Source organism: Melitaea cinxia, chromosome 23 (genome assembly GCF_905220565.1).
Source record: "Melitaea cinxia chromosome 23, ilMelCinx1.1, whole genome shotgun sequence".
Classification (NCBI taxonomy): domain Eukaryota; kingdom Metazoa; phylum Arthropoda; class Insecta; order Lepidoptera; family Nymphalidae; genus Melitaea; species Melitaea cinxia.
The window spans coordinates 8,967,232-9,111,410 of NC_059416.1; the positions used below are offsets into that span (position 1 = coordinate 8,967,232).

The following is a 144,179-nucleotide window of genomic DNA, read 5'->3' on the forward strand; positions in this document are numbered from 1 at the left end:
TCATGTCATTAATATTAATGCAAGCAACCAAGGCTTTTTACTCACAAAGTTGCCCAGTTTTCGTATTCATATTAATATAAATAATAATTACATTATGATATAAAGGAGCGTGGTCTGAATGGTAGACGTATTCTCTGTAAGCAGATATACCACATCCTATATGTGTTACATTTTCATAAACCAAATGAAGGAATTGATTTTGTAGCATCCTTTTCGACCTGAAATGTAAAGAGTGTAAAAGCAGTATCTGCCGAAAATGATTTTTTTTTTTACTTATTGTTACGTAAGACCAGAAAAAGTATTTTTATTTTTCAAATTTGTAGGTTAAAAAACATTTAGCATCTTGAATCGCAACTCCACCTAAAAATCTCAAATAATCTACAGTAAGGGCAAATGCACAAAAAAAGACAAATAAAATAGCAGAATATTTACCCATCCCCAAATTCCTTAATATTTTCAGGTGTAACCTGATCTTTCGTGCTGTACCATGCACTCATAACTGATGTGATAGCGTATTTAACTTTTTCAGGCGTAATTGTGGTCGAATTTGGTGAGTCAGGTAAACTTATCGGACGCCATCCATATACCGTAAAACGACTCAATCCTAAAGCTTGACCGACTTTTGGAAACTTTTCTGATGAAAAAATAATACTATTAAATAAAAATCGAGTAGATATACCAACTCTTACATCTAATGTGGTGATAAATTTATCGACAGACATTTTATAAAGAGTTTTATAGAGAGAAGAGAAAATACATTTTTATAATATAGTAACAGTAATAGTAAAAGAACTAGATACGACTTGAATAAAACCAATCATCCTTAAATATTTCGTTGGAACCCACATTTCAATAGTTTCAACAGTTTTATAAAATGTTATAACTATGTGTATGTAATCGGAAATCCCATTTTAATCATCGTGACTACATAATTTGCTAATTATATTTGTTGGTGCAATGAGAAATTATTGCCCTAATATTTAGCGTTTAAGTTGAGTACATATCAGATTTTACTTATGGACTAGAAAATATGTAGCTGTGACAATTCAGATTGAAGTAGAGGCTATTCTTCTCACGCTTATAAAAACTGCAGATTTTGTCCAACAAGCACTGAATATAGTTACTATTTTAAATTAACGTCTCTGGAGTGAAATCTGTGCTATATTTATTAAATTATAAGTAATTGTAAAATTTAGAATAAGGAATGGGAAAGTCATAGGCTCAAATGTAAAGAAAATAAAGCAAATGGAAAATGTAGTTTAAAAGAATAATAATTCATTTACGAATAGATGGCAATAAACTAGAAAAAAAATTGAGTGTTATAATAAATAAATAAATATAGGAGTAGCCTAATAGATCAAAACGAAATAGTAACACATTAAATTATAAAGAACGTTAAGTTACTTGATCTGTCGATATATTTTACTTACTGGAAGCCCGACATAAATCACTCGCCAATTTACATTGATTCGCCCAAACTTGAGCGAACGTCGCCAGTTCTTCGTCCCAACTCTAGTAAAAAATTAATGGTAATATTCCACTTGTATCCATAAAATGAGCATCTACATTTTTTCAATATAAACCTAAGTTTTTCGAGCGCAAAGGGACCGTTACATGGGGTTGAATAAACAGCAAAATCATTGAACCCTATTTCTGTGAGAATATAAATCAGAATCTCGTAAAAGTTCAACGAAGTACCCAAATTTTAATAGTGGTTTGATATCATTAATTTATCTTATAGGGTAAGATGGAATGCTTTCTGAAGATTGCTATAGGTATATTGACTAAGTAATCTTTATTTTGCTATTTGCGCTACTAAATAGAAGGCCTAGAAGTATGGATTTTATTTTCAGTAAGTAATTTAGAAGTGTATGTCTAGGAATAAAATTAATGTAACAAAACTGCATATCTGAACTGTTTAAGAAGCTCTACAGGACATGCTAGAACATTTGAACGCATTGAAAATCAAAGGAAATCCTTTATTCCTAAGAGTTCGATTTCAGACAAAAAACAATTTTAAAATCTGCTATAGCCGTTTTTAGAACTTTTTCCGACATTTTTATTTTATTTCCGCTTTTTCCGAATGAAAAAGTTTCAATTTTAACAAGTCAAAGGCTCTTTTACACGATTCTCGTACGTTTGATGACTGATGACACTTCAACAGCGAGATAGTTGTCAAAAACTTTTTTCAACGTCGACATAAGTGAAATACAGTATTTCTTACTGCCGACAGTTTTTACTGTTAATTGTTATATTTTGTCAATATACTATATAATAACTGTTATCATTGTAAAGGAATTATTTTGTTATAACTTCGTTCACTATGCAGTTATAGTGATCCTTGTGTTCCACTTTTTTTGTGTTGGTTATTTGATATAAGTTAATACAAAATCTACATACTAATATATGCCTTTCAAGGTGAAATAATTTGGGTAAACTAAAATTATAATCGTACACTTACCAATCTATAGACTCCATAAGCCCTTGGCAAATTAACACCGCCCCGTCCCTTGACTATACCCTTCGTTACCCTGCTGCGAATCCTGCAAGCATATAAAAGAGCATTATCAATCACTAGAAAGAAATCTGTTACTTTGCCAGTCCACCATAAATCAAATGTACATCATATATATTTATCTGTTCCTAACGTAGACTATATATTATGTTTTAGGTAATAGCTGACAGATACAATTTTTTTAAAAATTAATGTACTTATTAAATATCTAATATATAAAATTCTCGTGTCACAGTTTTCGTTGCCATACTCCTCCGAAACGGCTTGACCGATTTTGATGAAATTTTTTGTGCTTATCCGGTATCTATGAGAATAGGCCAACATCTTTTTTTCATCCCCCTAAATGTTAGGGGTAGTCCACCCCTAAATTTTTTTTTTTATTATTTTTTAGACAAAATTTTTAATTTCTATTTTTTTATGATACAACATTAAAAATACATACAACCCTAAATTTTCAACCCTCTACCATCAACCCCTATTTTTAAATAGCGTTTAGCGGCAAGACAACGTTTGCCGGGTCAGCTAGTATACATATAGGGTAACAACACCAGTGGCCAGCCAGGAACCAGTGGTCAGCCTTTTGCGTCGTTTATTGGTCATAAATATTGCTACAATTAGAATAAACGAATCACGTGTACCTAAATAGAAACTTTGATTCCTCATTGAATAATATGTCACACGATAGGTGCGTTAGGGGATCAGGGGGGAGAATTAAACTCGTTCTTACAGGTGACGGCGGTTGAAAAGAGCAGTAGTGTCATGTCCGCCATATTTTTTACTTCGCGTGGTGTTCTCTTAAAGGGTTAGAAAAAACATGTTTTATTATTAAATGTGATAGTCTTTTATGCAATTTGACATTGTGTATTACTTCATGTATTGAATTATATTAAATTTGAATAAAAATATCGCTGATTTACGTAAATATTCTAGGCGCTGACAATTGGGTACTACTTTTTTATGAAAGATCCAGTAGTCGGCCCCCCGGGGCTGTTCACTGGGTTCTTGAATTATTTTTAAAATTGCGAGAAAAGGCGTCATTAGAACCGTTAAATTAAAATTTTCAAATTTAGTAAGGCATGTTCTTTCATATTCCACAAAAAACCCAGTGGTCAGCCGCATTAAACATTTTATTTTTACGCGGCTGGCCACTAGGTGTTGCTGATCCAGTATTCAGCCCCGATAAACTATATTTTAGTTTTGCCTCAAATAGTTATAAAATATATTTAGGTAGTTTGTATTTCAGTAACTGAGAAGATTTTTTTAGCTCAAAATGCCGCCAAGACAAACTTATCCTCCAGAGAAGCTCTCTTCTACCATCGAAGCCATACGAAACGGAATGCTGATAAGAGAGGCTAGTAGAACGTTTGGAATTCTTGGAGGCACACTACAAGATTGGCTCCATCTACGTGTCCCAGAAGGCCCGAGAAAAATGGGTCCAGATTCCATTTTAAATAAAACAGAAGAAGCTGCACTGGTGGATTTGTGTCCAAAATTAACAAAATGTGGGTTTCCTTTAAAGACTGACAATTTATTAAATACGGTCGAAGCAATAGTAAAGGCCGATGGAAGACTTAATCCTTTCGTAAATGACAGACCAGGAAAAAAATGGCTTAAATCCTTTTTTCAAAGATTTCTAAGGGACGAGCAGTAATAACAGAAGAATATGTAAGAAAGTGGTTTCAAGACTTGACAGAGTTCTTAAAAAAACACGATGCTTTGGATATACTGGATGATCCTATGAGAATATTTAATGGTGATGAGACAAGTTTTATGATTTGCTCCAAAACTGGAAAAGTTATTGCTCTATCTAAGAAAGAAAATTAAAACGGGAAATGATAAAAAAAGAACAAGCAGAAAAAATAACAGCCAAACAAAGTCAAAAAGTAAGCGTGAGCACTAGTAAAGTAAATAAAAAGTGAACAAGGAAAAGGAAAATAGATCTTTCATCTGTTTAGCCTCATTTCATCAGATAGTGATTCAGTTCCTACTGACGAAACCCTATCCAAAGAAAATAAAAAAAGTGTGGTAAAAATCTAAGTGTATAGGGTACCGGGAAATAATGAATATCTTAATTACTAGTAACAGTTCGGATGATGAGATAGATATGAGTACAAGATAGATATCTTCGTTGATATATAAGAGAGTTGAGACATATATAAAAATAGGTAAAAAAACTTTTTAAGTTAAACGGTTTTATGTTAAACATACATTGCAATGTTTTAAGATAAATGTACTAAAAACCAAAAAATAATAAAATAGATACAGTCGTGGGAATTATAAACATATGCATAGACTAGACTAAAATAAAACCGTGGGGCACGTCAATTGTCTACAATCGTTGATTAAAATGTTTGTTTTGTAATGTTACACTATAATTAGGCAGTTGTTCAACCGACAACGATGGACGTGTGATAAGTAGGGCTAGAATGTGGAAACAAGCTAGCAAGCTCGATTATAAGCGAGTTTTAGGGTTTCATAGTGGTGAGCGAGTAGTACTTTTATCATATGTTTTGTCGATTAAAGACAAACTACGAGCAGTGAAACGATTCCTCGCCAGCCAGCAGTGTGAATGTCCAACGATAAACTAGTTGAAACATCTCTTTTATTTACATGGAGTGTATAACTATTGGAATTTCCATGAGCAAGAAAATAGTAAGTAATTTCCTCACCGTCTGCAGGCCAACTGCCTATTTTAACGACGAATTAACCGATTCTTCTATCGCACATTAAGTCGATAATTTGTAGACAATTGACGTGCCCCACGGTTTTATTTTAGTCTAGTCTATGCATATGTTTATAATTCCCACGACTGTATCTATTTTATTATTTTTTGGTTTTTAGTACATTTATCTTCAACATTGCAATGTATGTTTAACATAAAACCGTTTAACTTAAAAAGTTTTTTTACCTATTTTTATTTTCTAGTTTTTAGTTTTTATTTCGCATTCTGTTTAATTCATTTAGTGCTTCATTATTGCAAGGCCCATCTTAAATATTGAGGTTGTATAGTGCACTGTATTCTTCTTGTCAAGCCCTTTTATTTGATACCCATATTGGTGGGATTGATAAAAAATTGTTATCAGACATTTGGTAGCGGCGGCCAGCTTAGATTTCAATTTTGCATAGTAAATTGTATTCTACTTGTTGAGACCTTTCATTTGATACCCATGTTGATGGGATTGATAAAACCTAAGTTATCCGCCATTTTGTAGAGGCCGCCATCTTGGATTTTAATTTTATATAGTACATTGATTATACTGGTTGAGCACTTTCATTTGATACCCATATTGATGGGATCGATAAAACCTACGCTATCCGCCATTTTGTAGCGGCCGCCATCTTGTATTTCAATTTTTTATAGTATATTGTATTCTGCTTGTTGAGTCCTTTCATTTGATACCCATATTGATGGGATTGATAAAACCTACGTTATCCGCCATTTTGTAGCGGCCGCCATCTTGGATTTCAATTTTTTATAGTATATTGTATTCTGCTTGTTGAGCCCTTTCATTTGATACCCATATTGATGGGATTAATAAAACATAAATTATCCGCCATTTTGTAGCGGCGGCCATCTTGAATTTATAATGATAATGAATAAACATAATTGTATTGTCACCAAAATCCAAAGTGTATACAAAATTTCAGATTAATCGGTTGACAGGAAGAGGGTGAAATTTGAATTACTAAATTTGACCCAAGAATAATAAAAAATAAAACAAACGGGGTGAGCTAAATAAAACCGTTTAAAAAATAGGAAGATTATGGCTGTGATTATTTGATTGTAAATAGATTTTACTAGGTACTAATAGTAGATTTGCTAGTGACCTTTTTCTCTTTCGTGTTATGCGTATTAAACCTAAAAGAAATATTTACATACTATATAAGTATGCATAGATACTAATGTCGTTGATTATCTTTTATATAAATATTGATGTTTTTATGATTAAGTTCTAGAAAATAAGAACACAAATAAGTACTGTGATTGTTTACTTGCAATAATATTTCGGTTAGGTGAGATTTTTTTTTTGTTCTGATAATTTAGCTGTAAGAAATAAGAGAGACATAAATAATATTGTTGATTTTGATATTAATAATACTCATTTTGTTCTCATGCTTATTCATAGTTATAAGGGCTGAACACTGGGTTCATCAAGGCTGATTACTGGATTTTAGAGGCTGACCACTGGCAAAAAGTGCCATATTTTGTTTGAATTTTTATATATATTTTATAAAGAGACAGGTTGTTTTTGACATATGTTGTTTAAAAACTATAATAAACAATTAATCCAATCATGTACTACGTTTCATTATCCGACGAATCCTATAAAAATGCCAGCTTTCCAAACTTCAAAAAGTTGTTATGAGGCTGACCACTGGTGCCATTACCCTATATATTACACCGTAACCATGGTCATCGCCATCTTCGTCAATGAGCCAATCGTATTCATACAAGGCGTAGACAGTCATTCATACAGTCAAAAAACGAAATGCGGAGGAGTATCCGTAAATGGGAGCACCATCAGGAAATTACGTCAATACGACGATACGTCATACAATTAATTACAAATTCGTAAAAATTAATAAACCTAAAATTATTACAGTTGTACTTTCTTTGCTCGATTACTCTATAATTCATGCGCTTAATGTCTAATGATAGTAGTAACAATGCTGCCGATCTGATCTATACATATAATAAAATGGTAGGAAAGTCAAAACTGTACATTAAATATTTTATAAAAGAATATTTGGGGTGTGATCTACAACCGATACCGAAGCCAAAATATAGTTTTTAGAATTTTTGTCTGTTTGTCTGTATGTATGTCCGAGATAAACTCAAAAACTACTGCATGGATTTACTTCAAATTTGGCACGAATATTATTAAGAAGTCGGGTCAACATATAGGCTATATAATATCACGCTATCACCTACGGGGAATGAGCAGTGAACCTTTATTTCTTCAACGCATTCTGTAACAACGTGTAATCTAACGACGCATATTTGAATGTTGTTGTTATTATGTTAATAACCATAGGCTATAAGCTAGCTTCACACTATAAATAAAGACATTCTGTAGTATATTTAGTATCAGCATTGCGCCCGTGCGAAGCCGGGGCGGGTCGCTAGTTAATTTAATAAGAAAGACGTAATACTTTGTCATTTACAACATCTTTTTTTATTACTTGTTAGTAGTATCTAGTATCTAGTCAAAGATGTAAAACTAAGATATAAATCCCTTATACCGAAATAAATCAGTCCCCGTCCAATTCTCCAACACATAAAAGAGACGGGGTAACTATCTTATCGAGACAGATAACGCTCATATTTTCGTCAAGAAACTCATTGTCATGGTAACCTAAAATAAGTTAAGCCGTATGTAATAAGAAAAACTGTGAATATAAATAATTCACAGCACTTTTTACATACTTTTGTTATAAAGCGTATTCACCTTTGAGTATATAAACCTAATAATTTTATTGTTATTACTTAAAATAAAAATAATGAATAAAACTTACATACAACAACTTAGTTACATTGCATAAAACTTAGTTCGTGAATATACTCTACGAGTATAGTTAATTCGCGTCAAAATAATAATGACGCCTCCCTGTCATTTCAGTTTAGCCAACCCAGGCGAGTTACTTATCAATTGTAGTAAATTAGACCGCCATTTTCAAATTGATCAGTTAAAAGAAGCCCTTCAGACAGCCGAATACGAGACCTTAGACTTAAACGTAGACTTAAGTTAACTCCTTGTTCAATAATAAAATACTAACATACTTGTTCATGACACCCAAGATCAGCTCCGCGTAATCTGGAGTTATAGTGATATTAACTGCATCGCTGCAACCAGGACCCATCATTCTTTTCTGTACAGGAAAACGTCTAAATTATTCATAGAAATGAATAAATTAACTGTGTAACATAAAGTTTTTTCATAGCACAACTGAACTACCAATTTGAACTACCCAATCAACTCATAACATTCTTATATAATGTTATTTTCAAGATATACATATTATATAAATGTATGTATCTGTATATGTATGTACATATATAATTATATACAATTATGGGTAAAGGGGGGCTTTTAAAAGTTAACTGCACTTGAATTGATTGAAAATATCTATATCCTGCGGTCTCCAACCCGCCTGCCCAGCATGGTGACTATAGACAAAACACATGAGTTCACGCCATTTTTGGCGTGAACCAGTTCGGTACCGTGTCCAGTAGTGGACTGCGCGAGGCTTCTGTGATGATGAATATGTGATGATCTATATGAAATCTGTAAATCAAATTTGGTCACAATATCAAGGAATCTTTTTGTACGTCATTTGGTAGCAATCTCGTTAAATTCCGTTTAGTTGTTTTTTTTTTAGTATCTACCCACGGATACATAAACAGATGAAATATTATAAACACAATAATTATATACGTAAAAGTCGTTATAAATGGCAATATATGATCTAGTGACAAAAATACTAGAAATAAAATGCCAAATAATAATACTATCAAAATGCGTATTTAAATAACTTACAGGATTATAATGAAGACACATAACATGAGTGCCTTCCTCACAGTCCGCAAAATCTGAGCAGTAGTCGGTTACATTTATACTTTTCTGCACTTGTATGTCCGTTACTTGGGAACATTCCGTAATAACAACATATGTAAGAAAAATTATGTTAATCTGAAAGTTTTTAATTTAACTAAAATACTTAATATAAACTTTTTATATTTTATTTATATCAGATAAAACACAAATGACTAACCAAAATGAACGCCATAACAAATCATAACTTTCCTTGCATCTTCCTATTTCGTACTTATCGACATTATTGCCAATCTTGCAAGATATATAAAACTAAATAAAAAAGAACTACCATTGTCATCATTCCCTCATTACTTTAAACCACTGAGTGTAATACATACCCGCTTGATACAAATTTACGTTATTGTATTAACATTTCTTCGACTAAAATATCTCAATTAAAACTATTAAAAAATTACACTCACTTTGAAGTCGTAAAAAATGCTCTTAGGAAAGAAATGTTTAGCGATAAAATTTGTAACGTGGAAATTTGTTTACAGTTAACGATGTTGTGAGTACAATCGTTAAAAAAATCAACATTACCCGCTATTAAAGAACTGGTGATTACAGCAACCAATCTCAAGCTTTATTTTCTGTAAGTAGTCGTATTTAATTAACAGTAATGAACATATACATTTTTAGGCAATTTCTAAAAAACCTCTTCCTTTCTCTTTCTTCGTTCGACTGTATTTTTATGTGTGTTACGTGATAACTTTTTACTACGTGTATTGTTTTGATGATTCTTTTTTCTATTCTAAACCTGATGCTTGTTTAGTAGTTTAATTTAAATTTGAGCGGATTTGACGAGAAGTTTTTGAATTAAATTTTTGAATATTTACATTATTATTACATTTATTACACGTTTATGATGTTCTCATTTTATTATTTGTCGATGATAATTAAAGTCCGTTTTTTTTTTAGAATAAATACAATTATTTTTTAAGAAATAGGTACCGAACTTAAAGACTATCATGCACTTTCTTACAAAACACGACCCTTCTCTTCCATAAAGGGGAATCCCTTTTTAATTTCGAGGTATTTCAGTTTGATTCATTACAATGAAATCTTTTTCGGATTTTATCGCAGTTTATTAGCTTTTTTACGTGCCCGACATTTCGGATACTTTACAGCAACTATGGTCACGGCAGGAGGATTAATTTCCAGAATAAGATTAGGAGTATTAAACAAAAAATCAGACGGATATCCGATCTTCTTTGCGTAATCTACATTTTGAACAGATTTTTTTTGACAGTTTAAAAGTATTTTATCATTCTCGTAATTACCCGGCTCCACGTCACGGTAATGTTTTACATAATGCTTGTAACCTTCAGTAATTACCTACTATATAAAATAAAAAGTACAAGTTCAAATAGGGTAGAATACGATTGAGATAAAATTACGAAATATTTCTGCCTTTTATGACTAATAATTAAATCATAGTAATGACGGTCAAAATACATCACATCAGCCTGCCGCAGTCCACTGCTGACATAGGCCTTCCAAAGTTCGCACCAATTTGCCCATAGTCACCGCGCAGGCGGGTTAGTGACCGCAGGGCTGGCTTTGTCGCACCGAAGACGCTGCTGTCCGTCTTCGACCTGTGTATTTGAAAGCCAGCAGTTGGATGGTTGTTCTAGTCGAAATACATTAAGTGCTAGTAAAAATAAGAAAGTTTAGCGAGTTTGTTTGTTTCTCACATACATCTAGAGTAGCAAATAAGCGTACGGTCCACTTGAAGGTAAGCAGTTATCGCAGTTTATTAATGCCTGCAAAATCGTTAAGCATCACAAGCGCATTCTTGATCCTACCACCGACCTTTTCTAGGAGCTCTGTCTACCTCTCTTACCAGATAAGCAAAACACTACTTGAGATCAGCATTATTTGACTCTAATCTTCTGTAATGTTAAGGTGTCTTCCTCTTCAGGCTACTCCAGATTAACAGCTTTGTTTTATATTCACAGACTGTATCTGTTTGTGGGTAAAACATAAGGCTTAGAATTTATATAAAATCTGGTAAAAGGGACTGCGGAGGTTAAAGAGTACGCAATAGTCAGATTGAAAATTGTTTCAGCTAACATTACTGTTAACTAATGTTTTATAAAATAAAAGCAAGTGAAATTAGAAGACGTATCTAGTTAATATAATTTGCATGTTTCAAAAATTTCACTTTTAATTTAATCAATTAGCCGACTTTTAGGATCGCTATAAAACCTAAACGATCGCTTCCTTGACATTTTCAATGATGTTTTAGTATGATTAAGAATCGTTTTATTTAAACTCGTAACAAATTTACATTTTAAACGCCTATAACTTGACAGTTAATTAAACAATTTTATTGTGTAAGCGAAATATGTATGTGACGATCTTTCTGGAATGATGATATTTGTTTCAGGTCAAAGTGTTTCTTAGTGTTCAGATAATAGGTCAATCTATCTATCTCTGGTAATTTAGTATCCTTGTAAGGATCATTGTTTTTGGAAGATAAATTTTCAACTCAAGACACTCGTTAAGGATTATCATGAGAAACGATGCCCCAATTCTATTACTATGTATAAGAATTGGCTTTTATCCAACGTCGCTTTTATAGGTAGCTTCGGTTCAGTTTCGTTTAGTTCAAACCCTATTTGTTATAGTATGTAATGTTTTGTAGAACATATGACAAAGAGTGTAGTGTCATACGCGTTTTTGGTTTTATTACTTATATCTCACTAAACATGCTAACACAAATTAAAAAAGCTAAATTTCCCACGTCGGGTGTTTTTTTTTGATCCACATCGACAGAATATTTAGTGTTATTACACGGAACGTTAAATACCCTCAAGATGTATTAAGTCAAAATCAAAATCAAAAATAGCTTTATTCGAATAAGAATAGGAATAGCCCTTTTTTGCAAGATAAATATAGTCTCAATATCTGCAGCATTACCTCACAGTAACAGGCCGTAAGACATAACACTATGGAAATAGCTAAAATATATTAAGCGTGCAGTTGCAACGTCGGTCAGCTGTCGTACTTTTCTAACTGCGAATGCCGCGGAGCTGAGTCTACCATTCAAGGATGATAAATGGGAATTCCACTGAAGTTTTGAGTCCAAATTGACCCCTAAGAAAACTGTAGTATCATTGACACTACAGTTTTCTTAGGGGTAGGGGTTGTAGTCTCTCGTTATTTATTATGAAATTATAATTTGTATGCTTAACATTAGGCAACGAAAACACAACGCACTTGGTTTTTTTGGCGTTTAAAACCAAGTTGTTTATTTTAAAACAATCTTGAATTCACGACAAAGAAGCATTCACGTCATCTTAATTTTACTTTTTTCTATCAACTTTAAATATTAGAGAAGTGTCATCTGCAAATAGCACTATATCACAAGTATGTTTAACATAAAATGGCAGATCATTTACATATATTAAAATAGAAATGGATCCAGAATCGACCCCTGTGGAACGCCCATTTTTAGCACAGATCCAGAAGACTTCGTTCCGTTTATTGATACGTGTTGAATTCTATTAGATAGATATGAAGCAATTAGATTAAGAGCTTAACCATTAACGCCGTAATACTCAAGTTTACTTCATAAGATCCCGTGGTCCACGCAATCGAATGCCTTCGATAGGTCACAAAATATACCAATAGCATTTTGTGATCTCTCCCAGGCGTCATATATATGTTAGTATATGTGTAGTATGTATAGTCTCTATGGATTTTCATTCCAAAAATGAATTTCAAATACCACGCTCTCAACTTCTTAGTAAAAGTAGTAAAAAAGCGACGCCTGTACAACGAAAATAGCAAAAACTCAGATCTGTGCAAAATATACACAGAAATATGATTTTGAAGTATAAATCTTAAATGACACAACGTTTTAATTGCCATTTATAGTAAAAGAAAAATAATTACTTAAAATTAATAACAAATAAACGTTCTTTTAAAGTTAATATTGTAAATGAATAATATTTTTTTTAATATTTTCTGTAAAATGTGTCACTTCATACGGCTCGTTAATTTAACATATTATTGTACGAAAACATGATCTTGAGGAAAATGTAACTAATATTGTTGAAATACAATTTTATTTTTAATTGTAAAAATCTTTATGTTCGATAAATTCTATTCTTATTTACTTTTCAATGTTTATTTTTATAGAGATGTAAGTATGAAAATAATACTGAACAGAAACCTTCTTAAGTAAAAATAACTAGGGCCTTCGTCTGAGTATTGTAAGAAAATAAATAAACATGATTAATACGTATAGTAGTTCTTAAGGAAGAAAACTTAATGCCTGTGCTTTCCACTTTGACTCACGTAAGTAGAGCCCGCAACCCCTGGAACAGAGATCAGTCTCTCCATATTGCCATATAGTATAGATGTACTCTCACACACACTCTCAGGAATAACACAGTTCCGCTACCACCTTGGAACTTAAAAAGCCGACCGATGGCGGGATAACCATCCAATTGCTAGCTTTATTTATTTATTTATTTATTTATTTATTTATTAGGATTACCAACAGAAATTACAACAATAATAACAAAAGAAATATTTTACACAATTGATCAAAAGAAGTTTAATTGTATTTCTTTTTAAAGGTAATCACAACATGCAATAATCAAATAGTAAATATGAAATAAAAATATACATAAAAAAAAACAGCAAAAATTAGATTTAATTATTAAATTAGATCAGATTTAATTATTGAATTAGATTAGATTTAATACTGAATTAGATAAATTGATATAGATTTTTAAAAAGAAATATAATTATTTGACAATTTTATATATAAAAAGCTTCTCAAATACACGTCAATAACTGTATGAAAGTAACAAATTGGAATCAAAATAATATCAACAACTAAATTACTCTAGTAAACAATTAGCAATGAAGAAACTGATCAATCTAAATCTAAAGACATGCAAGCCATCAAAAGTAATGTCAAGGCCAGAAATCTTTGACGACAGATCGTTACAAGTACGTGCTAGTCGAGCCAAAGGGGAATACTTGCCCAAATTGGATTTATAGAGGGATACATTTATCAAGGCGTGCGGTTCCCTGGGTAATCTGGATGGTATATTATAATTAAATAATTGAAGTATTGGTGGACAATCAATGCTGTTATTGAGTATTTTGTGCAGAAACATCATGTCTGAAATAATTCTTCGTGATTTCAGTGACAACATATTATATTGTATCAATCTACCCCCGTATGAACTACTACTATGACTGCCGTTCGAGCGGTACGCGAGATGACGTAGCAGTCTCTTTTGTATTCTTTCAATTCGAATCGAAGCTTTGAAATACATAGGCTAAAGAGGAGCAGCAGTGTCTTCGGCGCGACAAAGCCAGCCCTGCGGTCACCAACCTACCTGCCCAGCGTGGTGACTATGAGCAAAGCACATGAGTTTAGGCCATTTTTTAGCACGAACTTGTTGAGGCCTATGTATATGCCTATCAGCAGTGGACTGTAATAGGCTGAAATGATGATGATGATGATGATGATGATGATAGATGTACTCGTACATATATACGTCACAAGTAATAAAATTGCACATAGGACTTATTTGCACCATATAATTATACATATCATCTACATGATTACTCATATTATTAATATGTACTTACTAATCTAGTTCCCAGTGAATACAGGTGGATACATTTATTTTTATGATTTCATAATATCAGTAACGAAATCAGCATTTGTTATTTTATTCTTTTTCCGATGGAATTATTCGTCTGAAAAAAGGTCAAGGACAATGCTAAGATAAATGAATTATAGACTAGGTATATCCTTCATTGTACATCAGACACAAAATAATATAGTTTATTTTTTATTGCATATTTTGATTTTGCATAAACTATCCATTTGCATTATATCGTGTAACAGACTATCATAATGTGCACGAAGTTATTAAGATTACTAACATATTTAAGTAGATAAGAATTCATATGTCCCTCTTAATGGCTTTCCAATCAACGCACGGTACGTGAACATTTTTTTTTACTGAATGAATAAACGCTTTACACTCAACGTTATTTAGAACTTTAACAGAAGAACAATTTAACCGTAAATTATTATTTTATTTTGATGCATTATTTATTTATTTATTTATTAGGATTACCAACAGAAATTACAACAATAATAACAAAAGAAATATTTTACACAATTCATCAAAGGAAGTTTAATTGTATTTCTTTTTAAAGGTAATCACAACATGCAATAATCAAATAGTAAATATGAAATAAAAATATACATAAAAAAAAAACAGCAAAAAATTAGATTTAATTATTGAATTAGATCAGATTTAATTATTGAATTAGATTAGATTTAATACTGAATTAGATAAATTGATATAGATTTTTAAAAAGAAATATAATTATTTGACAATTTTATATATAAAAAGCTTCTCAAATACACGTCAATAACTGTATGAAAGCAACAAATTGGAATCAAAATAATATCAACAACTAAATTACTTACATTACATAGATTTATTACATTAGATAATACATTAACATAATACATTAGATAGATTTGTGCTTCCAAACAATTGCGCCAAATTAGATAATCTTTTTTTATGTTTGTTATTGTCAGGACGAGGTTTGTATAACTGAAAAGCTATAAATAAATCGAAGTAAGTATTAAATTGACACTACCCCCAGTAACCCCCCCGAACTCTGGTCACCTTACTCCTTACTCACCACACGAACACAGCACTACTTTAAAGCAGTGTTATTTAGCTGTGATAAGATCCAAGTACTTCCCAAGCACCAACTCCAGATTTTGAGCAGGATATTTCGTGTTTTGCCCTAACTAAGAATACCGTAATATTTAAAAATTATAGTGTTTGTTTTTTATGTCACTAGGTCGGCAAACAAGCATACGGCTCACTTGATGGTAAGCGATTACCGTAGCTTATAGACACCTGCAACACCAGAAGCATCGCAAGCGCGTTGCCGACCCAACCCCCGATCCCCCCAGGAGCTCTGGGTAACCTTACTCACCAACAGGAACACAATACTGCTTGAAAACAGTATTATTTTGCTGTGATCTTCTGTAAGGTCGAGATACTACCCCAGTCGGGCTGCTCCATATTTTGAGCAGGAAATTCCTGCTGTGCCCTACCTCAGTTGTCAGTAGTGTTCTATTAAATGAATCAAATATATAACAAAAATAATAAAACTTTAAAATCAAAATATTACCGGTACGTAAATGCTACTAATATAACAGCACTGTCAAGCATCACTAAGCATCAACGTCACTAAAAGCGTCACTAAACATAGGCGTCACTTAGTGTCTGCGTCAATTGCTTCACACGATTTCACTCCCCATCTTTTCCTACTGCGCCTTTAATATCGTTTCTTAAGGAGCGATCTCCAATAATAGAGGGTATAAAATTCGCTTTATCAGCTAGTTGCACATAAAAAAGTCACGCCTATCATCTAGTAATAAAAATAGATTTAACGCGGTCAATATTCCATTTGTATAATATTCAAGCATCGCTACCACACAACGGTACTTTATTTACGTTTGCACCACACGTTTGATATATACATCGACAATCGTTTGCAAATTTATGTAGCTGTTTTAGCATTTTGTAACACATAAAAGGCATAACTATCATACCTTTTCACTTCTTGTCTTCTAAATTATTAATATATAAAATTCTCGTGTCGCGGTGTTTGTAGTTAAACTCCTCCGAAACGGCTTGACTGATTCTTATAAAATTTTGTATGCATATTAGGTAGGTCTGAGAATCCAACATCTATTTTTCATCCCCCTAAATGTTAAGGGTAGTCCACCCCTATTTTATTTTTTCGATGAATTATTTATTCTTTATTTTATTATGATTTGGCATTAAAAAATACATATAACCCTAAATTTGCCCGTTTCAACCACCAACCCTTATTTTTAAATAGCGTTTAGCAGCAAGACAACGTTTGCCGAGTCAGCTAGTATTATTATATTACAATCGATCGATCGATTCAAACTGTAACATCCCACTATGTAACATATATTGTGTTTTTTTCCAATACATAAATAATTGGATCGTTTGTTTTCATTTATGAATTATTATTATCTTTATTTTTTTTATTTTACTTGACAAGTTGCTTTTTTTTATAATACACGAAGTTTTCTTTGTAATAATAACTGCCATTAGATTTAGAATATATTTAGTAGTTATGTTAGTTTATTAATTTAGCTTTATATCTCTCTCTTTTTTTTTGTTTTTTAAATTGACTACTGCATTTGTGTCACAAATAAGTATTTCTATCTACTAGTGGTCGCCCAGTGGTCGAAATTCGATCGTCGATCATAATTAATTTAAATTATAAATTTGAAAAGTTTGGACAATAAACAAGAGTATAAAATTAGGTCATATTAAGAAACAGATAATGGTCTTTTACAAGTTTTTTTTTTTAATGAAGCAATGCTTTGAGCTTTGCGAGTAATAAGGGTAAAGTATTCCACAAGATAATAGCCTGAACAGCAAATGAACCTCGATAATATTTAGTCTTATATACAGGCATTCTAAGCGTAAGATTTCCAGACGAACGATTCCTTACTGTGATCTCCAACGAATTCAAATTTGTTCTTTAAGTATAAAGGACTACTTGGTTTAAATAGTACACAATACAGAAGTGAATTATGAACGGGCAGTAGTAGGGATTGTGCTAACACAGTTTTAGTGGAAATGGGAAGAAATGAATGCAAACGTCTCAACGAGCTTATGGCCGCAAATGTCGTTTTACTCAGATGTTTTATATAATTGCTCCATGACAAGGTTGGGTCTAAGTAAATGCCTAAATCCTTTACAGAGGTGCAGTAAGGTATTACAAAAGAATTATATGTTACAGAAGGAAGGCTACCCTAATCAACTCTCGACATGATATTGGGACTACCAATGACAATGACTTTTGACTTGCTAGAATTAACTTTGAGTCCATATAATTTACTCCATTGGTATATAGTTGCCAAGTCATTGTTAGTGGCACCCACAGCAGAGGATAGGTTACCGAGATTTGACTGAGTACCTATAAATTTGCAAATCTTCAGCATACATGTGGGAAAGAGAAGTAATTTTTTATTTTTCAATTTTTAAAAAAAAACTGTTAATTTGTACGATTTTATTTTTGTGTTACTCACACATTAGGGAATTCTAAACATTTTTTTTTTAATATCATATCAAAAATCGACCGTTCCAGCGGGGATCGAACCTGCATCTCCGACTGACCGTATCCGTGCTCTAGCCAATTAAGCTATGGAACGATGTACCCGTTTTGCATTGCATTTACACAAACGTACTAAAATATAAAACCAGAAAAAAGTAAATGGATAATCCAAAATATAAATATATTTTTTTAATCGAACCACTAGTTCCTGGAACGCGCAGTCAAACGAACAAACAAGCTCTTCAGCTTTGTTGGTAATATTGGTATAGATACCTTACATTACAAGATGTATAGTAAGTTAGGTTGGTACATGCAACAGATTAACTTTTTTTATATTTTCATAACAGAAAACTAACTTCAGATATTAAAACAAATTACAAAAACAAAAACAAATATTAAAACATTTAAAAAAAACTACATACCCACAAACAAACAGTTTTTTTTTACACACGTGAACTAATAATTTTAGATACCTGAGGAAGATCTAATCAAGAATTTACAATTGGTATTTTTATTGGCACCTTATGTCCACTTCCCTGAGAACTCCAATTATATAAATAACGACGCAATGACAAATAATTAAAAAAAAAAAAAACATTACAAAAATGATGTTCTAAAATGTGTTCACAGAATTTTACAGCTAAAAAATTAAATATATACTACATTATATTACATATTAAAAATTCAAAGCCATTTAATTAAATAGGTATTTGATTAACTAAACTGCTAAATTATTAAGAGAGGTCAGGAATTTTACCAGGTATTTAAAAATTTATGTTATTCAAAAGGTCATTTAGGTAAGATATTTAGCTTGGTATGTTGACGAAAATATAATAATTGTACAAGAATTTACTGAAACAATTTAATATTCCTGAAACAACGTGGATCTATTTTATCTTGCTAATTATCACAAAAATACAGATAAAACAATAACAAGTTAGAGATAAAAAAGTACCTATATAATGCAACAAAAATTGATTAAAAAAGTAATCTCTTTATCTCTTAAAATAATTCAATAATCGATAATTTAATGTCATGTGTATCTTTAATTTCTGTTATGTAATAAATTGTTTAATCGCAGTATGTTTTAATTTGTTTTAATTAGTATAACAATATTGATTTTAAAAAATGTATTTAAAGTACATCTTAAGGTGAAAGTAGGTTAAAGGACCTATAGTTACATTAACAATTACCATCCATAGCATTTCTCATTTTCATCCTCCGAGCCTTCGAAGTTCATTGACAGTTAGATATGACACCTGACTGATAATTACATGCCTATCTCTTTTTCTTTTACCTAAAACAGTAAGGAGTGAAAGAGATCCAAGATTCCAACGGGACTTTTAATTTCTCGACCAAGTACAGAACACGTCAAGGACACGAATATGTTTTTGAATTTGTAAAGCTGGGTTGAAATAACGTTATATGAGTGAAAGAGACAACGGTGTCGACTCAGTTCAAATGAGAAAAGAATATCGATGTGTGCCGACGTTGCGCTAACGCCGCGAAAGTATATTCGATTTTTAAACGTATTTTAGTTTTGTGTGAAACTTTAAAATTTTTGGCTTTCAAGCCAGTGTTTTAGTTACTATTAAATAGGTTTGATAAGTTTATTTTTTATTGTTAAAGTGAAAATAGATTTAACAGTAAAAAAAATGATTACGTGGTTCACATTTACCGGTGCATGAATCATGAACATTGCTTAGATAGTCAATACGTGACAATATATTGTAGGACAGTTTGCAATTGTTTTTAAAAGATAATACAAGTGTCTCTTAAATAAAAATTTCCAGTTGTCGACTTAAAGGTAAGCTTATTATTATCTTATTTTCAATAATAAAAAATAGTACTTATGTGCGATAGTTACTTAGCTAGTTTAAGAAAAGAAAACTAAGTAATACGTTTTTTTTTTTCATTCATCAGACCTATATTCATACAAGAATTTTCTTAATTTTATTTTGAAATCGGTAAAATAATTTATTTAAAAAAGATTATTTGGTGTAAGCGTTTTATTTTCACCAATATGAGATTATAATTGCGAATAGTTTCCCTTCCGTCCGTTTTCCTTCTAAAAGTTGAAATAAAAATATTTAATACTATATATATATATATATATATATATATATATATATATATATATATATATATATATATATATAAGAGGTATACCTATATACAGAAAGATACGATAGAGAACGATATATAGAAAAACAAGGATATTAAATAAGTTGATTGATTTTAATTTTTAAATTTCCGAACAAGTCGGGGAGTACTTAAATCTCGCAACAAGCTTTTATGTCAAATAAATTGTGTAAAGACCTTTATATTTTGATAGTAAAAGTTTTAAAGAAAAAGTTTTTTTAAGGTACTTAAAATAAGAGCTTGGCTTTTAAAAAAGTTTTTTACTTTTAAATCGAATACCTACTTCTTAACTTCAACATAATGTTAACCAACTAAAGTAGTTTTTTTTTAAATATTTATGACGAATCTATGCATAGTTAAGTTTAACAGTCTAAGAGCCTGTTACACTGGTTGTAAGTATAGTTTTTATTGCATTCTGGTGATACAATTATCAGCAGGAGATAAACAATCTCGAGCCTGTTTCAACTAATACATTTTTTCATGTCCGAAACATGGTTGGGCGACCCACAAGGACAGACATCCGAACCGGAAAAAAATATTTGTAAATACCAATGTCTATCCCGAGTGGGAATTGAACGCGCAAACACATGACACATGCAGCACTATAACAGGGCGGTAGTTTGACGGCAACTACCAAAAATATATCATAAACTTTTATTTGTTGGATGTACAATCCATCCTTATTTTTCACTCTTGCTTATTCACTTTTAATTTTGCGGGCCTTTTTGAAACTATCGATATATCGGCGTCGTTGCATTTTAAAATAATAATTGCGGTAAGTTTCGTAGAATCAAAAGTGTTCATACTGACTGAAAGTTTAAAAATCTTCATATTATTCTCGTATAACGCAACCTAATACAAAAATCATGACGTATTACCGGTCATCTACCGAAGGAATACACCATATGCTATCATAATATCACAATCTCTTCACGTACATTCTACGTGATCTATAGAATCTCCTATTTTTCCTGAAAGTATTAGATATTTTCGAAATTATTGTTTTAACATTACTACAGGGTCGTAGGTACTTTGAATATTTTTTATGTTATTATGGACTCATAAAACCTACTTATATAATCAGGGTTTCATATTAGTTTATTATAATTAGTTTATATAAAACAGGTCCTGAGTTAGAAACATTCTGAATCCGTGGTAATTTGACATTAATTATAAATATTTTTGAAGTAAAACTCCTTTACGCGCGCTTGACTTGGGGTGAGCTGGTGAATGCGTGACGACAGCGTTGCGAAAAATGTGATCGGGCCAGACGAACGATTGAGAGGGACGGTCGGAACGGATGTAGGAGTTAGATGGAGCTAAAGAAGTTTTAATTCAGTCGTTGTGGTCTAAAGCACACTCGTTTTTTATATATATATATACGAATATCACTTTCACTTATAAAGTGATGACTCAAAAGTGATTTGTTTCCTACTGGAATAAGATTTTTTTGAATTTGGCTGCAAACTGCGCTATCGGGCAATGTATTTTAAAAGACAAACGATATGAAGCAAAGATGTATGTTACACACTGAACGTTGTGTTGGCTTCGTATTTAATAAAGTAAATAAAAATTCTTTATCCCGTCCCGTCCCGAAAATAAAAAACTGCGAGTCGGACTCGAACACCGAGGGTTCCATACAAACAAAATTATTAAAAATATTGTTATGTAACTAAAAATTTATGCTTTGCGCAAATTTTCCTTTATCTGTGATATATGACGTTGCTTCGTACTGAATTTCAAAATTCAGAGTTACCGGGAAGTACCCTGTAGGTTTTGATTCCCTTGCGAGTGTCGAAAGTTTGTAGCATAAGCGGCTGTATCTTTTGATTGCGTTGGCTTAGAAGTTTGATTTTTTTTGACAGCTCCAAAAAATAGTAGACCTGAGTATTTGGTATGAACTTCAGCTTAATACTTCTCCCAGAGGAAAAGTGTCTTGAAAGACAGACGGACAACAAATTAAAGTGATCCTATAAGGGTTCCGTTTTTTTTGCTTTTGAGGAACGGAACCCTAAAAGTAACAATCAAAATGACCCGTCGTAAAACAAATATCCATAAAAGATATAAAATTAAGTGACTCAAAAAACGGGACTATTGATATTATGGAGTGAAGAAGGAAGGGACACTGTCTTTGTGTATCAGTCCGACTAAAGTCATAAAATGTGAGGCGATATGAGAGTATGTTTTAACCGTGATAACCTAGAAATCAAAATGAAAATAATTGTGTTTCGTTGCAAACATAAAACAACCGACTTCAATTACATCGATAAGTAATACAACGTAGGTAGACCAAAAAATAGTAAAGTAAATACGCGTTATAAAAGACTAGCTACTACCCGCGACTTCATCCGCGTTGAATAATAACTTGAAAAAAAATCCCGATTTTGAAACGTTCTTCATTAGTGCTCCACTTCTATTGATCTTAGCGTGACGATATATAGCCTATAGCGTTCCTCAATAAATGGGCTATAAAACACTGAGCTCAAAATCGAATCAGTAATTCCTGAGATTAGCGCGTGTTTAAAAAAACAAACAAACTCTTCGGCTTTATAATAATAGTATAGATGTTGGTACTAGCTATGACTCACGATTTTCATCCGTGTAATTTCCAATTCCGTGGGAATGTTGGCATAAAAAGTAGCCTAGGTATGTGTTATTGTGGATTACCAGATATCTACATACCAATTTTTACGTGAAAGAGTAACAAATATACATTCATCAATATTCACTAATTTTCGTAATTCTGATATTAGGACTCACTCGCTCATTTCAGCCTATCGCGGTCCACTGCTGGATATAGGCCTCCACAAGTTCGCGCCAAAGATGGCGTGAACTCATGGTGTTGCCCATAGTCACCACGCTGGGCAGGCGGGTTGGTGACCACAGGACTGGCTTGTAATATTAGGACGACAGTCAATTTTTTTTTCTTTTATTTTTCTTTGCCTAATGCTACAAATCGTATTCTCAACATAAGATCCAGACTTAAGCCATGTGTCATCATTACCTAGTAACTTGGTAACAAGTCTATAAGCGGAACATCTTCATGTAATGTATTGTGTACATGTATGTCATAAAAACAAGATTACTTTCGTAAAAGTATTAAATATGTACAAAAAGTTTACGTAAAAAAGTCGTTACGATAAATTGATGAATGTATTTCTAGCCTTATTGGCGTGGCAAAAATAACTATATTCTTAAAGTTATTCTCGTTTCAAATTTGTTTTCTTATAATTATGTCAAATGGATTAAAAAATATATATATTCTTTAATACCAAATTCCACTTTATAATTCAGATATTTCTATTGGAAACCTTTGAAAATAAACGATGTGGTTTAATACTGAAAATGAAACAAACCCGAAAGAAAAAAAGCTTTTTTTACATTTTGTTCACTAAGCCTATCAGTTGCTTATCTCCATGATAAACTTTATAAACAAATACGATTACAATAAAAATAAAGTTCTTTAACGCGTCGTTGGGAAAGTAAAAGCCCCAAATATGTACACATAATTCGCGGTAAATATGGAAAAGGATTTCTGCAGCTATATTCCCGCTGCGGTGAATATGTAGGTACATGTAAAATCAGCTTTAATATTTTGTAGGCGTAAATGTATACTATTACAACACATTATTTACTTATAAGGACAAGAATTGCATGGATATAGGTTGATCGCATTGTTAAAAGTACATTGGTATGTTGGTTGTATAGCTTATATCTACTTATTATACCTTTCTCAATTGTACAGTGTTTTTAAGATTCTATATTACGGAATTCTCTAATTTCGAGACTCGTTATTTTTTAAACAAACAATCACTGCCTAATATAAGTATGTATTTAAAAAGATAAATAATTCAATGTATTATTATTTTTTTTACGAATTGTCATGTATTTTTACCTTGACATACAAGTTGCGTCAGCTAATATGATTAAAAGAAAATAACGCTTGATGTGTAAAAATCGTGGTGTTTCATATTTATGTTTTAATATCTTCAGTTACAAATAAATTACGAGTAGTATGTAACAATTACGAATAAAATTATAAATCGCCAAACAACATTGTTCTAATTTTGAAAAGATATCGTAATGATATGATGTCGATAGGTTGACAGGCTTACCAGACAGACGGTGTCCTACCTTACGAACTGTCAAACGCGTAAGTTTTTTTCTCATTCTCTCAGCATATTTTGAATTTTTCGTTCCATAGGATCCTTCTACAACACGTTAGAAAACTTAATAATTGTGTTTGCTAGCAAACGATAAATGCTGATTTCAATTACATCGACCAGTAATACAACGTAGGTAGACGAAAAAAATTAACAAACGCACTAGTCGCCACTACGATTTTCGAAGGTTCCCCTCGATTTCTTTGGGATGCCATCATCAGATCCTGGTTTTCTTATCATGGCACCACCCTTGGGATATCTCCTTTCCAACAAAATACAGAATTATCATAATCGGTTCATAAACGACGAAGTTATCCGCGGATACACACATATATCTGCTGATTTCAAACTTAATCGAATCGAACATCTCAAAATAATCAACTCATCGCTTATAATAGGGCATAACTGTTCACATTTTAGATAAATTAAAGATAATTGACATACATGTCTTCATTTAAAACATTTTCATTCGTCAAATATATTTACTTTACATATATGTATGACAGTTACCTGCTTTGTGTCTATTTTTCTATAATAATACGACTAAGTAATAATTCGTGTAAAATCGAAAAAGTCGCCTAGTCTATGATAAACTGAAGAGACTGTCTGTTTAAGTGCTAATCTTATTGTTGTATTTTATTAAATATTATTATTAGTGCATTTTTTTTTACAAATTAAAGGTATATAATATTAAAAACAACACCTTCTTCAGGTAATTTGGTCATCAAGTTTAAAATGATTTATTGGTTTTAATTTTTCGTTTCGTTTTCCAACTAAAATAGCACTTTTCCCAAGCACACTTAAATATTTATAATTACACAAATACGTATTTGGCCTACTTACTATTCTTTATAATACGAAATATTCCATTAAAACATTAAAAACAATATATTAAAAATAAACAACACCCAATCTGGTATAGCGGTCAGGTAGTGGGGTGAACGAACCCTAACGTCTCACGCTTACCGCTAGAATATTAAGGTAGCGATTACATTGGAGGCCTTACAATATTTTAATTTACATTTTTATATAGTTATTTTATAAAATATAAATAAAGTTTAATTTTAAAAATATGTTAATATATATAATTTATTTTTCAATCTAACAATAATATTTTATTATTTATATTATTTTTATATGTAGGTAAACTTTGGCTGTTTTTGCTCTGCTTTCGATTTTGTATATATATATTTTTTAATTTGTTTATATATTTTTATCATAATGTACGTAAAATATAATTTATAATCTACATTTCTCATCACACAACACTCGTATCCATTAAGCTGACCAGGGAAAAAACATTTCAAGTTATTTAGTGACTCAACAACCTAATTTCGAAATTTTATCTTGATAATCAGGGATGGTATGTCGTTTTACTGTATATTAGGGATTGATAGAAGATAAAAATTCCTTGTAACTATTGTTTATACTTATCTTAGGCTTGGTTCGCCTTTATCCTTACAGATAAGATACCTTAAAAATATTTTTATAATTGCAAAAGTTTGTAAGAATTGGTGAACGTATGTTTGTGACTTTTTCGCTCAAAAAGTACTAATCGGATTGTAATGAAAGTTGATACGTAAATAGCTGTAGATCGATATTGATAATAAGCTTTTATCCGGATATTCCCACGGGATCAGACGAGGGTGAAATCTAGAGAGATAGTTAGTGTTATAATAATGTTAAGTAGAAATTAGATGGTAACATTATAGTCAGCTAACCTCTTATTCGAAATTATCTGACGTCGAATTATTAGCCACGAAGTAAATATACTAAAGATGGATATTTCCATTTAAAAAATCATAGGCAGACTTTTACATTCTTAATCAAGGTGTAAACCGTGATGAAGAATGTAGTAGTACATAGCAGTAGACTTTTCTTTTTCTTTTTTTTTTTTTAAGATTGCAAATTTAGTTTTATTTATCATAAAAAGTTAACGAAAAGTTTGTATTCGTATTTTAAATATTTTATGCTTATTTCTAATGCACTAGCAGCAGCTGAGCAGATTAAATAAAAATGATTTATATTGATGTAACATGAATACAACTGTTGTTATAAAATGTAATAATCTATAATTTGTTTAACCTGAACGCGCCCTTAGTCTCGCTTCATTCTAAAGCATTCCGAAATAACTGATTTATAATGAAGAATCATCTATTGCAATAGCTTATTTCTATCTTTTAAACTTATTTTCTAAATATTTCAATAGATTACTATTAAGTACATTTATTAGTTATCTCTGAGTAATGATTTCATTTTTTCAGTTTTTTTGGGAAAAAATATAAATAAATTAAATACTTATACTAAATACTATTAACGCTAAAACTCTCCATAAAATACTTTCAACGTGATGCTACTGGTTGATAAAAATATATTAGAACAGACATTGGAATTTTCTACCAGAATATTTGTAAACGCTCTTGATACGCGCCGCAAAAATTTGGAATGCCCTTCCGGCTTCCGTTTTTCCAATTAATTTTAACTTGAGTATCGTCAAATCAAGAGTGAATAGGCATCTTCTAGGCAGGCGCGCACTAATTTAGGCTGCATCTTCACTTACAATCAGGTGAGATCGCAGTCAAGCGCTAGTCTATATATTGAAAAAAAGTACGCGGTCTGATGTAATCTATAACCTTGAAAAATAATTAGGATAGTTCCCAAACAATAAAACCGACTTATATTTTTATCGACAAGTGTAGTACAATAAAAAAGTAATTTTAAGGATAACTAATAAACTATTCATCGGATCTCGCTCAAATTTAAATGGGACCAAACGAAAAACTCCAGCTTTTGAAGAAAAAAAGATTTGTCAAAATCGGTACACGGAGTCACACAGAGACATTGTTTTGACTTTCGTTAAGTGTGTATATCACCTTATAACGAAATAAATGTTTTCATTTCATTTCATTTTCATAGTAAAAAGTTATAAACTACCAAAAAAATACAGTCTTAATTATTAACAGTTTTATCATAAGTATAGATTGTGAGTCTATTTTTTCTAAGTTTTGACAAAAGTAATGATTTCTCTTAATTATTTCCACAGGAATGTATAGTAAAATACACGATTGTGTTTTACTCACCTATGTTTTTTAGAAGAATCGTGATAAAAGTGTCGTTAAGGGTAATATGGTAGTCGTAAAACAAGACATACGTAAATTTCCATTTTATTAAATGATTTTTATGAATGTTTTACGAGTATATAAACATTACATTTTTATGTTAAGGAGAAACGAGAGAACTCGTTAAATAATGATTTTAACGATACCGTCAGTGGTGAAAGCGGATTTAATTAAAACTTTTGTAATTATTAGCTTTATTCGAGTTTACTCTTTAAGAAACGATATGAAGTCTGTGGTATGAATTATATAGGGAGTGATAACGTGTAAAACAGTGACGCTGAGCGGCGATACTATAAGTGACGTTTCGGAGCGTTCTTGTGAGAAATACCTAGGTAAATGTAAGTGTCACGGCAATTACGGAGTAAACTTCACTCTCATGTCAAAACACACATTTGTTTTATAGTATCGATTCTTATATACTAATTTATGTACTACCAGCGTTGCGCCAGTGTCTTCATCCGCATGGCTTACACAGTTTATCTTACAGCACATAGGTACATTATTTTTATAGTATTGACTACTTGATAGCAGCTTTGATATCGTTTGCTAGAAAATTGATACATGCGTCGTTTTAGTTTATAATACAAACATAGACCAATAAAAACTGTATAATAAAGAATAACTAGCCCGTTAGCGCAGTTTGTAGTGACCCTGCTTTCTGCTCCGAGGGCTGTGGGTTCGATTCCCACCCCGAGTCTGGGTGTAATATAAATATTTATTTATATATTTACATATGTATTATTTATAAGTCTATAGAAAAAAAATATGTAGCTATATACCAGTCGTCTGTTACCTATAAAACAAGCAAAACTTTACAATTAATATAACGATTTACTTAAAAGGATACATTACATAGGATTTTTTAGTTGCCTCAATCAATTCCTTTAATGTGTTAGAACTTCAACAACGACATAAAGACGAAACTGTTTGCCACTAAATAATTCCTGAATAGTTTATTTAATTTGGACGATTTTTAATATGTAATTGGCTATTTTAGTATCGGCCTTGTGTTCAATGTACGTCAAATAAATTTAACCAATAAATAAATATTTCATTAAGCTAAATATACGCGAGATAATTCACATGAAGTTTTAATTTAGAAAAATGTTTTTTTTTATGTCACTAGGTCGGCAAACAAGCGTACGGCTCACCTGATGATAAGCGATTACCGTAGCTTATAGATACCTGCAACACCAGAAGCATCGCAAGCGCGTTGCCGACCCAATCCCCAATCCCCCAGGAGCTCTGGTCACCTTACTCAGCAACAGGAACATAATACTGCTTGAAAACAGTATTATTTTGCTATTATGTATAAAAATAAGTATACATTAATAGTATCGCGTTTAATTAATACTATAAATAATTAAATAGACTTTAATGTCCTGTCCGTAGATATCTTGTGATGAATAAAAGATAGGTAAGATCGCTTCACGCTTCACTTCGAGCATCTTATTTCGCCGCTCATACATTAATGGAAATCACATTTTTGTACGTGTTTTAATTAAAGAAATTGATATGCTTTTTAATACCCATCGAGAGAGTCTTTTCTTTTTACGTATTTTAATCAATCTATTAAAAAATGTCCAAAAATATTCTACACATGCTTAAGACTGCTGTACCTTCCGTGTATGAAATATTTTGATATATTTAATATTTTGTTTAAATAATTTATATGCAATGTTGTAAAGTGCCAAATACCAACCCGCAGTTGAGCAGCGTGGTATCAGCATATATATATATAGCGTGTATTCAGCTCCAATTCCATCTCCTACATGGGGAAAGATGCCTATACCCAACAATGCTAAAGAGACAGTTGATAACTCAAGATATTATTATAAATATTATAATGTATATATTTATTTGTTTTGATTTTATTTAAAAATATTTTTGAAATATTATACATATATTTAAATATTTACAGATAGTTATGGTACAAATCATATCCGCGTGGAATGGTGCCAAGAATGTAATAATACTTACTTATAATATATTGGGTAATACCAATAACATTTCAACTCTTTAAAATAATAACAACCAAACTTTATATTTCAAAGGAAATTGTGAGAGATTCATTCGCGAGATCGCATTGAAGAAGAGGCCTATGTCTCGCTTTGGAACTTTTTTAGGTTATTAAACAGTAGCAAAGAACTTAAAAGTGAGACATGCATTATAATGTTCATGTTAATATTTTTATATTAACATGAACATTAAACGATAACAATTTTTAAAAATTAACAACTGTCTCAGTATAGATTTAATTTGTGTCTAGACAAACTAAATCTAGATTAGTAATAATGTTTTACAGCAATCTTGAAAAAAAAGCAATAAAGTGTACACAATCGTAACCGTAACCATTTTTACATCCAGAGAGCACTTTCTAACAATCTCGTTTGATGGGAAATAAACATGACTTTCGAGAACGTAAGGTCTGATTACTGCTGTAATGACATCGCTTTACTGAAGCGTTTGTTTTTTGTTGCTATTTTGTTGCTAACACATCCATTGTAGATACAAAATCTTTACAAATGAAAATCAATATTGGAATGTCTGTGCTTCATGTCGTAAACATATCTTAGGGTATTCTGGGAACGTGAGGGTTCTATCCTGGCCCATTATATAAGTAAAGCACACCTCGATTTCTCTGGGTCGCAGTAATATATACAGCCTTATCTGCCAGCCAACAATAATAAGAAAGAATTTTAAGTAGATTTACAAAATAAAATAAAATAGTTATGATAAAACGTATTCAACCTTTTTAATCTTTGGATAAAAGACGTAAATAATCTAAAAACGTGTTTTGTTTTTTTTTCAAAATTTTTAGAAATATATTGTCTGAATATTATCAGAATTTATCAAGAAAAAGTCGAATCAATCAATCTGTAACTGAGAATTTACTTCTAATACTACTTTAATGAAAGAGATTTTGGCCAGTTATGGGATGTTTAGAACTTATACAAAATAACAGCTGTTAATCGGCAATTTCGCAATTTTGAACTTAATTTATAAACCATTTTCTTAACAAATGGGTATCAAATAATCTATTTACACCAAATGATTTTTTATCAAAACCGATAAGTCTTTTGAATAGAAGAATGAAGCAAAATAAAAGTAATTTTGTTCATTCTGATAATAGCGAAGTGAATGCCGCCAATGTAGCAAAGTAATGTCAGCCATTACGTTTTACTGAGAAGAACGATTTTTCCAGAATTTTCGTGAACAAATTGATTAAAAATGAACGTGTTTGCTCAGTCATGCCAAAACCATACATAGTAGGACTATTGCTGTTAGCGACTAGATATATATTCCTGATAAAGAATATTTTATTTAGAGATAAAGGTAAATCTTAGATTGTCAAAGGAATTTTTATTTAGAAGATTATTTTAAATGCTGTATTGAATGCTATTATTATGTCTCATGCCACACTTTTTATGAGTCCAACTTTTGTTCACTTTCTTACCGCTCCTTTTTTATGTTGTATCATATACTGGAAGTTTTTCGCTAAAATATCACAATTATCGATTCCTAATGTAAAACTGCTACTTAGTACTATCATTACATAAAGAATACTGTTCCTCATTCTAAGTTCTATAAAAGCCAACTTTAATAATCCAACTTTTAAACTAAATATTTGACGTAAGCAATTTTTTAATATCATATCAAAAATCAACCGTTCCAGCGGGGATCGAACCTGCATCTCCGACTTACCTTGTCGGTGCTTTAGCCAATTAAGCTATGGAACGATGTACTCGCTAGATCGAAATTCATAATCTTACTAATATACAAAAACTAAAGTTTGTAAGGTTGGATGGTACGCAACACGGTAAAGCTTAATTCAAGTTTAAGCATACGGATTAAACTTATTCTAATGGAACGGTTAAAGTCCGCGTAGCTCTAAGTAACGCTAAACTTTTAATGCAAGGTCAAAGATCGTGACGAGTAGAATGACTTGCATTCCGAATAACAATTCGCCAAATTGAAAGCAACATTATCAGCTAAGAACAGCAAGACTCTTCCAGTCAGTGATAACTGTTATTAAACATTATAATCGTATTATAACTGTAGAAAAGTTTAGCTAATTAAATTACAGTTTCTGTATACCATATACCATATAGCCACCCCCTCTCTTCCCGTGGAAGGGATAACAAAGTTCCACTACCACCTTGGAACTTGAGAAGCCGACCGATGGCGGGATAACCATCTAACCGCTGGCTTTGAAACACACAGGCCGATGACGGGCAGCAGCGTCTTAGGTACGACAAAGCCAGCCCTGCGGTCACCAACCCGCCTGCCCAGCGTGGTGACTATGGGCAACGCACATGAGTTCACGCATTTTTGGCGTGAACTTGTGGAGGCCTATGTCCAGCAGTGGACTGCAATAGGCTGGAATGATGATGATGATGATGAGTATTATTTTGAGCAGGAAATTCCTGCTGTGCCCTACCTCAGTTAAAATAATAAAAATAAAATAAAATGTATGTGTATATGTGTTCTATGTTCGTATGTGTAATACTTACTCGAAAAACATAAACATCCAGTCTGTTGGTTAGCCTGTAGAGATGTCGTCGGTCTAATTTCCTTCTGCTCTTTCGACTGTTCCGTGACGCATTTCTGGTAATAGTCGAACTCTTTTACATACCTGTAAATACCAAGGTAAAGAAAAAAAAATATACACTAGGAAACACCTACTTCGGAAAAAACGCACTTTATGAGTTAAAATTAAAAAAGAGATTAAGCATTCTGTTAAACCACAAAAATTTAATATTTATCGATCCAATTAACTCAGTTTAATATTAAACTTTGATCTAAAATCTATTTCTATCAAAATTTTGCATTTCAAATAAACTTCTAAGTTATTAGTAGTTTTATACTAAGAAAAAAAATTTCTTTACAAATACATAAATAAAGTGATAAAGGCGTTGCCTCAGGCTGCCATCAATTTCTCTCTCTTGTCGGTCCCTCATGTCTGAAGATCGTGGTCAGCATCAGGGTTGCATCTGGAGCGGATGATGTGCCTCCACCGGTCTCTGTCCATGGCGTCTCTTACGACCGTGTATAACCTAGTGGCAGATGAGTTCTTGACCTGGTCTACCCATCTCGTTGGTAAACGACCGCGCGATCTTTTGCCGTCCGTGTTCCCAACCACAATCAGTCTCTCCAGATTTTTATCGCCTCTGCGCATCGTGTGGCCGAAGTACGACAAAATACGCCGTCGGCATATGGTGGACAACCTGGTTTTGATATGGAGCTGGGCCAGGATCGACGCATTAGTGCGTTTCGCAGTCCAAGGTATTCTCAGCATTCGCCTCCAGCACCACATTTCGAATGCATCAATCCTTTGCCTTTCTCGGGCCAGGATTGTCCATGTCTCAACTCCATACAGGAAGATAGGGAAAACAAGGGCTCGTACCAGCCTGGTCTTGGTTGTTCAAACGCGCCATAGCATCCTTTGCCATCCCAATACGCCTTCTTATTTCGGGGACACAACTGCCGTCATTGCAGATTTGGCCATCAATTTAATCAACCTCATATCATCGTTACATTCTAGATTTTCTTATTAAAAGAAATTCTATAAATTATAATTAATTAAAGAAATATCCTTACGTATCTCTCAAAACCTAGAGATGAACATTTTTTTAAGTACCTATTAATGAGGCTTAACATAAAAGTACCAAAATAAATATGAAGCCCCAAACTGTAGGTACAATAGAATTGTGTCTCTTTTTATATAATAGAATTAGAATCAAGGGTGAGAAACCTTTTCTTAGTAGGAGGCCGCAAATTTTTTGAAAAATTGATATTCGAGCCAAAAGTACAAAATGATGGAAAATAATAATACTTGATGGTACAAGTATTGAATTTTAGTGTGCCTTATTATTATAATAAAATTGATAGTTTTGAAAATTTGAAAACTGGCGGGCCGCACAAAACCTCTATTCAGCCGCATGCGGCCCGCGGGCCGCGGGTTGCTTACCCCTGAATTAGATAGACGATGACTTAGTCTACATGTAGCTACTACACATTTTTTGTTAGGACTATTGCCTCGAAACCGGGCAAGAGTATCTTTTTTGAATTACAGTGGGTAATTTATGAAAAAGTAATTATTAAACAGGTATTTTTGAAGTTGACTTCATCACGGCATTCAATTAATAGTGTAATTATAGATAAGCACTACATGTAATTAAAAAAAAATACTTAATAGTTAAACGGTTATCTTTTAATTAAAAATTTCTATCGTTTCTTTTTAAACCTACCCACAAAAACTTACCAATTTATATTCACAGTATCGAATCATAAAATTATATATTAACTACCCATAAAAACATTTATCAAAATATTTTATATACTTTGTTTCAGATAAAAAAATGGCGCGCGCAGTTATAGTTTTAATGTTATTCCAAATTCTAAGTTTCCCCATTCTAACGCACAGCAATGATGATAATCCTTTCCTGGACCTCGCTTCATCGTTCTTGCAGAATATGGGCGATGGGGGGAGTAATAATAATGGGATGGCAGCTATTGGCAATATCGTTGGCAGTTTAATGCAAGGTGATAATGCTAAAAATCTGGGCAGTCTATTTGGACAGGATAATGGAAGCGCTGGTGATGTTCTATCAGGTAACCTGAAACGCTTAATATTTTTAACATTAAAACATTAATACTAAATAACTCGGCGAACTTTTTGACGCCATTCCTACTTTTTTTGTGAATTAATATTTTGTTTTATTTTCCTTTATAGAAATCTTGTAATTATAATAACAATTCGGGATTCGGGAAAATCGGATTTGTGATTCAACGGGAAAATGTTGCATTGTTTTCGTCATGCCAATCATACATTCCTAACTTACTCGTATATCATCAAAAATATCGTTAAAATTCATAATATAGCTAAATTAATGTTTCCAGGTTTGAATAACATAATATTGTTAATATATAAAGAAAATTTTGCTCACGTGGTTTTTTATATGGTAATATTCGACTACCCCGTTGGCGCAGTTTGTAGTGAACCTGCCTTCTGCTCCGGAGGTTGTGGGTTCGAGTCTGGGTGTAATATATATTTATTTATATATATATATATATATGATTTATATATATGATTATCAAAATAAATATTTGTAGCTATACCAGTCGGCTGTTATGTTACACAAGCATTAAGTTGCTTACTTTAGGAACGGACCATGTGTGTATGTTGTAAATATTTATTTATTATTTATTATATAATATCATAAAATTTACGATAGGAATTGTTTCGTTACATTAACTATTTATACGGAAAAATGGCTGTAAAAAATCATAATAAAACAAGGCGTATAGTTTACTACATAAATCAAGTTCACATCCAAATGTCCAGCCTCAATGTTAGCAATATTTCACTGTTTATGTGATGATGAATAAGTTCCATAAGATGGCTATTATCTCATAAGTACATTGAATAACAAGTTTTATTAGTAGTAAAACATGTATTAACACCTAGTTAATGTAATTTTACAGGTTTGGGTAGCTTATTGGGCGGACAAGATGGTAAAATCGATCCATCACTGGTCGGTACAGTGGTATCAATGTTCGCACAGCAAATGGCATCCAATAACCAGCAAAACCAACGTCAAAAACGAGAATCGGAATCAAACGATCTAAATGTGGAAAGTATTCTGAATATGGCATCTGGATTTTTAGGCAATAAGAATGCTGCTGGAATTTTGCCTTTAGTCATGAACACTTTAAGCGCATTTTCGGATGAACAGGCGAATAAAAGATCTGATAGTCATAAAGATCATTCATCTTTCCTCCCCCCGTTCTTGGAAAAGGCTCATTTGTACTGGGACTTGTTTATAAATTCCGAATTAGGGAAGACGATTTGGGAAAAGTCTGGTATCAAAAGGGCTACGAAATCCTTTACCGATCCCGATGGTAATATTAGTTTTGAGATGATGTTCAAGAGTTTTGAAAACCATTCCTTCAGAAGGCATTGGATTAAGGCTGTTGCGAAATATTTGACTGATATGGTTGTTCACGTCGCTAAGCCGGAAGTCTACCAAAGGTAAGATGAAGTATAAATTAAAGTTTTGAATATTAAATTTACCTTTTCATAAAAGCAAGAAGAGATAGAAAATGTCGTTTTTGTTCATAAATGCAACTTTAGCTTGCTTATGAAATCAAATATGTATTGTCAGCATCAGCAAAAAGAAAAAGCAAGGTCACGTTTTTAATTTCTAGATACATAAGACAAAAGTATAAATCATGTTTATTATACATAATTACAAATAATCCCCATAAATTAAAAAGAAAGATATCATTAGTATCTTAGCCTAACAAAACCTACCCAAATATTTCATATTCGTTCAGGAATATAACAACAAAAATATTCAGGAAATTGTTTCCAATATTCCAACAAATGTCTTGTAAATTTAGTTTATGATAGAATCAAATATATTCCACTGACGTCCCACGCTTTATAGTAGTTGTAAAAAGTTCAGCCGATGTAACGTTCGTCAGATCACGTAAGGAAAACTATCCATTTACGATGCAAAACGCGATATGGGATATGAATACGAAATTCTAGAAAAGATTTTTTTTTTTAATTGTTTTAGGACAGCTATTGATTAAACTATTGGATCTATGTCGGGAAAAAGGTCTTAGGCGCATATTCATTTTGATCAGTAATGTATTCTATCTCATTCTCTCATATACAGTCATGTATATGTGTTTGTTTCTTTATCGACTATCGTTTCATCGACTTTCAAATCACAACGATTCTAAAAAAGTTCCACTTCAAGAAAATCAATATATATCTCTTTTTAATATATCACTACATATATAATATACAGATATAGGTGAAAATTTATAAAAAAAATATAGAAATAACAGTCGGCTGTTACCTGTAACACAAGCATTAAGTTGCTTACCATAGGAACAGACGACCGTGTATGTTATATGATATTTATTTATTTATTTATTTAAATATATACTTTTTCCAGGTACTTGACATCAGCGCAATACATCATAAACAGCTTCTTAGACAGCCAAGGCTTGCCAAAGTCGACCCACTTCAATGTGAACAAGCCTGAGAAATCCATCACGGTGTTGACAAATTACGTTCTCAGGAAATACTTAGATATGGATACAGATGTCTCTGAATATGTCAAATCAGCTGTGGCATACATCAAAGTAAGTTATTTAAAAATATTAAACATATTTATATAGATTTACTTTTTTTGTTTTACTTAAAAATAGCGCTATAAGCGATTTCAAGATTTCAGTCAAAGCTGTTATAAAATTATACTTGCAGTATTTAAAAAAATGTTGCCAGCAAATAAAGTTATAAATATATAATTTTATTATTAATTGCAATTTAATTCCAATATTAATAAGTAATAGAATCAGTCAAAGAAATAATAGTGAATACTTTCTCTGCTCTTTTCAAATTTAAATTAACTTCAAAATTTATTTCTAACATTAAAAAAACTATTTTTTTTACTATCTAGCTGTATGCTAAAATGTAGAATTTTAAGTTATCATACCCACTTGTCTATAATATTACACATATTTTTCAGCAAACATTAAAACTAGCCCAAACTGCCTCCCAGAACCTAGCCTCCAGATCTGACTACCACGCCATAGCTGACAGACTGACGGACACACTAAACTTAGAAGTTATAGAACCAGTTTTAAGGGTGTACAGAGCTTACAAACATTCAAAGGAGGCGCCTCATTGCCAGGAACACTTAATGTGCGTCGTTAATAGGCATCACGATCAGGATAAACAAGGTTCGTTTGGTATTTTTGTATAATTTTGATATTTTTTGGAGTTTGTTCCTTGATAATCGATTTTAATATAAGGCCCCGGTATGAAAAAAATATGAGGAGTAAAATCAACTGAACGAATGACCTCGTTACGTTTGTCGTAACACCATCTATCGGAACCATATTGAATTCCGATAGACGATGACGTTTTCTCATAGTTCCATCTGATTCAACCCTATTGAGTTCCGATAGATGGCGTTTATTTACCATTTTATATGGTATAAATATGTTTCTTAGCCTAGTAAACCTCTTTGTGCCTATTTACACAGTCGATCTGAAAGAGTAAACTCTAGTCGTGCGTCGGAGTTGACAGCCACACTTTTTTTGCTATATTTTTTTTTTATAAATAGCCAAAATATTTATTGTACAACGGATTAAGAACGTTTGACTTTTGAATAACGGTTTACATACGAAAACACACAATACACATACAAATAACATTCACCATAAACAATATATTTTGTTTTGTGATTTGACTATATACAAAGGCAAGAAATTATTTTTAAACAAACATGAACAGCAGGATACAAATAATTTTAACCAAACATCGTTCGTATTGTTTATATCAGTTATATTTATAAATAAAAGAAAATATACTCTGGAACTTTACAGTTAAATCGACAGAACCTTTGTAGTTCTATAATTACTTATTTATGTAACTAAACTACATTTCCCAGGTCTCCCAGGGTTTAAAGCTGGTCTAACAAAATTAAGTAGTTTGGTCGCGTCAGCGGCTTTGAGCTTCCAAGATGGTAAAGGTTTCTGGGACCTCTACAACGCGATACAGAGTGACGTCAATTGCGAGGTAAGAAATCTAAGTTTTTTAAGGCTACCATTGGGTTCCAATTGACCCCTATTATTAAGTCTCAGCTATTCGCCTGGCTGCAAAATGGCTATGTATAACCGCTGAAAAAAAAAACTAAAAAGGTAAAGTTTGTTTCATAAATTTATTATTTCTTATTTTTTTTTTTTTGCGATTTATTAGACGATATAACGGTTGTCTTTAAATGAACGTTCCTTTAGGTTGACAGTTTTGAAATCGACGTTATTTTATAGTATTAGAATTATTTACCACTAGCATTGTTTTTTGCTGTATCGGGTCTAAAAAATATCCGTGGGTATTTTTAGTGTTCAACTCCTAACTACGTTACTTCAAATGGGATCTGTAGATTTTATACATAATGTCCTATGTGGAAAAATATCTTAGACCTTTTTAACCGACTTCAAAAATAGGAGGAGGTTACTAAATTCGACCGTATATATTTTTTTAAGGTATGTTCGGGGATAACTCCGTCGTTTATGAACCGATTTTGATAATTCTTTTTTTGTTGGAAAGGAGATATCCCTAGTTTGGTACCATGATAAGGAAACCAGGATCTGATGATGGCATCCCAGATAAATCGAGAGAAACTTTCGAAAATCCACATAACTTTGTACTGTGTGTACCGATTTTAATGATTTTTAATTTAATCGAAAGCCGATGTTTATCATGTGGTCACATTTAAATTTCATCGAGATCTGATTACAACTTTTGGATTAATCTTTGATAATGCGTATTTACTTGACTATTTTTTCATCTACCTATGTTGTATTACTTGTCGATATAATTGAAGTCGGTTTTTCTTCGTTTGCCTGCAAACACAATTATTTAAGTTTTACTTTGTCCTGATATACGAGCTACTCTGGCAACGTACTTCTGCATAACCATCCAATGCTATTTTTCTTAACCCTAAAAACGTCTGTAAAGTGCAATATTATTACTAACTGAATATAACTAAAAAACCGCTTGTGAAAACGAATTATTTTTCTCGTAGAATGTTTTTATTGTAAATTATAGCCGTACTTACGCGCTTGCGGAAGGTATTATGCGAAACAAGTCAATCAAAGTAGCTCGTTTATTTAAACAAGTTAAATTTAAGAATGGACTAGGATTTCTTCTACATGGAGCGTGATCTAATAGACCTACAGAAGCCCCCATTCGAAGGAACGTAATTTGAAAGCGAACATCCTCTATACCAGCAAGAGAAAAGATCACTCCCTAAAGAAATGAAACAGACAAGTTTTGCATCGATTCTTGTATACATATATATTCTAAAATTACCAACTAAGATCAGATACATGAGACCCTTATAATTAATATAGGATCCCATACCAAGAAGGTGACAAAGGGATAGTTAATAACCATAGCCACAGAATAGTATCTTTTGATCGGAAATGATCTGAGTTAAATTACTTAAATTAACTAAATGTGAATAATTAGTATAATAGCCGTAAAATACAAACTAATTGTGTTTGCTATCAAACGAAAAAAACCGACTTCAATTACATCGACAATAGCAATTATGTATATAAATGGTATTTGTATGATCAATCGACAATGAGTAATCAGTGGGGACACTTACTTTTAAGGGATTTTCAAAATGACAATCGCGAGAAGAGAACGGAAGTTAGGTTTTTACACAAAAATATAAAAATGTACGAAAAATGTCTTCCTATATTTAAGAATATTATTTTACTTTATTTCAGGCTAAATATCCAGCAGACTGCGCTGCCTTCCACGAACATGAATTGAAAGTAACAACAGAAGTATATCATAGCGAATTATAAATAAATAATTAATATTAAAAATGCACAATTTATTTAGTTTTACACTGTCAATTAAATATTAGATATAATTTAGGCACTAATTTAAATTAAAATATTCTAAAATACCTTTAATAAAGTAAATTTTATTCAATTCTTATTATAATGTGCGAAAGCATAATATTTTATAGAATTATAAATTATTTATACAGAAAAGGCATTTATTAGATTATAATATAATAATTATCTTATTATATTGTTAAATGATACATTCCTAATTTTATTTTATTTTATTAAATAATTAATATTATTCGTGATAAATTAATTTAGAATTTATATTAAAATAAATAATAAGTTGTCGACTGATTATTGCTGGACATGGTGCTATTTTTTTTTTTAATTCTTTATTTGGAATAATTTTTCAAAAATAACTTAATATTTTACTTTATTTCCTTTTTCTCTTAAAATCTTAATGGCACAGATGCCAGCCACTTAACTTTAAGAAATTCTAATGTAGAAAGTTTAAATTTTACATGCATTCGCTAACGTTGAGTAAATTTCGTTATACAAAAAGCTACGTTTAGTATCTTAGGACATTATATGAAATATTTTTCTAAGAAACTTTACTTAGAACAAACTAATAGTGAATATATATTTGTTATTCTTTGATTAGGTACAATTATTAAGCGATTGTTAGCATCAATATAAACAAATATGATGTAAAAATTATATCTTCTCAATAAAAAAAGTTGTTCAATGCTTCTATACATTTGCTCGTGTCGACAAATTATATTACCAAACACTAAGTAACTATTTATAGACTCCCTGGACCGAAATAGCTAGATCGAATTTTCTAATACTTTACTTTTTTTCAGACTTCTAGTAATATATTATCAGTCTTATTTCAAGTTATTGTAAAAATGCACTTATCAGAACGTTTTTATACACATTTACAAAGAAAAGTTTTCCTTAAGTTATTATCTTTATATTCAGAAAATCTGTTTTCACTCATGAAGCAAATTATATAAATTTTATTTTAATATATAAAATAATATGAATTTCTATTTATAAGTAATCCAATTAATGTAATTAAAACTTGCATAGAAATGTAAATAAAAGTATTATTGTTAAGGTGGTATTCGTAATGAAATAAAAAACAATATATATTAAATGTATTTTATTTATTAATATTAAAACTGGAAGAAACCTCAACAACTAGTAAAAGATAAAATTGTGCTTGGATATTACAATTTTTATTATTTTTCATTATAAATAGCATTTACACATTTTTTATTTGCGTTTTAATAATACAGTTCTATAAACTTCACTATGATATTGCAAATACAAAAATTACCTTCGATTCTCTTCAGCCTTCCTTTTTTGACGTTTCAAGGTAAGTAATAATACTAATCATGACTAGAATAGTTATTGATAGTGATAGTGTTAAAAATCTATTTTAAACAAAACATGATTAAACGACATAAATATAGCTTTACTTCTATAAATAAAAATAATAATAATTGGACGGAACTTCTTATTTCTTTGACGTTTCAAGGTAAGTAATAATACTAATTATGACTAGAATATTTAGTGATAGTATATATTAGTAATATTTAGTGATAGATATTTAGTGATTAAACGACCCAAACGATATAAATAAAGCTTTACTTCTTTAAATAAAAATAATAATAATTGGACGGAACTTCTTATAACGCCTTACATTTACTATCCAAATTTTCTGTTACAAAAATTCTAACAAGTCTTACAGTGTGCCGTCAATTTTAAAAAAACTATTAAAGTTATAAGCGTTTTATATTTTGTGCACGTCACTTATTTAAATTTGTACTTAATCTATTAAATAAAATTCTCGTGTCGCGGTGTTTGTAGTTAAACTCCTCCGAATCGGCTTGACCGATTCTCAAGAAATCTTGTGTGCATGTTGGGTAGGCTTGAGAATCGAACAACATCTATTTTTCATACCCCTAAGTTATAAGGGGGGGGGGGGGGGGTAAGGGGGTTAATAATATTGGCAGCTAGTATTGTTATAAAAAACATACAATTTGTGACATTATAACGAAGAAAATAAAAAAAAGCTAATTTAATTAAAATGAATGTAGCAGTTTTAGACTGTTTGATAAGTCACTAGCTAGAGCTATCTGCTATATAACCGTATCCAAAAAATAAATTTACTACTTACGTATTTAGTATTTTAAGTGTCAGGACTCCATTTTACAGTCTGAAGTTTATTTTGTACAAGTGACAATCTATTAGTGAAATTGAAACAAACTCTTAGATTTTTTTTAATTGCATACTTATTCAAAAAACAAAATTACAGTTAAGTTTTTAATAAGTAAAATATATTTATTGGAGTCACGGGTCCTATTTAAAATCTTTAAGTTTATATTTTACAAAGGTTTCATTCTTTGCTGTTTTTTATCTGTCTTCTATCTATCATTAATTTCAAAATATATTTTAAGTTTACTTACAACACTATATGTCATGTTGTTTATATTGTGAGTTATACTAATGTTATTATTATTTAATTTAGCAAACGTTACTTCTTAGCTGGAATATTCTTGCACACCCATTCCATTCCTTCCTGTAAAAAAAATTGGTTGTCTGTAAAGTTGGTTTACGGACGATACCTAGTTTAACGGACGCATAGGCCAATCGAGTGGAAGAGAGATAGATGTGCGTACAATGGGCGTAACGGGACAATGAATCTTCCTTTTTCGTGCATGCAGCCGGCGTTCGTCGATTTATTAGACGTCGTCACGTCAATAATAACAGGAATTTCAATTAAGTACAAAAACTATCAATAATTTTTTATTAAAATTGACGACGCGTGCGCTTTTAATATTATTGTTTTATTACTATTTTTAATGATTAGTAGCAATTTGTTTGACGATTTTAATAGAAAATAGTGACAGCTACACAACAGCTGCGCCATACGTCATCATATCTTAATATATATAAATTACGCGTCACGTTGCTTGTCCGCGATGGACTCCTAAACCACTTACAGTTTGTTCCAACTTGAAAGATAGGCTATATTTTATTTTGATATATTTAATTATTATATTTAAGAAAAAGAAAATGGGGCGGTACGAAGTTCGCCAGTTCAGCTAGTCATTGTATAATTGCAATCCATATGTTACAGATTTTTTTTTTATGACTAAGGTGGCAAACCGATACCGTCTGTCGGCAAACAAGCGTACGACCCCTGATGGTAAGCGATTACAGTAGCTTATAGACACACAACACCAGACGCACCGCAAGCGCTATGCTGACCCTACCCCCGACCCTGTCCAGGAACTCTCACCACAATAACACAATACAACTTGAGAGCAATATAATTTAGCTGTGATCACCTATAAGGTTGAAATACTGACGATGCGTTAGCGCAGCGGTAATAGCACTGGCTGTTGCGCTGGTCGCGGCTTTCGATTCCCGCTCACGACAGACATTTGTATCGACCATATAGATATTATTTATGGTCTGGGCGTTGTGTTTGTGTATAGTATGTGCTTCCGGACCCCCAAAACAGGAGAAAATCCTACTTGGGGATCCGTCGAGTGTGAAGCGTTTGTTAACTTTTCTTAAAATCAAAAATATCTTTATTCAAATAGGCTCCAAGAGCACTTTCGAATCGTCATTTTACAAATTAAAACTTTAAAAATAAATTTAAAAAAAGACATACTTCCCGAATCGGGCAACTTCATATTTTGAGTAGGATACGTCCTGCTGTGTCTGTGTGTAAATTTTATTCTTTATTTGAAAACTTAGATTTGGGAGCTTCCAGATATTATTATTTCTATTGAGTTAGAATTTTAATACCTTAATGCCAGTCCCGTCAGTGGCGACACACGCTTGAATCTGCCAAGTGCGGTCCCTGATTAAATGTAGACCAAGCAGCTGAGCTATTTCACTGGCTGGAAGGGCTGATAATAATATAAAGAAAAAAAAATCAATAATAAAAAAGATTGTACACAAGGCAGCATTGCTTGATTATATATGGCGTCTAGTCTTAGTCTTAAGTGATAATTATGTGCTTAATATATTTAACTTTTCAACAAAACAATTAGGATATCAATTTATATAATAAAAATGTAACGTGTCGCTGTCTGTACATTTAAGATAATATGAGAAAAAGTATTATTGAAACCTTTATCAACGCAAATAGCATCCAAAACAATGATTGTCGGAATTATTGTCTGTTTGTCTATGCGTTTGTGCACATTAATCTCAGAAACGGCTTATCCGATTTAGATGTGGTATTTACTAATATATTGTGGCAAGCGTAGCTTAACATCTAGTGTTTGTTTCATGTCAATCGGTTCATAAATAAAAAAATTATGCCAATTTAAAGAATCACGTTGAACATGTAGTCACTATTCTACGCGAACAAAGTCGCGTGCACAGCTAGTTATAATAAAAGCATTGGAACTAAATACATTCCTTTTTATCTGACTAGATTAGAAAATTACATATTTATATTAATGTAATGCAGTGACAAAATTATTACCTGCATTGATAAATACATAAAGATGGCTTAACTTTTATACATGTAAACATCTGAGTAGATAAAGTGGGAAGCGTTTTGATAATGATCACAGTATAGAGTAACAATACCTGTAGCTAGGTCCTGTTTATTAGCATATACAAGTAAAGGTACACCTCGTAACTTTTCATCTTGCAATAACTCAGCCAATTCAAGACTTGTCTCTTCAAGTCTTTGATGATCAGAACAGTCTACGACATAAATCTGAAAGAGGTATAAAATGTATCATGAAACAAAAATGTTCAAATAAAAATAAATCGCCTTAGCGTGTACAAGGTCAAATTGGATAATTATTATTTTTGGGTTCATACAGAATATGCTTTTTCACAATTTCTACAAAAGCAAATTAGTAATAAAATATTTCACATTCATATTCACAAAAAAAATGGCAGTACAAAGTTTGTTTAATATTCTCACAAATATTACGGATGTTACTCTACTGGGTAAGGTAACGGTCATAAGAGGCGATCCATAAATTACGTCATACCTTATAGGAGGGGGGGTAAGGGTCAATAAAGTATGTCGTTGTATGACAAGGGGTGGGAGGGGTCAAAAATTTAGTGTCATAACATTTAAATATATAATATATACCTATAATTGTTAGTATTAAAATAATTTTTCATACTTATCTTGGATAAATGATGATTTTGTTTTATAAAAATTTACAAGAAATAAAAATAATGTCGAAATTGATATTTATATGATAATTTAATAAATAATAATTGATATGTGTAAAATTGCATAAAACGTTATGTTACACAAGGGGTGTCTGATAATTGTGACCATCTGTAACAAGGATAGGGGAGGGGTCAAAATTGTAAAATTCATATCACATAATGTATGGATGGCCCCTAATTGCTATTTATTTTTTATATTTAAGCGATAAGTAACATATACCGCAAAAACATCCTTACTCTATGAATATTTAGTCATATAAGTATTAAATATAAACAAAAAATCAGCGAAACTTACCAAAATATCTGTATTCTCGAAGTAATTCCTCCAGTACGGTCTTATTTTCCTCTGTCCACCGATATCCCAAACATTCAACTTAAAACCGTTGGATAACACGGACTTTATATTAAATCCAGCCGTCGGAGTAACATGAGACACATCTTCGGATGCTAGTTGTTTTAATATCGTCGTTTTACCTGCATTGTCCAAGCCGAGTAATAACAGACGTAGCTCCTTTTCAGGATTCGAACGCAACTTTTTCAAAATACTCAAAAGGCCCTAAAAGAAATTACTAACAACGATCAAAAACCTGTATTAAGTAACTAATAAAATAAATCTGTTCACAGAACTTACCATCATTGGAAATTATTTAGATAGAACAACCTAAAGTTCGCTATACGCAATTCAGCATTATAAAAAATATTGCAATAGTAACTTCTACTGGCGTGATATAATGTTGTTGTCCTAACAACGTTACCATGGTTACGATCCATGGAAGTGACATTGGATAATGTTAAGTATTGTCAACTTAAAAACATTTTACTTTAAGGCTAAGCGCGGACTTCCACGCAGACATGATTTATACCATAACTATCTGTAAATATTTAGTTATTAAGTTAAGCTATCGCTAATATATTAGCCAGTAGTTATGATTGAACCAAACGGCGACGACGGCACTAACTGTTTTACTAGCGGTTGAGGGTTCGATCCCTGCTCATAACAAAATGTTTGTCCAGGGCAGATATATTTCTTTATATACTAGCTGCCCGGACAGACTTCGTTCTGACAAAAGTTAATAGTAAAAAAATTTTTATTTTTGTGTTAAAACCTTATTACTAAAACCACTAAATAAATGAGCCGAATTGGTCGAGCCATTTTCGAGTTATGCGCCTAGCAATATTCATCTATACATAAAATTTGGCACGAATATTATTAAGAAGTCGGGTCAACATATAGGATACATATTATCACGCTATCACCTACAGCGAACGAGCAGAGAATCTTTATTTTTTCAAGGCATTCTGTAACAACGTGTAATCTAACGACGCATATTTGAATGTTGTTGTTATTATGTTAATAACCATGCTATAAGTTAGCTTCACACTATAAAAATCACGCAATATAAGTAACTTAGGCCGATTAACATTATTAAACGAATATAACTAGTATCAAGAAAATTTTAAAGCAGCGCCATCTATGAGATTTCAAAAACATCATCATAACCACTAATGTTATTTATCGAGAAGTCCTATAAGTATGTATTCCCTATTCATACCCTATTCTGTATTCCTTATTCATTATTTTCTCCATCTGCTTCAGTCATAACTTATGACTTAATTCAGCAGAATCACTATAAAGTCATTTATTCAAAGCAGGCTGAAAATAAGCACTTTTTGAAGGTCAATTTTACAAAAGAGAGTCTTCCTCTGTTACTGTCTGTAAAGAAGAAACGGGTAAATCAATGTTATTTTAAAAGGTATAATCGTAGGTATTTTTGGTTCTGTATAGCGTTCACGCAGACGACGTCGCGGGCAGCAGCTAGTTTTATATATAATTATATATATAAAGGCCTATTCTATATTAATTATATAATTATAATTATTAATTATAATATATAATTATAACTATTTTTATAACGAATGTATTGCCTTTATAATCACTTTAATTGTCAATGAGAATGTTTATGAACCTGTACAGTAAAACTGTATCTTGCTATAAAATTGTAAAACTATTTGCTGCGTAACGCTTTGTAAAATGATATATAAATGTAATCGACTATAACACTCATAAAAATATAAAAATAACATCTTACAAAAGCAATGACAGTGTTACGTGCAATCGGCCCTGAGTAGTGGCCATTTACTTGAATGTAAGACGTTTCTCCCGTCTATGTATGTAACTGTCATCCACAAGTCATCTATCAATTTTTTTTTGCCAAACTGCAACTACTACTGTCAAATCTTTGATGTCAAATTCAAATACTCGAATACAGAATAGCTTATGTACAGCAACACACGTGGTTGTAGCCTAAAACTATTTTGAACTTGACTTTAGTAAACAAACTAAATTCGAGATGGGTAAAGTAAAACAAGAACCAGTGGAACAAGAAGAGCAAGCCGATGTCAGTATTAAAACCGAGCCACAAAGTTACGATGATAAAGTGGAAAACTGCAGTATAATCGCTAAACCCATGGCGTCGAAGAAACTCACTAAAAAAATTTACAAACTCATCAAGAAATCAAGTAGTCATAAGAACTATATTAGAAACGGCTTGAAAATCGTGCAGAAGCAGTTACGTTTGGGTGAAAAGGGGTAAGTTTGAACGTTATACATGTTTTGTTTACAAGTTTATTTTAAGGTTATGATACAATTTATACAAGTCGTTAATTATTATTCGGGAAACTAACAGTACAATAAAGCAAAAAAAGCCTCCGGTAATAACTAAATTTCTTAAGCGTGTAGTCATAAAACATGTGAAATTACCACTACCCTCAACTAATAACCTCTTGTGTATTGATGTAACTAACACTTAATGCGGTTACCGAATTGTTTTATTACGTCAGTTAGTTAAATGTTTTCGATCCATATCGGAAATATTACAATAATTTGAAAATTTAAAACAATATATTAACTGTAGTATTAGGTTGTAACTATTTGAAGCTCGATTGTCGGCGCGACAAAGCCAGTACTGCGGTCACCAACCCGCCTGCCCAGCGTGGTGACTATGGGCAAAACACATGAGTTCACGTTATTTTTGACGTAAACTTGTGGAGGCCTATGTCCAGCAGTGGACTGTATAGGCTGTAATGATTGATGATTGATTGTCATATGGTTGCAATAATTATTGTATGTTTCATTGGTTCAGTATTAATCAATATATCCCCATTTCCTTAAAATTGTACTAATACAACAATTAGGTACAAATACCTGCTTTTTATTTCACTAAAAAACTAAGACTGAAATGAAATAAACAAACACTTTATTTTGACCTCATAATGTTCATAAAATAGTATAGCCACAGGTTTAAAATAATAGAAAGTTGTTTATTTTGTCTGCCGCAGTCTATGTGTTTATTTTAACATATCCACATTGTCAAAAGAAATCTATTACTATGACCACACTGTTTACCTCACAACAGGCTATCTTTAGCACTGTAATAAATAGTAACTTAAATATTCATTAAATACATACTTCTTTTATGCCAATGTTGAGTGAAAATAATAAGTAGTAAAATACTAACAAAAATTAATGGTGACCACAAACAATATATATATATATATGTTATTATATCATCATCTTCCTGCCCTTATCCCACTTATGTAGGGTCGGCACAACATGTTTTCCTCTTCCATTCCTCTCTATTATTCGTCACTTCAGTGCTTACTCCTTTCTTATATCCTCACTCACACAATCCATCCATCGCTTTTTCGGTCTGCCGATCGCTCTTCGTCCTTCGACATTCATCCCTAACATTCTTTTACCGACATAGCGGTCATCCCTCCTCATTACATGCCCATACCACGCTAACCTATTGCTCCTCATTTTCTCTGTCACAGGTGCTACTTTCAAACTTCCCCTTATATACTCATTTCTAATCCGATCTTTCCTCGTTACTCCACACATCCATTAACACGTTGAACGCCAGACCAAAAACCATGTTTAGTCCAGTGGGCCGCGACGGACACCATGTGACTGCCATTATATTGGGTCCAAGAGGCCGTGTCGGACACCATGTGTCCGCATGCCCTCGATCACTTCAGAAGCCTCTAGGGAGCCGACAGACAGTGTTTCGACTGTTTTTACTAAGGCAAGTGACCCGCGCGGCCTCACAGTGCAATAAGGCCACATAGCACAAAAAAAAAAAAAATCGAAAACACTTTGAATTTATAGGCTTTTTAACAAATTGTTTCCAAAAATGTTATAGCTGGTGTCTGCCACTTGAGATCTTGGAAAATAATGGGTAAATAACTGTTTCCGTCAGTCGCCCATTATTTTTGAGGTTTTCGCTGACAATATTTGCAGAAAAACACCTTAACAATTTTTTGACGATTCTCGATTTATTGGTGTGGCCCCAGGCGAAAGTATGCTGTCGGACATACGGTGTCCGTCATGGCGTCCAACGTGTTAAGAGTAAATCTATGATAATATTATAAAGTGTAAAGATGTAAATTTTTGTATGTTTGTTATTGATAAATTAAGAATTACAATATATTTTTAAAAATTCTTTTACTAGCAAAATGCTACATAATCACTAAATGGCGTAGGCTATATTTTAACAGGAGAAAAGGGAACAGGCAAAATTGTGTAATCCACGCTATCACAGTTGCGAGTTGAAAGCTAGTAAATAAATCAACATTTCAGCATAAGAGTTTATATTTACTTCATATTTTTATAATTTTATTAACTTTATATCATTTATTTCAGAATCGTAGTGTTTGCTGGCGACATATCTCCGATTGAAATAATGTGTCACTTACCTGCAGTATGTGAAGAAAAAGATGTACCATACTGTTACACACCTAGCCGTAAAGACATTGGTTCAGCTATGGGTACAATGAGGGGATGCATTATGGTGCTTGTAAAAGAGCATGAGGACTACAAAGAGTTGTATGATGAAGTTAAGAGTGAAATGAAACTTCTCGGGCACCCATTATAAATATAGATTAGTTGTAACTACTGTCATTAGCTTTAAGATTTTACTATGTAAGACAATAAAAAACTAAATACATCTTACTTTGATTTTTATATAACATTCAAAACCAAATTGACTTGCAACAGATTCCTTTTCAGTTAAAAATATTCATGGCCCTTATAAATATGTCCTAGTAGGCCTTAATTTTAATTATTTCAACTATCTGCTAGCTATACCCGTGCAATCAATTCGCATTAAATAAGTATAATAATTTATCTAATATATAAAATTCTTGTGTCGCGGTGTTTGTAGTTAAACTCCTCCGAAACGGCTTGACCGATTCTCATGAAATTTTGTGTGCATATCGGGTAGGTCTGAGAATCGAACAACATCTATTTTTCATACCCCTAAGTTATAAAGAGGGGGTTAAGAGGGTTAATAAAATATTATAAAATTTTGTGTGCATATGGGGTAGGTTTGAAAATCAGCCAACATCTATTTTTCATTCCCCTAAGTTATAAAAGGGGGGGGGGGGGGATTGAGAAGGTTAATAAAATATATTATGGCAAAACAACATTTGCGGAGTCAGCTAGTTTATTTATAATAATTATCACTTAACAAAATTACAAAAAAGTATTTATACGCGAGTTACGGTATGAATTTATCATGAAGAAAAAGTGGATCAATTAAAGTCTAGATGGGCGCCGACTCGGAATCAATTATCTTTTGCTTAGTTAAATAATTTTAATAAAAACTAACCAACTTTTAGAATAAGAATGTTTTTCGCTTCAGCCTGTAACATCCCACTGCTGGGCATAGACCTCTTTCCCCGTGTAGTAGAAGGATCAGAGCTTGATCAACCACGCTGCTCCAATGCGGATTGGCGGATATATTCCCTACTATCAGTAATGATCGTTATCAGGTGTACATGATAAAAACCGGGACCGACGGCTTAACGTGCTCTCCAAAGCACGTTGGGGAGATCCACAAGGACTGCACAAATACCCAGACCACGGAAAACATCTGTATGACTTATACAAATGTTTGTCATATGCGGGGATCAAACCCGCAACGGCCAAAAACCTGTGATGTGACCGTTGCGCCAACGCGTCCTCTAAATAGATTAATATATACGAATTGAAATGATCTCATAAATATAATAGAATTCGATAGTAAAAAAGAAAAATGAATCAAAAACTTTTTATTGTCGATTACTGTAGTGAAAAACGCTATTCGATGGATGATCACGCTCCACTACAGGTGAAACAGGTCCTTAGTGTTTTGAGGAATACATTATTCTTCACAAAAAAAAGGGGAGCGGAATAATAAAAAACTTTCCATTACACATATATTTATTACACTTATTAAAATCTAAGGTTACGTAAAAAATGGCAGATTGTCTGACCGACAGTGAAGATTGGCAAAATACTTTAGGTACTTTAATTATGCACTAGAATACTAGGGCGCCTAAGCTAAAACACTAAATTAGCTTCAGAATAGATTTCGGTAGATCCGTGCAAGATTAGACTAAATTCTAGTGCTCAAATTCTTGCCAAAAATGACGGCAAGTATTTTATGGTTATCTCTCGGAATAAATTACTTTTATAATAATCTACTGAAATCTATCCCTTTTGAAACTATACTAGTAATTGAAGCAATATTTTAAAAATCTTTCAGACGAAACCACATATTAATATTACTTATATAAATAGTTCCTGTTGCAGTTATTATGAATGATTTTTAATTTCAACTTTTTGTTTGGTAGGCAGGTAGTGCAGGTACTTAAAATTATTTTGAATTGGCGGTGGTTTTGTAATGTCGGAAATCTGTACAGATTAAATATTAGAAAGATGAAACGAAATCGGTTTTTTTTAATTAATTAATTATATATGTAGCTTCGTCTAAAAGAACCTAAAGAACAACCCTGCTTTTTAGTGCACTTTCAATGAGATCATACATTTTACTCAATAAAGTGTAAGAAAATAGAACGGATTTTTATTTATACGCAACTATAGTTTAATAGTTAAACGACAAAGAAATTTACTTTAGGGAGCAATTGCACATCATTCTTAACAACGATTAAAAGTAAGTTAGCCTCTTTGATATTATTTCTGGCTATTTTTTTTTTATTTTTTTTTTTTATGTTCAGCTTTTAACAATAATGTGCAACGCTATAAAAACTATAGCGAAAGGGTCAATTGTGAAATTTTGTACTCCGAATTCTTACAAGTGATTAATATTACTTAGAAAATAGTGACTACTTCATTTCAATGTAGCGGAATTTGAATATATACAGCATTATGTGTAATGTGCTGAGTGTATAAAATATAAAAATAACCTTCATAACATTACTCCTTTAAAATACCAATATAGGTTTTAATACATATTTAAATTTGCAAAATTCTATCTTTGGTAATGTAAATACTTTGAAAATTAATATATATTATACGTATTTCAATATTTACCTTAACTGTTATCGATAGATAGAAAAAATATTCACTGAAGTTTAAAAATTTTCTATAAGAAAATAATATTGTGCGTGACCGAAAACATATTTTGGAGGCGTCTAATGATTATAATTATTTTTACTATACAAATACTTAGATAATATTATACTATATTAATTTATTATCAGTGCAAATAAAAAAAGTGGGAAACCATTACACAGGTCCACAAAAAAAATGCTTTGTACTTTTGACCAGACCCATCTTGGATTATGTATTTCGATGCGCTGAATCTTATTTCGGAGTCCGTTTGGTCCCTACACCGCCTAACTATGAGTACATTCCAAAAAAAAAAGCGCCCACAATGGTTTTAAAACGGAAAAACAATTTGAACTGGCACAAGTATGTTTCTCATGTATATCAATGTACTGAATCCAAAACCAAAGTTTATTTGGCTCGTCAGCCGTGTATATTATACATATATTCGCTCGAACAGCGTCATGTGGAGAAAGACCAAATATTCTTATATAGGTTGCTTAACAATATGATACATTCACAGATTCTTTTAAATAGCTTGAACTTTAGATGCCCCAGTAATTCTTCGCGCTGTATAAGTCCACTTTTAACATTCCCCTTACGAGAACAAAGTACGCCAAAAACAATTTTATATATCGTTCATTTTATTTATTTATTCTTAATGTACACCGAAATACAGAAAAAAAAACTAGAACTTTAACTGATTAAAGTTTGTATTTTGCAATGTAAATGCAAATAGCAATATTTATAAATGATCTATTACAGATTTTCAATTAATTTAATTATAATACCTTATTGTATTCAATCAGTAATATTCAACGTATTTCAACGCGCTAAATGTAAATCTCAAGTTCATTTAGCCGGAAGACCCTCCAAATTCGAAGTATACTGCAATAAACCGCTTTTAATCGCTGAAATATTGCAATTATGGTGATGAATTTTTTCTTAAACTACGGATTAGAGTTTACGGCATTGAAACACATAAGAAACATACTTGTGCTAGTAAAAAATCATTTGTACAAATGCATTTTTTACGGGTTTTAGCCATTTTAGGCGGTTTTACGGAATTGACTTAAAGTTTGGGCGCGTAGGGACCAACCGGAAATTCTTATTGAGCGATTTGAGCGCATCGAAATACTTAACCCTAGATGGGTCTGGTCAAAGGTACAGAGCACTTTTTTATGGGCCAGTGTTATCTTATAATAATCGAAATTAATTTAACATTGTATATTATATCTATTTAATTCTAAATAATTACGAACAATCAAATCTCAAGCACGATTATATTTGTTGTCCTTTTTAACTATTTTTTTAATTAGCGCAGATGTATTTATTTTGTAATAATTACATTAAAAATACCGATAAAAATTATGTACTTTTCAGGCATTTGATGAAAACACGTTTAATACAGTATCATTTATCTGAGACATAACTCAAATAAATAAAGTTCAGTTAATTCATAAATACATATATTTTCATATCAGGATTGACTGTTTGGCAGCATAATATTTCTTAAACGCTTATTTCGTGTCGTCACAAAATAAGAGGCCCGTTTTGACTTTTTTAAGACTTAAATTTCTGATTAAAATTTTAATCAAATAAACTTAACTCAATAATCAAATCGATCAAATACTCATAAAAACTTGAATAGAATTATCGTGAGTATCGAATACAGACTCGTATGGTTACTTCGCTATTTACGTCCCGATGACAAATGTCAAAACGGTCCTATTTGACGACTATTGTTGATTATAAAGTTTATCTTGCACATAATTTAATTTAAATTTACTCTTTATATCGTAAAACGAAGTCGTAGCACCAGCTGTGAAGAAAATTTAAATTAGCGTAACTAATTTTCTGCCTTTCAACGGACACTAAGATAAACAGAGATGGTTTTCCTTACCTCCACATTCCACATTCTCAACGCATTTCCAGTACAAATATATTTTTGTCTTGGTAACAGACTAGTTTAGAAGGTTGGTACCTTTTATTGCAATTCTTGAATTTAAGTCATAAAAGACAACAAATACCCATAATTCATTGGTAACAATGGTTTACCATTCTAATCACAGATCCGAATACCTATCACAGTCAACTACATCACTCTACAGCAAATGAAATAATACACTAACAATATATACCTACAATCGCAAAAGCCGAACATTTTATTATGAAAATTGTCTACTGCTTTTAAAATAACTGTAATATAATCAAAATGAAGATGAAGTTAGGTTGGGATTGAGAAATTCATTTGTAAATTAATCATAGTTGTGGTCATTGTACATTACGACTGAATAAAAATGACTAAGGTTATCGATTGATCCACTTTTATTAAATGTTGCCATGAATATAAAAAAATATTCTGAAATAAAGAAATATAAGTACTTATATATTTTTCATTATATTCTGTAAGCTTATTTCGCGGTGTTTTTATTATTTTTTAAATTTTAAGGACTAATCATGTCCAAACAAACGAGCAGAGATTATAATTATCTTTTTAAGCTTTGGTGGTCACTAAAACCAGTATCAAGATGTAAAATAAGGTGTCTAAGCATGTACAGTGCCGAAATATTAGCAATCCATAAACACAAAGATGCCAAATATCCCATGTTACTAAAGATTATTCTGCCAATGTCATATAGAAGACAAGTTAGACTACCCTGCTGAAAATTCAAAATAAAAAACGACGAATTTGTATGGGAAGTTATTGTAAACTATTGTGTGATTGAAACAGGGATTCCAAAATGTTCCTGCAATTTTAATACAATTTTTATCTGTTTTTATCTGAGCTATCTGGATCCAGATAGATCCATTTCCCATGCCAATCATCGTTTTTTATTTGGAAGTTTTAGCACAAGCCAATTCTTCAATCGTCAAATTATTGTACTAGTTATTTATATTTAAACACTTAGATTTTTTAATCTGTAAAGCCTTGGATTTATTTTATTTGACATAAGAGAAATTGTTAAGCAAATTTTGCTCGCCTGTTTTCTTATCTTTAAAATCTTAATGTACATACGTGACGAATAAAGACGTACAAAAATATTATTATAACGAATACAATTTTTATATATTTTATTTAATTAAATTAAAAGTACATATATAGTTTTATAAGCCGAGTAGTTTTAGGGCTGTTTTTAAATATGGGAGTACCCAGTGGAGTTACAGTAATCTTATGACATCGTGATTTATCTGTACGGAATTGTCTTGCAATAGTGTACTTTTGCTATTAAAACCTTATTATTATATACTATATATATATATATTCATGTAAGAGTACAACGACTACGTTCCGCTTAACGCCCGCAATGCCACCGACCACAACCGCTGAAATTGCCGTTCCACTAACGTAAAAAACGCTGCGATCGTTGTAGACGAATTTTATAGGTGGAACGCATATTTGAGCGTTGTGTGCTTGCAATATGGTAGTCGTGGGTCGTAACGTCTTTTATGTGTAATCGGTTATACGTAGTTTCGTGGATACGCGTAACTAGTTTCGAAACTGCTTATTTTTCGAAACTAGTTATTTTTATATACAGTGTCAGTACGGGACGGCGACGTTATATTACTTTTGTTTGTATTATGGTTATGAAGTAGTTATATGTTATAACTTGTAACATATACGAATGCCGTTACGTACGTTAATATTGATGGATAGTATAATTAAATTAACTTCCCTTCATATTTTATCCAGGCTTACGACTGGCTGCAAAACATGTTATTTAAATTACTTTTTGATTTTTGTATAGTCATAATAATCGATGCAGGCGTATTAGAAGTTCATTTGATTTTTTATGTACAGTTTTTAATTATTTTTCGAAATACATACATACATACATATAATTAAAAATACAACAAAAAAAAACCATAATATTTTAGTATATACTTCAACACGAGACAATAACATTAATCGTTAATAATTAATCACTCCTCAACTGTCTTAACTTAATGCTAAATAGTAAATTCGAAAATATTTAAAAAGAAACACGACCGAAATTAAAATTTCTTTAAAAAAACTGTGCGTATTAAAATAAACTTAAGCTCATAGTCAATTGCGTACAAAATCCCATGAGCATATTCGAAAACAAAGATGCATCTATAGTACTTATAGCCATCTCTTTTTATCCTACGCGTAAGCGTATCTGCGTATTTAATGATTAATATTAGTAACCTGTTACGTTATTAGGCAAAACGCTTATGCGCCGGTCGTTGTGTCAAGTTTTTGATAAAACTGCGTACGCAAAAAAACTGCGTACGTAAAATAATCGTTACATTCGTATCGGCAAAACTACGTATATGGTTATTAGCTTCGTAACTAGTTACTGAAACCGATTACGTTAAATAACGCCCACCGCTACAATATGGCGTCATGATAACAACATGCAGCTGTGGGGGTTGTGAGTAAATATTTCGCATGGATTGGAGTAGAATTTAATTTAAGGTGGATTCCCGTGAATTTATCGTTGCGTTTTTGATGAAACGAATGAGAGATGATTCGGAAAGTTCATCAAGTTTTGATGACATTCACAATTAGACACTGACAGATGTTTTTGAATTCCCGCCACGTTTGTCGTTCGCAAAAGCTCACTCTGAACCAATAATATTTTATGAGCGAGTGGGCGCGATGTGGTCATAAACAGTGACGTCATTTATGGCGTCGAGCGATCGCTTGCGCCGACCACGGACCTTAGGTGGAACGATACAGGAGGTGATACAATCGTTACGGGCGTTTAGTGGCACGCATCCTATATGTTCAGTGTTTTCAGTATGAGAGTTCAAATCTTAGTTGTTTTCTAAATGTTTTAGTGCAGTAATAATAAATAGCTACTATTTTTTACGAATCCCTTAGGGTTAAAATTAAGTTTTAATACTAAATTTTCATATTAATTTCGGTAAAATTAATAATAACAAAGCATAATAACAAGCAGCAGATGGATATAAAGGCAGCCAATATCAACTAAAGATTATACATTAAGTTTATTTATCTTATATTATCTCTAAATATATTAAATTACATTTAAACAATTCAGAATATTCATGAGAAAAATGATTGCATTTAGTAAATGTTTTTTATCACCTTTTGATCAAAGATAAAAATCACATTATCAATCGTATCATATTGTTAGAAATGATGGCTCGAATTCAGTTTTTCGAATTTTTTGAAAAAAAACAAATAGGTAACAAACAAATAGGTAGATGTATATATAGATGATGTATAATAACTATAACTCTATAATTAATAGTCAAACGCGGCCCGTCATAAAAAGTAAGACGTAATAATACCATCACTAATATTAAGCTGGGTTTAGACAAGCATTGGTACGAGACATTTGCGCGAATGTTGCACCGATCTAATGTTTTCTACAATTACCCCAATTACTATTCTTCTAGCAATTTATACTGTCTCTACCAAAATAATTATTTATACATGAAAAAAGTATGTAAATTTAAAATAACGAATATTATTGCTAAATCTTTATCACTCTATTGTATAAATATAACACTCATAATATCAAAATTGCTAATACCATGAAATACAATATTTATTAAAATTATAGCTTTAGAATAAAAAATCTTATAGCTATCATTTATGACTATAAAACAAAATCGAGTTTAAGAAAAAATAAATAAACACCAATTCAATTTGAAAATAAACATGTTGGTAATATACTATTTTTTTTTGAATGGTAACAAACTAACAATAATTTTTTGAGTTTTTTTTTTTTTGAATTGATTAGAAAAAAATTGGTTTCAATTTAACGTGCAAAATTCACCGTGCCTTTTTTTGGATTACCAAAAAAGCATGTGATAAATATTGTTTAAAAAGTATAAATTTCGAGATGATCGCTTTAGAAAATTAGTTCCTAATATATGTTTATACATCAAATCAAATCTTTGAAATGTCAATAGTATTATTTTTTATGTTAGTCGATAAATATTAGTAATTAAATTTTTACCCGTTTCTTTCACTATTAGAAACATACGCAAATTAGTCATACAAATCTTTCATTACAAATATCAAAAATATAACGAAGAAAAAAATCGATAAATAATGTCTTATATAGGTTTATAGCAATGGCACAGTTGGCGACACTGGCCCTGTTTTTCAAAAAAGCCGTAAAGGGCGTACATGATGTGCAATATTAGGGCATTGACATATATCATGTTTTGACATGTCATAAACCATTTTACAATAAATTCCTGTGTACATAGGAGTACAGTAATTTAAGTGTAGACGTGGAAAAGTATTAGAATAGTCAGGATAGTGCTCATAAAGCACATCGACACTGGTAGGAGTACCGCGAAACGGAGCGATCTGTGAAATAAAGTTTAGCTGTTACTGGAATACATACATTAATAAAAAATGAAACTACAACTTTAAAATATCTAAGTTAGATCCTCAGTGTCAGATGATATTTCTAATAATAGTCAGTTAATCTTTAGAAAATATATAAAGATCTTATACAACATCTGTATGTGTTATACGTGTCACTTAGGGGTCGTTCATAAATCACGTGATATTTTTTAGCAACTTTGTAACCCCCTTTTAACCTACTAGTAATATTTGGTGAGGTTTTAGACTACCTGTAGTTTTTGTAATGTAAAAAACGTGTAATTTTTAGAAAATGTTCTTTAGATACAGGTGTAATTTGAATATTTTTTTAAAGATTAACCATCGTGATACAAATGGTTTTTTTTTTTCGGTTTAGAAAGCTAAAAATAAATGCACGTGATATTTGAATATAAACCCACCTTCCTTCCTTCCTTGTGATATTTCAGGAGGTTTTTCCGACCTCCTACCCAACCCTTCGAGATTCACTGAGTGATTCGACGTCACGTGAGTAAAGATTAACCCTTTAAAATGCAGTCTATGTAATATGTGTTTGCTTTGTGTGCTTGTGAATGCCTTTATGTGTGTGTGTGTTTGTTTTCATGTGTCTTTGTTTGTATGTGTGTATGTACGTGTGTGTATGGTGTGTAATCTTACCTCCAGTAAGGCAGGTGTCAGAGTGGCTGCTGCGGCTCAGTACGGCAAAGCGCTGTGCTCGCATCCGCAGGGCCACTTTCGCGACGAACTTTACCTATGTACACATGCCCTTATATCTCACTCTAATGCTCTATTATTTCAATAAAAATAATATTTCTAACTACTCTGCAATTAAGCAATTTTTCGATTAAACCAACTGCCTGTGAAATTCCTGCTGTGCCCTACCTCAGTTAAAATAATAAAAATAAAATAAAATGTATGTGTAAAAATGTAATACTTACTCGAAAAACATAAACATCCAGTCTGTTGGTTAGCCTGTAGAGATGTCGTCGGTCTAATTTCCTTCTGCTCTTTCGACTGTTCCGTGACGCATTTCTGGTAATAGTCGAACTCTTTTACATACCTGTAAATATATATTGTACGAAATCTTCAATATAAAATATTGATTACATGAAATTATGGAATAGGAGTATTAGTAAGTATTAGTAGATTTTTTTTCTTTAAATTCGATAAATTTGTCTCAATAGAAACAAACACAACAACAATACATTTTACAACAAAAAAAAACTATTCCCATACTTGTATTATTACCAAAAGTTTATTACTTTTACCGCTTACCACTAGACACTTTGTCTAATCCCTTATACAAGACTGTTCTCTTTACCTTTATTGTCTATAGCCTTTATATATAAAAATGTATCGCCGAAATATATGTACGCGAATAACTTCTGAACGACAGGACCAAACTGGATAATTCTTTTTTTTATGTTCGTTATTATCAGGACAAAGTTTATATATATAGGAGAAAATAAAAAAAAAATCGACAAATTCCCGGGAAAATATGGAATGAAATTCGCCAGGTCAACTAGTTACTTGTTTTATTACAAAAGTGGCAAACAAGCGTACGATCCGCGTGATGATAGGAGGGTACCGTAGTCTACAGACGCCTGCAACACCAGAGGCATCGCAAGCGCATTGCCGACCCTATCCCTAATTCCCCCAGGAGCTCTAGTCACCAATACTACTCACTACAGGAACACAACACTGCTTGAAAACAGTATTATTTAGCTATGATTTTCTGTACTTTTTTGCCAACCCGCATTGAAGCAGCATGGTGGATTAAGCTCTGATCCTTCTCCTACATGGGGAAAGAGGCCTATGCCCAGTAGTGGGATATTACAGGCTGCAGCAATCTTCTGTAAGGTCGAGGTACTTCCCCATTTGGGCTGCTAAACCCCCCCCCCCAGGAGCTCTGGTCACCTTACTCACCATAGCAACACAACACTGCTTGAAAGCAGTATTATTTAGCTGTGATCTTCTGTAAGGTTGAAGTACTTAACCAGTCACGCTGCCTACCTAAATAATATTCTTACAAAAATGGTTTACCAGACTGGTGGCCAACGGTTGTCAGCCAAATACTCCCGAGAGGCGACGCTAAGGTGTTTAGCGCGACATACTTTGTCATAGGCACCGCATAGACGCCATGTACACCATTCTGATAAGTTATGTGCATTGTGGAGCTGGGAAAAAAATACTAGAACTTACTTTATGGAAATAGTTTAACCGTGTTTTGGCTTATAAGCGTTTGGTGGTCAATTGTCAACGAAAAAATATTCTTATATATTACTCATTCACTGATAGTTACCTAAGTTTTTTTTTAAATAGAGTTTATAAGAAACAATAATCTACATATAGTAAGTATATAATGTCATATTATATATCAATAAATAATGTCAAAGAAAGTGAACTTCTTACAAAAGAAACTTTTTACATCATATGAACATTTTAAAATTTACTAGATTTGAAAAAAAAAATACAAATCATTTTTTCATAAAATTTCGTACATACTTAGATCATAAATTTCTATTAGATTTAACTATAATATGGATTATAAGGATTCACAGAAAAAAGTGATGTTCTTTCTTACTATAGCTCCAAAATCTAGATTTAACTCATTCATTCATTCGTTCATACATTAATTGTAAATAATCTCAAATGTTTTATGGATAACTGAAAGATATGTTTCTGATAAACTAATGGAAATAAATACCTTAACAGGTTCAAGCAATGAGAGTGCGATTTCTACGACTTGATCGTCTTCTCCAAGTCTGAAATAACAAGAGATAAGTCAAATATTACACAATTATATATACCACACAAATATATAATAGCACAACATACAACATATTATATACTTAGAAAAATTTACAAAGATTGTTATTTTATTTATTTTTTTTTTTCTAGTAGTTTAATATACCAAAAAGTATAAACTTTTAAAACGATATCAAAATTGCGTGTATTTTACATTCAAAAAATAACATTTTGGATTTTTTTTTATACCTGTTTCTACTATTTTGTTACTACATATAAATACAATAAAAAAATGTGATCACATTATAATAATGACATTTGTTATAAATGATATTAAACAGTAAATGATATTTGTTACTCATCGCCAAAATGATTATATCAACCAGGAAGATTATCTGAAATGACACATCATATATCCATAGTATAAAAATCTCACCTGTCCTGATGCTGGAGTTGATCTATAACTCTCGCTTCAACGAGGTTGACCAGTCTATTCATACAAAGCCGGTTAGCCAACTCCAATAGTTCCAAACACCTTGTTGGTTCAACAGTGGGTATTTTGTCTGAGTAGATATAGCATAGCAGTATGTGGAAAGCGTACATTTTGACACCGGGAAAAGATATCTAAAACATAACTAGTTTTTAGTGATAACATACAATATCTTACGAATACGTAGGAAATAATTACTTAATGCTTCATATAAGGTATAAGTGGTTTCGAATACGTAGGAAATAATTACTTAATGCTTCATATAAGGTATACATTTCTTTGCATTTTAGCTGATAAATATCATATATTTATAGTTTTAAAAATTGATTTATTGTTACTTATAAACTTATGGTAGACCGACTCTCTGCCCAACGCTACCATTTTTTTTTTCTTTTGCAAAAGGCGGACTTATTATGCTTTTGACGTTCTTGTTCTATGTAATATTTTTTTAGTTTAAGTTAACACTAATATTAAATTACAATAACCGAAATAATTAACCGAATAATTTGAGAAAATTTACAATCAATCATAAAAATTGTGCTCTACTCACCACTCTCGAAGTACTTTCCCTAAAATGTCCTTGAAACATGGCCTTCATGGGGTCACACCTAGCCATGAGCATGGCTCTATGAGCGAGGTGGATCCCATCGTCGAGGTCAAAGGTCACATCAGCGAATAAGTTCTGTTCTACGCACATATCTCGAAGTCTTGTTGGTAATGGCTGAAAGATTATATTTTAATTATGAAGAAATAAATAAACAGTTGATATTTAGTGGTCCTCAGTAGAGAATGCTGTGTCAAGTACTCAAGGTTTGAATATAGTTTTTGGTGTATTGTATATATGAGTCTTATACATAGTATATTGTTTTAAATTGCACCGTGTGCCTGTTATATGTTACAAACGTTTCCTTTATCGACGGGTTGTCTGTAAGAAATCACTGTCAGTGATAAGACCGCCTTTGCACTTTATTCAGTAGTGTTTTTTTCTCTTCTTTTTAATGTTCTTATTTTAAATGTGCCATAAGGTAATAAATAAATAACTAAATATTCAGAATACAAGAAAAAGCATCTAGACCACGACAAACAATTGTATTACCTTTACAAATATTCGTCTCTACGCTTTCGCGTGATATCATTAAATGTTTCTGTATAGAATGAGACCTAGATAATGTTTAATGAGACCTAGATTTGAACTTATTACAAATCAGGAAAATATATTTAAGATTTTTTTAAATGCCGTTTTCTTGAAAAATGGATTCACATAATTTACTAAATTCTTACATAATAATAATAATATGCATAATTTTCATACTAATTAATTATCTTTGCTACTTTTATTACACCACTAGTTTTGACTTGCGTATTATGGTGTAGATTGAAGGTCTCTGTGGGATTATTAGAAGTAGCCTGTTTACTTTTTTTTTTACTAGCTTTCATTTAACCTAATTTTCATTTGCCTAATTAGTGGGTACTAAATCATTTTCAGTTTTATAATACAGATATATAATTTGTTTACTTAGCAACAGATGGCACCACAAGCTAGGTACACCAATTTTGTACATTAAAAACACACTAAATTAAATTTGAAGACAGCGACGGTTATTTTCTAGACATTATAACTTCGTTTCCTATATTTTCAAAAATATTTAATAATGACAAGACATTGAAACGAAAATTATTAAGACTTACCGTATGAAATTGATGCATGAATCCCTTATCAAAGAGTAAATGTTGATCAAGTATGAATTGGCTCAATTTCGTTAGCTCGTGGAATCCAAGAAGTTCTGCCGCTTGGCGGATTTCCTGTTATGATGTTTTTAATGATTATACACTATTAAATATAAAAATATTTTGCGACATTTTGAATTTTTAAAATACGAATAAAATATTTTACAAAAGAGGGAAATGCATAGGCAATCTCTTTTACATAGAAAATCAAATTTTGCTTATTTTAAAAATTAGTTAACTGCATAAAAGTATAAACTTATATTGTAAGTTAAAGGGCTGTGAGAGCTTTATCAATATTTTACACATATTATTTCAAATATCTAAACGAACTTCTTTGTTTGAGGACATTGATTAAATCAGTTAATTTTGCACTTAAATCAGAATGTCAATTACAAGTTAAAACATTCGACCTTATTTTCTAATAATCATAAAATTTACTGGTTATTTTAGGGTGATGAAAAATGAACTGTCAGGATATAATGCGCGTGCAACGATATAAAAAAAAATTAAATATATATGTAGGTATATTAAAAACATAGTGCGATGAAGACAAAGCAATATGTGAGAAATATTTTAAATATATGTATATAATAGATTATCAAAATCATTTCCTTTAGATTATCAAACATTTTTAATAATAAATAAATAATAATAATGAGAAATTAATAATTATGATTTATGAATTATTTATTATAATGTAAATTACCAGTAATAATCCAATAGCAGCGGACTGCAGAAGACATTATTAATTTATTATTATATATTTTTATTTAATATTATAATTAAACACTTAAATAGAAAAAAAAGTGATAAAATTAATAAATAATAAGATAGCAACAGGGTGTATAGTCTACGGTTAAAGGCAGACGATATAGAAGCAGCGGAAAGCATCGACAAAAATTTATTATAAAATATAAAATTTAAACAAAGCGTAGTTTCAGAATTTACTGCGACTTATAAACCGCTTGACAATATGTATGACATTTTTAACAAATAGTGACTAAAACATTAATAAATTTATAACCAAAGCACTCACTGGGTAAATTTACCAACCTATAAAATGTGATTATACTTGTTAGTCGTATAACAGATTAGAAATACTAAATTTGTGGATTTTCAATATACAAAATTTTTTTTACGGCTATCCTAGTTTACAATAAAGATATATTTCTGTTTTTTAAAGTTTTTGCAGATACAGTTTCTTTATATATATATATCACTATAGTGTCAAACACGGTGAGTAGTTCCCATAGTTTTTGGACGTCTGGAATACAAGGGAGCATTCAACCCTCAAAATCCTCACTCAGAACAGGAACACAACCCTACTTAAGAGCATTATTATTTGTCTGTGACCTGTATATTAAAATAAATCGCAGTAAACTCGAAACCATAGGCGATATTAAAGCCAAACTAAAATGCATTCTATTTCATTGCAATAAGGTCACCTGTTGCTTGAACGCGCCGCTGTCGATAACTCCCGAATATATGAAGTTTATTATCTCCTGCATAACTATTTGCGATATTAATTTACTCATTGTTACTATCGTTTGTGTCTGTGACGTTGCGTGTTGGATTTTGTCGCACTGAAATACAATTTTTTTATTGTTATAGATTTTTTATGATTTAAAAAAAAACTTACTAACATTTAGACAATACACAAATCATTCATAACTACTACATTTAGACATTAAGCAAAAATGTTAATAACTAACTAAACACTAACAAACATTTGAAATAGAAATTAAGGATAAGGAAATAAAGGCTTTTTTTATTTATTTTATTATTGTTATAAATTTTACGACATTTTTGAAGTAAAACTTCTCGACGCATGCTTGACTTGGGGAGTAAGCTGGTGAATGCGTGACGAGAGTGTTACAAAAAGTGTGATTGGGTGAGGCGAACGGAGAAAGGGAGAGTTGCGAGCACACATTTTCTTTCTCTTTCTCTCATATCCAGTTAGGTTTCGTATATCTAAGACACAGTCCAGGCCTATTGCTAAAGAAGTTTTACTTAAGTCGAAAGCACACTTTTTTTTTCTAAAAAAGTTATCATTTTAATATTTTTTTAAATGATTCATGGTTTTGGCTGTAATATAAATTTGAGTTTTCTTAATTTTATTAAAATTTGTATTAGTTATGTTTTCTATTATCATTTATTTTTACATACTTAATAAAAAAAACTAATTTTCAATGGTACATGTTAAGAACATTTCATTTTTCTGTACATGGTTATAAAACCTTTTTTTTATCATTCTTCTTCTTAATTCCTCAACATTGCTTTCAAAACTAAACAATTGGGGGTATTCGCACATTTTCATAGTAATGTAACTTACCTTCACAACCCTGATAGAAATAATAGCGGGGTGATTGACTTCTCTATATAAATCCGGTGGCTTTTTACAATTATCACTGAGAGGTAGAATCTGACACGACGACCGGCGTTTGATTTGATCCCAAACCCTGTTACAAAGTATTTTTATAGTTTGTTTTTGTTTATTCTATTAAATACCAGCTGCTGATTTCCCTTAACCGTATTCTTAACATAGGCCCAATTTCACAATTTCAAAGAACTTTATAAGTCTGTCATACACATTAATAGGTCCGTAGACACTCATCCAAATTTTTAGGTCTAAATCTTTTATATATAGAAGAAATTTAGGACATTTAATTTTCATTGTTTAGTTACTTATAATTAGTTTTATACATAGCTCTAAAAGTTAAATATGTTAAAGATAAATTCTAATTCAAATGCATTTTCTGATACTTTCTTTATAATACATTATATATATTACATGATACACAGATTTTTGTAGAATTTTATGTATTATAATTGTTTACCTCATCTGTTTCGCTTGATCTTGTCGAATGAGGTATTCTGTATCTTCGTTAAACTCCCCCGCTGTCGCCTCTCCCATACTGCTCACCTAAAAAAACAAAATATTTGTTATTACTCTCAAGAAACTTAATAAAATTCGAGCGCAAACAAAAATTTTAAACAATTAACACAATTGGTTACTAAATCCTACAAAAATTACAGAAACATTAATTATCGTATAGTTTGTATGAAATTGCGCGAGAACTTGATACCTACTACGTATACAACTAAGTTAAACAATATGACAAACACTAAAAGAAAGAAAAAAAGAAAACTTGTTTATCGGCCGTTATAGTATAAAGAACTAATATAGTAATAAATAAAAAATATTGTTGAACTTTCACAGTTACAAATTAAAAATATTTATAAAATAAAAGTAGCCTATGTTACTCCTTACTCCATCAGCTATCTGCCAGTAAAAGTCCCGTCAATATCGGTCCACCCGTTTCAAAGATTAGCCGGAATAAACAAACAGACAGACAGACAAAAATGGTTAAAAATGTTATTTTGGTATGAGTATATGTACCGTGTATACCTGCATACCAAAAGCGATTATTTTAATAATACAAACTGACACTCCAATTTTAGTCATTTGTGTAAATAACAGAAAAAAAAATACATTGGGTTAAATTTTAGAACCTACAATAGATTAAACTCATTAAATTAAACTATCTAAGACTCCAAATTGATCAGTAGAGTTAAACGAAAAAATACTTGTGTAATATTTAATCACTTACCATGCTACTTTCACTAGAGCTTCGAGCAAGTTCAGCAGACAAACTGACACAGTCAGTTGTTAACAGACGGTGGAAAGCTTCACAGGCTGCCGCCATTACAAATCGATGGACAGGAAAACCTTTTGCGCCGCAAATTATTACCATATCTGAGAAATACTGTAAAGGAAAGTATGATTTAATCTCATGTATGGTCATATTTGACTCGCTATTTATTCACGGTTTGGATGCAAGAAGAGAAAATCTTACAATATTTTATTTATACAAGTTATCCCAAGAGAGACGATCTGCGTTGAGGCTCGATACTTGATCAATCGCTATAAGATAATTAGGTGACGTTTATTGTTATTTAATTGCATGTTTTGCCTTTAACATTCCTTTAGAACTGTTTCAAACACAAAAATAGAATTCAAAATCAGACTAGATACTCTTATGATTAGCTCGTTGTAATTAAGAAATTTCTCAGACTTATTAAAATCAAAATAGATTAAATTAGCACATTCTAATAAAAATAAGTATATTCTTATTATTTTTTTAATGATAATTTTAAGGTAACAAAAACTGGTTTTGATTTTGAGAAGTCATAAAATACATACTGCTTTAAGAGTCAGCTCTATTGCATTATTATTTACAAAATCGAAATTAATGAATAAAAAGGGATACAAAATTGTACCCTATGGAACACCTTAATCTAATTTTTCTCTTAAACACATCGCATTGCATATTGAATATTTAAGAATAATACAGTAAATCTTATCCATAGCTATTATTACAAATAATTTTAACGTTGATTTATATAGCCTTTTATCTCAATGTATTATTTTATCGATTGAACAATCAAATGCTGTTTAAAAAACTTTATTTTTTATAGAAGAATAAAAAAGTCGATTTAAAATTTTATTTTGACGAAGACTTAAAATATAAAACAGTCCTTGAATCCAAGCAGTTTACCTGTATAATCATATAAGTATTTATTTCATTTCATCATTACAGCCTATACAGTCCACTGCTGGACACAGGCCTCCACAAGTTTACGCCAAAAATAACGTGAACTCATGTGTTTTGCCCATAGTCACCACGCTGGGCAGGCGGGTTGGTGACCGCAGTACTGGCTTTGTCGCACCAAAGACGCTGCTGCCCGTCTTCGGCCTGTGTATTTCAAAGCCAGCAGTTGGATGGTTATCCCGCCATCGGTCGGCTTCTTAAGTTCCAAGGTGGTAGTGGAACCTTGTTATCCCTTAGTCGCCTCTTACGACACCCACGGGAAGAGAGGGGGTGGCTAAATTCTTTAGTGCCGTAGCCACACAGCACATTTCATTTAACATGTATATAAATCTTTAAGTGGTTACCTGTTGTCTCAATAATGTAGTCATATTTTCCAGTAGAACGCTATTTGCAATAACCACTTCTGGTTCCAGAGGTCTCGGTGGTCTAAATGGAGCCTTGAAAGGAAGATATACTTAGGAAACTATTCATTGATGATATATGATTATGATGTTCATTGATGATAGTCATTTTAGTTTAACTTTTTAGAAATAACGCTTTTATGGGAGTGAAATGGACCTTTAACATTATTTGATTCAATAAAAGGAACTAAGGATTTTTTTTTTATGTAGATCAAATCTAGAGGATACTTTATATTGAAATATGGGGTGGATTTTTTAGATCAATTCTTGATATAAATTCAAAATAAAAACGAATAAGGCAATGATTCTTCTCTGCAGAATCTATATTCCGAATCGGTGGTAGCTTCACTTTTAACAATGATTAAAAAATTTAATGTGTAAGATGAGAATTGAAAAGTGCTCTTAAAAAATATTTAAATAAAGCTATTTTGATTTTGAATACAATAAGGCTTTTGATGGGGTTAAAACTGGATAGATTTCAAATATTTCAAATAGTTTCATATCAATAGAATTAATACACTTACTCAAAAACTACCCTGTTTATTTATTTTAAGCTTACATTCGTCAGCCGTGTCTGTGTCAAAAGACAAAAATATAGTCCCAAGCTTATTATCTAAATTGTTATAACAGAAACTTAATTTTACCTGTAACAAAGGCCTCTGAACCCGTTTCAAGTTGGTCATCCAGAATCTCTGCTGTCTTCTCGCTATAAGCGCCGCTCTTATGGCGTTTTCAAACACTTCGTTGACGCCATAGTATGTGAATACTGATGTTTCGTAATAATAAATACCAAACTCATGGGCGAGTGCACGACCTTGATCTGGCATCACTAAGTCGCTTTTTCTTGGGGCCCTGTTGGTAATAATCTATATAAATAAAATCGCTAAATATAGTGCTAAGTGCAAAACTCGAAATAAGCTGGACCTATTTGAATTTTTTTTTATTTTATTATTATTATTATTATTTTTTAACATTTTGTAGCAGATTCTTAGGGAATGAAAAATAAAAATAAAAATTGAGCAGAAATTGGTCAAATTAAAAAAAAAGTAACGATTATTTTAACTTCACGTGATAATTCGGAACACAGAACAACTGGTCTGGTCAGCTAGTGTAGTACAGTTTTTAAAATTTGTAAGAAACTAAACTAAACACTTCCTTTTACCTGTAATTTAGATAATTTGCATATAGCTTAACGTTTATACTCTTCGCTCAGCTCCAATGAATCCTATCGTAAAACCATTTACAGCTAAATAAAAATGTTCAGGCCTTTTTTACACAAGAAAATTTGAAAAAAGACAATACTCGTATATATTTTGAAATTAACTCGTTCAAACAAATTCTTCATACTAATCAATGAATATAGATTATATGAGAAACAGGTTCTAATGGCCTCGCTGTTAAAGTCTGTTCGAAACTTATTTGCTGGATAAACTTTGTCCGCAAGCAGGTAGGGCACAGCAGGAATTTCCTGCTCAAAATATGGAGCAGCCCGACTGGGGTAGTACCTCGACCTTACAGAAGATCACAGCTAAATAATACTGTTTTCAAGCAGTATTGTGTTCCTGTTGGTGAGTAAGGTGACCAGAGCTCCTGGGGGATTGGGGATTGGGTCGGCAACGCGCTTGCGATGCTTCTGGTGTTGCAGGTGTCTATAAGCTACGGTAATCGCTTACCATCAGGTGAGCCGTACGCTTTTTTACCGACCTAGTGACATTAAAAAAAAAAAAAGTGAAACCGATCTTTTTAGTCTATAAAAACTAATATCTCACCTGATAAACGGGCTCCGATCTTTACAATAGTTCAAATACGTTTCATCTCTGTACATATAACGCAGATCATTCTTGCATCCCACGAGTAATATTGGCGTGTTTGGGCAAAACCTCCTAAAATATATTAAATATGCTGCATTCAGGTTTATAAACTTTGAAAACATGACAATTATTTAAACTTCACGTATTTTACTGTTCGTAAGAAAGGACGGCTGCCCAATTCCAAAACACAGCAAGGGACAAATTTTTCGAAATCGATTTTTTAGCATTTTTCGTTCCAATGGATTCATGTGAACATATATATATATATAGATATAAATAAATAATTTTTGTCCCTTACTGTATTTTGAAATTGGGCAGCCGAGGATATTTGTCGAGTCAGCTAGTTATAATATGACATACTGTGTGGCTACGGTACTAAAGAACATAGCCACCCCCTCTCTTCCCGTGGGTGTCGTAAGAGGCGACTAAGGGATAACACAGTTCCGCTACCACCTTGGAACTTAAAAAGCCGACCGGTGGCGGGATAACCATCCAACTGCTGGCTTTGATATACACAGGTCGAAGACAGGCAGCAGCGTCTTCGGTGCGACAAAGCCAGCCCTGCGGTCACCAACCCGCCTGCCCAGCGTGGTGACTATGGACAAAACACATGAGTTCACGATATTTTTGACGTAAACTTGTGGATGCCTATGTCCAGCTAGGACTGTATAGGCTGTAATGATGAATATGACATACCTTATTTCCGGATACCACATCGCACCACAATTTCTTAACGAAATCGGATTCGTAATTGAAAAGCATAATAGAACCACATCAGATCTGCAATAAGAATATTATTATACAATTATAATTGAGACTGACCCTACTTTAGTCTAAATGAAAACTATTCACTGACTTATCTCCAATATTTGTTACAAAGTAACTTCCCTTTGAAACTACTTTTATGGGTTTTTATATTTTTTATAAATAAAGCCATAGAAGCCATCAACTTCTTACAAATATAAAAATAAATTTTCGAAATGTACGATCGATGACGATACGACCAAAACTTTCGAACGACTGCGTCAAATAGGATAATTGTTTTTTTTTTAAGTTATACACATCTTTGTATATAAATTTATATATACATATGTATGTATGTATGTATAATTTTATATTCTATTGTGATGTATTCTAATTTTTATAACAATTATTTGCACACTTCCTAAGCGCTTGTCTATGCGCTGTCCTATACTCATAGGTTGTCGGGAAGAAATCGCTCTTTTAGCGATAAGGCTCTTTTAACGTGAAGTTAGTTAGCCAATGAAGTAGTTATAGCTTCTTGTGTGCATACATAAGTACACACACTTTTTTCTGTGTTCGTTATTGTCAAGACAAAGTTTGAATAAAAGAATATTTAAAAAATCGATACATACACAAAAATAATGTTTGTACGAAGTCCGTCGGGTAAGCTAATACACTCTGTCTATACAAATAAATAAAATTGAAGTGTCTGTTTGTAATATTAAATAACCGCTTTTTACTAAATGCATATGGATGTATACACGGTACATATACTAAAATAATATTTTTTACAATTTTTTGTCTGTCTGTCTGTCTGTTTGTTCCGGCTAATATCTGAAACGGCTGGACCGATTTTAATGGGACTTTCACTGGCAGATAGCTGATGTAATAAGAATATATAAATCTCATATCACGATATTTGTCCCGGCTAATCTACGTAATCACTGGACCAATTTAATGACATTTTGCAAAGATAATATTATGTATCTTTGTCCAACTTAAAATATAGACTATATTTTATTTCGATTAATGCCGCAAGATTTTTATTGCAAAATAAAAAAATATATATGTCTGTATCGTATATCGAAGCCAGGTCACCTAGTAGGAATATAAAAAAATAAATTAATCCATGTTTTGATAACATTACCTTCCATATGCAAATCTCCTGTCCTTCTCGTGATCTCCGAACGTATCCCACAGTCTTAGCGAAACATTGACACCGTCAACTACCTCCCACGACCTCTCTAGTACCTACAGATGATGAATATATACATTAACAAATAAAGTAGCATAATATAGTACATCACTAGAGGAGCAAACAAGGATACAGTCTGCATAGTTGTGCATAGTAAGCTGATATCCCCGTCAAGATCAGGAGCTACCCAATAGCTCTGACCTACCTAACTTATTTTTTACTAAGGTAATTTATGACTTTTAAATGGCCAAAGAGATATTTTATATGATTTTCACGGAGTTTAAGCTTTATTAGTTACACAATTAGCTTAAATTTTATCAACGACAGATGAATTACTCCTAATTGGATTCGAATCACAAAACTTAAATTAGACATTTTTTGGGCATAAGGTTGCTTAAACCTCGTTCATATATTTCGAAAACAATAAATTTTTGAAGTGAAACCTCTTTAGGCCCATGAGGGTAAAATTTTTACGGATGAAACGGCAACGTTTTGATGAAACGGCAACGTTTTTGTCGATGGCGCTGGAACGGAAATCTAAAGCTTTAGATTTGTATAAATATAAACGAGACTTAAAAATTAGTTTGCCAAAGAGGTTTCACTGCTGACATGTGTACTTTGTACGCATTTTTTTTAATATAGGAACCGAGCTCTAACTATAAAACGACGAGTAGGTAAGTGTATGTCCTAACTTTGAAGAATATACGATGAAAAATTGATAAAAAAAAAATATAATTAGAAGCCTTTTATTGCTATAATTACATTATACACATACTCATTAGTTGACTAATGTAAACTAGACACTAATTAATATTCGTTAAGCTGATTTCTGAACTTACCCTACCAATCTCATTCATACTTAAATATGGATTATTTTCTTTCTATTCTTTGTAATATGTTTTATGTAGGTATAGTATATTGGGGTAAGGTACAGTAGGAAATATCTTGCTTAAAATTTGGAGCTACCGGAAGGGAGAAGTACATCATCCTAAAAGAAGATCATAGCCAATAATACTGAACTCAAGTAAAGTTGTGTTGCTGTGGTAAGGTAGCCAGAGCTCTAAGGGGGGGGGGGGATAAGATCAGCGACGCGTTTATGTTACTGCTATTACAGGCTTACCATCGTGCAGAACTTTATGCTTGTTTGCCACATTTAAAGTAGGTATAAGAAAAATTGTAATTCAGATAAAACTCACGTCTTTGTAGATTCTGTACTGATCAATCGCCCACACAGTCGGCACATGGGTGGTCATGAGCTGCGACAGTGAAACGTGCTTGTTGCATGCACGTGCGCATATCAGCCTTGTCTTCCCGACCGCAGTATCACCCACAACCACGCATTTTACTAACTCCTGATGGGGTTGCTCGTTGTCCATAGTCTAGGAACCGTATAATGGTGTCAAAATTTGCAGATATTATGAAATAAAATGGAATCAAAATAATTATTTTGCTATGGCTTATACATACTTAACGAACGTCAACCAAAAAAGAGAGTTAAGGATACAAAATTTAGGGTAAAGCTGAAAATTTTCATACGTTGATTTACCAGTGCAGACTACTCTTACAGGCACCGAAAAATTACCCCAACACATTTTTTTGCAAATGCAAGAAGGGATGTAATGCTAAATGCAGCTGCAAGAAAGTTGCATTGCCTTATTCATTAGTATGTATTAATTAACAAGGCCAGTCGTGTTTCAATGTTAAATCGCCATCAGGAGAAGAGACATCTGATAGATCGCTTTTCGAGGAACTCAGCAGGAAGACGAAGAGGAAGAGGACGATGATCATGAAGAACAACAACAAGAAGAAGCAAAAGTTTTTGACTATTATGAATGTGGCGAATAATTGGTAATTTTTGATAATTTAATTTTTACAAATTTATTAGAAAAATTCAGATAGCATTGATTTTTTTAGCAATTTATTTTATTATTATTAAATAGTAACGTGGTTTTCCCAGTAGGCCTATTCCTAGTGGAATACTGGATAACAACCTATATAAAAAATCAATATATTGTCGACAAAAATATCAGGGCACAAAATCGCGGGGGGTCCGCTATAAATCAGTAATAAATCATGAAAAACAATTAACCTTCAAAATAACGCATGTCGTACAGAAACTCTAACAAAAAAAAACCTTTTTTATTTCATCACTTTAAATTTCTGTCATGAATTCAATTTATATACGAACGAAACCAAACTAAAACTGCCTCGAAATACTAAGATGCTCATCCAAGCAGTTTCTTTTTGATCATTTTACATCTGTAAGTAATAAAATGAGAATACCTATCATCAGCGTAGTTGACGTCACTAGCTCTACTCCGCGGTTTCACCCGCGTTAATTTAAAGAAAAAACGTACTATAATATTATATAGACTTACTCGGTAAATGGACTGTCTAACACAAAAATATTTTTCAATTCGAACCAGTAGATTCTGAGAGAAGCTCGTTCAAACAGACAAACAAAAACACTTTAAAAACTTTGTCATATTAGTTAGACAACTCAAAATACTCATCGAATCTCACACAAATCGGAACCACATGACAAAACATCAAAATCAGTACACCCAGTAAAAAGTTATAACACAAAAAAGTCTGAAAAAAATTGCGAACCTTAAAAACATTAATTTTAGGAATGCTGCTAAAAGCATTCTCTACCAGACAAATTTGGAATGTGCAAAAGTGAACGTTTTATGGTTTACAAAATAAAAAAAAATAATAATTTGAGCAAATTAATACTTGAAAAAGAAAAAAAGTAACAATATATATAATATACATATTCAATCTTGTAAAAACAGAACACAGTCTAAAACCTGCTCCGTCGTGCCTCTCGTTCATGCCTATTAATTAAGCTAACAGCTTATGGAAAAGGTCTTGACTTATTAATTTTCTCTTAAGCGAAACAGTGATGCCATCTTTAGGAAAGCCTCAACTGTTTAAATATTATTTTAGAATGCAATTATCTTTTGTATATATTCAAATATATACTTGAGAACTATGATTTATCAATATTGAGAGGAAATAAAGAGTTTAGATCCTGGGCGTCAGTGGCGAGACAGTCTAATTTTAACCGTCTCTACAACCTGATTATCGAACCAGTGTCGAAGCGAAGGGTGGGCAGGGGGGGGGGCATCATGCCCGGACGCTACTTAGAAAGAGGCGCCAAATGTTCCGCAAAAAAAATTCTGGACATATTATATGGTTTTCGAATGGGGGGGGGGGGGCTAAAAAGGTATTGTGCCCCGGGCGTGAGTTAAGCCCGTTACGTCACTGTATCGAACGAAGACAACGTCAAAGAGAGACGATTATCGAAATCATATTATTGTATTCTAACTAGGAATAATAAGTTTTATTAGCTTCCCGCGGTTTGTCATTATGTGTGCAAGAGAAATATATTAACAAATAGTATATTATATTTTTGGTAAGCAGAATAAAATAAATTGGATAATGAAAATATATTTATTTGTTCTCAAACTAAACAAACGAGTCAACCACTACATTGACAATTAGGTAAATGAGAACATACAGAGTTACCTCAAAAAATACTCGTAAGAACTCACTCTACTATAAATATGAACAAACAACATGACAAACAACAGCCTTCGAAAAAAAAAATCATAACTTTTTTGCTCGCAAACAACTAACCGAAAAAAAACCGACTTCAATTACATCGACAAGTAATACAACGTAGGTAGGCGAAAAAATGGTCAAGTAAATAGATTCATTAGAGAAAACTCATAAAGTACTCCCTAGAACTCAATCATATGGGGCCATATGAAAAATACTACCTTTTATTTAAAAATAAGAATCATCTTAATCGGTGCACCCAGTACAAAGTTATGAGGTATAATACGATGGCCAACGAAAATAAATAGTCAAGCACATACGCATTATCAGAGATAACTCAATAAGCACTTGTCAGATCTCAATTAAATTTAAATGGAACCACATGAAAAGCACCAGCTTATGATTTTAAAAAAAAAGAATCATCAAAAGCGGTACACCTAGTACAAAGTTACGAAGTAACACAATAAAAAATACAATCAAATTAAGAACCTCCTCCTTTTTTGAAGGAAGTTAAATAACATATTTAAATTGCATGATACTTATATACTACATACTTATTACGAACATCATTTTTGAGAATTGTCTATAATACATAAATAATAAAACATGATCTTATGATTATAAAGACAAAAACTATTTATTTTTAATTAAATTAGCATTGACAATGTCATGGTTTGACATTGCTGTTAATGGTTTAAATGTTACATCGAAACAGCTTCTAACAACATGCACTTATAGGCTTATAATTTATGAAGATTATATAAAAATAAAAATGTGTTATAAGTTCAGGCTCATAAGTTTTTAAAATTCTGCACCTTAAGAAAATATTGAATGCATATTAATTATTTATCATATCAGTTTATCAAACTCCACTACTCAAAATAAACCTCTAGCAAGTTCCTTACAAGTTCATACTTCCTCAAAAATATAGCGAACACTGTCCCAAAATACAGCCTTGTCACAGAGAGACAGACAGAAAATACAATCTTAATAGTTAGTAGTATAGACAGTATAGAGTATAGATATTTTTGCAATTTGTGTTACTCTTCTAATGTATACCTTTTTATATGTTTATTAAAACTTAAGTAATATTTGTATTTAAATATGTATTATTTCTATGTATATTTATCAAAAAAATTAATATTTTGCTATTCCAGTAACACAAGCATTAAGTTTCTTATCATAGGAAAAAATGACCGTGTGTGAATGTTATAAGATATTTATTTATTTAAGTTTTACTGAGACTACTATTTCTTTTATACTCAGCAAATTATGACCATCTTTAGTCATATTAGTTTAAGTAATCTAGATGTGACTGTAATTCCTGGATATTAAAAATATCAATACTAAATAACTAAATATTAGCACATTATTAAAACCTTAATTATATAGACTAAGTCATTAGAGCTGTAAGGCTATAAAAATTGTCAAGTTTACAAGACATTTTCAAATATAATTGTGTGTTATTTTAGCATCATTCAGTCACTCAGACTTATTTTTTCATCATTGAAAGCTATGAATCCAAACAAAGGAGAAGAGTTATAAAGCACAAAAATAGGGTAGAGAACTTGAGGTGGTAGTAGTAGGTACATTATTATAAAGTTTTAGTAGTAGTTTTAGTTATTTGGTTTATAGGTTAAAAAAAGGAACATATCGACGCTTGAAAGGCAACCCTTACTAAGCGACATTCAGTAAACTTTACAGGAGAGCGATTTAAAATTATCGATTATAAACGCGCGATATAAACTACATAAATTACAATTGAGTTCTGTAGGTAAAATCTACTAAGTGGTTTCGAAGGAAAATTTCATAACAAGTGAAAATACGTAAATACAAATGAATGAAAAATTAAATGATTGAAAACCACACTAAGTTCATATTCCTAAGATTAAGAATGTCGTAACTGCTGGATATTCTTAAATTGCTTTTTTGGTTGTTTAGTAAGCACAAAATGTAGATCTGACCGAAATCACGCAATATCTAAGCAACAACAAAACTCATCGTAGAGCTATGAGATATAGACCAAAAGACGCAGAAAAATCTAGCGATTCGAATGGTATATATAACTCGTTTTACGGATTTATGTCGGTCGGTATTATTATTAATGAAATGAACATTCATCATACATGAATTATTCATAAATTATTTAAACTGTTATCTATATTGATTGGGAAATTTGTGTATATTACTACGTTCATTGAATATAATAAAAATATTTGAATCGATCGCCAAATCCACAATGAGTTTTAATGTATAATATACCTACACACTTGTTAAATTTATATACACTTACCTGATGTTAAGCATTTCCATCCATTAAAAATACGAAACATTATGAAAATTAATAAATGAAAAATAAATATAATAAAATTTTAATTTCTGGTACGTTTAAATTATAAACTAATAAGTGTCATTTATTATTTGTAAACAGCTGTTAATTTTGACAATTAAGAATTAAGCTTCTTACATACAGAAACGCGTTCAAGACAATAAGAAAAAGTACCTATACCTATAATTTGTATTATTGACAAAATAAATTTCCAAATAAAAAAGTTTTAGTACGTTAGTATAGGTTTTGCACTTCATACAATCTATCGATATTCCAACAAAGCAAAATGTAATTTAAATTAATTTACGTTTAATAACACTTGAATTTTAGGATTTGCATCAATATTTACATAATATTCAATTTGCGCAATACTTTATTTTTTATGGAATACTAATTACTTCTGTTATATAGCGTAATTCACTTACGGGATTTTTCAATATATTCTGAATTGGTCCACACACTAAAAATCACTTAGAAATGAAACAACGATCATCTAAACATTTTCACGTATATTAAACACTAAAAATAACGCGTATGGCACGAATTAGCGCAAAGGCATTACTATTAATTTAAATATTAATGAAAATATCACCGATACTTATCCTGAGCGGTTACAGAGTGAAGTTGATTTTGTAGCAATGCAGTGTTCTGCGCATGTTTTATGAATGAACACCCTGCGCAGATCCGCAAGCAAGCTAGGCGAGTACATTTTAATTTTGTTATTGACAATTTTCATCCAGTCATTGAACTTTAAAAAAGTAATTTTATTTCTATGTCCAAACGCAATTTGTTGACTTCGTTTCAATTTTTGTTTCGTGGTCAATACCCTTCAATTATGTTTCTCAGTAAATTTCATTGTGTAGCAGATGACATCCTTATTAGCATTAATAGCACGTTCAATATAAAAAAAATGAAATAAAATTGCGTAAAAAATTAAAAAAAAGTGTTTACATTCTTCACATCCAGTTTTAGTGATTGTTCAAGATCGTTGTTTAAGAACTTAGGTATTCTAAGTCTTATTGTTATCAATACATTATTTACGGTCTACTTTGCTTCGCCTGATTGAAATAAAAGGCAAACGATTTTTACGGCATGGGCGGTAGATGATGCTATGTTTTTAAATGGTTTAAGTTTTATTACAGACTTCATAAATCCCGTAACAGTTTTGTGAAATACTGCAACAAACTTCGACTCGTAACTAGTTTTATTATAGTGATAAGAAAAGATAAGATATGTTATTTTATAAATCCGAAAAAATTAATGTCTAAGAAGTTTTTTGTTGTATATTATCTTTTTCCTCTAGAACCACATTTTAATAAAAGAAAACCGGCCCGTCAGAAAGTGATTACTATTATTATGCTATTATGAAATTAATGAAATAAAGTGAAAACACAATACTTATGAACATTATTTCGTAAACTACGCAATTACTAACTTTCATTGTAATGCAATAAAAATGGCGTACTTTACTTCGCTCTGGAAAGCGAGGATAATAGAAAAATATCGACAAGAATACGAAAATGAAAAGTTTAATTCACTACTAACTTCAAAAACAGAAATACCACAAAAGACAATAATGCAAAGATGGCGATGTTACGGACAGAATACCAAACGAAAAATGACGGGACAGTTAAAACAGTGGTTTCCGGACGGTTCATCAGTATCCAATTTGTATTTCTATTTAAAATCAGAACATGCGCTACCAAGTTTCGTACTGAAGAGTTTCTTTGGGTTTTTCGGTGGAATTATGTTAACATATCTTTGCTTTATATTCTTTGTATTCCAATTGTCGATTTCGCTCTTTCATGCGACTATTATGAGCTCTTTTATTGGTGTGTTGCTCACGCTGGGACTAGCGTTCAGTTGCAGAATGAGGTAACTAAATATATAACTTATCTTAGGGATTATATTTCATACATACATATTCAAAATATGGTTGTTAGAATACACGGTAGGCATTACTTAAATTGCATTTATTTGTTTTTAATACATCAGTCTTAAATGCAACTTAACGATTAAAAAAAATTATATATATTATTTACTTAGGACTAAATTAGAGAACACATATTAGAGAAGCAAGATGTTCAGTTTTAATCATTCGAAATACATATTGCTTGTGCCCTTACTTGTAATTGTACAAATATTTCTTTCTAGTCTAGGTATCTGCCCCAATGTGCTTTGAAGAACACATTAAGCTGTCGGTCCTAGTTGTTATCATAGACGTCTAATCGTTACTTATAGTAGGAAATATCACCGCCAACTCGCAATGTAGCAGCGTAGTGGATTAAGCTCCGACCCTTATCCTACACGGATAAAGAGGCCTATTCCCAGCAGTGGGATGTTACAAGCTGAATCGAAATTTGGTCAGGTTTAGGTACTACACTCAAGATAAATCACAGTGCATTTAAGTAGCGAAAAGGGAGACACCCATTTACATAAATAAATAAATTATGCTGAAGCTCACTGATAAACATCAGAAATGCATTGACCTATATGTTCACTGCTGATAAAATGTACCTCATAAAGTTTAGTACATTAAAAATGCACTCATTTAAGGATTTTTTTTAGTTCTGTTGGTGTTATGTTATAGCTGATTAGTTAGTATATCTCTTCAAATAAAGGCTTAGCTCTTTCATCAATTAACACTAATTTACCAAACGCATAAGTATCAATTATCAAGCGTACTTTGAACACAGTTTGCAACAGTACAAAATCTTGGCTATTTTAGCTGATTGAATAAAGTTGTGAATAATATTTCAAGTAATTTAATTAAAGAAAATTTGTATTAAATAAAATTTTGTATACATTAGCTTCCTATGATAGGTACTATCTATACCTAATATTGATTTCATATATTGTCCAATGTATATTGGACAACATACCTTATCTACTTTAATTACCACTTACCATACCTATCTTTTGAAATCAAAATTTAAAACTATTAGCCTTAATTTATTGTAGGTAAAACTTCTTTAAAATCAATTTTTAAAAGTAAATGTTGAAATTCCATACTGTCACCAGTACAAAATTAACGATCACCCACAATTGCCACGACTATCTTTTGTGGTATCCTGTGGTATCTTTGTGGTGTTTACTTCGAGTCAAATCATAATCCATATTCTTAATCTGTTTTATAATCTATACTCTTAAATATAATATCCATGTTCTTAAATTCGTAAAATGGGATTACCAAAAAATATCAATTAAGATACTAGCTTCATCTAGCTGTATATTTTTATTATATTGCGTATTTTCGTCTTATTGCAATATTTAATTATTAAACGATGGCATTTAGCAATAAAAAAAACCGGCAATAATAAACAAACTTGATATTTTCAAATAAAAAAAAATGATTAGCGATGTCTTGGCCAACAATAATACAAATTCAAAGCCACGGCGCGGCGGCGCCTTATGTTGAACGCAACGATTCAAAAACGAAACTAGGGTTGGAATCGATTCAAATCAACACGTATCTCGTAATAGTTGTATCTTACTGTTACATCTGAATGTCTAGACTAAGTTAGATAATATAACAAGAGTAAAAATAAGATTATAAAGTGGCGCTGATATCTGACGTGTTACGACAGGCGCTTATTTAATATAATAATAAGCAAGTAAAATTACAGTACAATTCAGCCTGTAGCATCCTTCTTTCCCCGTGTAAGAGAGGCTGAATCTACCACGCTGCTCCGCTGTGAGTTGGCAGATATATTCCCTACTTGAAATAATCGCTATCAGGTGTATATAACCGGAACCGACAGCTTAACGTGTTCTCTGAGGCATGCTAAAAAGCCATCATACAACATGTAACATTCATTAAAAAATACCTACAATCGAATTGAGAACCTCCACTTTTTTTGGAAGTCGGTTAATAAGCAGGTAACAGGTATGAGCACCCCCATGGGTAAAATCTGAATCAAATCCATTTCTAACTGATACGAGTATCTATCTACCTACTAATATCTATACAAATAAATAAAATTGGAGTATCTTTGTAATATTAAAATAATCGCTTTTTACTAAATGCATATGGATGTATACACGGTACATATACCAAAACATTTTTTACAATTTTTGCCTGTCTGTCTGTCTGTTTGTTCCGGCTAATCTCCGAAACGGCTGGACCAATTATGACGGGACTTTCACTGGCAGATAGCTGACATAGTAAGGAGGAACGTAAGCTAATTTTATTTATTTTACAATTCTGCGACCTAAACAATAACTTTTTTGTTAAATTCCGCGCGGACGAAGTCGCGGGCACAGCTAGTGTATTAATGTAATATTACTAAACAAACTGTATTGATCGGTGTCACAATTACTATACTAGCGGTCGTTCTCCACCTCTCTTTTCAAATCGAAACGACTTTTCTCAGCAAACCTTTACACCACAATACATTTTGAAAACAGGGGTTGCCAACTTTTTTTAATTCAAAAATGTAAGTTTAATAGCATGGTCTTCTCTATTTGTATATTACATCTTTATGATGTAATTTACGTTAAATTAAATACTTTTATAATCGTATTCTATATATTTTTCGTAATCACTCAGAAGTGGTCTGAAATTTCCGATCACCATAGGTTGAAAATCTCTGTCCGCCTCCTACCAGTCGTCGAGAATGTTCGAGAAAATTCTATGAATAACCCGTGTACCGTTTTATTGTTGGAGCCATTTTCAGACTATTAAAATTTTAATGGCTTTGCTACGGCGAAACTAAGTAGGTAGTATAGTAGAAACGCTTTTACAGTACCATTTAGTTTTAGTAGTAACGGCAAATAATGCCACTCGTATAAATGAATCTACCATACCTACATTCAATATTTTGAGAAATTATTTGAAGTGTGTATCTTCTACTTTTTCGAAGGGGAGCTTCAATAATATAAATTATTATGCGAAAATAATTTGTAATTTACTAATCATTTAGCTTTTTAGTAATAAATAACGAATACAATGCACAACTTAAGAACTAAGTATTTACAGATAGTTACTTCAATGTATAAACCACTAGCTGACGTTGTTTTGCCATATTATTAAACCCCTTAACCCCCCCCCCCCCATTATAACTTAGGTGCATAAAAAATAGCGATGTTGGCCGACTCTCAGACCTACCCGATATGCACACAAAATTTCATAAAAATCTGTCCAGCCGTTTCGGAGGAGTATTTTAGGAATAACATACCATTCTCGAGTTATACGCTTAGCAACATTCATTTTTATTTATATAGAATAACTGTAGTACAAATACAAGTATAAACAATCAACACTCAACTAACTTTTGATGATAAGTGTTCTTCTAAGGAATTAGTTATCTGATTCTAAGCGCCTAAGTTTTACAGACCAAAGTTTTGTGAAATTATGCTTTATTTATTACTGGGGTGGTAACTTTTTATTTCGGTGTTTCTAAAGTATGTACTAATATTACCTATATACCTATTTACAATTCTGAATTAGTTACAAACTGTGGTTACAAAACTCATTAAGCTTTTTACAAAGGAAATATAAATATATGAATCCGTCTAATCATAGACCGGCAGCATAGTTGCGGCAGAATAATAGAAATAATAAAATAATACTTTAATAGCCCAACAGAAGTGAAATTCATCGTTTTACTAATGAAATAAATCAAGATTCTAATTTATCTATAATATATATAAACGCGAAAGGTCACACGAAATCTCCGAAACTATAACACCTACGAACTTGAAATTTGGCAGGTAGGCTCCTTATAGGACGTAGACATCCGCTAAGAACGGATTTTACGATACTCAACCCCTAAGGGGGTAAAACGGGGGTTGGAAGTTTGTATGAAAGTCCTATGTTTGTGTAGTAAGAGACTTGAAATTTAAAATGTATATGCTCTATAGATGGTGAGAAGGTGTCCAAATAATGTATCTTTAGAAATCAACTCCCTTTTGGGGTTAAAACGGGGGATGGTAGGTTGACTCACTCATCACAAAATCTTCAAAACTGTAACAGCTATAAACTTGAAATTTGGCTGGTAGGTTCCTTATAGAGCGTAGACATCCTTTAAGACCGGATTTTACGAAAGTCAACCTCTAAGGGGGTAAAACGGGGGTTGAAAGTTTGTATGAAAGTCCTATGTTTTTGAAGTAAGAGACTTGAAATTTAAAATGTATGCTCTATAGATGATGAGAAGGTGTCCAAATAATGTATCTTTAGAAATCAACTCCCTTTTGGGGTTAAAACGGGGGATCGTAGGTTGACTCACTCATCACGAAATCTCCAAAACTATAACATCTACAAACTTAAAATTTGGCAACTAGGTTACTTATAGGACGTAGACATTCGCTAAGAACGGATTTTACGAAACTCGGTCCCTAAGGGGGTAAAACGGGGGTTGGAAGTTTGTATGAAAGTCCTATTTTAAATGTATGCTCTGTAGATGGTGAGAAGGTGTCCAAATAATGTATCTTTAGAAATCAACTCCCTTTTGGGGTTAAAACGGGGGATGGTAGGTTTACTCACTCATCACGAAATCTCCGAAACTATAACACCTACAAACTTGAAATTTGGCAGATAGGCTCCTTAGGGCGTAAACATTCGCTAAGAACGGGTTTTACGAAATTCGATCCCTAAAGGGGTAAAACGGGGGTTGAAAGTTTGTATGAAAGTCCTATGTTTTTGAAGTAAGAGACTTAAAATTTAAAATGTTCGCTCTTTAGATGGTGAGAAGGTATCCAAATAATGAATGTATCTTTAGAAAGTAACTCCCTTAAGGGGATAAAACGGGGTTTGGAAGTTTGTATGAGAGTCTTATGTTTTTGAAGTAAGAGACTTGAAATTTAAAATATATGCTCTATAGATGGTGAGGAGGTGTCCAAATAATGCATCGTAATCTATACATATAAAAGAGAAAAGTCACTAGCTCACTCATCACGAGAACTCAAAAACCGCTGGATGGTCTATCCATCCAGGTTGGACAAAGATAAAATTTGGCAGGGAGGTAGATTATAGTTAGCAGACGTCCGCTAAGAACGGGTTTTACGATATTCCACTGCTAAGGGGGTTTAATTGGGGTTGATAGTTTGTATGAAACATATACAGCCTGAAAATAAAACTAAAAATGTGGTGTATAGAGAGGTTTTATAAAAATAACTATTAAATTATACTAAATTGTGCCTTTTAAAAAGTTACTCAGTTTGATATGCATTTCAAGTGACTGAAATAAAAAAATAATTTGCGTTAAACATCTTAATAGTAATGTATATCTTCATAACCATGCGGACGTAATCGCGGGCAACAGTTAATTTATTATAAAACAAAGTTCCCAAAAGTGTATGTGATCGATTCGCTCAAAATTTACTGAACAGATTTTCATGCGGTTTTACCATTGGAGAGAGAGCTCCACCATTGGCAACAGGAAGGTTTACGAACCGGCTAAGCTAATTTTGATGAGAATTTCACTGGAAGTTTGCCGGGAAAACTTTGTGACACACTAATTTCAACGCGGGCGAAGCTGCGGGCACAGCTAGTAACATATATTCACAATTATTTGTACACTTCCTAACCGCTTTTCTATGCGCTGTCCTATACCCAAAGGTTGTCTGGAAGAAATCGCTCTTTTAGCGATAAGACCGCCTTTGTACATCTTCCTCTAATTATTCTACTTTTATTTGTATCTTTTAATGGTGTGCAATAAAGAATATTATTATTATTATTCACTACAAAATATAGTATATGTTCATATTTTATGGTTCATCCATTAAAATCGTACTTATTAGCGTGATCCCAGCGAATAATATGGCCTCACAGGCTATGTTATTCACTCCCTCACGACCCCCCACCTCCCCCACAAGATTGCCCCGTCTAGACGATTCTGTCGGTCGTTTTTATGATGCATTGAATACAGTTACTCGACTATAATATAGGCGTCACTTAATAATATTAGCGATAAGGTAGACAAGCAAATCAATAAGAAACGCTTTATTCTTGATGTAGGCATGACGTCACAAGTCATCTGTCTTTATTAAGGCAATCCAAATCTTACTGTGTAATAACTCCCACGCTAAAAGTAAAGTTGAGTACCTATATCTATTTTATGAAGTTTATGAAGTTTTCTGAAGATTTTTTCGCCAGATACTGATGATGCAGATGACTGACATTCAGAATCAGTTTCACATTAACTACAATTAATTTATTAAAAACTAATATAATTTGTAAACTGTTGTTTGTAACTTGTTTCTTTTGATGACGCGTTGGCGCAGCGGTCATAGACTGGCTGGACGTTTGTACCAGCCATATAGATGTTTGTCGTGGTCTGGGCGTTGTGCTTGTGTATTGTGTGTGTTTCCGGACCCCGACACAGGAGAAAATCCTACTGGGGGCCGTTGAGTGTTAAGCGTTTATTTATTATTATTACTGTAAAATAGCTACTTGGTGGGCTCGTTGGGGTGCTTCTGAAGTCTAATCTCGAATACAGATATTTATACCTCTTTAAAAAGTCTATTGGGATTGTTCCTCATTGTTAGGTCACAGCAGGAATTTCCTGCTCAAAATATGGAGCAGCCCGACTAGGGTAAGTACCTCGACCTTACAGAAGATCACAGCAAAATAATACTGTTTTCAAGCAGTATTGTGTTCCTGTTGGTGAGTAAGGTGACCAGAGCTCCTGGTGGGATTGGGGATTGGGTCGGCAACGCGCTTGCGATGCTTCTGGTGTTGCAGGTGCCTATAAGCTACGGTAATCGTTTACCATCAGGTGAGCCGTACGCTTGTTTGCCGACCTAGTGACATAAAATAAAAATAAAATAAATAAAAGGTGAGTTGAATTGACGTCAAAATCAATTCAAAATTATTATTTCAGTAAGAAGGCGTAGTGATTGACACGTAGAGTTTGTGGAAATTATCGAACATGGTGCGAGTAATAGGGTCATGTATAGTTTCCACTGTTTGTATTCGTGACTTCGTTCGTGATTGCCAACTTATTCATTAATTAAATTCCTGCTTCAAGTAATATCGATCTATTACTTAACGTTAAGATGCCTGTAAATTCTTAACTTTCAAACCGCAGATCTGGAAATATTAATAAGGCAATCTATACAGAAAGAATAAATGTAATATCGCGATATGTTAATGCATTATAACTATATTGTTTTCATGTTAAGAAAATATAATGACGCATTTTTGTTACTAAGCTTAGTCGAGTCCCTTGACCAATCAAATCATAGTAAATTAGAATGTATGTCTAAAAGGCTTAGTTTACACTAGTTAATCTAAAAGAAAACATTTTTGGCTTCAGTATCAATTATAAAAGTACCTACAATTTTTTTCCTAAACATCTTAATTCACAAGAGCTGCTTAATTTATTATATGTTATGGTTAGTGGTTGTTTTGGTTACAATATTTTAGTATGTATTAAGTAATAAACCTGTAATGGTAGTATATTTATAGCAATAAATAAATAAATCTAATATATAAAATTCTCGTGTCGCGGTGTTTGTAGTTAAACTCCTCCGAAACGGCTTGACCGATTCTCATGAAATTTTGTGTGCATATTGGGTAGGTCTGAGAATCGAACAACATTTATTTTTCATCCCCCTAAATGTTAAGGGTAGTCCACACCTAATTTTTTTTTTAATTTTTAGATAAATTATTATTTTTTTTATTATCTTTTTATGATACAACATTAAAAAATACATACAACCCTAAATTTTCAACCCTCTACAATCAACCCCTATTTTTAAATAGCGTTTAGCGGCAAGACAACGTTTGCCGAGTCAGCTAGTAAATAAATAAAAATCTTCAATGTAAGAACTTAACCCTTTTGTCGATTTATTGTGAGTATAGATTAAGACTTATTTAGACAACAAAAAATAGGTAATTTGTAACTACCTAACTTAACTGATCTCGTCATTCATGGTATTATTGATCTGTACAAAATTACATAAATGGAAAAATTGTGGAAAAATTCAGAGGATTGTTACAATAAGGAGTTTCGAGGACTTTTTCGAGCATTAGGTAATTTATAAGATATAGTTCTGCTAATTAATATCCTCTTCATCAGGTGTCTGGTGTTTCTGCTAATCCCGCAGCTATTTTCCCGCGTCGGTCGCTACACTCTGACGTGCTACGCTCTGGTTCTCATACTTACCGGCCCCGCTACGAATACTTTCAGGAATTCCGAAGTTTTGACCGAGTCAATGGCGTGTAGTCAGGTAAAATTTCAGCAATCATTTTATTGTTTTCTACATTTATCGTAGTAATAAGTCGTTTTTATGTTTAGTTGACTTTTTTAAATATTCATCATATAAAAAACGATCGACATTAACGTTTAGTTCTGAAGAACATGAAATTACTGTATCGGTAATACATTGATTTTGAACAATCTACACAATACGATTATAGGAATTAATAAAAAAAATTAATATAAATCAATTAAGTGCTTTCCCACTGCAAAACCGGTGCTACGTAAACTGAAAATATTTTAAACAAAGAAGCTATTTTAAAATTGAATTTGCAATTATTTTCCTTAATTAAACATATTGAATAGCTTTTTTTACTTTATTTGATATTTATAGGCATCAGTTCAAGTCGTTAGCTTGCAAAAAATGTGTTGAAAAAATAAATACAACTAGAACAAAGAATAATGTTCTACAATGTAATAATAACCTTCAAGTTGCAATTCGACTACTTTACATTTATAATAGTTTTAGGGCTGTTATTGACTACAAGGATACGTATATATAGTATTATTACTTTTACTTTATTTTTAAAGAATTTAATGTTGACAATTCATATCAGTGGTCGTCGGTTATGATCTTAGTTATACATATAGATATACAAAATGTGTTATGCTACTTGACTGTAAAATTCTAATGTTGTACTCGTAATATTTGTTCTTATACACTCTTTAGAAATCTTTAACGCCATGTAAGTCTTAAAAAACTTTGATCGTATATTTGAATTAAATAATTTTTGGTTATTTGAAGTGAAGGCTTTACTTCAAATTTGCGACGAAAAATACGTAGACATGGATCGTTAATACTGCATTATGCTGCCGTGCAAAACGAAATAGTTTTATCGCTTCTTTGAATTATAGAGTTCTAGGTACGAGTATATTGGTTAATATGTGAATTAGTTTGAGATTATTACTGGTTTAATACAAACTACTGGATTCACTTCAGCCAATCGCAGTCCACTGCTAGACATAGGACTCCACAATTTCGCACCGAAAATGGCGTGAACTCATGTGTTTTGCCCATAGTCACCGCGCTGGGCAGGCGGGTTGGTGAGCGCGGGGCTGGCTTTGTCGCACCGAAGACGCTGCTGTCCATCTTCGGCCTGTGTATTTCAAAGCCAGCGGTTGGATGGTTATCCCGCCATCGGTCGATTTTTTAAGTTCCAAGGTGATAGTGGAACTGTATTATGCCTTAGTCACCTCTTACGACACCCACGGGAAGAGAGAAGGTGGCTATATTTTTTGCGGCCGTAACCACACAGTCCTAAAAAAATAAAAAAATAAATTACATACAATTAATAAGAATTTATAACGTGTATACTTTTCGGTTTGTTATATGACCGTGTATATGTCGTTGCAAAATCATAACTGGCCACACACATCATGGATTAATTGTTTGGCCATTTTTGGCGCAAACTTGTTGAGGCCTATGTCCAGCAGTGGACTGCGATGGGCTGATGTGTGTATGTGTGTATATGTAAAAATTTTAACTTTTTCTCCCAGATACCTTAATATTCAATTTTGTATTGTACAAAATACAAAACAACACATACATCAATAAAATGTTTTTTAATATAATCTTAGTAAAATAAAATTTTATTATATCTCTAGGAACAAATAAAAACGATTGCTAGACACTATACAGAGACCATCAAAAAACCTTTCAACGCAATGAAGGAGTCTATAAAGTTAATGGTGGATGAGATGAAACGAGTCACTTCTAAAATGAACAGGATTATATCGAAAATAAGTACATTGGCTATTAGTATTGGTAATTTTATTTCTATTTTATTGAGTGATAAGTTATTTGTGGTACGTTTAATTTTATTTAAATATATTATTAAAAGTAAATAATAGAGGCATTTATTCTTTATGAATAACTCTATACAAATAAATAAAATTGGAGTGTCTGTTTGTAATATTAAAATAACTGCTTTTTACTAAATTCATATGTATGTTATACACGGTACATATACCAAAATAACATTTTTTATAATTTTTGTCTGTCTGTCTGTCTGTTGTATATCTGTTTGTTCTCGCTAATTAATAATAAAATTGAAGTGTGATTTCAAAATAACTGTGCATTTTGAAGTGCATATAAAGATATTTGGACGATACCAAAACACAAACAAACGATTTTAAAGTTTTGTCTGTCTGTCTTTCTGTTTGTCCAGGCTAATCTTTGGAACGACTGAATTGATTTGGGGTTGGACTTTAACTAGAAGATAGACAAGACTGTAAAGCAACATATTGTAGGCTACTTTACTACTTTTTATCCCGGAATTTTTGCGAAATCGGGATCTTGTATACACGAGAAAAACCGCATTTATCGCGCCCGAGTATATATGTAGATAGATAAAAATAATCGAAAATTTGCTATTAAATGCGATAATTATTGCGAGCAAATCTATACATCTACTCGTCATCTCTCATATTAAGAAGAAAAATTTGTTTGTTTGTTTAAACGCGCTAATCTCAGGAACTACTGGTTTTAATTGACAAATTATTTTTGTGTTAGATAGTCCATTTACCGAGGAAGGCTATATTTTCCCTCAAATTAATGCGGGTAAAGAACAATTGGAATAGAAATACAAATTAGAGGAAAAACGTTACGAATAAATGCAAACTTTACGAGTTTTCGTAGGTTTTAATTGGTCACACAAATAAATAGTTAAAATTCCAAAGATAAAAAAAGACAATTATGAAGGCATTGAACGATACACGATGTAATAACTTGAACTTTTATAAAAAGTTTCAATCTAAACAATGAATGAAAGAGGGCCTAAAATAGGGATAATTTGATCACAATGTAAAAGACAATAAATAATTCATTACTTTTTAAAATAAACATAACAAATTAAATGGAAAAATTCATATTTATTATTCCGAGAAGCACTTACGTTTCCATAGCGTTATAACCTTCCGGTATCGATTTGCAATTAATGCAATAGAAAATTACATACTGACATCATTAAGGCGGAACAGAGGACTTGACATACATTTCTTTCAGGAGACGTAATTCAATCATCATATTCTTGGTTGAATTCAATCGTTGATATTTGCACTCGAAAATTTGGAACTCCATACGATCATTGTGTTGAAGCAATCAACAGAGGAATGATGAATTGTAGGAAGAGCTTAGGAAAAGATCTTGCTTGGCTTTGCAACGACCCCGCTGCAAAGTCAGCGTGTTTGACAATGCAAATGAATAAGTCTATTTGTATTGTTCCCGATTACGCGAGTACTTCATTTTCTGCTACAATTAAGAGAAGTAATAATTTTTGACTACTGCTTAAATTTAACATTGCAGATATATTGGGACTATGGGATTGACGACGCCTTGGCGCAACGGTCACAGCACTGATTTGTGACTGTTGCGCTGGCAGTTGCGGGTTCAAGTAGTTCAGATGTTTGCCGTGGTCTGGGTTTTTGTGCAGTCCTTATGGGTCTTTCCACCGTGCCTCGGAAAGCACGTTAAACCGTCGGTCCCGATTGTTATCATGTATACCTAATAGCGATCGTTACCAATAGTACGGAATATATCCACCAACTCGCAGCAGTGTGGTGGATTAAGCTTTGTGTGGATATTACAGGCAGGGTAGGTACAGGTGATATATTGGGAATATCATACTTTTATAAGATCCTTTTTTACGCGTTGGCGTAGATGATAGATTTTCGAAAGCTGAACGAGTATTGAAAAATTGATTGATTTGATAGAAAAAAAAAAATGAATCAGGTGAAAATCTTAAAACATTGAACAGAGTCTCGTCTTATTGTTTATTACCATTTGTAATTTGATAACACATTACTATTAGAAATACTTCGCTATTATGCCTATCTTACATTATCTTTACTTCTATGGTTTCGCTACTTGGCGACTATGTTTCAACTTAATATTATGTGTTTTAAAAACATGGAAAATATAATGGTGGAAAGATTCCGTATATTGTAGTCTTAGAGTTTATCTATTAAAAACATGCTTATTTTAACATGCTTTTTAAGTTATACTTCTTTTGGCGCGTTAGGGAAAAATTATGTCATAAAAAATAAAAATTAAATAAATAAAATAAAAAATAAATAAATAAAAAAAGACACCCTGAAGTTAGTCAACGAAAAAGAAGTTGGCAACGTGAAGTTAGCTCGCCAATAAAGTATAACTTCCTACATGCGCACATAAGTACACACACACTTTTTTATTGCTTATTATATATTATTATGTTTAAGTATTGACATATACGAATATAGTTGATAATTTTGATACTTATTGTTATTATACAAATACAAATGAGTAATATGTCCTTTGTTTTCAGGAGTCAGAAATTATATTACTCGCATCAATAGTACATTCTTCGTCAACGCACAGTTTCATCACATCTATTCCTACAGTAGCAATGATAAGAGCACGCCCAGTCAGATTGCTGCTGGTATCGTCACTGAGATCAGGAAAAGGGCTGATCCTTTGCTGACTTGGTTGTCTTGGAGTTCCTGTATCACCAGCTTGTTTTTATTGCTTATTATTTTTCGGTTACTAATTTGTTTTGTGATTGTTTTTTTTTCTGTTTTATTGAGTAACAAACTAATTTCTGTCATGTGTAAGTCAATGGAAATATCTAATAGACTTAAATGAGCAGATTATAATTATTAGTAACTAGCTGCCCGGACAGATTTCGTTCTGTCAAACGTTATAGTAACATTTTGCTTTAATTTTTTTTTTTTTTGTATAAAACCGTCCATGCCATAAGGAACATACAAAAAAATAAATTAGCCGAATTGGTAGAGCCATTCTTGCATTATGCGCTTAACAACAATTATTTTTATTTATATAGATAGTTATTGTGCTACTCGATGACATACATTTTTTTTTTGAATTTTAAAATAATTATCATACACAAATGTAACTAATTTGTCACTATTCAAGTTTTGCTTATGCACACCGTTTTCTAATAATCATTGATAGCTTCTAAGCCACAGATTGTTTGTTGCCTTTATTCCATGGCGTGTTTGTTTATTATTTAAAGTAAATACCAATTTCAGGGCTAAATACTATCAACATATGTTCGAGACACGATCTCGCTTTGACAACATCTATGTCACTAAAGAATTACGTGAATTAGATTTTAAACGATATAAAGAGGGGCGTGAAACCGTATTACCCCTGAACAGACGAGAACAGGCCAAATATATTTGCGTTAGTTTTTAATCAAATTTCTATGTTATACTAGTCGGGCCCTGCGCGCTTTACTACGATTTTTTTTTGGTCGTATCAACTCAGAAACCTTTGTGGGCTCATGCGCGACACTTTGCTGAAGATAATGACATAATCAAATGCATAGCTTACAATTCTATAAAGGACATACAGATAGACATTCATTTTTATACATATAGATGATTGCTAGTGTCATACATTATCACTTATAGTGTCGATCATATAACCCTGGTAGAATGTACAATATCTAAATAGGATAGCTCCAGAGATAATAATAAATAGATTAATAAACGCCTTAAAGTCATCGTCGTCTAGTAATATAAAAATTCTGTATTTGAGGTCTGAAATATCTGAGCACGACTGACATCTTTATGGCCTGTGCAAAAATTTGTCGTGACATAGAATCCTAAATCATTACCGCAACCACCAGTTGCTACGACTACACTGTATGTCTTTAAAATTGCTACTCCAAATCAATTTCCTTAAAAAAATAATCATTTGACGTAGTGTATACCTATTTAGGAGCAACTGTATGAGACTTGTTACTTGGTTGTTGTTGTACTGCAGTTAGAATTTCATACTATAAATAAAGACATTCTGTAGTATATTTAATATCAGCATTGCACCCGTGCGAAGCCGGGGCGGGTCGCTAGTACAAAATATAAAATGTTATTGCACAATTCATATATTTACTACAAAACTTATAACTTTTAGATTTCATCATTCCGTCTCGTTTCATCAGAGAAGATTTATTTGACTCGTTCGATGGTTTTCATGGCAATTACAACTTTCAAACTCTCGATACACATGGTGGCTGATTACAGTTTGTATTGGGTTTTGATGACGATACGTTATCATGGCGAAAGACAGACGCCTTTTTCACGTTTGTATAATATTGTCTGATGTTTATAAATGTGTTTTTGCTCACGATATAGAAGTGCAAGCATTACAGATAGCTCCTAAACATAAGAATTTAATTCACCGTTATTAAGTTTTCGTTATAAAGCCAAAGTAGGTATCTTTATATGATCGAATTTAAATTCACATGCACTTAATAAGACTTTATTTATGCTTCTGATACAAATTGTAATATGTTAATTTTTTGATAATTAGACTACTTATGAATTATAATCTCTTAAAATGAGACTAATGCAACATACCAAAAAGTTTAAGTTTTCGCATTTATTTAGTTGATATATGTTTGACAAGGTAATTACATAATAATACGTATATGGAATGAAATGTAAATAAATATTATCGAAGTCAAGCGTAAAAGTTCAAGCAGTTAGTTACTGTTTAAAAAAAATAAGATTTATCCGAAATCGGGGACTCACATTGCCCTTCCTAAATAATGTTTGCAAAAGTTTTTGTTCCTAAAATAACGTTTATTTCAGCTGGTCCCTCCGACGCTGGCGTTTATGTATCAGGAAATGGAATAGTTCGAGATTTTATTAGTTCGTTATTGAAATCTATAACATCACCATTCCTGTCACGAAAACCGACAACTGTAAATTGCCTTCCTAACCCATTTCCACCTGACTTACAACGCTATGCTCAAATCGGTTAGCATTTTATAATTAAGTGTGGAATATCCACAACCAAATCCACACTATAATTGAAATCATAAGCTTAATTCACTAACTTTCTTCTTAATATCACCAGAACTTTTATTGTCAACCACTTCGTTGTCCTCCTATAAACTTTAGGTCTAAATTAAATTTTGCAAGAAATGTATTGTCATGATTTTGAATCCTCATCTAGACCAGACTTTCATAAGTAATATTGATTATTTTTTTTGTTTTATAGCTATACTCATAGTTTTTCTGTGGTTCTTTGCATTATTTGAACCGTATGGACTTCGGTTCCGTCATGTTATTATGGGACACTACCAACCTGATCGGGCGAAGACAAGAGCTGTCTGGCTTTACAATCATATATTGAGGACTAGAGGTCAATTCTCTTAAAACTTTAATTAAGAATCGAGTAAAAATTCCACTTTTTTTCAGATATTAATAATTATAAATAAATATCTACACAATACACACACGGTCGTCTGTTCTTAAAGTAAGCAACCCAAAGCTTGTGTAATATTGTGTATATAACAGCCGACTGGTATAGCTTCATTTTTTTTTTTCGATCAACATACTTATAAATAATACATGTATAGATATATAAGTAAATATTTATATTACACTCAGACTCAATGTGGGAATCGAACCTATAACCCTCGAAGCAGAAAGCAGGGTCACTACAAACTGCGCCAACGGGCTAGTCAAAATAATATATCTATATGTTTCTAGTTCTAAATATTTTTTAACATCAAATTTTTTTGTCATCGAAGATTCCGCATTTTCCGATGGCTTGTAGTAATGACCTAATAGTGATATTATCACAAATTTTTTAATAAATGTTAGAATAAATAAATAGAACGTATATAATACATGAAACAAAAGTTGAGAATAATTAGAAAATCGACTTCTTCCTTTTGCAGCTAGTTTTATGAAGTTTGCTAGGAGAAAACTCCACCGTGAATATAAATATTCGTCGGACGAAAATCTAACATTTCGTTACTGGATAGATTCTATAATGCCGTAAATAAAACTTATAGTATTAGTCACTTTTTTTAAATATCATATCAAAAATCGACCGTTCCAACGGCGACGCTATTACGTGTATGCTGATACATGAGGTTATGATGGCGCCGCGGTCGTTTAGAACCGAAAATAAAAACGTATCAAAAATTTCGATCTAACGGGTACATAGTTCCATAGCTTATTGGCTAAAGCACCGACACGGTCTGTCGGAGATGCAGGTCCCCGCTGGAACGGTCGATTTTTGATATGATATTAAAATAAATCGTACGAATTTATAGTAGTAGTATTGTGTTCTTTTTCCTTATTAAAACCTAGTAATCAATATTCCTTCAAACGATTTTAAGATGCTGGTGTCTCAGATATGTATTTGGTACACTTCCGAAGAATCTTCATTGCTTATTGTGTAGCACATTCGAAGAACTGAGTGACTCAGACACGAAATTAATAAAGTATTGCAATATAGTCCAATTTACGTACTGATTTTTTACTTTTAATTTTTCTAGTGATTGCTTCATTTGATGTAACATATATTGTATGTTTACATAATATTGTTGTTACCTAACAAACTAACCAGCTTATAGATAAAATTTGCTAAAGGTAGCAATACATTTGACGTACATTACTTTCTCATTTACTTTATTTAGACTCGTATATACGTAACCACCAGATACATTTTTGGTAAACTAAAAAACCTAAAGCATAACGTGACTCATGATTAATAAATAGATAACATAATTATGTGATAGAATAAGTATACATATTTAACTGATTTTAGCTGTGAAACTTTGAAATGTCCAGGAGTGTACTGCGTCCGATGCTTCTCTGATATTGGTCGTTTATGCACTATTTGCTTATCACCTAAAGATTATGGTGATATGAGTGATGTCAGTTTAGAAAAGTAAGTTAAACTGTGTTATGCATTAACTATAATATTATTTTTAATGTCACAAACTGTATTTCCATTTTAGAGGTTCATCTGATGAAAGTGATAGTTCTGATGAAGAAGCAGACGTAAGTTTAAAAAAAATTCCATTGTCCCCTAGATTGCAGTAATTGAGTATGTCATAATATTCAGATTAAACAAAAGAAGCTGAAAGGAACGGAGAAAGAGAGACTAATTAAGAAATCCAATCCAGAAAAGACAAGTATGTGGAAAACGTCATATAAACAAAGTTATAACGAAAATAGTCAAAATACTTCACTTTTATCAAGTCATGAAAAAGACAGAGATATGGATAAAATACAGGATAGTGCGAATGACTTAGAAAAAACTGTAGCTGTTGATATGAATGATGTTACAAATAAACGACAAAGTAGAGTAAATACTGAGTTTTCAGCAGCATGTTTTAAGCTCCCACATGAGAGTAATTGTTTTCAAAATGAGGAAATAAGATCAGAAAAACTAACTTCCGGGAAAAAATTGACAAAGAAATTAAAATATTCTAAAAGAAGCGGTAATCAAAGATCTTTTGAAAAATTAATAAGAAACAGAAGGGACCAAAATTTATTTAAAAACAAGTCAAATGTCCGAAATCATTTTAATGAATATAATATGACTAATATTATATATCGGTGTCTACAATTTCCGCAAAATTATAAGCTTATATTGAATTCTTATAAAAATATATCAAAAAATAGAAAAAAACGTAGCGCTAGTTACAAAATTGGCATTGTTACGATTTTGAAAAGAAGAAGAAGAATTAAAAATAAAAGAATGAGAAGAAAGAAACAAAAAGCAACATTTAACCATCAAATCGAAAAAAATAAATCCCATACCATCAAAAATGCCTGTAATACAATGACCTCTCAAAGTAAAACTTGCATAGATGTAAACAAAGATGATATTTCCAGAAATTTACAAATAAATTGTAAAAATATTACCAATAATTGTGACACTGATAAAGCAAATAAAAAAATTAAACATTTGACGAAACATAAATATACAATGGAAAAAAGTTACCAAGGCATAAAAAGATTTCTTAAGTGTTATTCTAGTTATATTAATGGAATGTCTGACTCCAAAAAGAAATATAAAATACGAAAATATCAAACAAAAATAAAATTGAGTCGTCATATGAAAAAGATTAAGTCTGACTTTGGTAATCAAAATGGTATTAATAGAAGAGGTAAAGGTATTCAAAGAAATTATGGAATATTTGCTTATTTATTGTATAGATTTAAAGTGAAATTTTGTAAAGATTATTTAAAAAAGAAAGCAGAGTGTGATTTAGCCATTCCATTAAAAGAAGACGACAATGAAAGAAAAAATAACTTACAGGGATTTCTCGTAAGTATCAAGCGATATAATATTAATCCTTTATTCGAGAGATCGAACAAATCAACATAAGCGTGAATGAATTCTCTAGACCGAAAAACTATATATTATTTATTTATTTATATAAATGTTATAGAAAAGATGAAAACAATAACCCAAAAAAATGTATATTTTAAGACAATTATCACATCTATGTGCATATTTTCAGGCTAACAAAAAAGATTTTTCGCTTCGAACAGAAGATAATTCCTTAAGTGCAGGTTACTTTTATGAAAAATCAATGATTAATGAAGTAAAAAGTAAGAAGAAACTTTAACTTAAAATATTCTGCGCTTAAAATACCCACAATTATTATAATCTATATTATTCAAAATTCTTTTGGAATGTCTTGAGTATATAAAATTATTAGGTATTTATTATACAGGTTTATAATAAGTTACCAGTTTTTTAAGTAATATAATTTACTTTAAAGATCTTGAAGCGAAAGATTCGAAACATAGTAATTTATGTAACACTGAACAAAAACAAGAAATAATTTTTAATACAACACAGACTATTGTTTCGTCAGAATCAGATGAATCAGTAAATGCGAAGATAAGGTCTTCATCTGAAATTAGTGAAAAACGTAGTATAACCGTAAGCACGTTTTCACTAAGCTATGATACAAGATCAGAGAATACCCTCACTAAAATCGTTGATTTTGAGCATTTTGCAAAAGAAATAGGAACTAAAAATAATAAGATAAAAGTTAAAGCTGAAAGTAATAGAGGAATATTCAAAAATTATTTACTCTTGAACGCCCGAAGTCTTAAAAATGATTGGTGGAGTCCAATGCCTAACAAAAGAATGTAATGCGATTTAAAAAAAAATAAAGTATTGGGTAGAAGAAAATAAAATATTGTCAGGTAGTCTACTACCTAGTACCTAGTAGTAGAATTTTATTGCTATAAAATGTATTTGCGTGTGGTAGGTTTCATCGCCTTGTCCTATAAAGAAATGTAAAATCAGCTCGGTACCTACTGTTTCGTTATCACGTTATATTTGTCTTGTATATTGTTAATTAAATGATTAAATATATAAATATTCTACTAAAGTTTTATTATTTTTAAAAACAAAAATTAGAAAAAAAAATAGAATCAACACATTACTAATTCTACAAATACATAAAGAAAGCTTTTTACTGAAAATCACTTAAAGAACCTTATCTTTAGTTTCTTTTATTCATACGAAATACTTACCACCTTACTTTTTTGCGATTTTCCTATAAGTCGACTGCTTAAAAACAGATTTCAACCCCTTTATGGAACCCCTGACAGCAACTTCGGGAATACATACAAATAATACCAAAATATATAAATAAGCCGTATATATAGCCACCAAGACTCACGGGGGGAATCGAACCCACAATCCCTGGAGCAGAAAGCATGGTCGCTTCACACTGCCCCAACGGGCAAGTCAAGCAAAAGTTAATTTTATTCCCTTGGTACATCCTTCTAGATTTAAGAATATATTTATTTAGACCGTATATTTGGTGAAAAGAAAGTTTGTACAATTTCTTACAAATATTAAATAAGCACACATAATGTATGTATGGTTATTTTTTGTGATGTTATATGTTTCTATTGCATGTATTGTGTTTTATTTTCTTTCTTTTCCAATGTTATTGATACATAAGTAATATAATATATTAATAGATAGGTAATTGAGGTAGACCACAGCAGTTTCTTGCTTAAAATTTGGAGCAATCCAACCGGGGAAGCACATCAGGGTAACAGAAGGTCACTGCTAAATAAACTGCTCTCGAGTAGTCTTGTGTTCCTGTTCCGAGTAAGGTGGTCAGAACTCCCCATTCACTCCAGGGTAATGCGATGCTGACCATAAACCCAAGGTTGTGGTCGAGGGCGCGCTTGCAATGCTGCTGGCTTAAATTACTCCGACATCTTTAACAGTTATCGACTACTTAACCCAAAAAATCCTAAGCAAATTATACTCTTAAAACTTCCTCATAAATAGCTATTGCAAAAACTATCAGTGTGATATGCATATGTGTAGCTTTTCATATATAACAATTTCACAACCATACATTCGTCAAATATATATCATATTGGTTGCATTTCATGCGAACATTATCATATTACATTAACAGTAAAAAGTCCACATCACTATTTCTTGATGAAATGCTGCATTTTATTTTCGTTTAATTATTATAATATTATTATTACTTTTTAACCGACTTCAAAAAAGGAGGAAGTTACTTAATTCGACCGTATATATATATATATATATATATATATATATATATATATATATATATTATTATAATATATATATAAACGCGAAAGGTCATTCATCACGAAATCTCCGAAACTATAACACCTACAAACTTGAAATTTGGCAAGTAGGCTCCTTATAGGACGTAGACATCCGCTAAGAACGGATTTTACGAAACTCAACCCCTAAGGGGGTAAAATGGGGGTTGGAAGTTTGTATGAGAGTCCCATGTTTTTGAAGTAAGAGACTTGAAATTTAAAATGTAAGCTCTATAGATAGATGGTGAAAAGGTGTCCAAATAATGTATCTTTAGAAATCAACCCCTTTTTGGGTTAAAACGGGGGATAGTAGGTCGGCTCACTGATCACGAAATCTCCGAAACTATAATAGTTACAAACTTGAAATTTGGCAGAAAGGCCCCTTATAGGGCGTAGATATCCGCTAAGAACGAATTTTACAAAATTCGACCCTTAAGGGGGTAAAAAGGGGGTTGGAAGTTTGTATGAAAGTCCCATGTTTTTGAAGTAAGAGACTTGAAATTTAAAATGTATACCTTATAGATGATAAGAAGGTGTTCAAATAATGAATCTTTTGGAAATCAAATCCCGTTTGGGGTTAAAACGGGGGATGGTAGGTTTACTCACTCATCACGAAATCTCCGAAACTATAACACCTACAAACTTGAAATTTGGCAGAAAGGCTCCTTATAGGGCGTAGACATCCGCTAAGAACGAATTTTACAAAATTCGACCCTTAAGGGGGTAAAAAGGGGGTTGGAAGTTTGTATGAAAGTCCCATGTTTTTGAAGTAAGAGACTTGAAATTTAAAATGTATACCTTATAGATGATGAGAAGGTGTTCAAATAATGAATCTTTTGGAAATCAAATCCCTTTTGGGGTTAAAACGGGGGAGGGTAGGTTTACTCACTCATCACGAAATCTCCGAAACTATAACACCTACAAACTTGAAATTTGGCAGATAGGATTCTTATAGGGCGTAGACATTCGCTAAGAACGGGTTTTACAAAACTCGACCCCTAAGGGGGTAAAACGGGGTTTGGAAGTTTTTATGAAAGTCCTATGTTTTTGAAGTAAGAGACTTGAAATTTAAAATGTATGCTCTGTAGATGGTGAGAAGGTGTCCAAATAATGTATATTTAGAAATCAACTCCCTTTTGGGGTTAAAACGGGGGATGGTAGGTTGATTCACTCATCACAAAATCTCCGAAACTATAATACCTACAAACTTGAAATTTGGCAGGTACGTTTCTTATAGGGCGTATACATTTGTTAAGAACGAATTTTATGAAACTCTACCCCTAAGGGGATAAAACGGGGGTTGGAAGTTTGTATGAAAGTCCTATGTTTTTGGAGGAAGAGACTTGAAATTTAAAATGTATGCTCTATAGATAGTGAGAAGGTTTTCAAATAATGTATCTTTAGAAATCAACTCCCTTTTGGGGTTAAAACGGGGGATGGTAGGTTGACTTACTCATCACGAAATCTCCGAAACTATAACAGCTACAAATTTGAAAATTGGCAAGTAGGTTCCTTATAGGACATATACATTTGCTAAGAACGAATTTTATGAAACTCGACCCCTAAGGTGATAAAACGGGGGTTGGAAGTTTGTATGAAAGTCCTATGTTTTTGAAGTAAGAGACTTGAAATTTAAAATGTATGCTCTATAGATGTTGAGAAGGTGTTCAAATAATGTATCTTTAGAAATCAACTCCCTTTTGCGGTTAAAATGGAGTATGGTAGGTTGACTCACTCATCACGAAATCTCTGAAACTATAACAGCTACAAACTTGAAATTTTGCAGATAGGTTCCTTATAGGGCGTAAACATCCGCTGAAAACGGATTTTACGAAACTCGATCCATAAGGGGATAACACGGGGGTTGGAAGTTTATATGAAAGTCATATGTTATTAAGGTAAGTGACTTGAAATTTAAAATGTATGCTCTATAGATGGCGAGGAAGTGTCAAAATAATACATCGTAATCTATATATATAAAAGAGAAAGGTCACTGATTGACATCACGAGAACTCAAAAACCGCTGGATGGTCCATCCATCCAAGATGGACAAAGATGAAATTTGGCAGGGACGTAGATTATAGTTAGTAGACGTCCGCTAAGAACGGATTTTGCGATATTCCATCGCTAAGGGGGTTTAATTGGGGTTGATAGTTTGTATGAAACATATACAGTAGCAACAAGTTCGCCTGATAGGTTATTCATACTGCAGCCTGAAAATAAAACTAAAAATGTGGTGTATAGAGAGGTTTTATAAAAATAACTATTAAATTATACTAAATTGTGCCTTTGAAAAAGTTACTCAGAGTGATAAGCATTTCAAGTGACTGAAATAAAAAAATAATTTGCGTTAAGCATCTTAATAGTAATGCATATCTTCATAACCACGCGGACGTAGTCGCGGGCAACAGTTAGTGTATTATAAAACAAAGTTCCCAAAAGCGTATGTGACCGGTTCCCTCAAAATCTACTTAACGGATTTTCATGCGGTTTCACAAATGGAGAGAGGGCTTCAAGAGGAAGGTTTACGGAACGGCAAAGCCGATTTTGATGAGAGTTTCACTGGAAGTTAGCCGGGACAACTTTGTGACAAACTGATTTCAACGCGGGCGAAGCCGCGGGCACAGCTAGTATATATATATATCTTTCTCTACCCAACCGACCGACCGGTAGGGAAGTAACTGCATTTATCGAAATCGAAAATGGACGACAAAAAACTAATTGAGTTTGTACGATCATGTCCAGCTTATAAAAATTATTTATTGTAGTGAAACTTATTTATCGACGTACGGGACAAATCTTATAGTTATTACTGAAATTGATGTGATTTTTTTTTATTGTTAACCGAATTCAAAAAAAGGACGAGGTTACACAATTCGACCGTATATATATTATTTTAATGTATGTTCGGGGATAACTTCGTCGTTTATGAACCGATTTTGATAATTCTTTTTTTGTTGGAAAGGAGATATCCCAGGTGTGGTACCATGATAAGGAAATTAGGATCTGATGACGGGATCCCAGAGAAATCGAGATAAACCTTTGAAAATCCGCATAACTTTTTACTGGGTGTACCGATTTTGATGATTTTTAATTTAACCCTTAACTACCTACCTCTCTTTTCAGTCACATAACTACCTACTAGGAGTGTCTCAGACCTCCTGCATTTTGAAGTACTTAAAAAAAACCATGACTCCAGGTCAGAAATTAAAATCGAAAACGTTATTTTTATATGTGTTTATTTATAATTAAGTTATAAAACTTTGGAACATTTGCTTTTATTATTCTTAAAACTTAGTTTCTTTCTTGACTTCCAAAAAAACTAAAAGACAACATATTTATTGTATTGAGATCAAATACTAAAATTTAAAAAATAAATAAATTTAATCATAAATTTTCCATAGTATGGTAAAACCGGGAGAGATGCCCCAGTGGGATAGGTGCCTCGTGTTCTAAAAACCTAACATCCCGAACTCACAAATAAAAATTAATCGCATAAGTAGGAGTCGAAGTCACCCAGTACCTCAGATATCCACAGATATTCGTGTGGCAAGGACGCGTTTGGTTCGTGTGTGTAATTTTCTCCGTGGCGAAATTTACAAACACGTCAAAGTTTTAAAGGTTAGTATTTAAGGTTGTATAATTTTATAAATGGTAATAAATTCCGTTATATTTTTTATCACGTCTATATACTGGGTCATTGAGTCTGCATATAGTTGTAAATAGATGCTATTTTGTTTATAATTTATTTAAAAAATACATGGGCATCTATCCCAATCACAAAGGATAGTTGCCCTGATTTTTTGAGGCCCTTAGGGGCATCTATCCCTTCATTCACCATATACAGAGTAGGTTTATATGTATAATTTTTTTTGTGTCTGTTATATTTTTCATTATGTATTAAGTATATTTATGTTTGGATGTTTTACTGATTCTAGCAGAACTATGCCACGAAAATATAAAAGAAAGGAAGGAATGCGAGCTCGAGTATGTTCTTGGACCATAGAAAACCTACAGTCAGCTTTCGATAAGAAAGTATGATTGTGCAATGTGCATGTTGACACTTGATATGAATATTTTAGACCAACAATTAAGAATTTATACTTTTGTTGAATAAATGCTTGTAAAATTTAATTAAATTAATATATATATATATATCATATTGTAACTTAAGAATTTATATTTTAGTTAAACAAAAGCTCTAAAAATTTATTTAGGTATAGTAATCTGTGTGATATAAAAATTATATTCTAATAACAATTAAAAGATATAAAAAAAACACAAATTTTTTTTCATTACTATGGGCCATGTTTTTTGGAGACAATCGATGTTTTAGGAGTAGAATTACCTAACATTTGGTTTGTTTTTTCGTTTACACGGCTTAAAGGGCATCTATCCTACTCACTATTTTCAAGGTGGGGCAACTATACATATAGGTAGGCATCTATCCTCAAAAAAAAGGGTTCACGAAAAGCTATATATAATCTGCATTGGCTAGGTTGAAAAAAAATAGTCATGATTCAACATAAAGGATTGAGCTAGCTATATTATTAAAAATTATTCGTAGTAAAATCATATTTTTAAAATTAGGTGGCTATTTCAAAAAGTGAGGCATCTATCCCGGTTTTACCCTATAATAAACAAACTTAGCGAAAAACAAATTTTCTTCAAAATCGCAACATTTTGATAAAATTGCAAAGGTTGAAGATGATGTTTGGCGGTTATGATTTTTCACGACAGCATAAACATACCATGTGATAACACTCCAGACAAATAGGATTTTTGCACCTGAAACATAAATATTTGGGTTTTCCTTGTTTTACGCCCTCTTTTTCCTGCACGGCGTTATGTTGGAATGTTCTGGCCCGACTAGAAGTGGGTGTCGATGACTAGCGAAAACGATCTTTGCCGAAATAATTCTTCTTCCGAAATCTTGATCGTAATCTAAACAAGGGAATGTCATCATCCAACGAAAAATATAAAATTGGCAATGTTGTTAAGAATTTTCTACTAGATCTGCTTCCTTATCGCCTTCTATTTCTGAATTTGATTCAGCATCACAGTGCAGTACAGGACTTTCGTCGATATCCACTTCTACATCACTGAAATTACTCTCCAAAACATCATCTTCATTTGAAAAAAGCTCTTCCTCCAACAAACGCTGAAAAATTTTATCGCTAGTTGCCATTTTCAACTAAAACAAAAAAGAAATCACTACATTAAAAAGTTACGTAACTACCTACCAGGAGTCTCTCAGACTCCGTCAAAAATATTTTTACTCACCAAAAGGCAGCACGCGCGCATATAACCCCAATGAACGCAGGTGTGGTACTGCGGGTAGCAGAAAAAAGGTACACAGACGCACGAAGGACAAAGATGCCTATATGCAAAATTATAAACAAAAATAACCTTCATAGAGTCTGGGAGACTCCAGGTAGGTAGTCAAGGGTTAATCAAAAGCCGGTGTTTATCATGTGGTCACATTTAAATTTCATCGAGATTTGATTACAACTTTTGGAGTAATCTTTGATAATGCTTTACTTGACTATTTTTTCATCTACCTACATTGTATAACTTGTCGATGAAGTCGTTTTTTTTTTTCGTTTGCCAGCAAACAATTATTTCTTTGAATATTTTGAGCCCATGTTAACTTGTCGAACAGGTATTTCGGGACATCAGTGCTCAAGATGTCAAATATTGCTAAATGCAGTTTTCGGCTAGATTTCATTTTTTTTTTGTTGGTAAATATATGTTTGCGTTGTAACAATAGAAGAAGAAGAAGAAGAAGCAGCAGCAGCGCCGCACCGCATTGTACTGCACTGCACCGCACGGCACCGCACCGCACCGCACCGCACCGCACCGCACCGCACCGCACCGCACCGCACCGCACCGCACCGCACCGCACAGTACCGCACCGCTGTACCGCAAGCTGTGCCCACGACTTCATCTCCGTAGAATTGAACAAAAAAGTTATTGTTCAGATCGCAGAGTTATAAAATAAATAAATTTCTAAAATAAAAGTAGCCTAAGTTATTCCTTATTACATCAGCTATCTGCCAGTGAAAGTCAAGTCAAAATCGGTCCAGCCGTTTCAGAAATTAACCGGAACAAAGAAACAGACAGAGAGACAAAAAAATTTAAACATCATACCTATGCATATAGTAAAAAGCGGATATTTTAATACTACAAACTGACACTCCCATTTTATTTATTATATATATAATTATGGATATGGTCGTTGTGCCTGTTTTTTACCAATTTAATTTCTATTTGAAGATAAATGAACATGTAACAGAAATTATTTTATCAAAATTTATGTCATTGCAGTCAAAATTTAATCATACGATGACTTGAATAACTTAAACTAGAATAATGATAATGAAAACAACTTTAATTTAATTACTTTTATATGTGTGTATGTTACATTTACGTACATAGAAGTTTCTTTAGAGAATATATAGAGTCATAATAAAAATATAATAATAATTACAAAACCGTACACGTTTTCGCGTTATATGTCGCTTAGTGAAACTATTTCCTATACAAAATTATAACTTTACTTTTCGATAGAGGCTATAACAATATTTCAATAGACACACACATCTATTACTCTTCATCACTTTAGCCTATCATAGCTGGACATAGGCCTCCACAAGTTCTCGCCAAAAATGGCGTGAATTCATGTGTGTCCATAGTCACCACGCTGGGCGTTGATGACCGCAGAGCTGGCTTTGTCGCACCGGAGACGCTGCTGCCCGTCTTTGGCCTGTGAATTTCAAAGCTAGCAGTTGGATGGTTATCCCATCATCGGTCAGCTTTTTAAGTTCCAAGGTGGTAGTGGAGCTGTGTTATCCCTTGTCGCCTCTTACGACACCCACGGGAAAAAAGGGTCTTTACTGCCGTAACCATACAATACTCTAACAAACCTATACTATTCCTATACGTTTCAGTCTGTAATATCCCACTACTGGGCATAGGCCTCTTTCCCCATGTAGGAGAAGGATCAGAGCTTAATCCACCACGCGGGATCCAATGCGGGTTGGCGGATATATTCCCTACTATGAGTAACGATCGCTATCAGGTGTACATGATAACAACCGGGACCGACGGCTTAACGTGCTGTCCGAGGCACGGTGGGGAGACCCACAAGGACTGCACAAACACCCAGACCACGGCAAACGCCTGTATGGCCAATACAAATGTTTGTCATGTGCGGGGATCGAACCCGCAACCAGCGCAACTGATACAATCCATGGCTGTAACCGTTGCGCCAACGCGGCGTCATTCCTATACATCTACGACCAAATACATACATATGCATTTCGTCAATTGGCATGTAAAATTTAAATTTTATGGATTTCATATCAAAATTTTATCTCTAATTATATAGTGTCACTTAGATCTCTTGTTATTAGTAACTAGTGTACCGGTAATCGTCTAAGAAATGTTACGCGTCATTTTGTTTGGGTGAGAAAAAATCTTATTAAATTTACTAACTTTTATAAATTTTATTTCTTTATAAATTTTATTTGCGTTGGGTCTATCAACTGACAAATGTATTTTTATTTTATTTTATTTTATTTATTTTATGATGAATATATGTATGAATATTTAATTTCAAAAATTTTTAAAATAAAAAAAGTAATTATAGCTTTATTTGAATACACTCATAGAAGTTGTTGTTTAAGTGACCATATATATTTGTTTATTACTTTTAGTACTGAACTTATTTGGAATTTTTCAGCATACTCGTTTTAGCAAATATACATCAAAATAGTGCAAATTCACAGAGGGCCTCGAGAAAATTTCCTGAGGATTTTTTGTTCGGTACATCTTCATCTGCCTATCAAATAGAAGGTGGTTGGAATAAAGATGGTAAGTAATTAAACACTTAAAAGGCTAAAATGCTAGTTGCCTGTAACACAAGAGCTGTGAGTACTGTACCGTCCACAACCAGGGCTTGGTAACGATACACATTACCTCTGACGTCACTAAATAATACATACTATTTTACACATACTATTTTGCGCACATTGCGTGCCTCTTCTTCTCCTTCCTCTACCTCTTCCTCGTCGTTAGGTTCGTGCATTGTGTTGAGAGAGTGTGGTGTGTCTGCTAACTGCTGTGTGCCTGATAATTGTTGCGTCTCTCTGTGTAATGATAGTTGTGTGTTTTGTGAAAGTGGGTCTTGTCTGTTGTGTACGAAAACAGTATCTCCAAGCATTTTACTGAGTATGATGGTTGTATGAATAATTGCTTGTTTCTAAAGAATGTTGGTGTCAATGTTGGAATCTAGCTGTTCTAAGTACTTTTTTACAGCCTAAATACTATAATACTAAATAACTACTAATATAACTTAATGCCACGCTCTGTTACTCTTATCAATCCTCCGCGTAGCTTGACGTTGTTCGGGGATTCGCGTCACCCCAAGCCCTATTCACAACAGAAATAACTTATAAATACCCTGCACCTTGTAAATATTTACTTGAGTTCATCGTGTTAACTAGGAATACCCTAAGTATGATTTTGAGATTCTGTTATATTAATAGGATAGTGAAAAAGCGTACAGTTTAACTGATTGACTGATGACCCCAGGTGCTTTGGCTGTGTTACTCGTCACAAAAACACAATACTTGGCAGCAGTATTATCTGGCTGTGATCTTCTGCAATTTTAAAGTACTTTGTCAGTCGTTCCGCCTTAGATTTTAGCAAAATATTTTCAGCTGTGTGCTACCCCCGACAAGCTGCCAACATAATTAACTTCGCTTCACAAACTACTGAGTGTAGAATACACATTTTCCAGAACTGCTTCCATTATTAGATTTTTCCCCGATGTTATTCTTTATACGCTGAAAACGAAGTGAATCGAAAAAAATATACACCGCTGCATTTTAAATTAATAAAATTTTCTTTTAACTAATGCTATCGTAGATGACCATATAGTATGTCTGTACCGTCTTCACTTCAACATCATGTTAATATAATTAAGCACTTACTTGTTAATTATTGCAGGAAAGGGTATCTCTATATGGGATGTTGCCACACATATGGACCCATCACCGGTCCTTGACGGAAGCTCCGGTGACGTTGCCGCTGATTCTTACCATCTTTACAAACGTGATGTAGAAATGATGAAAGAATTGGGTTTAGACTTCTACCGATTCTCAATATCCTGGCCTAGGATTCTTCCATCTGGTTTTTCTAATGAAATAAATCAAGCTGGTATAAATTATTATAACAATTTAATTGACGAAATGCTTGCAAACGGTATATCACCTCTTCTAACAATATATCACTGGGATTTGCCGCATAATCTTCAAAAATTAGGAGGTTGGGTAAATCCAATAATAATTGACTATTTCACCGATTACGCTGAAGTTTTGTTTGATAACTTCGGTGATCGTGTTAAATGTTGGATAACTATAAATGAACCACAACAGATTTGTGTTGGAGGCTACGGCTCATCTATGTTAGCTCCACTACTCAATATGACAGGTATTGGTGAATATCTTTGTTCGAAGAATCTTTTGCTGGCTCACGCTAAAGCTTATAGACTGTATGATGAAAAATATAGAAAAAAGCAGAATGGATTAATCGGGATTTCAATAAATGGGTACTGGTACGAACCAGCTACTGATTCTATTGATGATAAAAAGGCTACGTTAGACACGATACAATTTGATGTAAGTTTTTTTTTTTGGTACATAGCTATCATGTTATAGGCATCACTAATATTAATGTTAATAGTTAATGTACAACACTACTCTGAGTTTTTTCATGACAGAAGATGCAAAATGTCGATTATAGTGAGATTTGAACTCGAAATCCAAATTTATAATTTATCTATGCTCCTAAAACAACAGAAAACAAATACCTTACCGTTTTATTTTGATATAATTATTGCTCCGTCATAGTCTCAAAAGTGCAAATATATGCCGACAATAATATTTTTTATTATATATATATAATGATCCTGATATTATGATATAGTGATCGCTCGTGAAGTTCTGAAATGTTTGCAAAGTACGTAACATTTACATTCATGAATAATCGTTTCAATTGTAACATTTACATTGAAATCTGTAGAAAATAACACAATTGATTTTCCCAATTATTTATTATTAATGGATAACCATTCCCTGTCCTTCCTGATATTATAACATTCGTAACGGCGGAAAGCACGAAAGATCACTCATTTTGAATAACAAGTTAGTGTTTTTGCCTTTTAGTGATTTAAACTTGATAGGTCCGCTTTTTATATCTGTAATGGCATTTAGTGCAATTTAAAAAAAATCTTAGAATATTCAGTACGAACTTTGACACTATAAACGTGTCAAATGTGGCCTGATATCGTTGTAACTAAAGTTAATTTTTTTATATATGTATCGATTTTATAATATATCTGTATGGAATAAAGTCGGTTGTATTTTGGTTACTAGAATATTAATATTAATATTATTGATTCTGTCTTTTACGTTCAACTAACGCTTTCAGTGGGGCCAGTACGCACATCCAATTTTTAGTAAAGAAGGTGACTATCCCTACGAGCTGAAAAGAAAAGTATATGCTAAAAGCGCTGAACAAGGTTTTAAGCGATCTCGTTTACCAAAGTTGTCGAAATCAGAAATAGAATTTATTAAGGGTAGTTCGGATTTTTTTGGTCTCAATGCTTATACAACAACACTGGTGTACAGAAATGCTTCGTTGGAAGGAATGTACGCTGTGCCTTCTTATTTAGATGACCTGGGGGCTGGTTTTACCACAGACGATTCGTGGCCGCAAGGAGCTTCGGTTTGGTTGAAGGTTTGAAAATTAATACTTGTATTCAAGTTATTTTATATATATATTCTAAATAAAAGCAAAGACATCATAAGTACCTGTGATATTTTAATAAATATATATATTTTAGGAAGTACCATGTGGCTTAACGAAAATACTTCTGGAAATAAGTAAGCGGTATGACAATCCACCAATTTATATCACAGAGAATGGCTGGTCGACATTTGGTGGTCTCGTAGACGATGACAGGATTCGGTACTTAAGAAACTACCTCGATGCCGTTTTAGACGCAATAGAAGCTGGAAGCAATGTAAAGTTATACACCTATTGGAGTTTGATGGATAACTTTGAATGGTTAAGTGGATATAGGTTAGTTCAGTCGAAGACATTCTTTCTCCCTTTACAGTAAGTTTAACAGTGTTAGTTGCAGTACTCGGTAAATTAAGGTTCTTATCAAATTCGTCCATCCTGTTATTAATACTTGCAGAGTTCTTCCATAGTTTTCTGAAGATGCTCAACTGAACTGTTCATCTTGAAGGTTTAAGTTTCAAATTTTGTGGGAAAGTGTGTGGAGATAGTCAACTTACACTATGTTAACTTAAATTTTGCACATATATATTTAAAACAGTATTAAAGAAAAGCCTCGGTCACCAACCCGCCTACCCAGCGTGGTGACTATGGGCAAAACACATGAGTTCACGTTGTTTTTGGCGTGAACTTGTGGAGGCCTATGTCCAGCAGTGGACTGTTTAGGCTGTAATGATGATTAAAGAAAAATAACTAAGAGCACATAAAAATAAGTCTATACACTTTGGTGTCTACCCACCGAAAGAAAAATTACATATTATTATAACAACGTATAGGTAGTGTTTATTTTTTTATTTCAGTGAGAAGTTTGGTTTATACGAAGTGGATTTCGCTGATCCAAATCGAACAAGAACTCCAAGAAAATCTTCATTTATCTATAGAGAAATTATAAGAACTAAAACCTTAGACTTTGATTACGAACCCGAAAATTTTACGGGAGGCAATATTTAGAAAAGAAAAGTGATCAATAAACAACTGATAGGTTAAGTTGGACAGTAATGTTATTTTTAAAAATATTTATGCATTTTTGTTAGTAATTAATTTTAACGCCATTCAGCTTCTAAGATCCCACAGCTTTGCATAAGCGTCTTTCTACATTAGATGAAGGATTAGAGCTTAATCCACCACGCTGCACCATTGTGGGTTGGCGGTGTAATAAATTTATATTTATTTTCTTATATTACGATTTAATAAATGTTGTTTTTCTGCTACAAGTCTTCTTTTTATTTTCATAAAATTAAAGTATATCCTGTGAATCTACCGGTAAATATTATATCATTAAATAGTATTAATTTGAATATTAAGTGCCTGTTTTAAATTTCACTATCATTTTTTTTAAGCTATAATGATTTTATAATTCGATATTATTGTTTTCGGATGATCGTCTGTTATAAGCCATAACTAAGAAAAGTCATAAAGCAATGCGACTCTAGTGGACTCTAGTGACTGTTAGTCTAATTTGACAATTGAAAATTGATATAACAATATCCACTTATACCATTTCAAAACCTTTACAAAAGGAATGTATTTCTGGAAAATTAATTGCTAGTTATTATAATAACACGCAAATGCTAATAATACATTTTAAGTAATTGACTTTTTTCGACCTACGTTGTATTACTTGTCGATGTAAATTGAAGACAGTTTTTATTTATTTGCGAGCAATCACTAATATTTTATTAGTTTACTTTTTTGTCTTTATTTAGGGTCTTTTTATACATACTTGTATGTACATGTATACTCGTATGCACATGACAGTCCTATACTAAGCTTATCTTTATAATACTAACAATTTTAACATTTTTAAATAAACTAAATTATACTACTATCACCCCCTCTCTTCCCGTGGATGTCGTAAAAGGCGACTAAGGGATAACACAGTTACACTACCATATTGGAACTTATAAAGTCAACTGCTGGTTTTGAAATACACAGGCCGAAGACGGGTCGGGACGGGTCTTCGGCGCGACATATAAAAGGCAACACACATGAGTTCACGGCTTTTTCGGCGCGAACTTGTGAAGGCCTATGTGTCCAGCAGTGGACTGCGATAGACTGAAGTGATGATGATGAGTGATGAACTGAGGGTAGATGTATAAAATGTATTCATGTCTATAATTGAACCAATATTACAATACCACAAGCGCTCACTAGAACATGCCGCACACAAATGAAGTAGCTCAGAGTTTCCTTTAAAAATGTTTTATATTTTTTTATATTATAAGCTTTATCTCCTTCTTATAGTAAAATGTAGAATCCGCTTAGATATCTTAAAACGATTATCTAGTATTGAAGATATCGTCTGAGAAATGTCACGCGTCGTTTTGTTCTGGTGAGATAACACCTTAGATTTTTTTAAAGTTTATTTAATATGTATGTCAGCTAGCAAATTATGTTATATTTACTTTTGATAATTTGTAAACTACAAATTTTTTTACTAGTAAATGAATCTTTACATAGAAATAGGTTTTGAAGTGACGTACATTTTTTTATTCTATATTAATAATTTAAGCCTTTTCGTGTTTTTTAAATGATGTCTTTGGATACAACGATAAAATAAAATGGGTTACAATGGTATTGTAGTGTGGAGTATCGTGCCTTTTAAAAATTTATTGTCAAAGTACTGTGATTTTATTTGATAGACAAATAAATAGTCCGTCTGTTCTATTTTTATTTTAAGAAAAATTACGTGAACGTTAAAAACTGTAATTCAAAAATAGTGTAGAATAGACTGTAAAGTGAATAAACAAAATAAATGAATAAAATAAATAAATTTACAACATAACTTAATTGTATTTTATATTCTTGTGGAATAAAATAAGAATAACTATTACATAACAAAATGACAAATAAAGGTGACTTCTCTTTAATTTCATTTTGCAAAAACTAAAGAGATGTGAGGAGGATACAAAATAATTTGCACAATAAAAAGAAAATAAAAATAAATATATACCTACAACAAGTACAAGAAACGGCCTAGTGATTAATTAAAGATTTTTTGCGAAGAAAATACACATGTGTAAATATTGCTAGTTTTAGATACTTTTATATTACGTGATATTCATTATCTTCGGCAGCTACATTTATCATTACTCATTCAAATTAAGGTTTTGACATTCCTTTTCATACAACATATAACGAATACTGTTCTCCTACATGGGGAAAAGGCCCATGCCCGGTAGTATTATTAGGTGTACAAATAAGTTTTAGGACACTTCGATTTTGTATCATAACAGCTATTCTAAATTAATTCAAATGTCCCGCTCACTTATCATAGATGGCGCTTGATATGTAGTATCGAAACGTAAAGCAGTCATAAACATAACTTATAATTCTGTAAATTAAACATGCAGACCGATAAGCTATTTATTAGACACTGCATTCGCTACGAATTCCACCAAGGAAAAAGTGTTAGGAAAGCGTGTGAATCGATATGTTCTGTTCTTGGAGACAACATTGTATCTAAAAGTACATGTGAGTATGGGTATAAGCGATTCAAAGAAGGTGATTTCGAGATTTCGAAGGTGATTCCATTTTCTGGTAAAGGAAAACGTTCAGTAAAACTGCTCCATGACAACGCGCGGCCTCATGTGGGTAAACCGGTCAAGGATACGTTACTAGCGCTTGGATGGGAAGCTGTACCACACCCGGCGTATTCACCAGACTTAGCCCCATCCGATTATCATTTATTCTGGAAAATGTAGAACGATTTGTCTGACGTGCGATTCAAAACATTTCAAGAAGTAGAAAAATGGGTCGCTAAATTTCTCATCTCGCAAGTCGAAAGTTTCTTTGCGAAAGGCATCCGCGAGTTACCTGAGAGATGGCTGAAGGTCATTCAGTGCGATGGAGATTACTTCGATAAATAACTGTGTTTTACTTCTTTTTTAATAAATCTTGAATTTTTTTAAAAATGTTCTAAAACTTATTTGTACACCTAATATATTCGTGTTTCTTTACTCGACAAAATTAAAAGCAATGCACACTATTTCGTTCGTATAAGCAAGTCGTGCTCTTATCGAAATATTTCTTAGATTGATAAGGTACAGATCAACATGTCTGATATATATAAGATAATTCACATATACCACTGTTCACCTCTGAATTGGATTGCGGGGACGTAGCATTAGTGTCAACGGCGATGACATCACTTTGTTAAACATACACTAAATATAAGTAGATTATAGATGAAAGATTTAATTCAGAGTAAAATAAAAATATAATAATTTATTGTTATTTTTTCACCCATAAGTAAGCAAAAGACAACAAAAAAATTAAATGAACATCTGCCTACATACATACTTATCATCATTACATCATTATAGCCTATACAGTCCACTGCTGGAAAGCCTCCACAAGTTTACGCCAAAAACAACGTGAACTCATACATACTTATAGATACGTGTTTTTTGTTTTATTCATAAAAATAGTATTTGATTTAGTCAAATATAATTTACTATATCATTATAGCCTATACAGTCCACTATTGGACATAGGCCTCCACAAGTTTACGCCAAAAATAACGTGAACTCATGTGTTTTGCCCATAGTCACCGCGCTGCGCAGGCGGGTTGGTGACCGCAGGGCTGGCTTTGTTGCACCGAAGACGCTGCTGCCCGTCTTCGGCCTGTGTGTTTCAAATCCAGCAATTAGATGGTTATCCCGCCACCTGACGGCTTTTTAAGTTCCAAGGTGGTAGCGGAACTGTGTTATCCCTTAGCCGCCTCTTACGACACCCACGGGAAGAGAGGGGGTGGCTATATTCTTTTGTACCGAAGCCACAAAATACGTTTTATACTGTACGTAATTTACTATAACAAATGAGTAATAATTGTTATAAATTCACAGCATATTAGCATTAATAGGTTCAAGTGGCACTTATTCCAAACGAGCCGTAAGAACATTCCCTGAGGGATTTCAATTTGGTGCTTCTACAGCTGCCTATCAAATAGAAGGAGGTTGGAATGAAGATGGTAAGCAAATAAAGTAATCCATTGAAATAGCCTTAATAAATACTGAAGACAAAGCGTAGTCCAATATTAGTAGGTACACTGAAACCACACAAATTCGTTGGAAATAAATCTTCGAATACAAACCTTCAATAATAATTCAACTCACGACACAATTTACTCAAACAGTTAAGTGAAGTGTTTGAAAAGTGAAAACATATTTTAATAATCTTTACTCTTAATAGAAGAGCTAGCCTTTGCCGAGCTGTGTTGCAATTACAGTTTGTAATAGTAGAATATATTTATAAAATGTATAGATTTTGCCATAATCTTTATATTCAATGAATTTTCGGTCATTTAAATAAATTTTATTAATCGAACACTAACAACCAATCTATTGTAGTGGTTCATGCGCCATGTGCCTTACCACCGACGGTTCGCGGGTTTGATTCCCGCTCGGGATGGATATTTGTATTAGTACAAATATATTTATTTATTTATTAATACTTTATTGCACAATACATTAAAGAATTGTACAAAAGCCGGGCTTAATGTTTAAAGCATTATCTACCAGCCAACCTCAGGACGTACAAGAGCTGACGTTTGTAGGTGTGCAAAATTGAGTATTAGCAAAATTTACATTAAGAAGAGAAAAAAGAGAGGAAATATAAGGTAACGTTAGTGGCAATCGTTATATTATATACACGAGCAAATAATTCATATATATACCATACAAATATATACATACATACATACATACATACATATATACATACATACATACATACATACATACATACATACATTCGCACATAATACTATATTAATATATCATTGAAGTTTGAATGTTTCACTGTGGGTCTTCCCACCGAGTCTCGGAGAGCACGTTAAGCTTTCAGTCCCGGTTGTCATCATGTACATTTGATACCGATCTTCACTCATAGGGGGTAATATATACGCCAAGCCTTAGTGGAGCAGCGTGGTGGATTAAACTCTAATCCTTTTCCTACATGGATAAAGAGGCTTATGACCAGCACTGAGATATTATATTGGGATGTTATAGTACTCGTCGCACTGGGATATTATAGCCTGAATTATAATTACGCAGGCGATGAACGGGGGTGCGTAGGAGGCGCTACTTAATGCACCTCCAGTAACGCCCCTGTGCCCGTGTCGGGCCGGGATGGGAACCAGGTCCTGCTAGACATGACGTCGTCGGGATTATTCAGAGGTGAGCCGAACAGTTCCCATGGAGGAGAAGTCGGGCCTTTTCGCCGAGGCCAGCCTGTCGCTAGAGGAATCCTGTTGCCTGCAGGTCCGGGACCCTCCAATTAAAGCGATTGAAGGCTCCCGCAGGGGTTTTGGTCGGTATTACACCCCTAAGTGCTGAAGCCGACATATGGTCTAGGAATGCCTACCCGGGCATCCTGGATATCACCCGAAAATAGGTTCCCCTGCGATACCAACAAAAAAAAGGCTGAATCATAATCGTAATCAAACAAAACTAATAAAATAATTTTGTCAAAATTACAGCAGCGCTAGCGTGAATGACAGACAGTGTTCCATGCCCAGTGCATGTCTTCACTTCAACATCATGTTAGTCTTTACTTAACTAAACTCATATTAATTATTCCAGGAAAAGGTCTCTCTATATGGGATGTTGCCACACATATGGAACCATCGCCAGTGCGTGATGGAAGCTCCGGTGACATTGCCGCTGACTCTTATCATCTTTATAAACGGGATGTTGAAATGATGAAAGAAATAGGCTTAGACTACTACCGATTCTCAGTATCCTGGGCTAGGATTCTTCCGTCTGGTTTTTCGAATGAAATTAATCAAGCTGGTATAAATTATTACAATAATTTAATCGACGAAATGCTTGCGAACGGTATATCACCTTTTGTAACACTATACCATTCTGATTTGCCACACAATCTTCAAAAATTAGGAGGTTGGGTAAATCCAATAATAGTTGACTATTTCGCTAATTACGCTCAAGTTGTGTTTGATAACTTCGGTGATCGTGTTAAATTTTGGATTACTATAAATGAACCAAAACCTGTTTGTTATGGGGGCTACGGCTCAGCTGATGCAGCTCCATTACTCAATATGAGCTCACTCACTTCACTCACTTCAGCCTATCGCAGTCCACTGCTGGACATAGGCCTCCCCAAGTTCGCGCCACACATCCCGGTCTTCCGCAATCCTCATCCAGCCTACACCGGCAATCTTACGTAGATCGTCGGTCCAACGGGCCGGAGGACGTCCCACACTGCGTTTGCCAAGACGCGGTCTCCACTCTAGGACCCGTCTACTCCAACGGCCATCGGTCCTGCGACACAGATGACCAGCCCACTGCCACTTCAACTTGCTAATTCTGTGGGCTATGTCGGTTACTTTCGTTCTCCCGCGGATAGTCTCATTTCTAATCCTGTCTTTGAGAGAGACCCCAAGCATGGCCCGTTCCATTGCACGTTGAGCGACTTTAAACTTGTGGACCAGTCCCTTGATCAGTGTCCACGTCTCGGCTCCGTATGTTAACACAGGCAGGACGCATTGCTCGAAAACTTTTGTCTTCAAGCATTGCGGAATCTTCGAAGTGAAGACTCGACGGAGCCTGCCAAACGCCGCCCAGCCCAACCGAATCCTCCTATCGGCCTCCTTCTCGAAGTTGTTGCGGCCTAGTTGGATAGTATGGCCTAGGTAAATATAATCCTGAACAACTTCGAGAAGGGTACCATCGACCGATACCGGTATCGGTATGACTTGGTTGTTAAACATAACTTTCGTCTTATCCAAGTTCATACAGAGACCGACACGTCGGGAGGACTCGTTTAGGCCGGCCAGCATTTGGCCTAACTCATCCAGCGTCTCCGCAAAGATGACAATATCGTCGGCGAAACGAAGGTGAGAGATGAATTCACCGTTGACGTTGATGCCCCGTTCCCCCCAATCCAAGGTCTTAAAAACATCCTCTAGCGCAGTGGTAAACAGTTTCGGTGATATTACATCCCCCTGTCTTACCCCGCGCCGGAGGGAAATAGGTCTTGTTCTTTGGTCATTGACATGAACGGTCATCGTCGCCGCGTCGTACATAGATTTTAGTACCTCGATATATCGCCAGTCGATATGACATCTCTGCAGAGAGTCCAGGACAGCCCAGGTCTCGACGGAGTCGAAGGCTTTCTCGTAGTCCACAAATGCCATACACAGCGGTTGATTATATTCTTCCGTCTTTTGGATAATCTGCCGAACAGTATGGATGTGGTCCACGGTGCTGTAGCCATTTCGAAACCCAGCCTGCTCTGGTGGTTGGAATTCGTCGAGTCTTCTGGCGAGACGATTCGTAACAACCCTCGAAAACAGCTTATAGACGTGGCTCAGAAGTGAGATCGGTCTGTAATTCTTTAACAGAGACTTATCGCCTCTCTTAAAGAACAGCACCACCACACTCCTGGACCACGCCTCCGGCGTGGTACCTCGGTGGATGACGGCGTTAAATAGTCTTGCCAAGGCTTTCAGGACAGGTCGCCCTGCGGCTTTAAGGAGTTCAGTGGTAACTCCGTCATCCCCCGGGGCCCTTCCGTTTTTAAGCTGCCCGAGCGCTGCACCAATCTCATCCTCTTCGAAGTCCGGGATACACTCCGAATAATGGCGCAACAATGGTGCCCGTGGATCTTCGGTGTCCCAAGTCGCAGGCTTGCGTGCGCTCGACGAGTACAGCTGTCCATAAAAATTCTCAACCTCTTCTCGGACCTGAGGGCGAGAGCAGACGGTTCTGCCATCTGCTGTTTTAAGCTTCGCAAGAAGGCTTCTCCCCAATGGTCTTTGGAAAACTTTGGACCCCCTATTCTGCTCAATCAGAGTAGCAACCTCTCTCGTATTTGAGCAGCGGAGGTCTCGGCGAATAATTTTCCGTACCCTCTTGGAAAGAGCCCTCTGTTCTGGCGAAGCAGCCGGCAACTCGCGCCTCTGCCGCATCAGATCCAAGGCTTCGGGAGAAAGTTTGGACTGCTTCGTTGGCTTTGTTGGTGGAAAGTGCCTGCGACCCAGTGTACACACCGTCTTCACCACGTTGTCGGTTATCTCGTCCACGTCGCTAGTAGTTTCCAGCGAATCGAATCGGTTTTGGAGTTCCAACTGAAACTGCTCGGAGCCACATAGTATTTGGGGCAGCGTAGGTCGGAGAGTAGATTTCATCAAGCGGGTCCGCTCCTTTCGGAGACATATATTCAGAGTGCCCCGTACTAGCCGGTGGTCGCTGCCGGTGTTAAACCTGTTAACCACTGAGACATCTCTGAATATATGCCTTTTATCCGCTATGATGAAATCTATCTCGTTCCTCGTCACAGTATCGGGGCTTTGCCATGTCCACCTCCTTTGGGGCTTCTTCTCAAAAAATGAGTTCATCAAGAAGAGCCCCTCCGATTCGAGGAAGTTGACAAGCGTCTGCCCCCTGTGATTCCTGTGCCCCAATCCGTGTGGTCCGATGCTCGATCCGTCGCGGCCTTGTACTCCCACTTTAGCGTTGAAGTCTCCCATAACAACGCTGTAGAAGGTCGAAGTAGTGCCATGTATGGCCCTTGTGATATCTTCATACAAGGCTTCGACTTCATCGTCAGAGTGTGCCGAGGTCGGCGCATATACCTGTATCACTTTCAGGGAGTACCTGTCGGTGAGCTTAAGTACAAGGTACGCTACCCGGGTCGACACACTACTGACTTCCACAACGTTGTTAGTGAGAGTCTTGTGAACCAGAAAACCGACGCCACCTTGGGAAAGCCCATCACCTTCACGGAAGTAGAACAAGTGCCCGGAGTCCAGGATCATCGTGTCCTCTCCCTCTCTTCGGACTTCAGACAACCCCAGTATGCTCCACTTAATGTGACTAAGTTCTACCTCAAGTTCGGTGAGGTGATGGTCCAACCGTAGCGTGCGTCCATTATACGTAGCCAGGAATATTTTTCTATGGCAGCCTCCCGTACCCCGGTGATTCTTAGCACCCTCTACCCCACCGTTACCACGGCCGCTGCCGTAGCCGGGAATAGTGGGGCTGCCGGGAACTGAGGGCCTTATTTTTAGGTTCGAACTCATGGGGGTTTTTGCCCATAGTCACCACGCTGGGCAGGCGGGTTGGTGACCGCAGGGCTGACTTTGTCGCACCGAAGACGCTGCTGCCCGTCCTCGGTCTGTGCATTTAAAAAGCCAGCAGTTGGATGGCTATCCCGCCATCGGTCGGCCTTTTAAGTTCCAAGGTGGTAGTGGAACTGTGCTATCCCTTAGTCGCCTCTTACGACACCCACGGGAAGAGATGGGGTGGCTAAATTCTTTAGTGCCGAAACCACACAGCACAATATGAGCGGTGTTGGTGAATACCTTTGTTCGAAGAATCTCTTGCTGGCTCACGCCAAAGCTTACAGACTATATGATGAATACTATAGAAGCAAACAAAATGGATTTATTGGAATTTCAATACATGGCATGTGGCACGAACCAGCCACTGATTCTATTGATGATCAACAAGCCGTGATAGATGCGATGCAATTCGATGTAAGTTTTCATTTTTGTTGATGATGCATACATGGCCATGTTGTCTACATCATCATTTGTAACAGCTTATGTCCGAAATACTGTATTTATACGAGTCAGGAGATGCAACAAGTCGATCTATAATTCATCAGTGCTCCTAAAACAACATCATCTAAAACTTCGACGATTTGCGGGTTCGATTCCTGCTCGGGGTGGATAATTGTATTTGCACAAACTTTTCTTCCTGTGTGATCGTCTGGCCTTGTGGATCTCCACACCGTGCTACGGATAGTACGTTGAGCCGTCGGTCCCGGTTGTTAACATAAATACCCGATAGCGATTGTTACTCATAGTAGGCAATATATTCGCGAACCTGCAGTCTAGCAGCGCGGTGGATTAAGCTCTGACCCTTCTCCTACACGAAGAAAGAGTCCTATGACCAGCTATGGGATGTTACAGGCTGAATCGTCATTTATCGTCATATAATGTTAGCATTATTATATATATATAAATAAATAAATAAATAAATAATTTTTTTATACAAACATAATAAATTTTCATACAAACTTAAACCTCTTTAATCCGGTCCTATCGAAAAATTCGTTCTTGGCGGTCTACTAACTGTAAAATACCTCCCTACCAAATTTTATCTTTATGCGTCCAACTCCAGCGGATTTTAAGGTTTCGTGATAAGTGAATGACTCAACGATTTATAGATATATAGAGTGACATCTCTACAGTCTAGTCATCGGTATTATAACAATAGTATGTATTTTTTCAGTGGGGCCAATACGCACATCCAATTTTTAGCAAAGAAGGTGACTTCCCTTACGAGCTAAAAAGGAATGTTGATACCAAAAGCGCTGAACAAGGTTTTTCACAATCTCGTTTGCCAAAGCTCTCAGAATCAGAAATAGAATATATCAAAGGCACTGCAGATTTCTTTGGACTCAACACTTACACAAGTAAACTGGCGTACAGAAATGCTTCATTGCTAGAAATGTACCCAGTACCTTCATATTACGACGACATGGGGGCTGTTATAGTCAGAGACGATTTGTGGCCGGAAAGTGTTTCGAGCTGGTTGCAGGTTAGGAAAAATTAATACCATCACACAAGTTACTGGATGTATATATCTACTCTAAATAATAGCGTAGACATTTTAATTTTAATTTTTGTTATTTTTAGGAAGTACCGTGGGGCTTAACGAAATTACTTCTCGAAATAAGTAAGCGGTATGACAATCCACCAATTTATATCACAGAGAATGGCTGGTCGACATTTGGTGGTCTCGTAGACGACGACAGGATTCGGTACTTAAGGAACCACCTCGATGCTGTTTTAGATGCAATTGAAGCTGGAAGCAATGTAAAGTCATACACGTATTGGAGTTTGATGGATAACTTTGAATGGCTAAGAGGCTACAGGTTAGTTCAGTCGAAGAGAGTTTCTATAAAAAAATTTACTACGTAATATTTGATCCTGACCAATTTTTTGAAAGATTCTATGTAAAAATGAGTTGTTTTTTTTTTTTTCAGGGAGAAGTTTGGTTTATACGAAGTGGATTTCACTAGTCTAAATCGAACGAGAACTCCAAGAAAATCTGCATTTATTTATAGAGAAATCGTAAGAACTAAAACCTTAGACTTTGATTACGAACCCGAAAAATTTACGGGAGGATAAATTTAGAGCATAAAATCGATTATTAAACAACTGACGGGTTAAGCTGGACAACAATTTTATTTTAAACTAGCTTTGCCCGCGACTTCGTCCGCGTGGAACTTAACAGAAAGGTTATTGTTCAGTTTACAGAGTTATAAAGTAAATAAATTTCTAAAATAAAAATAACCTAAGTTACTCCTTATTACATCAGCTATCTGCCAGTGAAAGTCCCGTCAAAATTGGTCCAGCCGTTTCGGAGATTAGCTGGAACAAACAGACAGACAGACACAATTTGTAAAAAATGTTATTTTGGTATATGTACCGTGTATGTAACCTGTGTAGCATTTAGTAAAAAGCGGTTATTTTATTATTACAAATAGACAATCCATTTTTATTTATTGATTATTTTATTTATTTTAAAATTGATTTTATACTATTATTTAAAATGTAATAAATAGTATATTTTAGCTGCAAAACTTATTTTATTTTCGAGAAATTAAAATCAAATCTTTCATTAGGTAATATGAATTTTTGTTTTAATTATGTATTAAATTTTACTATCATAATTATATGTTTAAGTAAATTTAATTCATCGATGCTTGTGGGTTTTGAATGATTATTACCTGTTAAAAACCAAAATGATAAGAACCAAAAAACTAGTCTGGTCAATGGAATTGTTAATTTAACGTTAATAAATACGTATTTATTCATGTGAATTGAGTGATTCCTGTGATCGGTGTGAGATACATACATAGATACATAGACTTCAATTTGTTTTCGCATTCTCACAGTTTATTTAAATTTTACGATATATGAAATTATCCTAATTTGCATTTAATTACTTTGTTTAGAATTAATTTTTTACCTGTCTAAATAGCTTGTATGTCTTCACAAGTTAAAATAAAGTAAGTTATCCTTAAAAGATTATATACGTCGGACTTTTTTGTTTAACTGAGGTAGGGCACAACAGGAATTTCCTGCTCAAAATATGGAGCAACCCGACTAGGGTAGTACCACGACCTCACAGAAGATCACAGCTAAATAATACTGTTTTCAAGCAGTATTGTGTTCCTGTAGGTGAGTAAGGTGACCAGAGCTCCTGAGGGGGGATTGGGGATTGAGTCGGCAACGCGCTTGCGATGGTTCTGGTGTTCCTGGCGTCTATAGGCTGCGGTAATCTCTTACCATCAGGTGAGCCGTATGCTTGTTTGCCGACCTAGTGATATAAAAAAAGCTGTTAATGAGGAATAATTCCACCACGCATCGATTTTTTTAAAACTACCGGCTAATATCTCTCAGGGCGGGAGTGAGGAACAGATTACAGTTTGGTTCTGAAACCTAAGAGTAGGTCTCAGTATGGGACGGACGTGGTTTCGTCCAATTTATCCCTCGATGCCACCAGTTTGCACATGTCCCCTTAAGGAGAACTCTTGTGTTGTTATGGCGAGTTTTCAGAATGCTTAATGAATCATTAATGAAATTACTGGGATCATTTGGTTAGACAACGAACAAGGTACAATTCTGGGGTCACCTGGTGAGCATAGCCAAAGTAGCTGCATAAAGCTTTTGAATAGGGATTTGAACAGGGTGCGACAGTACTTCACATCAGAACATCGGCTTGTTTTATAAAGCTTACGTCGGTTCCCGTTTATTTTTCGCCATTTTGGTAGGTGCTTCCCAATGTCAACTCCAACAACTGGACTACATTCCACGCCAGGCAGTTTGTATTGTCAACAATCCCAAGTTTATAGATGATGTAGAACTTGAAACATAGTAGAGACGTTGTCTCTCTGTGTGCTTTTTACCGTCTGTATAATGAATGTTTTGGAAGAACTCTTCAATATGGAAACACCGTCACATTTCTACCATCGCACCCTACGCCACAGAACTAGATATCAAACACGCCAATTGGATACGTGACTTGCATCCAATAAGATGAGCTTCTCGTAATATTTAAGCGTAAGTATAAACTGTAGAATGGTCTATCTCCTGAGGTTTCCCTGGTCACACATTTAACCTAAAAGATGCTGATTAATTCGCACCTTTCGAACTTTTTAAAATTCACAGAATTACATCAGATCCAGACGCACGCTTATTTAAAAAAATAATTAAAAAAAAAAAAACCGACTTCAAAAAGGAAACTAAAAAGTGAAAAATAAATTTACTTAGTACAAAGTAATTCGTATTTTGATTTAGTTAATCAGAAATGATTAAATAAATATTTTATAATTTTGAAGTCGGCGCCAAGTAAAACAATAACTACTCTAGTATCTACTCATAAGTTGTATTCAGTTTTCTTTCATAATTTGTTTCATTGACTATTAGGTTGAATACTGTTATTATTCTGTTATTGTTTTGACATATCTAATAATATTTTTTGTACTTGTTTGTTGTGTGTGTGTTGTTTGTATTTGTTATTGTAGCCAGGTTGTTGTAGTATTTACTTGGCACCAACTTCAAAATTATAAAATATTTATTTAATCATTTCTGATTAACTAAATCAAAATACGAATTACTTTGTACTAAGTAAATTTATTTTTCACTTTTTAGTTTCCTGTTTGAAGTCGGTTTTTTTTTGTTAAAAATTATTTTATTTTACAATTTTTAGTGATGGGTAGACCTAACAAGGATCTTTTTTCTTTTGTGTCGGGGGACCGGAAACATACACAATACACAAGCACAAACACCCAGACAATGACAAACATCTATATGGCCAATTCAAATATCTGTCGTGCGCGGAGATTGAACCCACTAACGCCAGCGCAACAGCCGGTGCTGTGACCGCTGCGCTAACGCGTCGACATACTATGAGTAAAGTTCGCTATCAGGTGTACGTAATAACAACCGGGACTGACAGCCTAACGTGTTCTCTGAGGCTAGGTTGGGAGAACCACAAGGATTAACAACTAGGGAATAGAACCCGCGACCGTCGGTGTTTAGGCGCCGCCGACACGGCACATGCACCATTATATCAAAGCGGTCGTCAAACAGCAAAAAGTAACTGCTGTAAATTGTTGAGAAATTCCCTCGAGTGTTTATGGGCTCCATCATCAAACCTGGTCCTGTGACACAGATGATCACACAGCAGGTAATTGCTATAAATCGTTGAAGAGTACCCTCGACTATCTTTCGTCTCCATCATCAGACTGAAATGGCCCTTATAACTCATATATATGCAAAGTTCTCATCAATATAAACGAATTAAGTTCAAACAGCAGGTAATTGCTATAAAACGTTAAAGAGTTCCCTCAACTATCTTTCTTCTGCATCATCAGATCGACTCCAGACCTTTATTAAATAGTAGTTCTTTATAGTGCTTAATGAAAACATGGTTAAATTTACTAGTCACCCTTACGATTTTTGAAAGTTTCCCTCGATTTCTCTGGGATCCCATCATCAGATCCTGGTTTCCTTATCATGGTACCAAACTATGAATATCTCCTTTCCAACAAAAAAAGAATTATCAAAATCGGTTCATAAACGAAGAAGTTATCTCCGAACATACATAAAAAAATATATATATACGGTCGAATTGAGTAACCTCCTTCTTTTTTTGAAGTCGGTTAAAAATGGGTCAGAAAAGCTGTATTGGCTCGAATATGTGTGGTTCAAACTTGATAAACACAAAATTTAACAACACTATTTGAAAAGTCAATATTTGCATTCGCATCCGCGCTCGCGAATGACAAAGTCAATTATGTCCTTAGTACCTGGGTAACCGAGCTTAGCCTGGTATTTTTAGTAAATCGTGTTTTTTGGAAATAATATTTAAATACGAATTACATATTTATAAAATATGAATAATATTTTTTTCCGACAATAATAAAAAATATAAATAAAAATAAAAAATCAAAGATATAAAATAATTAAAAAATAATAATGATAAAATATGAAAAATATTTTTTAATTTTACCGACATAATAATAAAAGTATGACCTGGCTATTTAAATAAAAAATAATGAGTGCAATTATTAAAAAAAAAAGTAATAATCAAACTGGAAATATAAGGATTTGAGCCGTGGTCTTTTCGGTCGATCGCAACCGGCTGATTTCCCACCTGAGCTATTACAACATTATTACCTTTTGCGAAATTTACCTTCGTATTCTAAAGATATTGTAACCATTTTTTCATTGCCCAAAGAACGTGTTTTATAAAACGACATTTTCTAAAAATAGATTTATTTATCTCCCCCAAAATCCCCTATATACTAAATTTCATAAAAATCGTTGGAGCCGTTTCCGTGATTCAGATTATATACATATACAAGAATTGCTCGTTTAATAGTATAAGATTAGATATATTCACATTCGCTTTTGCGAATATTATAAATTCAAAATTCGTTACACCACTAATAGAGATGCATGTGTAAATAGATACATGTACCTACATATATTCACAAACATACACATTTTATTGATTTATCAGGCGTTTAAAACTAAGTTAATAATAATAAAGATAATAAATACTCTTTATTATACACCATAAAGAAACGTAACAAAAAGTTATACTTACAAAGAAAGATGTACAAAGGCGGTCTTAGCGCTGTATTATGATGTATTTATCCAAATTGTCATGGCTTACTCAAAAAAAATTGAATACCTACTTTACTTGTTTTTATGTTAAAAGCTTTATCTCAACTATTAAGATATTGTATTATTAAGTGTAGCTCAGATCTCTTGAAACTAATAGTATCTAGTATTGAAGATATCGTCTGAGATATGTTACGCGTCGTTTTGTTCAGGTGAGATAATGTATTAATTTTTTTTTAATTTATCTAGTATATAGTTTTTGTCAAGTAACAAAATTTCATTGTATTTATTTTTAATAATCTAATATATAAAATTCTCGTGTCGCGATGTTTGTAGTTATTAAACCCCTCTGAAACGGCTTGACCGATTCTCATGAAATTTTGTGTGCATATTGGGTAGGTCTGAGAATCAAACAACGTCTATTTTTCATCCCCCTAAATGTAAAGGGTAGTCCACCCCTAATTTTTTTTAACTTTTAGACAAATTATTTATTTTTTATTTTATTATGATTTGGCGTTGAAAAATACATACAACCCTAAATTTTCACTCTTCTACCACCAACCCCTATTTTTCAATAGCGTTAAGCGGCAAGCACAACGTTTGCCGAGTCAGCTAGTTAGTAAATAAAAAAGATGTTCTAGTAATAATATCTATTCGAAGAAATTGATAGTGTATTGTTCGTACATTTTGTTCTACTATATTAATAGTTTTATCCTTTTCATGGTTTTTAGGATGTTTTTATACATCGCTAAAATAAAATGGTAGTTATATTGTTAATTTTGTGTAAAGTACCTATATTCTTATCATGGTATTAAAATTTTATTACCAAAACATACACTTTGACTTATAAGTGTTATAGTAATTTGTGTTCCGATTTGTAAAATTAATTAAGTTACATTTTTCGCTTACATCATTACTTGGTTATTGTCTTGGTAGCGTCTCCGATGCGACAAAGCCAGCCATGCGGTCACTAACCCGCCTGCCCAGCGTGGTGACTATGGGCAAAACACATGAGTTCACGCCATTTTTGGCACGAACTTGTGGAGGCCTATGCCCAGCTGTGGACTGTATAAGGCTAAAGTAATGATGATGATGATGATCGTTCATAAGAAGTAAACTCCAGTTGCATGTTAGAGCTGTAACCCACACTTCTTTTTAAACCGACTTCAAAAAAAGGAGGAGGTTACTCAATTCGACCGTATATATATATTTTTTTTATGTATGTATGTTCGGGGATAACTCCGTCGTTTATGAGCCGATTTTGATAATTCTTTTTTTGTTGGAAAGGAGATATTCCTAGTTTGGTACCATGATGAGGAAACCAGGATCTGATGATGGAATCCTAGAGGAATCGAGGGAAACTCTCGAAAATCCGCAATAACTTTTTACTGGGTGTACCGATTTTGATGATTTTTAATTTAATCGAAAGCTGCTGTTTATCATGTGGTCACATATAAATTTGATCGAGATATGATAACTACTTTTTGAGCAATCTTTGATAACGCGTAGTTACTTGACTATTTTTTCGTCGATCTACGTTGTATTACTCGTCGATGTAATTGAAGTCGTTTTTTTTTTTTTCGTTTGCGAGCAACCACATTATATTTATATTTTTTACCAGGCTATCCTTGTCTGGACCGGACCCTGATCAGGCATGCCTGGTCCGGTCCATCTAAGGAAGACGAAAAAATTTCTACTCGGGATACACCTTTCTCCAGCAGTGGACTATTAAATGCTGATATATGGATAGTGCTTTTGATAAGTCAGTAACAAGTGACTACACAGACGAAGATTGGACATTATAGCTATCATTATTTATTTATGAATCGAGTGTATATTTTTAGGTTATTAAAAAGAGGACGATATAATAATTTTCCAATTCGTAATGGAGAGATAACAACCTTACACAAATATTACTTTGTTTTCCCTGTTTAAGTAGGAAAAAAGAGAATAAAAAAGTTAAATTTAAGAATTAAATATGTCCATATATAACCGTTGTTATTTTTCTATTTATTAAGATAGTATTTGAATCAGTGGCGTAGCGTGGTGGGGGGCAGGGGTGACCCGCCCCGGGTGACACTTTATAGGGGGTGGCAAAATTTAACAATACTTAAATCATTACAGCCTATACAGTCCACTGCTGGACATAGGCCTCCACAAGTTTACGCCAAAAACAACGTGAACTCATGTGTCTTGCCCATAGTCACCACGCTGGGCAGGCGGGTTGGTGACCGCAGGGCTGGCTTTGTCGCAACGAAGTCGCTGGTGCCCGTCTTCGGCCTGTGTATTTCAAAGCCGGCAGTTCGATGGTTATCTCGCCACTGGTCGGCTTCTTAAGTTCCAAGGTGGTAGCAGAACCGTGTTATCCCTTAGTCGCCTCTTACGACACCCACGGGAAGAGAGGGAGTGGCTATATTCTTTAGTACCGTAGCCACACAGTACAATAATTAATAATTAAATAATAAAAATATTTTGTAAATATTTGAATCATGGTGGAACGAAGTTCCTTACGGCAGTTTGACGTTTGGCTGGGCGACTGAACTGAAAAAAATGTGATACTAAAACCGTAAGAAAAAAAAATAAACCTACCAAAAAAATCGAAAAATTTCGAAATTTTGTGACAAGAAATTCCACTAGGTCTAAACTCAGAATAGTAGTTATGAGTATACTGGCGAAGTTAAAAGATAGCTGTCCCTTACATCCTGTATACATATTAAGTTGAATATAGCTTATTTCACGTACGGGGAAGTCCCTTTAAGGTACGGGGATATACACGATTCTTTGAAAAAGTTTGACAATTCGAAAAAAATTTTATTGATGGATCGTCAGTTGTCCATTTTACATCGTCTCGTATCTTAATTATGTTACTTTTTCAAATTGTTATTTTTGTGCAAATAAGTATGTGTAGTGGTTGTGAAATAATTCAACAACTTTGTGAAAAATTGAATTTTTCAACTGTGTGAATATTAAATATTATATTTATGTAATTGTATATAGGAATGTTTGATGTGTTGTTCAAACTTTAATTTATCAAAATAAAAAAAAAAACCGCCAATGTGCAAGTTTTACACTCGCGTACCCAGCTGTCCATTTCTCATCGTCTCTTATCTTAATTATGTTACGCTTTCCAAATTGTGATATTGTGAAAAATTGAATTTTTAAACTGACTGTCTGTGTTGTTCAAACTTTAATTTATTAAAATAAAAAAAAAAAACCGCCGATGTGCAAGTTTTACACTCGCGTACCCAGGGCTTTGCACAAATAGTCAACAAGTTCAAAAACGTGTTAAATAGAAATAAAGCTCCTAAAAATATGTGTGATAGACAGCTCATTTGATTTGGAATGTTTAAATGTTTTTAAGGGTTTACTACTGCAGATAAAAAATTTCGATTGTTATTAACAAAATAAGATAAAAAAGGTATTTAGTTTTTCGTTAATAATTTCTAAAATAATGATATTGAAGGAATTGTGGAAAAATATCCTGAAAGAGGAGGAAATTGCCAATAAAAAAATGTCGCCACCTAAAATATTTTTTGACGTAACAACGTCTAATCAATCGATGAATGCCGGCGGCATGCACGAAAAAGGATGACTCATTTTACCCTTACGCTCATGGTACGCTTGGCCTATGCGCTCGAGGAGAATTTTTTTATTTAAAACTAGCTGTGCCCGCGATTTCATCCACGTGGAATTTAAAAAAAAGTTTTTGTTTAGTTTGCAGTTATTAAATTAAATAAATGTCTAAAATAAAAGTAGCCTAAGTTACTCCTTATTACATCTGCTAGTGAAATTCCGTCGAAATCGGTCCAGCCATTACAGAGATTAGCCGGAACAAACAGACAGACAGACAAAAATTGTAAAAAACATGTTATTTTGGAATTTTTACCGTGTATTGTATCCATCCATATGCATTTATAGTAAAATGCGGTTATTTGAATATAACAAACAGACACTCCATTTTTTTAACCGACTTCCAAAAAAGGAGGAGGTTCTCAATTCGACTGCATTTTTCTTTTTTCCTTTTTTTTTTATGTATGTTACATCAGAACTTTTGACTGGGTGGAGCGATTTCGACAAATTTTCTTTTAATCGAAAGGTGGTGTGTGCCAATTGGTCCCATTTAAATTTATTTGAGATCTAACAACTACTTTTCGAGCTATATCTAATAATGCGTTTTTACTTGACGCTTTTTTCGTCGACCTACGTTGTATTATACCACATAACTTTCTACTGGATGTACCGATTTTGATAATTCTTTTTTTGTTGGAAAGAAGATATTCTTAGCTTAGTACCATGATAAGGAAACCAGGATCTGATGATGGGATCCCGGAGAAATCGAGGGAACTTCTTGAAAATCCGCAATAACTTTTTACTGGGTGTACCGATTTTAATAATTTTTAATTTAATCGAAAGCTGATGTTTGTCATGTGGTCACATATAAATTTTATTGCGATCTGATAAATACTTTTTGAGTAATCTTTGATAACGCACAGTTACTTGACTATTTTTTCGTCGATCTACGTTGTACTACTCGTCGATGTAATTGAAGTCGGTTTTTTTTTCGTTTGCGAGCAAACACAATTATTATTTGTGTAGATCTATAGATATAACCTGTACAATACAAAATAATGATGACTGTTTTTACCGAAAAGTTCTCTATAATAATGTGTATAATCTATAGTATACATTAAATTGAAATATCTAAATAAGAGGGTGGCAAAATTTTCTTCCGCCCCGGACGGCCGACCACCACGCTACGCCACTGATTTGAATTACTGTGAAATAATTTTGTCCAGCTATTGACTTTAAAACTTTGTAGGGTTCTTTTTTTCAAAAAACTATATCAATTTATTATTGATTTTCAGCCTATTAGTACTAGTAGGATCAAAATATGGAGTTTACTCAAAAAGATCTGTTAGGACATTTCCTAAAGGATTTCAATTCGGTTCTTCTACTGCTGCTTATCAAATAGAAGGAGGTTGGGACGAAGATGGTAAGCAAACAAAGTATCATATTATATTATATTTTACATGATTCAGCCTGTGACATACCACTGCTGGCCATAGGGCTCATTCCTCTTGTAGGAAAAAGATGAGAGCTTAACCACAACGCTGATTCACTGCGGGTTGGCGATTATATTCCCTTCTATGAGTAACGAATGCAATCAGGTGTATATGATAACAAGTGGGATCGACAGCTTAACGTGCTCGCCGAGACACGGTAGTGAGACCCACAAGAATTAACAACCAGACTAAAAATAAATATTTATTTAAACGCAAATCTGCCGCCGCCGGTGTTTGGATTACACCAAAGCAGTTTACTCTATTCTAATACGCTTACCTAATAAATATTGAAGTCACAGCGTAGTTACATATTATTAAGCCTTCATGGCTGTATATTATAGATAAAATCAAACAATACATTAAAAGTGCTTAAGAATATAGATAAATAAATAAGAATCGAAAATATGAAAACTGAAACCTTACAAATTGATTTAATAGGATACAAAAAATCTTTGAATTATAACTCCCAATATTTCACCATACCGCCCAAATTACTCAACTGGCTAATTAAGTACTTGAGAAGTGCTAACGCGTTTCAAAAAATCTTTAACCTTAAAAAAAGAACTAACCATCGCTGCACTGTGAGATAATAACAGGCTATTATAGCCCAGAACTACTAGAAGACTAGAGTAGAGCCGTTTCTTCTTTACGATGCTTTCTTGTATCAACAATTCATCACCGTACATTTTTAATTATTTTAACCAGTGACTTAAAGGACAATGGCAGATCCCCTAACAAATTTTTGTTGGCATCAATTTTTAGCGTCTACTAATGAAAAATATGTAGTAAAATAGTACTTAAATTCCTAATCACTTTTGCTTAAAGAAACACCACCAAAAGAAGTAATGAATTGAAGATATTCCAGGTTGAACATTTAGAGGTTATGTGTCAACAACTTGTTGGTACCTGATCAAAAACTTAGTCAAATATATGTTAAATATAGTCCGAAACTACATTTTTAATAACTAGATAGATTGATTACAAAACCTTGTAGTAGATATATTTAGACTATCGACGCTCTTACAGCAAAATAATAAATGGCTAATTAGCCATAAGTCCGCCCATTGTACTTCACTGTCTGTAACTATCTTTATGCTTTGTTTGTAATATATTTGTGGTGTACAATAAAGTATAAAATAAAAATAAAATAAAGAAAAATATTTTTCTTAGATGCTTGTTTTAAACCTTAGGACTAAAATATTTCATATTCGGGGATTTTCTTTGTTACCTGTCCTTAGGTATTTCCTACGTAGGTACATCAGCGTTAGCTGTAGGTGATATAAAATCGACGATCGACAAAGATGTTCATCTTCTTAAATCATGAGCGCTGTATGTCAACAGATCTAATAAACCCTGCTCTTAGAATTTCTAGACCACGCTTCTGATTAGATTTTTCTTTAATGATAATCACCATAGATAGTTACCAGGACCATCCACTTATCGTGCCCTTTGCAGCATGGGATCATCTTTTTATCAGATAATCAGATGAGCAGCCTGCAAGGTCTTAACCAAATAAGAAACAGTTTACAATGGCACACAAAATGGTTATTCCCTGCAAAAAATGAAAGTGCGGCCTCTAGGTTAAAAAGCAAACTCTAGAAACCACTTATATACAGATGCATGGCACAGTGGTCCTCTACAGTCAGTCAGAGTATCTACTCATTTTTTCTAATAGAAGAAAGTCCTGTTTATAAAATAAAACAACATTATTTTCTTATTACGTATATTCTACATCGTCCCTAATAACAATGTCACCCAGAAACCCTGCCGGTGCTGTGATATTTTGTTGATGTCTCGCCCAACCAAGGTACCATACCAAAGTCATTGTATGCGCGCAACATCCAACAGTCCTTCCTCCAACTAAACAACTACAACAGTACTCTACTATTCCTGCTCGACCGGGTACATTATTTTTATAATTATATATTTTATTAAAAGCTGGATTCTAGTCCTTCGCTCAATTATGACAGTTATGATTTTCAAGTGTTGTCATGGCTATCATACTATTTTACCTTTGCCATTCTCGAATTATTATTGTATTTATGAAATAATTGGGCTTAGCAAATAAATAAATAACGCGTTATTCTTTGTAATAAAACAATGTTTCGGGTTTATACAATATAAATCGTGTAACTTGATGCAATATAATACGTGTAAAGTGTATTATTTATTTAAAGGCAAAAAGTTCATTTATGTTACTAAGAGAAGATTTATTACCATGTGGCAACATTCAACGGAACTATCGCTAGGTATAATAGGTACCTCATATTTCAATGACATGTCAAATCATTTTTACAATAATCAAATGTTCTTTTCATTAAAAATGATATTTTTCCTAGACTTACACAGATCTTAAAAATATATTGAAAAAACGTAAGAAATTATTTTATTTACATTTGACATTAAGACATTTATAGACGCTTAGGAATTCTATCAACAACTTTTTCGCCATTGTTCTTTGTTAATTATTGTAGGAAAAGGACTATCGATATGGGATGTTGTCACTCACATGGAACCATCACCGATACTCGATGGTAGCTCTGGTGATATTGCCGCTGACTCTTATCATCTCTATAAACGTGATGTTGAAATGGCGAAAGAACTGGGCTTAAACTTTTACCGATTCTCAGTATCCTGGTCTAGGATTCTTCCGACTGGTTTCTCCAATAAAATAAACCAAGCTGGTATAAATTATTATAACAATTTAATTGATGAAATGCTAGAAAATGGTATAACACCTTTCTTGACATTGTACCACTGTGATCTACCATATGACCTGCAAAAGTTAGGTTGTTGGACTAATCCGATTATTGTCGACTACTTTGCCAATTATGCAAAAGTAGTATTTGATGCGTTCGGTGACCGTGTAAAATTTTGGATAACTATAAATGAACCAAAACAAATCTGCTATGAAGGGTACGGCTCTGCTGATAAAGCTCCACTTCTCAATATGACTGGTATTGCTGAATATCTTTGTGCTAAGAATATTTTGCTTGCGGTATGACGAACAGTACAGGAGTAAACAGAATGGAGTTATTGGTATTTCTATTAGTTGTAGCTGGTACGAACCAGCTTCTGATTCTGTTAAAGATCAACAAGCTGCTGTAGATGCAAGACGTTTCGATGTAAGTCTTTCGGTTTCTATAGTAATCTTAATTAGGTTTAAATTTAAATATCGTAAGAAATTTTAATTTTCTAGCCCACGTTAATTGTTTTTTCAGTGGGGTCAATATGGACATCCGATTTTCAGCAAAAACGGTGACTTTCCCATTGAACTAAAAAGAAATGTAGATACAAAAAGCGCTGAACAAGGTTTTTCACAGTCTCGTTTACCAAAGTTATCAGAATCAGAATTAGAATTTATTAAGGGAACTTCGGATTTCTTTGGAATGAATACTTATACAACAAAACTGGCGTACAGAAATGCTTCTTTAGATGGAATGTACGCTGTGCCTTCATATCGTGACGATATGGGGGCTGTTTTAGTTAAAGACGATTCGTGGCCGCAAGGAGCATCGATTTGGTTGCAGGTTTGACTAATATTAAAAGCTTTTATTTAACTTACAATTTATGTTTGTTAGGGTGAAATCTTGCAACTCAATTTTGAAGCATATATCTTTAACCAATTGAGCTGAAATTTTGTATACATAATTAGTTTGGATGACATTGACACACAATGCATTTTTAGCTATTTGACGTCATTCTAAGTTCAACGAGGCTGCCACAACCAAGAAGGCGGATTGTTATTTTTAATACACTTCTAAAATTTGGTATCAAAGAAAGGTTTTCCTGAAGATAGCTCTAAACATATAGTGATGTCACTCTAAATCCTATATGGCTGCCTTCTAAAGATGGCGGACTGGTTATTTTATACACTCCTACAATTTTAGTACCGAAAGAGGTTGCTGAGAGATATCGGTGAGGTCGATAACCAATAAAAATAAAAATATTACTATATATATGTTGCTTGTATTTTTAATAAAATGATGTTACTCTAAATCCAATATGACTGTTCTAAAAATGGCGTTCTAAGTTTATTATGCTTTCCTATAATATGGGTATCAAATGGTACATAAATATTTAGGTACGAACTGTACATGGACTAATATTTGTACAAAATAAAGATTTAGTTTCTTATCTCCTAAATAGCTATCTACGTATATTAAAATTATTACCACTTTTTGTTGGAAACCTGAAAAATTATTGGTTTTTAAGAAATACTTATTATTTTTAGGAAGTGCCATGGGGCTTAACAAAATTGCTCTTAGAAATAAAAGAATTATACGACAATCCACGAATATATATCACAGAGAATGGCTGGTCGACTACTGGTGGCCTTGTTGATGAGGACAGAATAAAATACTTATGGAATTATCTTGACGCCATTTTGGACGCTATAGATGAAGGGTGCAACGTAAAGGGCTACACCTATTGGAGTTTGATGGATAACTTTGAATGGCTAAACGGATATAGGTTTGTTTCATTGTAGACATAATTTGCCCGTTTTCTACTTTCTTTGTTACGCCATATTTTATTCTCATATTGATTGATTGATTCAGCATCTAACACTGCACTACAGAGTCAGAGTGTAATGCACCACGTTTCTCAACTACGGGTTAGTGGATAATTATCCACAATATACTTACATATTTTCCGAAAAAATTTGTATTTAAAATATTTGTTGTTTTTCTTTAATTATAGTGAGAAGTTTGGAATTTATGAAGTGGATTTTTCAAGCCTAAATAAAACAAGAACTCCTAGAAAGTCTGCGTATGTCTATAGAGAAATAATAAGAACAAAAACATTGGACTTTGACTACGAACCCGAAGAATTTAAAAATGTGAAGATTTAAAAAATCTGAACAGTAAAATCGTTATTGTCCTATAGGACATACCTATACGATTAGCATTAATAAATTCCTATATACATATTTAATAAGAGAATTCAACATTCAATCATATACATTTTGATTTTGACTCGGGCAACATCCCGCTGCCGGGCGTTGGCCTCTTTCTCTATGTAAGAGGAGGGTAGGAGCTTATTCCACCGCATTGCTCTACCGAGTGTTGGTTGATATATTCCTTACATGAGCAACAATCGCTATCATGTGTTTATAACAACAATCGGGAGCGATAGCTTAACGTACTCTTCGAGGCACGGCAGGGAGACCTTTGAGGATAGACACACAGACCGGAAATAAAATATTTGTACAATTGCAAGCATTAATTATTCTGAACAAGAATTTAACCCGCGACTGCCGGTACTTAGGTATACCGCACATGCAGACACTATACCTCAGAGATCGTCATTAGTCCGGTTAGAAGTCCTTATTTGTATGAAAACTGCATAAACTAAGCATAACTAAGAATTTAAAAAAATTCAAATATCACATTAAATGTCCTCGTTTTTTTTTAAAGCTTCCATAATTACAACATGCCAATTTCAAGTGCATCTGAAGTTGATGATGAACAGTGGCTACAAGGAGTTACCTTGATATTATTATGACGTTTGTTTTCTACTTTATGTTTTGAAGACAATTGAAGATTACATTATTATTGATTGGTACTGTAAGACCTATAATAAAAAAAGGAAACTTTGACTCATATGATAATTATAGACCTGTAACTATTTTACCAATAATTGATAAAATAACGGAAAAATACATTCATCAACAAATTCAAAATTTCTATAATAAAAATAACATATTATATAGTAATCAATTCGGTTTTCAGCCAAAAAAAAGTACTACACAACTTTTATCAATATTTTCAAATTCTGTAAATAAACACTTGAACGATAAAAAGCACATTTTAGTAATATTTATAGATTATAGCAAAGCATTTGATACTCTACAACATAACATTCTTCTTGAAAAATTAGAAAATAACGGAATCAGGGGCCCACTTCTAAATTGGTGTTATAATTATCTTTCAAATAGAACATATCGCGTTAAAATTACTGATACCCTCAGTGACGAAATAGCAATAACAGAAGGAACTGCACAGGGTTCAGTTTTAGGACCCCTTCATTACTTAACATATGTTAACGATCTTAAAAATGTTGTAAAAACCTGTGAAATGTATCAATATGCGGATGATACATGTCTTCTGTCGGCCCATCATGATATAAAACAAGCAATTAAAAAAATTCAATATGATTTTGACCAACTTTCAAAATGGTCCCATGATGTTGGCCTAATAATAAATAGAGAAAAAACAAAAGCCATCTATATAAGCTCAACGCAAAATAGATTCTCTGGGGACATACAAATCACTGCACATAGCCATCAATGTTTTCATAATTCATATACTGGTATCTGCAACTGTAACCACATTGACTTTGTTAAAACTCAGCGTTACCTTGGTATTACTATAGATACTAACCTCAATTGGAAAGAACATATAAACAATGTCTGTGACAAATTACGTGCCCTTTTAGCCAAATTAACCATAATTAAACCCAAAATTCCATTCTCAATACTATTAATGTTTTATAAATCTTTAGGTGAATCTATTATATCTTATGGACTAAGCACCTACGGTCTTACATTTAAATCACATCTCGATAGAATCTATCATCTCCAATTACGAATCTTAAAAACAATCGTACCCATATACATAAGAAATAAATACAAAAACAACGCATTGAAATTATTTAACTACTGCAAAGTAATGCCAATACACACTAAAATAAAATATACATTATTAATAGAACAATATTTTAATTCAAACATTCAAATAAAAATGAGTCACTATAAACTAACAAGAAATATTACAAATCACACATTAAAAATACCTAGGCATAGTAATTTTTATGGAAAACGTACGCTTGAATATATTATTCCTTTCCTAATAAATAATCTGCCATCGAATTTAAAAAAAAAAAATTCAAAAAAATAACTATAAAAACATATTTAAAAAATTCTTTTTAGAACAACTTAAAGAGACAGATTGACATGACCGCATTTTTTTTTTTTTATTATGATTATTACTTTTTTTTTTTTTTAACCACTTAATGTTATTTTTTTTCTTTCCAATTATGTTCACATGTATAATAATCTATATTTATATAGCTCTATATCATATTTTTATGTTAGTAAATAATATAGTATGTACTTTAGTATTATTACTTTAGAAACACAGTGCACTGTTAAACTACCTATTCATTGTTTTTGCTGCACTGTTTATCACATAAATTGTATCTTTTTTTCTTCTGTAAATAAATAAATAAATAAATAAATAAGATAATACACTTATATCTTCTCTTCTTAGTATCTTATCTATCTTTCTCACTTTATTACATTAGTCAGGAAAACATAATATAATATAAAACTCATAATAATACATATACAATCTTATATATAAAATTCTCGTGTCACAATGTTAGTTACAATACTGCTCCGAAAAGGCTGGACCAATTTTTATGAAATTTTGTATGCATATCGGGTCGGTCTGAGAATCGGCCAACATATATTTTTCATACCCCTAAGTTATAGGTGGGGGGGGGGAGTTTAAGGGGGTTAATAACATATATGGCAAAACAACGTTTCCGGGGTCAGCTAATATATATATAGGCATTTTACAGTGGCGTATATAAAGTTTTTAAACAGGGTAGGCAGTCAAAAAAAATATGGATAGCCACACAGCACCTACTTTCTCGCAATTTTATCCAAATTTATTTAAATTTTGTTGGGAGATAATTTCAAGAACAGACAAGTAAATTATTGGACACGTAAACTGCATTTATACTTATAAAAATGCAGGCATACAAATACACGTACACCAACAACAACTGTACTTATCAAACAAATCAGTTACTGGATAGGACTAGGGTTGCAAACCATACTTTATAATAAAGTATTCTACTTTATTTTTGGTAAATATACTTTATACTTTTGTATACAAATAAAGTATATGAAAATACTTTATTTTCAATCTTTACTGTGATGCGTGAAACAAAATACTCATTATTGGTACTTAACTATTTAACGGTACACATAAGGTAAAACGGATGATGGAAAGGATTTAAAATTACTGAACGAAATGTTAGATGTCAGATGTGGTGTTTTGAATGTGACAGGACAGGTGACAATCTGACATTTGTCACAGATGTCACTACTCACTATCAACGATATTGTAGAAAAATTGACCGTTGGCTTTGTTTATATGTAGTTAAGGAATCAATGGTTGGAAAAATGGTTTGACCTTAGCGAAGATAACTGGCTTTCAATACATCCTAACGTGTCCTTAAAAAATGCGGTTAAATTTGAACATTTTGAAATGATAATTATAAAAACTAAATTACAAGACGGATCAAATATTAAGATGCAGGATATATATTCCGAATGTATAAGATAAAAAAAAAATCACTAATGATGATAAAGAATTTTCAGTGAAAAGTACAGTTGAAAAATGGCAATATATACTTAAAAATGCACCTGATAGCTTACCAAATATAACAAAAAATTTCTTACTTACTCTCTGTTCCCACTACTTAAGCTTTCACTGAAAGGGTTTTTAGTAATGAATCTAAAGTAGCGAGAAGAGAGAAATATAGTGTCAATAAATTTAATTAGAAACGAATTTTTATTTCTATAAATTTAAATATTGATTGTTAAACAAGTTTGAAACATTTAAACATAACAAAAAATTGTTAGCATGTGCTAAAGGCACACAAAAATACGTTTTTAAAGCAATAAAAACATAAAATTTGAAAAATACTTTTTTTTTCTTCCAAATACTTTATTTTTTCCTATCCAAACCATTTTATAGGTTTTTTTTTTTTGTCAAAAAAAGTTGGCAACCCTAGGATAGACTGTGAACTCATAAGGCCGGCGCTCTGATAATTTCGTTAGTGTCAAACATAAGAAATCATTGATAACACTATTAATCAGTTACGAAATTGTATGCTTAATGAAAGTACTTGTTTATTTATAAATAAAAGGAAAATTATAACGTCATTGTTATTTATAGGTTAACTCGATACGCCTGAAGAATTTTTAATTTATCCGTAAAATCGAACGTGTTGAATTTGGATGCACCATTTACTTTCATCAAACACACATCTCCGTTACTAATTCACAGTAAACATATTCATCACTAATATATTAATATTTTCACTAATAACAAGAACGCACAAACGAAAAATTCAAAGCGAATTACCTACTACTATTACGAAATTACTCTGTGGAATTTTGCGATTATGCGACCGTGTCAAAAATCATAATAATTGTAAAAACGGTATCGAATTGATTTGTCAGGTTTTTCTTGCTGTTCCTACTGTCATTGTTAAATCGACCAATGTTAAAAACAATTTTTTTTTCGTATTCGATTATATAATATCCTACTGTCATGGCTAACATTTTGTTAGCAATTTTAGGCAGAAAAAAGTAATTTTTCATAAAAGGCCCGTCGTCGATTCGCGCGAAGCGCTGATATAGTATATATGACGGTGGGTTTTCCAATTGAAGCGGATTTAAATTGAATTATGATTTATGTCTTTTTCAAATACTTTAAAATACTTCGTAATAGGTTCTGCAGCATTTTTGGCAACAAATTCTTGCTGTCAAAAAGAATGCTAGAACCCTACTTACCTAGCCTTCCCTTTCTTTTTGCTTGTTTCTATTGTTATTATAATTATCCTACTTAATTTTTATAAATTGTAAACCAGAAAAGGGAAAAATTTCTTTATTTCTTTCTAATATTATTTCTTTAATAATCTATAAAAAAATAAATTAATGTTGCTAAGCGCATAACTCGAGAATGATTCGACCAATTTGGCTAGTTATTTTTTTATATGTTCCATAAGGCCCACGGAAGGTTATAATGTAAAAAAAATATAAAAAAATTGCTTTAATTATTTTCACTATTAAATTTTTTACAGATAAAGTCTGTCCGGGCAGCTAGTTATTTATAAATATTATAAAACGTAAATTAAAACTTATTCTTGAATATCCTACATTTGTTTATTATAAACCGTTATCGTCACTTTCACCAATCTTGAACAATAAATCCCTAATGTCAAAATTAGATTGTTTATGTGTCACATGCCAGTGTCAATAAGTTCACTTTTTTTTCCACAAATTTAATGGAAAATGTGTGATTTAAACGATAATCCAATCAAATTAAGTGTTAAGTGGAATGGCAAAGAATATGAAATGCCGGAATTATCTCCGTCAGATTCGGTAGCGATGTTAAAAATCGCCATCGAAAATGCGACTGGTGTACGACCGGAAAGACAAAAACTTCTTAATGTTAAGTTTCAGGGTAATTATATTCAATTATTTGTCACAAATTTTCAATTAAAATTTAAAGTTTTACAACTATATTTCTT

At 32.8% G+C, this 144,179-nt stretch overlaps 9 protein-coding genes, 1 long non-coding RNA gene and 1 pseudogene across 10 annotated transcripts in view; 8 read left to right on the forward strand and 3 right to left on the reverse strand.

Moving 5' to 3' along the window:
• Positions 1-34,065: 34,065 nt before the first annotated feature.
• Positions 34,066-40,108, forward strand: LOC123665249. The gene is made up of 6 exons (XM_045599579.1): positions 34,066-34,318; positions 35,192-35,738; positions 36,676-36,865; positions 37,252-37,465; positions 38,179-38,306; positions 40,028-40,108. Exons 1-6 carry the CDS (start codon positions 34,066-34,068, stop codon positions 40,106-40,108), a joined length of 1,413 nt encoding a protein of 470 aa, XP_045455535.1.
• Positions 40,109-42,638: 2,530 nt separating this feature from the next.
• LOC123665110 (ADP-ribosylation factor-like protein 3) lies at positions 42,639-45,959 on the reverse strand. Its single transcript, XM_045599455.1, has 5 exons — positions 45,954-45,959; positions 45,618-45,878; positions 44,717-44,849; positions 43,922-44,025; positions 42,639-42,683 (listed from the first exon to the last, which is right to left on the reverse strand). The coding sequence occupies exons 1-5, from the start codon at positions 45,957-45,959 to the stop codon at positions 42,639-42,641; spliced, it is 549 nt and encodes a 182-aa protein (XP_045455411.1).
• A 1,597-nt stretch (positions 45,960-47,556) lies between these two features.
• On the forward strand, positions 47,557-50,333 carry LOC123665026 (H/ACA ribonucleoprotein complex subunit 2-like protein). The gene is made up of 2 exons (XM_045599386.1): positions 47,557-47,912; positions 50,025-50,333. The coding sequence occupies exons 1-2, from the start codon at positions 47,674-47,676 to the stop codon at positions 50,254-50,256; spliced, it is 471 nt and encodes a 156-aa protein (XP_045455342.1). The 5' UTR covers positions 47,557-47,673; the 3' UTR covers positions 50,257-50,333.
• Positions 50,334-58,762: 8,429 nt separating this feature from the next.
• On the reverse strand, positions 58,763-59,805 carry LOC123665192. The gene is made up of 2 exons (XR_006745000.1): positions 59,701-59,805; positions 58,763-59,028 (listed from the first exon to the last, which is right to left on the reverse strand). It is a non-coding gene; the product is annotated as an uncharacterized LOC123665192 (long non-coding RNA).
• A 55-nt stretch (positions 59,806-59,860) lies between these two features.
• On the reverse strand, positions 59,861-74,149 carry LOC123665111 (rho-related BTB domain-containing protein 1). The gene is made up of 20 exons (XM_045599456.1): positions 73,970-74,149; positions 72,726-72,829; positions 71,531-71,614; positions 70,793-70,906; positions 69,668-69,875; positions 68,967-69,059; positions 67,621-67,776; positions 66,847-66,932; positions 66,342-66,468; positions 65,468-65,592; positions 65,298-65,311; positions 64,958-64,962; positions 64,716-64,739; positions 63,971-64,084; positions 62,832-63,002; positions 62,228-62,415; positions 61,751-61,808; positions 61,087-61,220; positions 59,982-60,103; positions 59,861-59,865 (listed from the first exon to the last, which is right to left on the reverse strand). Exons 1-20 carry the CDS (start codon positions 74,147-74,149, stop codon positions 59,861-59,863), a joined length of 2,112 nt encoding a protein of 703 aa, XP_045455412.1.
• A 5,973-nt stretch (positions 74,150-80,122) lies between these two features.
• On the forward strand, positions 80,123-98,125 carry LOC123665112 (DC-STAMP domain-containing protein 2-like). The gene is made up of 12 exons (XM_045599457.1): positions 80,123-80,541; positions 88,689-88,839; positions 90,474-90,633; positions 91,873-92,103; positions 93,173-93,386; positions 93,897-94,050; positions 94,783-94,951; positions 95,463-95,630; positions 95,875-96,018; positions 96,560-96,659; positions 97,438-97,560; positions 97,631-98,125. The coding sequence occupies exons 1-12, from the start codon at positions 80,123-80,125 to the stop codon at positions 97,713-97,715; spliced, it is 2,118 nt and encodes a 705-aa protein (XP_045455413.1). The 3' UTR covers positions 97,716-98,125.
• A 46-nt stretch (positions 98,126-98,171) lies between these two features.
• On the forward strand, positions 98,172-99,789 carry LOC123665113 (inactive protein tyrosine kinase pTKL-like). The gene is made up of 3 exons (XM_045599458.1): positions 98,172-98,949; positions 99,146-99,236; positions 99,410-99,789. The coding sequence occupies exons 1-3, from the start codon at positions 98,215-98,217 to the stop codon at positions 99,787-99,789; spliced, it is 1,206 nt and encodes a 401-aa protein (XP_045455414.1). The 5' UTR covers positions 98,172-98,214.
• A 6,833-nt stretch (positions 99,790-106,622) lies between these two features.
• LOC123665114 (myrosinase 1-like) lies at positions 106,623-113,230 on the forward strand. The gene is made up of 6 exons (XM_045599459.1): positions 106,623-106,680; positions 109,005-109,121; positions 110,259-110,929; positions 111,741-112,049; positions 112,156-112,394; positions 112,913-113,230. The coding sequence occupies exons 1-6, from the start codon at positions 106,623-106,625 to the stop codon at positions 113,061-113,063; spliced, it is 1,545 nt and encodes a 514-aa protein (XP_045455415.1). The 3' UTR covers positions 113,064-113,230.
• A 2,229-nt stretch (positions 113,231-115,459) lies between these two features.
• LOC123665115 (myrosinase 1-like) lies at positions 115,460-124,275 on the forward strand. Its single transcript, XM_045599460.1, has 7 exons — positions 115,460-115,812; positions 116,960-117,084; positions 118,697-119,162; positions 122,409-122,613; positions 123,374-123,682; positions 123,781-124,019; positions 124,131-124,275. The coding sequence occupies exons 1-7, from the start codon at positions 115,460-115,462 to the stop codon at positions 124,273-124,275; spliced, it is 1,842 nt and encodes a 613-aa protein (XP_045455416.1).
• A 4,698-nt stretch (positions 124,276-128,973) lies between these two features.
• LOC123665116 lies at positions 128,974-138,807 on the forward strand (annotated as a pseudogene).
• A 5,073-nt stretch (positions 138,808-143,880) lies between these two features.
• Positions 143,881-144,179, forward strand: part of LOC123665282 (ubiquitin-like domain-containing CTD phosphatase 1) — a 5,173-nt gene continuing 4,874 nt past the window's right edge. Inside the window, exon 1 of the mRNA XM_045599604.1 lies at positions 143,881-144,112. Coding sequence (XP_045455560.1) covers positions 143,941-144,112 — 172 coding nt within the window. The 5' untranslated portion in view covers positions 143,881-143,940. The remainder of the gene's footprint in view (positions 144,113-144,179) is intronic.

Bases quoted from the DNA above. Each gene is read 5' to 3' on its own strand.
- LOC123665249 (XM_045599579.1), top strand. From the start codon at position 34,066: ATGGCGCGCGCAGTTATAGTTTTAATGTTATTCCAAATTCTAAGTTTC. The intron at 34,319-35,191 runs GTAACCTGAAAC...GTAATTTTACAG, and splicing joins CGCTGGTGATGTTCTATCAG to GTTTGGGTAGCTTATTGGGC. The intron at 36,866-37,251 runs GTAAGTTATTTA...CATATTTTTCAG, and splicing joins CAGCTGTGGCATACATCAAA to CAAACATTAAAACTAGCCCA.
- LOC123665110 (XM_045599455.1), bottom strand. The intron at 44,026-44,716 runs GTATTGTTACTC...TATTATTATCAG, and splicing joins TAAACAGGACCTAGCTACAG to CCCTTCCAGCCAGTGAAATA. The intron at 42,684-43,921 runs GTATTAAAATTC...TTTTTTTTACAG, and splicing joins CTGACGGGACTGGCATTAAG to GAAGGAATGGAATGGGTGTG.
- LOC123665026 (XM_045599386.1), top strand. From the start codon at position 47,674: ATGGGTAAAGTAAAACAAGAACCAGTGGAACAAGAAGAGCAAGCCGAT. The intron at 47,913-50,024 runs GTAAGTTTGAAC...CATTTATTTCAG, and splicing joins TTACGTTTGGGTGAAAAGGG to AATCGTAGTGTTTGCTGGCG.
- LOC123665111 (XM_045599456.1), bottom strand. From the start codon at position 74,149: ATGGACAACGAGCAACCCCATCAGGAGTTAGTAAAATGCGTGGTTGTG. The intron at 67,777-68,966 runs GTAACCACTTAA...TTTCCTTTACAG, and splicing joins CTACATTATTGAGACAACAG to TATTTCTCAGATATGGTAAT. The intron at 62,416-62,831 runs GTGAGTAGAGCA...GTTATGTTTTAG, and splicing joins GGGAAAGTACTTCGAGAGTG to ATATCTTTTCCCGGTGTCAA.
- LOC123665112 (XM_045599457.1), top strand. From the start codon at position 80,123: ATGGCGTACTTTACTTCGCTCTGGAAAGCGAGGATAATAGAAAAATAT. The intron at 80,542-88,688 runs GTAACTAAATAT...CCTCTTCATCAG, and splicing joins GCGTTCAGTTGCAGAATGAG to GTGTCTGGTGTTTCTGCTAA. The intron at 94,952-95,462 runs GTTTGTATAATA...CGTTTATTTCAG, and splicing joins AAGACAGACGCCTTTTTCAC to CTGGTCCCTCCGACGCTGGC.
- LOC123665113 (XM_045599458.1), top strand. From the start codon at position 98,215: ATGACTAATATTATATATCGGTGTCTACAATTTCCGCAAAATTATAAG. The intron at 98,950-99,145 runs GTAAGTATCAAG...GCATATTTTCAG, and splicing joins ATAACTTACAGGGATTTCTC to GCTAACAAAAAAGATTTTTC. The intron at 99,237-99,409 runs GTAAGAAGAAAC...TTTACTTTAAAG, and splicing joins AATGATTAATGAAGTAAAAA to ATCTTGAAGCGAAAGATTCG.
- LOC123665114 (XM_045599459.1), top strand. From the start codon at position 106,623: ATGCCTATATGCAAAATTATAAACAAAAATAACCTTCATAGAGTCTGG. The intron at 110,930-111,740 runs GTAAGTTTTTTT...TAACGCTTTCAG, and splicing joins TAGACACGATACAATTTGAT to TGGGGCCAGTACGCACATCC. The intron at 112,395-112,912 runs GTTAGTTCAGTC...TTTTTATTTCAG, and splicing joins GAATGGTTAAGTGGATATAG to TGAGAAGTTTGGTTTATACG.
- LOC123665115 (XM_045599460.1), top strand. From the start codon at position 115,460: ATGCAGACCGATAAGCTATTTATTAGACACTGCATTCGCTACGAATTC. The intron at 123,683-123,780 runs GTTAGGAAAAAT...TGTTATTTTTAG, and splicing joins GTGTTTCGAGCTGGTTGCAG to GAAGTACCGTGGGGCTTAAC. The intron at 124,020-124,130 runs GTTAGTTCAGTC...TTTTTTTTTCAG, and splicing joins GAATGGCTAAGAGGCTACAG to GGAGAAGTTTGGTTTATACG.